General features: G+C 35.9%; 9 protein-coding genes, 1 non-coding gene and 3 pseudogenes across 13 annotated transcripts; 7 read left to right on the top strand and 6 right to left on the bottom strand.

The window, feature by feature from the left end:
• The first annotated feature begins 12441 nt into the window (after positions 1-12441).
• LOC110710318 lies at positions 12442-14993 on the top strand. Of its 2 annotated transcripts, XM_021888602.1 has the most exons (5): positions 12442-12746; positions 12866-12989; positions 13197-13865; positions 13994-14487; positions 14584-14993. In XM_021888602.1, the coding sequence occupies exons 1-5, from the start codon at positions 12448-12450 to the stop codon at positions 14837-14839; spliced, it is 1842 nt and encodes a 613-aa protein (XP_021744294.1). In that variant the 5' UTR covers positions 12442-12447; the 3' UTR covers positions 14840-14993. The 2 variants fall into 2 exon arrangements, with proteins under 2 accessions (XP_021744294.1, XP_021744292.1); XM_021888600.1 differs by having other exon boundaries at positions 12866-13865.
• On the top strand, positions 14915-16360 carry LOC110710228. Its single transcript, XM_021888499.1, has 5 exons — positions 14915-14920; positions 14993-15115; positions 15209-15346; positions 15435-15638; positions 15753-16360. The coding sequence occupies exons 1-5, from the start codon at positions 14915-14917 to the stop codon at positions 15939-15941; spliced, it is 660 nt and encodes a 219-aa protein (XP_021744191.1). The 3' UTR covers positions 15942-16360.
• A 283-nt stretch (positions 16361-16643) lies between these two features.
• LOC110710395 lies at positions 16644-17837 on the bottom strand. The gene is made up of 2 exons (XM_021888689.1): positions 17331-17837; positions 16644-17239 (listed from the first exon to the last, which is right to left on the bottom strand). Exons 1-2 carry the CDS (start codon positions 17775-17777, stop codon positions 17222-17224), a joined length of 465 nt encoding a protein of 154 aa, XP_021744381.1. The 5' UTR covers positions 17778-17837; the 3' UTR covers positions 16644-17221.
• Positions 17821-19640, bottom strand: LOC110710227 (protein FAR1-RELATED SEQUENCE 5-like). The gene is made up of 2 exons (XM_021888498.1): positions 17887-19640; positions 17821-17836 (listed from the first exon to the last, which is right to left on the bottom strand). Exons 1-2 carry the CDS (start codon positions 19638-19640, stop codon positions 17821-17823), a joined length of 1770 nt encoding a protein of 589 aa, XP_021744190.1.
• A 1046-nt stretch (positions 19641-20686) lies between these two features.
• On the top strand, positions 20687-23067 carry LOC110710344 (histidine kinase 3-like). 3 transcript variants are annotated; one of them, XM_021888630.1, is made up of 3 exons: positions 20687-20865; positions 21514-21977; positions 22702-23067. In XM_021888630.1, the coding sequence occupies exons 2-3, from the start codon at positions 21588-21590 to the stop codon at positions 22945-22947; spliced, it is 636 nt and encodes a 211-aa protein (XP_021744322.1). In that variant the 5' UTR covers positions 20687-20865; positions 21514-21587; the 3' UTR covers positions 22948-23067. The 3 variants fall into 3 exon arrangements, 2 of the variants coding, with proteins under 2 accessions (XP_021744322.1, XP_021744320.1); XR_002509151.1 differs by lacking the exon at positions 21514-21977; XM_021888628.1 differs by having other exon boundaries at positions 20687-21977.
• Positions 23068-52761: 29694 nt separating this feature from the next.
• LOC110710225 lies at positions 52762-53403 on the bottom strand. Its single transcript, XM_021888497.1, has one exon. The coding sequence runs from the start codon at positions 53401-53403 to the stop codon at positions 52762-52764; it is 642 nt and encodes a 213-aa protein (XP_021744189.1).
• Positions 53404-56397: 2994 nt separating this feature from the next.
• On the top strand, positions 56398-63652 carry LOC110710464 (GTP-binding protein ERG-like). The gene is made up of 8 exons (XM_021888769.1): positions 56398-57409; positions 58014-58103; positions 60052-60197; positions 61078-61236; positions 61327-61393; positions 61897-62004; positions 62179-62318; positions 63319-63652. Exons 1-8 carry the CDS (start codon positions 56873-56875, stop codon positions 63401-63403), a joined length of 1332 nt encoding a protein of 443 aa, XP_021744461.1. The 5' UTR covers positions 56398-56872; the 3' UTR covers positions 63404-63652.
• A 213-nt stretch (positions 63653-63865) lies between these two features.
• Positions 63866-66788, bottom strand: LOC110710465 (annotated as a pseudogene).
• Positions 66789-68405: 1617 nt separating this feature from the next.
• Positions 68406-74086, bottom strand: LOC110710404 (annotated as a pseudogene).
• A 1258-nt stretch (positions 74087-75344) lies between these two features.
• Positions 75345-77626, top strand: LOC110710268 (annotated as a pseudogene).
• A 330-nt stretch (positions 77627-77956) lies between these two features.
• TRNAR-ACG lies at positions 77957-78029 on the top strand. Its single transcript has one exon. It is a non-coding gene; the product is annotated as a tRNA-Arg (tRNA).
• Positions 78030-78708: 679 nt separating this feature from the next.
• LOC110710370 lies at positions 78709-85553 on the bottom strand. The gene is made up of 3 exons (XM_021888659.1): positions 85189-85553; positions 80482-81037; positions 78709-79253 (listed from the first exon to the last, which is right to left on the bottom strand). The coding sequence occupies exons 2-3, from the start codon at positions 80957-80959 to the stop codon at positions 78910-78912; spliced, it is 822 nt and encodes a 273-aa protein (XP_021744351.1). The 5' UTR covers positions 80960-81037; positions 85189-85553; the 3' UTR covers positions 78709-78909.
• Positions 85554-113861: 28308 nt separating this feature from the next.
• Positions 113862-118691, top strand: LOC110710198 (gamma-glutamylcyclotransferase 2-1-like). The gene is made up of 9 exons (XM_021888469.1): positions 113862-114121; positions 116111-116229; positions 116313-116393; positions 116678-116733; positions 116844-116900; positions 116986-117026; positions 117134-117205; positions 117348-117427; positions 118238-118691. The coding sequence occupies exons 2-9, from the start codon at positions 116121-116123 to the stop codon at positions 118411-118413; spliced, it is 672 nt and encodes a 223-aa protein (XP_021744161.1). The 5' UTR covers positions 113862-114121; positions 116111-116120; the 3' UTR covers positions 118414-118691.
• The last annotated feature ends 12303 nt before the right edge of the window (positions 118692-130994 follow it).

The raw sequence follows: 130994 nt of genomic DNA, 5'->3' as shown, positions 1-130994 counted from the left end.
AATTTAGCAACGGAAAAAAAAATCCGTCTTTAAATTTAACAACGGAAAAATTATTTTGTGTCTATATGTAGATGCTATTCGGTTCGACCTCACTCGGGTTAACCCGAATCGGCTTTGCATGTAAGACTCCTTAAATCCCTAATCTCAAGAATCGCAATAGGTAGGAGTCGAATCCGTGACCTCATAGTCACATTGTGAAACTCTTACCAGCTATAGCAAATATTATTTGTTTACTTCTATGCACATAATTGATAATAAGTGAAAGAAAAATTAGAAACGGAATTTAAAATCCGTCTCTATTTTAGAGACGGAATTTAAAATCCGTCTCTAGTTTAGAGACGGATTTTAGTTTACATAATTCGTCGCTAAAGTAATATTTTACATAATTCGTTTTGAAAATAATTTAGAGACGGAATTAAAAATCCGCGCTCATATCAGCAACGGAAAAATAAAATCCGTCTCTTATTTAGCAACGGAAAAAAAAATCCGTCTCTAATTTAGCAACGGAAAAAAAAAATCCGTCTCTAAATTTAGCAACGGAAAAAAATCCGTTTCTAATTTTGCAACGGAAAAAAATCCGTTTCTAATTTAGAAACGAATTTACAATTCCGTTTCCAATTTAGAGACGGATTTTTTAATTCCGTCTCTAATTTAGAAATGGATTTTTTAATTCCGTTTCTAAATTAATTTAGAGACGGATTTTTTAATTCCGTCTCTAATTTAGAAACGGATTGAATTCCGTCGCTAGAATTCCGTTTCTATATAGACATTTTTTTGTAGTGTTTCCTTATGTTGAACTCTCAACCATTAAACTATTTTCTTTGCAGGGTGTTGACACATCAATTTATGAAGCATTCCCCAAGAGTGTGTTGCCAGCACCTGTACATGAACTGCAAGGCCAATGGTTTTAGTAATTCAGCCTTTCATAAGCTTTTCTGGATAGCAGCTGATGCATACAATGAGTATGTATTCAGTAAAGCAATGCAAAAGATTCAAGAGTACAATCCTAAGGCTGTTGAATACTTAGAGAGCTGCATTGAGATCTGGTCAAGACATAAGTTTGATCCTGCACTCTGTTTTGACCATAACACAACAAATTTTGCGGAGTCTTTCAACTCATGCACCAAGCCCTTCAGAGATCTACCTGTTGTGAAAATACTTGAAGGTATTCACTTCCACTCAATAACAACTTGCATTAAGACAAGTCCCCTGTTTCTTGTTTTCATAATGTCTTTGCATACTGTTTTGAAGCTATAAGGCAATGGGCATGAAGAGGATTGGCTCAAGGTTTGACAAAGCTGCAAGCATGGGGGATATGGAGCTGACTGAATATGCAGCCAAGATTCTGCAAACAAGATCAGATGAGTCCAGGTTGTGCTATGCAACCCCCTGTGGTGGTGATGAGTTTGAGGTGAGAGACCAACTTGTGCATTTTCCCATCAAGTTGAACACTGGCAGTTGTGGTTGTGGGAAGTGGCAACATTCAGGACTCCCATGCAAACATGCACTAAGGGTGATTTACATCAGAGGCTGCAACCTACAGACTTTGTAGCCCCTTGTTTCAAAGGGAAGGCATACAAGCTCACTTATGCAGAGCATATGCACCCAATGCCTGACCTATCTCAATGGCCATCACTGAACCTGCCTAACATACTACCACCATTGGTGAAAAGAGCTGTAGGGCGACCAAAAAAGCAAAGGAGAAGAGGGCCAAATGAAGCAAGGAAAGGGAAGAGGCATTCAACAGTTAAGTGCAGCTTATGCAAAGAGTTGGGGCACAACATGCTAACTTGTGCATCAAGGAAAAAAAGCGCTGTAACTAAAGCAAGCACATCAACCACCTCCTCTCAACCCAAGAAGAAAATAAACAGAGCAGCATGAATGCACAACCACTCATGTTTTTAATGCACAGCCAGTTTATTCATGTCATTTTTGAACATTAACAGTTTAGTGTGTGCTGTGTTGTCTAGATTCTTTTGACATAGCCTTGTAATTTAAACAGGAAGCAATCTTTTGGGAACATGATTTGAACAACAAACAATATTTTGGGCACATGATTTAATTTCCCTCTTTATTAAATTTCATTGCAATTACAATAGTTCACTTCATCATTACAATCACCACTATTACACACATCAGTACCCCTAATTTAATACTACAATCGAGCACTTTTTGCTGTTGCTTGATTTTCTTCTTCAACTGTTTCAATTCTTCATGCAAATTGCTTTGTCCTGAGCCATCCCTTGCATAACAGCTTCCCCTGACTTCCCCTACTCTGACCTTCTTCATGCATCTGAACCTTGCACCATTTGAAGCTATCACATGAATCACACTTATAATACAACCTTTGTGGATTAGATGTTGACTCCGAGCTTCTAATTGCATATTTCCTACCACAATTGCAAAATTTATTTGGAATCTTGACATATGCATACTCATGTTTTGAGGAGGATGTGTTTGATATGAAGCTCATGATTATGCAAAAAAGATCTGCTATGTGTGTTTTAGTGCACTATTTATATAGCAAATTGGGTGCGATGACTACATTTGCCCAAAAAAAATTCAAAAAAGGTCACACAAACTAGCCGTTACACTGAGTATGTTTACAGGTATTTTGTGTAAATATTTACAAAAGTAATTGCATTTGGTGAAATATATAAACTCCTTAATGGCATTTCATGAAATAAGATTTTCAGTAACGGCCAACTAACGTCCAGACCTCATTAATGGCACGGGGTGTCAATGTGCTATTTGTCAATGGCATTTGGTGAATTTTGAAAACCTTCATGGCATTTGGTGAATTTTGAAATTGCTCAGTGGCATTTCATAAAATAATCGTAATTTCTAAACAACTAAGAATAATATTCAAAGTCAATTAAAAGTTTATAAGCACTGTTATGTAACTTATGGGGCTCCCAAAGTACTGTATTTCTCCCTAACTAATTAATTAGAACTATATGATCATTTCTAACACACACTAAAATTTCCAGATGGTAAAAATTAGCTAAATATCTAATACAATAATAATACAATTCTCATAGTCGCATGATACTATGTTCTTCCTAACAATACAATGCTCATAGTCGCATGATACAAAACAGAGCAATTTTCAACTTCAAGATCTAAACACAAAAATAACATTTACAAGATCTACAACACCGTCATCATCATTTCAAGTGCAAAAGAGCAAGCAAAATATAAAAACACAAACATATTCTTCACACAACATACTACTTCAAAAATGGCAAATTACTCATTTCTTCACCAAATCAAACAAAATTGGTATCAAAACGCTCACAAACATAAATACATCAATATACAGATAAAGTAAAATAAAATAAAATAAAGCAAGAAATTTCAACAAGAATTGAGTAAATTTGAAAATCCCCAATTTGGGTTTTGAAGCTTTCACCCACAAAAACCAAGCCATTTCAAGCAAATTTAAGCATAATTTCATGAAATTCTTACATGGTTGTGGAGTATAATAAAAAATTTGAAGCAAGGTAGAAGATTTATGTGAATTTAAGCAAAATATTTGAGAGAAAATGAGTAAAAACATGAAACAAATTGGAAAAATTCACGGGAATAATCCCACCTTTAGGTCATTCGTTTTTAATAATCCCACCTTTCATTTATTTTTTAATAATCCGACCTTTACCCCCCATTCTTTTTTATTGGTCCCGAGTGACCAGTAACCGGTTGAAGAGGTAATTTTTTTTTTAAGTTTATTTTACACGTGTCACAATTTGATTTGTCAAAAATAAAAAAAAATAATAAAAAAAAGAAGTAAAATCAAATAAAAAAACCACCACCACCATTTCAGCCACCACCATCCCCACACACCACCCAAACTCAAACCCCGGAACCACCACCCCATCCAGCCTTGAAACCACCGCCACTAAGAAACCACCGCACCGACTAAGAAACCACCACCCCAGCCAGCGCAACCCCAAAACCCCTTCGAAAAATCACAACCCAGCAAACCAACCCCTTCGAAAAATCGCAACCCAGGCCACCAAACCAACCCCTTCGAAAAATTGCAACCTACTAAACCAACCCCTTCGAAAAATCGCAACCCACCAAACCGACTAGGAAACGGCGTGAATCGAGATCGGGGGAGGACGGAGCGGTCGGAATGGGGGATAGGGAAGGCCGACGCAGCTGGAAAAGGGATGGGGGACGAGGAAGGGGATGGGATCGGGATGGGAAAGTGGTTTACGAGGGGAGGGGGCTGGGATCGGTACGGGAAATGGGTTTTCAGGGGAGGGATCGATTGCGACGCCGGCGTCGGAGCTGTCGTAGGGGGCTGGGTGGTCGGAGTTGTGGGGTTGGGGATTGGGCTCAGGGGAATTTTTTTTTTTTTATGAAACAAGTGTTTTCTTAATTAATTAAGTATAATTTTTTAATTTTTTTATATATTTTAGGCCAATTAGATTGTGACACGTGTCATGTAACTTGCTATAGCAAGTCAAATGACCGGTTGGGACCAATAAAAAATAATGGGGGCTAAAGGTCGGATTATTAAAAAATAACTCAAAGATGGGATTATTAAAAACGAATGGCCCAAAGGTGGGATTATTCCCATGAATTTTTCCAAACAAATTTGCTAAACTACTTTTAGCTTGATGTATTTGCGAGTTGTTGAAGTTATAAATTTGTGACCGTCCAAAAATAATTATTTAATTTTGCAAAAATTTATTAAGCATGGAAAAATTTGCCAATTGCAGTCATTTAAAGGTTGTATTTTGTAAATTACAACCATTTAAAAAAATTGCAAATTGCAGCCCAATAGTACTAATAAATTGTAAATTGCAACCCAATTCAATTTTTTCATCGATTTGCGTGCCGAAATATATTCCGTTAAGGTTTTAGGAGTCATTTTAGTCCTTAAGGATCCAAATTTAGCTCGGGATTGACAAAAATCTAAAATAAATGCCTCATTTTGCATGTAAAAAATATATCGATTTTTGTGCAACTATTTTTTTGTCGTGAAAACGAGGCCCTTACGTTAATTTTTTGTCAATTCCGAGCCCAATTCGGACCCTTAAGTGCTAAAATGGCCCCTAAAACCTTAACGGAATATTTTTCGGCACGCAAATCAATAAAAAAAATTGAATTTGGTTGCAATTACAATTTATTAGTAGTTTTGGGCTGCAATTTAATTTGCAATTTTTTTTTTTTTAATGGGTGCACTTTGCAAAAGAAAAACTTTAATGACTACAATTGGCAAATTTTCTTTGAGCATATTAAAAGACATAGTACCTGAACCATAACCGGTTCTCAATTTCAAAGACCTGCTCAATAGGTTTCAGTTCCGATTCATATTTGCAACAGGTTACAATTCCAAGAATTTCAAGGTACCCTATTATGCTCACCCCTAGTTGTTGTAAGGTTACACAGTGAAAGTAAGTAGTCTAGATATTTTTTTTGTTAATCTATTAATTATTCTACATGTTGTGATTTCTTTGTTGAGTATCATGCTTAGGGTCGTTTAATTATTATTATCATGTTAGGCGTTATATTAATCTTGTTAGTATCATACTTTTGATTTTATTAATAATTGTTAATATCGTTAATATCATTTTTAGGATGATTTCATTTCTTGGCTTAGCTATGTTGATTCCAATGTTTTATGTGAATTTGTTTATTGTTTTAAATACCAATTGAATGTTAATTAAGACATGTAATTGCAAATCATGACTAATAAGATAATTTGGACGATCAATTAACATAATCTAGTTTGGAGTAAATGAATCTTTGTTTATATGTTTTTTTGAATTGCAATTAGTACATGTTGCAATAAGAATCAAGGCCAATTAGGACGAAATTGTCTTCTTGATGCAATTTCATACCATCATCCCCGACTCCTCTTTTGTATTTCGTGACAACATAGATCAGAGTTAACAATCTAATGGATTGTGAATGGGGTGTAACATTCATGGATTAAATAATGTTGCCTTCGGTATTATCCCTTTTGTGGTTGTCTTTAATGATATATGAACTATTTACAAGTTCCGTAGAAGATATGTTGACAATTCCCTAATTTATCCCTTGTCCCTATAATTTATTAGTCAAATTCACCACTTTATTTGTCAAACATATCCACATACGTTAAGATATGTTGATCTCTATAACATCTATAAACACATACTCGTGTCCAACATAGATCCTGAGTTCAAGTAAGTCCCCTATATTTAACTTCAACTTTGAATGTCATATATATATAATAAAAAGAATAAGCAGAATTGTATCTGCTTGCTTTTATGGTTTCATTGCCCACTATGAGTGCAAGGTCATACATGTCACTTGTACATATATATATCCACAGTAAGTATATACGATTATTTTGTTAAAATTTATGAACCTTGCTAAATCTAAACATCGTTACATAGAAAATGAACAGATAAATATAATCAAGCAATTGTACAATACAGAACAGAAGATGTGTCCTGTGGCCCCTGCATGTCTTTTAATTCCTTTTGTAATTCAAAAATTAGATTCTTTCCACTTGGTAAAATGTAGAATTATACAGTAATACATGTAATCAAGTAGATTCTATATTGTCTTAAAAATTTTATAATCTCAGTACTGTCAAAACGGTTTGACATTTGGTTTCGGTTTGGTTTGAAATCGGTTCGGTTTGAAATCGGGTCGGTTTGAAATCGGTTCAAGTGTCTTACGGGTCGATTTCAGTTCGATTTGAATAATTATCGATTCGATTCGGTTTCGGTTTATTCTTGAGCGGTTTAAATTCGGTTCGGATTGTAAACGGTCTGGGTAGTAAACGGTTTGGTGCAGACGGACCGGTTCAATCGGTTTCGGGTTAGAAACGGTTCGGTTCTTTTTTGGTTCAGTTTTATTTTAATTCGGTTTATAACTGATTCGGTTCGTTAACGGGTTCGATTCTTCTACGATTTAACATTATTCGGATCGGTTTTATTTCAGATTTACTAAATTACGGTTCGGGTCTGTTTTTGATTTCAAAAATTGGTTTTTTATCGAGTCGTTTGGATTCGGGCAATTAAACGGTTTTGGTTTGAAATTTGATAGTAGTTTATAACTTTTTGCTGGTTAACAAGTTTTATATCAAGCCGAGACTTCATCACTTCATATTTAGGCATCATATTATATACAAATTCTCATTAATTTTATAAATACATATCATGTTATGTTTCAAGTTTAGCCATACTGATCTTATTAGTTTATTACGAAGTTGATTATAAGAGTTTAGTGCATTAATGTATTGTTGATTTACTATCAGATTATTATCTGCTTCTTATTTGATCATTTAATTAATAGTGTCATAATCATGATTTGATGAGTTGTTGTGACATCGAAATTTGCAATTTGGTATTCGATACTTAATTAGTCAACAAGACTTATAATTATGACTAGTTTATCATTATATATTTGCATAAACTTATATATGAAAATATTACAAAGTAGTTTGATTTGTATAATGAAAGAAAACATTAATGATTAAGAAGGTAATATTGATTTTTTTCAATCGATTATACATACACATAACATCTAACCATCTCATATTCACATAGTTAAATATTTATTAGTATAAAGTTATGCATTAGTAACATTATTTTGACTGGATCAATAATTTGAGTTGTAATCTTAAGATTAGCTAAATATCATTGTTCGTGTAGTTCAAAGTATAAGAGAGGGATGTCTCTCCAAAAACGGCCCGCTTTTGTGATCAGGTAATACAACTTCAGAGAAAGTTGCATTTCCAAAGGTCACAAATCTCCATATAATTACATAAAAAAAAAGTGTACCAAAAAAAATTATAATTACATATAAAAAAAGTTGGGGAAAATAATTAATAAACATGTGTGCATTTTAATTATGTTTCAAGAAAAAAAAAAACACATGTATGCATAATTAGATTTCATATAAGATACCTTTTAACTTGGTTTTAATCTTTTCTTTATAGTAAGCAGATTGTAAACGGTTCGATTTATAAGCGATTCGGTTCATAAACGGTTCGGTTTATATGCGGTTCGGTTTATAATCAGTTCGGTTTATAAACGGTTCGGTGCAAACGGGTTGCAGTTTGTTAACGGTTCGGTGTAAACGGTTTTTATGCCAGTTTAAATGGTTTCGGGTTATAAATGGTTCAATTCATTTTCGGTTCGGTTTTCTTTCAGTTAGGTTTAGATTTGGTTCGATTCTTAAACGGTTTAACGTTCTGAATCGGTTCGGTTTCGGGTTTACTAAAATGCGGTTCAGGTCGGTTTTCGGTTTTAAAAAATCGGTATTTAATCGGTTCGGTTCTCATTTGGATCGGTTGGATTCGGGCAGTTAAACGGTTTCGGTTTGAAATTTGACAGTTGTAATCTCAGTAAATCAAATTCAAAGAATGAAAGCAATATGAAGATGTAAACTTTATTATGCAAAGTAACTTACAGGACCTTCACCATAAGGTCCAATAATAGGCACCCAAAGAGCTATAAGAGCATTAAATATTTCAAGCGTATGCACTTCATATAAATCGATGTCAATCGAAACACAATGCTTCCCCATGTCAATAATAACAATGTTATAGAAATTTCAAAAGAACGCGAGCAACAACATTTAAATCTCAGTTTATACCAGAAAAAAAATCTCACACAAAAGTTCCCCTATTCTACAAGCCACTTCATTGGAATTTAAGTCCCCCGGCCCTGTCCCAACTTTTATATACCATATGAATGCCACTGACTTTTATAGAGTACTCCCTCCATCTCTTTTCCATGGTAACATTTTGACTTTCTAGGTCAATGTTTATTAACTTTGACTGTAAATGTATAGTATTATAAAGATCAAAACCCTAGCATGTGAGATGTTGTATTTGTCTTAAAAAGAATTTTTAAATAAACAATTTTTTAGAATTTTTACTCAATTTATATTGAATATATACATGGTCAAAGATGTGCATAAGAGCCTTGTAGGTCAACGTTACCATAGAAAAGAGACGGAGGGAGTATCATATAATTTTTACAGGTAACCAATATATTGGCTTGAACCTATACAAATGAATGACACTCATATATTAAAAAAACAAGGTGGGAGCGCAAGGAATTCGATACTTAATTGTGCTCTAAAGACACATAAACCCCTTTCAAAACGATATTCATGAAGTTCATGGTGCTGGCACCATGACATGGAAACACCTTTATAAGAATCATGTCCAGGCAGTGTTGTTGTCACCGCATAAGGGAAGCAGACACTATCCCTGATATTTCTTCTTCGATCTACTTGACAAGTGATATAAAATGTTTCTGAACTAGAATGTCTAAAAACAGTGTGAAAAAAGCTAGTGTCAAGAAACAACATGAACCTAAATGCAAAACAATCACAAGTACGTTGGAAAAAGAAGCTGGAATCTGAGACAGATCCAAAGGAAACTAAGTCTGAAAAACTTAGTATCATCCAATTTGGACTGATCTATCTGAAGACCCATTGCTTAATAGCATTTGGAAGCAAATAACACAAGGTCATAAATTTTACTCCTCTCAGTTAGCAATGAGCATGCCTAACAAAGCTGGTTCAGATATGGTAGTCTCAAAAGATTGCAAGCATCAAAGGGAAAAAAAAAAAAAAGGCTTAAGCTTACAGATACATATATGTAATAGTCAGCATAACAAAGCAGTTTACCTCCATGGACATCCTTGTCGGAGGAGTATTTTGCCCTCAGGTGACTAGCAAAATCACCTTCATACTGGCCATACTTTGAGATTTCATCAGCAGTGAAGCACCTGTCAATTGTCCCAGACATTAGACTCGCGTTAAGCAATGCCAAGAGCCTAGATTATGCATTCCAGATACATAATAATAGTATGACATAGAGGTAGCTTTACATGACAGCTTAAGCAATCAGTGTACTCCTTCATCTACTAGACTCGATAAAATTGAGATGACAGATCAATCTGTAGATATGCATTTCTTGATGGCATTTCAGGCATTCACCTCTATTTACTCATTAGGGTTCCTTAGGAAAGGTTTTGGGAAATCCTCCTCACTAATATCCCTTCATATTTATGTTCTCTTCACCTTAAAACAAAATTATTTAGTACTCCATTTGCTTTAATGCTTTGTAATAATCGCAAGATATTCCTTTTACGCTTTTACATATATATATACATATATACATACATACATATATACATATATATATATATATACATATATATATATATATATATATATATATAGAGTGTGGATCACGTGAAAACAAGATTAAAACTGAAAACTGAAAACATGCAATCTCTACCGTAGATTATGATCTATTACTCACCCCTCATCTAACGGTTCAGATTTTTCCCCCAAATTAAAGCAAAATGATAGCAATTTCTCTCTCCTCCTTCATTTGCACGTAACTTTTTCCTCCTCTATTTTCTCTCTCCTACTTTCTCTCTGCTACTTTCTATCTCCTACTTTCCCAATTCTTCTACCAATTTCATGCTACTAATTCAAATCTAGCTTCAATTACTTTGATTTTCAGCAATTTCTTAGCTCTACAACCTATTATCAAGTAAGTTATTTGTGTTAATTTCGTTATTTTGCTTGATTTTCATGCTACGAAATTCTGCTTTTGTTGTTGTTCTTCATCTTCTTAGTAACACGATTTTTGTTGAGCATAATTTTGTTTTTGTTGATTTCGAGTTTAGCTGATTTTTGTGGATTTTGATTTCGAATTAATGCCTGTTAGGAATGCGAATAGCTAAAATGCGAATTGTGTGTGTGTGTTTGTGTTTGGAGTAGTTAATTCGAATTTTGAGTAATTTGAAGTGTTTTTAGTGGATTTGTGAGTGAATTCGGGAGAGTTTGGAGTAGTTAATTCGAATTTTGAGTAATTTGAAGTGTTTTTAGTGGATTTGTGAGTGAATTCGGGAGAGTTTGGAGTAGTTAATTCGAATTTTGAGTAATTTGAAATGTTTTTAGTGGATTTGTGAGTGAATTAGTGAGAGTTTGGAGTAGTTAATTCGAATTTTGAGTAATTTGAAGTGTTTTTAGTGGATTTGTGAGTGAATTAGTGAGAGTTTGGAGACATAAATTAGCTACACTGGTTCCTGCTTCCACTTGGTGTCCAACTCGATTTGTATTTTCCCGTGTTCCGTTTGGTGTAGGCAACAGGAATGGTCATCAATCTCTTGCTAATGATGATCTGGAATTGAGACCTGACCAACATGGTGACATGTTTGGAGATGGACTAACTGCCTTGGTTGCATTGGTGTTCCTTGATGCTGTTGTGTTTCTCTCTTACAACCTGTCTTTTCTTATTTGTGATTTGAAGTGGTTTCAGCTGCATCAAATGTCATTAGGTTCCTACATGAATTATTTGCCTTTTGCACTTAGATAAATTTTCTGGTGTTTGTGATATTGATGCAAAGACTCTTTCCACATCAACCGTAGAAAGAAAGAAAGAAAGAAAGAACATAAAGTATGAAGAATGCTTCCTGGTTTAAGATACTGACTTTGATTCTATATGTCCGATTTTTGGTGTTGAGCAGACTGCTTAAGCGACTAACCCAGGAGCTACAGACATCTGGGGTGGATTTGTGATAGATTGCTTCTGATCATGCTAAATCGACATCTACATGACTTTCTTGACTGTTGAAAAGTGTACTTCTAGTCTGACATATGTGCATGGTTAATTTGACTCTGTACTGGATTTTGCTTCAAAATTTCTGAATTAGGCCTGTTTTGAACTTGAATCAAGGTAGCCAGAATTCGAGGATTTGGATACCTTAGTTTGATCTGATTTTCACTGCCCTGACCTGACCTGAATTGATTTTTTTATTCGTAAACAAATTGGTTGTCAAAAGACATAAATATGAATATGACCTGAACTTGTTCTAAACCAAACCAAAATAAACTGAATCTTTTTGGAGGGGTGTTGGACTATGTTATTTTTGAAGTTTTGTTTTAAAAAAAGGTCACTATGCCATAAAAAGAGGCAACTACTTTGGTTTCTTTTGTTTATCTTTTCGTATGTCTTGTTACAGGGTGCAACAAGGATTTTCATTCGATTTGGATTAGATTTTATTCCTATGGTGAGAACTAGAGGTGGTGCTACTTTTAAAAAAAGGAGAGGCCTTCGTAGCTCAACAGGAGGAGTTAAATTGAAAGATACAGGAGGTATGATGAATGTTTGATTTTTGGATTATTAACCTTAATATACTAGTTGCTCTATTATGATAGTCTCCTAATACTATAGAATGTAGGTCCCTATATTAATATAAAAGTTACTATATTATTAGTTCCCTATGTAACTGAAAAAGGTCACTATATCAATGACAATGATTATTATTTTTAAGTTATTAGTTTGCTATATTATAATTGTTTGCTAGATGAAAATGAAGATAATTGTATATATAACTATATGCTTGCGTGTTTTTAGCATGTATCAATCTCGATCATGAAGATGAAGAGCATATTGATGGTGGAAACAAAATGATCGATGATGATACTAACAGAGATAAAGATGCTTGTATTGAAAAAGGATTGAAAAAGAAAGCTATCACTAAGAAAAAGAAACCTTCTAACATTGAGAATGCTATACCTTTGTCAACTGTGATGGAAGGAAAGAAGGGGAATGAGTCTTCTTCTTCACATGCTATTGTTTTGCCAGCTAAGAAGAGAAAGCTGGATGAAAATGAAGGTCTTAAAGTGAAGAAAGTGAAGGCAAATAAGGATAAGAACATTGTGATTCATAGGCAAGAATCTGCAATCATAGATAGTGATGTACATATGTAAGTGAATATTTGTTTCTTTTTTTTGAAGTTTTGTTTAAAAAAAAAGGTCACTATGCTATAAAAAGAGGCTACTATTTTGGTTTCTTTTGTTTATCTTTTCGTATGTCTTGTTACAGGGTGCAACGAGGATTTAAAACACGTTGCAGGCCATTTCATTTAGTAGAGATGATTAAAACTTTTTCAGATGATCAAATCAAGGCTGTTAAAGAAATTGGCTTTGGAGGTTTGTTATCTTTGAAGGTGAAACGAACTGCAACTGATATGCTATCATGGTTGGTAGATTGTTTTGATCATGGTAGCTGCATGTTTACTATTGATGGTAAAAAAGATTTTGTTGTGACTGAATTTGATGTGTATGATGTTTTTTGCCTTCCTTGCAAAACATCTAAGAAAGTTGAAGAAATTTCTCGTTGTGCTAATGTCATCAACCCTGATTATGATTTAAAGGTTAAATGGAGGTCTCATTTTGGTCTTATGGGTGAGAATGATCAGATTCCTTTGGGTTTTTTGGAATCTAAGATCCCTTTACTAGTAGATGGCGGGGAAGAATTCAGACAGCTTTTTATCATGCATGCTTTTTCAAGTTTTTTAGCACCTACGTCCAACAGAACTGTGGATTTGAGAATTGTAAAATGTTTGGTTGATGTTAATCAGATAAGAATTTATAATTGGTCAAAATATGTCTTAGATAGACTTTGTGAAGCCGTGAAGAGCTACAAAGAAGGAAATATAGAATGGTTTTGTGGTTGTGTTTTGATGTTAGAGATTATCTATTTTCATCGATTGAGGTTTAGGAATGTTGTGTTAAATTCTACAATACCTTTAATTCAACATTGGACTGATGTGGATATAAGAGATAGAATTAGAAATGAAAAGTTGTCCAAGGGTTTTGGGTGTGGAATTCTTGAGTTTGATACATATCCAGTGAGTGAGAAGTTGCAATTTGAGGATGGACAAGTTGTTTGTAATCAATTCAAGGAAGCTCCTGTGAATCAAACTTCTGGAAAAGAATCTGTTGTTTATGAAGGTGTCCGTAGCAATGTTAAGGGTGTTATTCAGTTTGAGCTACCTGCCAGTTCAATGTCTAATGAGGAAATCCGTTCAATTGCTATTGATGTAAGTATTTTACCCTTTAATTCTGTCTGTCTGTTTGGTTTTTTCTTTTTTTTTTTTTTTTTTTTTTTTTTTTTTTTTTTGTCACAAATTATTTTATTAAATCTAAGTGCTACATTTTTTTTTCACAGGAAGTTTATGAGAAGTTTTTGCTCATGAAAAGAGATTTAGAAGTGGTATCTAACTTCTACATGAATGAGTTGAAAGTGTTATTTCAGACTCGTAAATCTAATGATGCTTCAACTTCGACACCTCCAATGTCCCAAACTGATTTATTCTTTATGAATCCTCGTGTTCATGAAATTGTTGATGAGATTGTGTCTCTTGTAAATTGGGTAAGCAAAGTGCCTAATGGTTTGGATGATGATGATATTGATGATAATGGTGCACCTGCAAAAGAGATTAATGTTGTAGTTGGTGAGGTTCCAAGGATAGGTTTTGAGCATGTTTTGAGTAATGGAAAATCTAAATGCTCCCTTGCTATGGATGTTAGTCTCTTTGGTGATAAAGTTACATATGTAACTGAATATATGAAGTCAAGTAATAAGGATATGAAGGTTTTGGATGCAGTTGTCCAGGAACTTGTTGACTACTGCATTAGTGATTATCATGGTTTCGATCTCAAGTAAGTCATGTCATTGTTCTTTTTGTTATTTATTTTCAAATTTTAATAATAAGTGACTATGTTAATATACATGTGTCTTTTTATTTCCTTGTACAGTGAGGTGTTGGTATCTTTTGGCAAACCATTTGAGATTACAAGGAATGAATTCCTTTCATTAGGTGCACCGGCTATTGCTATATCTTCTGTTATTATTGATTGTTGGGCTATGTTGCTTAATGAAAACCAGAAGAGTAGTGCACATGGACCTCAAAAACTATATTTTGGTGTTTCTCAAAGTGTAAGTATCTTTCGGCTATTTAGTTACTACATCATTATAATGGTAGTTGTTCATTATAAAAAATTCATAAATTAATTTCACTATGTATTGAAAACAGTCACTATGATTCATAAATTAATTTCACTATGCAATGAAAACAGTCACTATGTAATGCAAGTAATTACATTTAAGAAAAATAACTCTACCTTCTAATTTTTTTAATATTTATTAATGTTTGTTCTTTTTTAGGCTTTTTTACTGGAAGTTGCAAACACAGATATTAACACACAAGACATTGACAAGCTATTTGACATTTGGTCAAGATGGTTGTTCATTCCTTGCAATGATTTTGATATTGCAAATGTTGAGTTGGTAATACATTGCAAATGTTGACAATCATTTTTCAACTAAGTACTTTTATATTAAGTTTTTCAAGCTTAATAGTTGTTTATTTATTTATTGCAGATATTTGTTCTTATACTCTTGAATGAGCACTTTTTCCTAATTGTTGTGAATTTGAAGGAAGAAAAGCTTCAGTTCATTGATAATATGAGTTATGATACAAAGTACATGAGTGAGGTTGAGAAGTTCTCTGATGTTCTGGTAAAAATATGATATTTTGGATTTTATTTGTATTTTTCTAGTTAGGATATGCTTCATGGAACCTAAAGTATTAATTTATTTTGCCTAGAGTGATATGCTGAGTACTTTTCTTGATCAACGCCTTCCTCAAAGTAATGACTCAGTGAAGAACATGATTGAGTATACTTTGGAGTCACCTTCTGTAAATTGGAAGTCTGGAAAACAGAAGAATAATGATAGTGGCATTTATACTATGGTCAGCATGCTTTACTTTGATGGAGCTGATGTGTTCGACTGCGATGTTTTGAAAACGGTTATCTCGTCTCATTTTTTTTATTTGGCTTTCAATTTTTATTATATTAACTATTTCCTCCATGGAATTTAACTAGCTTTTTTATTCTAATTTTTGCTTAAATTAATATATTAGGTTTCAACTAGACGGACATTGAGAGCTCAGATTGCTGCTACTCTGGTATTATCTGATATGAACATTGTCAGAGATGAAGTTCTTGAAAAGCTATCTGAATTCAGATTAATAAGGAGTCAAGTTGCAAAAGATGTTTTTGATGGGATTAAGAAGAAAACAAAGCAAGGTAAAAAGGAAAAGAAAGTATAGGCAGACTAACGAATATGTGGATGAAGTTTTTTGCTCGGAAGTATTTGTATTTTGCACAGAAGTAGGAAATCTAATGTAATGATGTAGTTTGCATCAACAAATGGATAATCTAACAAAATTGTATAAGTATTAATATAGAACAATATGATATGATTCCAGTTCATACAAAGCTTTTGAATTGGTGGTATTGGTAGTTCTTTTGATATGTAATCTTTAATTGACATTCAAGAAGTTTAGTGAAATATATATTAGTTATAAATTTGGCGCCTATGTTATAAAAAAATGGTACCTATGTTATTTAAAAAGGTTTCTATATGATAAGGTCACTATGTATTTAAAAAGGTATCTATGTTATTTAAAAGGTTTCTATATTATAAGGTCACTATGTATTTAAAATGTTATTAGTTCAATGTGTTATATATAATTAAGTTATAATGCAAAATTATCACCATATTCATTATTCTATTTTGTATACATATGTGACAAGTTTTCAAAGGACCTATGATAAATATGTACCTAAAAATGTCTAACTTTTTTTTAACTCTTAAAAAAGAAAAAAAAAATTTGAAAAAGGATATTATATTACTTTTTATAGTCATTATGTAAGTAAAATGGCATTATATGAGGTAAAAATTTCCAATTACTATGCGATGCAAAAGGATCACTATGAGATGCAAGAGCGTTACTATGTGATGAAAAAGATTTCTATAATAATCTGTCTCTATTTAAATAAAAGGTCACTATGTAAGGTAAAAGTGTCGTATTTATATTAATCTATTCTTAAGCTATTCATTTAGTATATCAATTAAAAGAACGAGCCCCTCCTTCCCTAACTTTGTATTGGCTTAATCGATGTGGATTAGAAGAATTGTTAAAATGTGAGTATTTTTTATACGGTTGTTATATCATAATAAAGGTCATTATATCACTAAAAAGGTTATCACGAAATAAGGTGTCAATACGATGAAAAAAAGTCACTATGACGTTAAAAACACATACTATAATATAAATTGAAGTTATCATATGCCAATATGTCACTACATCAAAATAACAATATAAAGGTCAATAAAAAGTTTAACAATAAAAGGTCACCCTATCAATAAAATTTTAACAATAAAAGGTCCCTGTTTAATATATGTGAAACAATAACAATCACTATATCAATAAAAAGGGCACTATAGCACTATGTTCTTTCTTTCCTCTCATCTCCTCTATTTCAGCACTAGGCTGTCAGTAGCCGATGTTGCTTCTTGTAAATATGAAGTGGTTTTGCAGCCTTTCTACTCTTCTTTGAAATCCTGAAATCATGTACACGAACATATATAAAGTGAAAATCTAGTGGGAAGTAAACATAGTACAAAATTTATTTATTTTTTTCTACAAAAATACCTCATTCAAGTTGGATTTTTTTTGCGGACAATTCCGACTATCATGGTTTGTTCTCTGACCACAAGTTCTACAAAGTCTATCTTTCCTTTGGCTTTCCTCAATAGCTATCTCTTTGTCAGATTTTTTCCTTTTCCCACTACCACTACCTTTGTTGGAAGACTTGTTTGGAGGAAGAATATCAACAACTATGTCATTAGATCCAACAAATAATTCAATGTGTTTATTTTTTGCCTCACGTTTATCAACTGGACTTATAGAATCCAAGTCTTTCATCTCATTTTCAAAAGATATTAACTTAGACAACAATGACTCTAGGCATTCAACTTTCTCCTCACAAAGACTTACACATGAAAAAAACCTGCACCATAAATCACCAACTAGCTTTTGCTTCTTATCCTTCTCTGCCCCATCAAGCAAGTTGTTTAAGCCAAAAATTGGTTTCTTCATAGCTTCTTTAGTCCAACGATGTAAAACATATTGCCTTGGAATCTCAAATAAGAACTTTCCTTTCATGACAAAGAGAATATGACGACACAATATTCCAACAGATTCAAACATTTTACAAGAGCATGAAGCATCATTAGAACACAAAACATATGTGACATGATAGCTTTTTTTCCTTGTGTTGTCAACAATTCTATATTGCTCAATCCCTTCTTCTTCTTTGATGGTAACATTACTTATACCACAATTGTACAAAGCATGCTTGAATTCCTTTTGGAATATGTAAAATACATTATGAGTGTAAGCAAATGCAGCATGCTTTTCCAAGTACAGGGGGGTGACAAGTTGGGGATGTGTAGTTTTTGAAGTAGCATTCAACTTGTCTTGTGTGTGCCTTTGAGCATCGATTGCAGATTCATAGCGAAACCACAACTCAACCAATAACAAATGCTGATTGGTGAAATTAGTGAAAAAGCTATTTTCACTCTCTGATCTTTGAGTTGACCTTAAAATCCCACCCATAAAAAGGTCACGAAAGTAGGAAGGAATCCACATATTCCTTATATTATACATATTTTTGAACCAATCTTCATTCACTAAATCAAATTCAGACATCACAGACTGCCAACCAATTTCAAATTCTTCTGGTTCAAGGTCTCTATTCCACACAACAGAGTTTAGTTTATGAAGAAAATCAGTTTCTAAGCATAATTTGGGCCCTACCTTTTGTGGCACTTTTTTCATAATGTGCCACATACAAAACCTATGTTTTGCCTTATCAAGAACTTTTTCAATTGCCACTTTCATCGCAGGGTCTTGATCTGTCATGATACAGGTAGGCTGACAGTTATTCATTGCCTTTAAGAAAGTTTCAAATAACCATTCAAAGGATTCAATATCCTCCTTTGCAAGTAAGCCTATCCCAAAAGTCACACACTTACCATGGTGATCAACACCCGTAAATGGGGCAAAAACCATAGAGTATTTGTTGGTGTCAAATGTTGTATCAAATGTAATCATATCACAGAACAACGAATAATTTTTTCTACTAATTGCATCTGCCCAAAATACTCTTGTCAAGCGTTGATGTTCATCCATACAATGCTCAAAGAAAAAGGCACCTTCACAGTTTTCAGCTTTTTCTTTCAAATTGTTTATAAACATCGAAGCATCTTTCTCTTGTATGTAAGCTTTCAAGTCTCGATTAAAGTTCTTGAAATCATTCAATGTTGCACCTATATTATCATAGCTACCAAGATGTTCTTTCATCAACTTATAAGACTTGTTTGGACCAATGTTCAATCTAGAGTTGTCAAAATTGAATTTTTTCTGGCCAAGTTTAAGGTTTCCAACATTTGCCAAAAAATTCATTGTGTTGGGAGAAGCAAGATTGTGGCTATGAGATTCATGAAAGACATAAACCATCCATTTTCCATCTGAACGTTCTCTAAACCCAATCATTGCATTACATCCAACACGATTTATGGTTCTTTTTCTAGCTTTAGGATTTTTATCTTTGTTAGAAACTTTTGCTTTAGTTTCACCATCCTTCGTAAACCCTTGTTTATTACAATGTAAATATTTCAAGTAGACTTTATCACTATCTTTAATTCTCTTTTCAGTACCTAGTCTTACCACAAACCCACCAAATCTAGCATATTGCTTATAAAAATCAACACCTTTAAGTAAGGAATCAAAAAGCATACCAAGTGTAGGCTTTAGTTCAGGGGGACAACACGGTATAAACTCTTTTGTTCCTCTGGGAGTGTAACACACACTTGGGCCCTTTAGTGACGGTAAGTTTTCAGCAACATTGGTAGTTGTAGATGTATTTGAGCAACTACCTTCTTCTGACTCCTCTTGCATTGTCTGCATATAATATCAAATATATGGTTTAAAATGGGTACTATAATAAAATAATCCATTCCATGGTGCAACTAACTGGACACCAACAAAAACAGTCTAAAATATATGGTTATGGTATCATAAAAAAGAGTTACTATATGGTATTAAGCAAGGTGTTAGTCATTTAAGCAAATACACAAACACCTTATGTGCAACAATTTCTCCTAATATCATATATCCAGGAAAAAAAAACTTTAATATAAAAAAAATATATATATATTGCAAATATTTATACAAAAACGAAAAAAGAGCATATTGTTGATGAGGATTGAAACTACAAGTTGATGAGATTGAAACTAAAAAACAGAGCACTATTATAAAAACAGTCTACAATAATCACATACAAGGAAATAACCTACCATGCGCAATCAAATAGAAATTCAAGAAATTCAGCTTATATACAAGGAAATAATCACAGTTATATCGGTATTGTAAGCCGCAATCAACTAGAAATTCAGCTAAAAACAGAAATTAAAGAATGAAGAACACTTACTAAGATTATTGAGGAAGCCCCAAATTATTGAAGAATCACGAGCCCTCAATTTTGGGAGTAAATAATCAAAGTCGCCCTAAAATTTGACGAATTGAGGAATTGACGATTTGATAATGAGATGAAAAGAGGATTTGCTGAGATTTGCTGAGATTTTGCGTTTTTCAGCAAAATTAACAGAGGATTTGCTGAGATTTGCTAAGATTTTGTGTACCTTGTATTTCAACCGTTAGATTATATCATTAATAATCAATGGCTGAGATTTGCTGTTTTTAGTTTTCACCATAAGCCCTGTTTTTAGCGGAACCCTCCCGTATATATATATATATATATATATATATATATATATATATATATATATATATATATATATATATATATATATATATATAAGGTCAGGATCCGGTGAGAACCACCCTTTATGTGAGAATCTTCATCTATGTGAGAACTAATACCAGTCATTAGATTATATGAAATTCAACGGCCGAGATTAAAATACAAATCTGCCTAACAAAACCACTGCACGCTTAACTGTTTCAAAACTTTCTCATTTATTCTCTCTGCACAACGAAGCTCCATAATTATCAACGACGACTGATTAATCAATTTGAAGGCTTGATAATTTTGATTTCATCATCTTCTTCACGAGTACGAATAACTTCGATTAAAGAATTTGAAGGCTCGATAATTATCAAGGTTTGTTCAACTTTTTAATTTCAATTTTACTGCTCTGAAAATTTCGAATTGCATCAATTATTATGGTTTAATCAATTATTGAAAATTTTTGAGTCTCATGAATACAACAAAAAACTTGATAGTGATTCTAATGATCTCAGATTAAACTTATCATCAAAAATTAAGAAAATAATATTCGATTTTTAGTAATTGAGAATTTTCGATTATTCAGATAATTTTCGATTCTATTGCATTGAATTACATGTTATTTCTGAAATTCTGTTTGTTTGGTAAAGGAAATTTGGAATCTTATGTTTCTAGGATTCCTTATTTTTAATTTTTCTTTTGGGTTTAAATTTGATGAAGGATAAGTTAGCATCTTCTTGTATTTTCTGCTATTTTACAGGTTATTTCTGTAAAAAAAAAAAAAAAAAAAAAAAAAAAGAAAAAAGGGTGGCTAGCTTAAATTTCTTCCTTCTTCTACCCTTTGTTTTTATTTTTTTTCATTTTATTCTTTTCCCTCTTTTTCTGAGCATTTATTCTCTTCAAATTTTGAATAGTATTAATTTAATCATCCTTCTCCCTCCTACTTTGGGAGTTGAGATTGCTAGTAGTTTACTAGATAGTGGATGAGTGTGTTACATGTTCTTGGTTTTGGGTTAAAAGTAGGACATGTACTCTTACTGCTATGTTGTCGGCTTATCTCTGTGATCCCCATGAATTAGCTGATTAATGGTGGTGTAATGGACGGCAAGCCTAGTTTGCTTGGCAGCAGCGGCAGTGGTGGTGGCGATGGTAAAGTGGTGGGTGATTGGTGGCCGAAAATCGCGTCGAATAGCCATATGATCCACCATTACTATTACCACTACATAGGGTCAATGAAGTTGAGGAAATCATGGTGGAAGAAGCTTTTGGTTGCTTGGGTTGTATTTTGGATCATATTTTGTTTTGAGGTGTTTTGGTTATTGAGTTCATACGCTGTTGAAAAAAGGAAAGAAAGCCTTACTAGTATGTGTGATGAAAGGGCTAGGATGTTGCAAGATCAATTTAATATTAGTATGAATCATATTCAAGCTATGTCCATATTAATTTCCACTTTTCATCATGGCAAGTATCCATCTGCTATTAATCAGGTATAAATCTATTTGAATTCTATTTTTTTTAGCTAATATTTTATGATTTTGTAGCTTCATTTATGTATCTAATTAGTTTTCTTCATGAATAATTATGTTAAGAGTAGGAAATTAGGAATTATGGGTGTATTTATCATGTATGTGGGCAAAATATTGAGAACTTTTGCAGTGTATTATGATAACTGAAAATGATATTTTGCTAATGGGGTTGAGATGTAAATTTTACTCCTGAAATTTGTACTTCTGTTGTCAGCACTCAGCAGAGCTAATGTCCTGTGGATATTGTGTCTTATTTGTTGAATTTTATCTAAAACTGCTAGTATTAGGTCATTACAGAGTAGATACTATTTTAGGTGAACTTAGAAGGAAAAACTTTTTTATTATTAGGTAACCTGGATGAACACATAGAATGAGTACAAATTCTTCATATTGATTCATTACCGAATAGCTTGAAGTTAATCGATTTTTTAGTATATGATGCTAAAAATTAAAGTATTTCTGCGATTGGGATAATATATGCCTAAAGAGTTTGGTATTGTGCTTGTAAAGTGGCTCACACTGCCTTAGAGCTATTTTTCTGTATTAGTTTGGATATGGTCTTTGTTTTGTCAGATTAAGTCTGATAGTATGCTACTTATACCAAAAAAAGGTTTGATAATATGCTCTTATGGTTTCATTGCTAGTATTAGACGATTAGTAGCTAACTAAGGGGAACATTGGACAGAGAACTTTTGCAAGATACACCGAAAGAATTGCTTTCGAACGGCCTTTAACAAGTGGGGTGGCATATGCTGTGAAAGTGCTCCATTCAAAAAGAGAACAATTTGAGAAGCAGCATAATTGGACTATTAAGAGGATGGATACTGTTAAACAAGAACCTGTTCATAAGGAGGTTTTGCATGCCTGCAGTGTGGTTTCAAGATGTTCACCGGGGCTGCTGCACAGAAGCTTTTCAGAAATGTTCGATTAAAAAGGTAATTATACGCTTTTTACTTGTGTTTGGATATAGCAACTTAATTAGAATGTATTCATTGTATTGCAGTGACAGTTGAAGTTTATATGCAATATGATTTATTAATGATTTAAAACATATGATAAACCTATTAGCTTAAATGGTAGACCACTATGCAAATGCATAGGGGATATACGTTCAATTCCTACATAGGTTATCTCTATAAACAAAATTAATTAAAAAAAAAAAATCAAATTCATACTAAATTATATGAGCAAAAAAATGGTTAGAAATGATTTATAACTATATAAACTTTGTTACAATTAAACTCTCATACAAACTTGTGTCTCCACGTTACATAAATGAACCTACGTGGGATTCGAACCCACATCTTTTGTGCATTTGCACAATGCTCCACCCTTGAGCTAGTATGCTAACGTATTTAAAACATTCAAACACACTCACAAATGAGCATTAATTTGACAAAATAAGCAAGAATCATTTGTTCATTTGACAAATGAGCAAAAAATAATTGCTCATTTTGATAAATTATTTGCTCATTTTTGACAAATTAATAAAGAATAAATCAGCAAATGAGCAAACATTTCTTTAATTATTCATTAAATCAGCAAGCATTTCTTTGCTCATTTGTAAAATGAGCAACCATTAGTTAGCTCATTTGTCAAATAAGCAAATAATTAGTTACTCATTTGTAAAATAAGCAAACATTTCTTTGATCATTTGGAAAATGAGCAATCGATTTTTTGCTCATTTAGAAAATGAGCAAATAGTTAGTTGCTAATTTAACAAATGAGCAAAAACTTAGTTGCTTATTTGTCAAATGAGCAAATGATTAGTTGCTCATTTGTCAAATGAGCAAACATTTCTGTAATCATTCACTAAATCAACAAGCATTTCTTTGCTCATTTGTGAAATGAGCAACCATTAGTTTGCTCGTTTGTCAAATAAGCAAATAATTAGTTACTCATTTGTAAAATAAGAAAACATTTCTTTGATCATTTGGGAAATGAGCAATCAATTTTTTACTCATTTAGCAAATGAGAAAATAGTTAGTTGCTCATTTGTCAAATGAGAAAATAATTAAGTGCTCATTTCTCAAATGAGCAAATACTTAGTTGCTAATTTAACAAATGAGCAAAAACTTAGTTGCTCATTTGTCAAATGAGCAAACATTTCTTTAATCATTCATTAAATCAATAAGTATTTCTTTGCTCATTTGTGAAATGAGCAATCAATTATTTTCAAATCCCATATCAATTATTTTCTTTACGTACTCAAATTATAACTGCCAGAAAAATTGATAAACTATCTTGCAATTAAACAAAATCCCAGATCTTAATTGTTTTCAAATAACAAAAGAATTCAACTACTCTCAACAACCCCCAATTTGAACTATATACAAACTTCAGAAGTTCAGATCATCTACACAGCAAGCTTAAGCAACAAAATTATAGCCTTAATCAATTTCTTACAATTATACTCAGATTTAGAGCTCTGAAATATTCACATTCAGATCCAACACCAGAAAACAAAAACACAAAAAACAAAAATGAAAGAAAACTGAAAAAAAAATTCAGTGAGGTATTTCGTCGAATACCTTGTAAGCGGTCACAATTCTCAGCTTCTTTGCGTACAACATCAAGAACATAATCAATCAATTGCCACCGTAGGAGACCCACCCGAAATTTTGAAAACCTCTTCACCTCGTTCTTCCGACCAGTATCCACTGCCCACCACGGCACCACCCTCCTCCAAACCCATACATAATCCCACCCACAAAGACCCACGTCCAGCCAACCACAACTAGTTTTAGCTTCAAGTTCAGTAGATTCGGCTTTAGAGACTGAAATCTCCATTGGAGAGCTCATTTTCTTCAAATTGGGGATTCTGCAACGAGTTGATTTAGATTGATGAACACGACAAAATCGAATTCTTCGTGATGATGCAGAGTATAGAAGAGAGAAAAATGAGTGGAATCGCATGAAAAAGGATGAACATTTGATTGGAAATTGATGATTCTCCCGTTATAATTGATATTTAATTGTGGTCGTTGGATGTAATTGATCCAACGGTTATAATGAGTCCTCACATATAATATGGTTCTCACATAAGGGATTTGGTCTCATATGATCTCATTTATATATATATGACATCCAAACAATTATAGTTATTCGGAAACTGAATACTTTTTATGATGACTTACAAAAATGTACCAAACTGAATAGATGTTTTGTTACAGGGTAGTTTAAGTGTTTTGTAATTTTTTAATCGAATAGATCTTTTTAGTAATTTAGTTATTTTAAAAAAAAAATTTAGTTGATTTTTTTTTATAATTTGAACCTTTAATCATTTGCAACCTCTAAATGGCCTTTTTTTACAAAAAGATAAATAAATTAAAATGTGAAGCATTACCTTAAATCGCAAAATTATAAAAGCATATCATTTGTGGATGAAAAAAATATATTCATTAACATAAAATCTCAAACTACGGGATTCCAAAAACAAAAAATATGGATCTACCCACTAGGCTATTGCACCACTCATGCACCCACAATTAAAGGAAAAAAGATATACAATAATATCTCATTACAAAAATCTCAATCAATACAATTGTATTTAGTAGCTTAAGATTTTGTCTTCCATTGCAACTACGTCAGCTTCAAAATTTGGATAGTCTTTTCCACTGTATTTACCAAAAAAAAAAAAAAAAAAAAAAAAAAAAAAAAAAAAAAAAAAAAACTGAGTATGCATGGTATTGATTTGTAAAGCTACCATAGTTAAAAAAAAATGTATTTTGTATTTTACATTTTCAATCTTAACGTCTGAACATATTTGAAGTCGATGGTTGAAATGGCATCGATTGACCTTGCATCTACACAAAGATCAATAAAAAAATTTAAAAAAAAAATAATAATAATGATAATAATAAATATAGTTGTGCAAAATTCCATTATACAGCTATATACTTACTGTCGTTGCCGGTGTCGTGACATGGTATAGGGGATTATAATATACATTTGGAAACATCTCATATGGTTTATTATACTGCTTTACAAAAAAAAAACAAAAAAAAAAAAAAAAAGTCATCAAAATATAAAAATTATACGACAGGTTGAAGAATAAATCATGTTATGTAAAAAAAATAAAAAATATAATGTTCGATAAATTTACATATCGGGGGATATATTTGAAATCCATGAGGAATATCGGAAGCATTTGTGGATTGCTTTGCTCTTTTTAATGGACGATCATGGTCATTAGCGTAACCTTTACGCTTTGTTGGCCCTCTCCCCTTTCCTCTTTTATCTATTGGGTCAGTCACGGGATCCATATCGTTGTTGGTGTGAACAACTTCAAGATCTTGGCCTTGAGTTACAACAACACGCTTAGGGATTCGTCTACCATATACTTTGTCAATATTGGTCAAACATTGAGACATGAGTCCATGCTCATCCTCCATGATGGATTGTGATTTCACACTTAATTCGAAAAGAGAGCTCAATACCTCATCATAAAACTTGTCATTCATCATTGCCAATGTTGAAAAGAGGTTCAAATGTATTATGCAATTTCTCATACCTCTTCATCTCCTCCGGTTATTTCTTGAGTAAAGAATTAATAAGGAATTGGGATCTGAAGATGCTCTCTAGGCAAGTCCTTTCTCCATCGATCCAAAATATACTGTTCGGGTACATAATCACATTCCTCTTCATGTAAAACACGCAATGAGTGGCTACACATGATCCCTTTACATTCAAAATTCTTGCAGTCACATTGTACTTCTAGGGTTCCTTTATCTATACTTACTTGAAAACTAGTGTGTTATGTTAGGCCATACCACATTCTCCTTACTATGACATAATATACACATTGTTTTTCATCATCATAAATTTTTGTAACATTGTTTTAAGTCATGTCTTTCACATGTTGAAATTCAAAAAAAAATTTGGAGGTAACTTTTGAAACACATGGTCGGTTGCACAATGTAATGGTGAATCATTCAAATCAAAAGTCTCCTTAATTATCCTCTTCTTTTACTCTTTTAGCTAGTGCAAAACCAAATTGCTCCACAAATTGCTTAAGAGTAGTGTTGATATTGAGAAATCCTTTGAAAAAGAAGTTCATACCTTTGCTCCTTTGAGTGCTAGACATGCTGGCCCAAAATGTAGCTTTAAAGTATATAAGCACCCATCGATGTCTAACATTATGCATGTCCCCACACCAATTATACTTCTCAAGCTTAAAGATTTTGATCCAATCTTGCCACGCTTCTTCAAACTCTACAATAGTAAGTGAATCATGAGGAGCATTCTTTAATCCATTACGAACGTCATCCCATTTCAAATGCTTATTGAGATGTTTATTTGCATTCCTTACAATATGCCATAAGCACCATCTATGTCGAGCATTTGGAAATACCTGAGCCACCGCATTACCTATAAATTAACTATTCATATAAATTTAGTGAAAATGTCAAAGTAAAATTTAAAAAAAGAAAATTGTAATGAGAGATGTGAATTATAATGGCATAAATATTGGAAAAAAATAAAAATAAAAAAAGTCACTTAACTCATTCTAAAATTCTATATGTCGTTTTTGTATGATATGTATTCCACAAAGTTACTTTTTTTTTTTTTACTCATTACTAGACCAACTTCCATCCAATCCAAGCCTTATTATCCAAAACTCATTACAAATCCAACATACATGCCAACACAGCTTGATTTGCACGATTTATAGCTCAAGAATAACACAATATAACCCAGATTGCATTTTTTTTTTTTTTTTTTTGAGGGAACAAAGATTGCATATTAAATTTAGCATGTATAACGTATTATGATTGATATTACATTCTAAACTTTATTTCAAAAAAAATTATATAATACCAGTAATGATATCTTAACCAAACAAAAAAAAAAATACTAGTATTATTAACTAACCATTCCAAAAAAAAATATAAAAATGAAAGAGTAAAAGAAACACTAACCATTGGCTTGACATTGATCAGTTATGATACACTTCAGAGCCTTGCCGGATATGTATGTTAACCATGCATTAAATAATTATACAAAGTTATCAGTTGCTTCTCCAGATAACAAGGCATAACCAAGAAGGATAGATTGACCATGATTATTGACTCCAATGAACGGAGCAAATGGCATTTTATATCTATTTGAGACATATGTCGTATCAACTGAGATGACATCCCCAAAATCTTTGCATGCTGCTCTACTATCTGCCCAAAACACATTCTTTAGTGAACCACTCTCATCAGTGTCATACATGTAAAAGAAATTTGAATTTCTTGATATCATTTCGGAGAAATGCCTCCTCATCGCAGCAAAGTCACCATGTTGTAAACTTAGTCTTCTAGTCTTGCTTATCAAATTACGACAATCCCTCTCATCAAAAGGAACATTATTATGGCTTCCATACTTTTTTTTTTTTTTTTTTTTTTTTTTTGTTTGACAAGAGCAAAAGAACAAACAAAAACTAAATACTATAGCAGATTAGAACAATTTATCCGGCAAAACCTAGCAATATCATCAGCCTGTTGTACCTGGTCTCTCTGGACCTTTAAAATCGTGCATCTTTGAAACGTAGCCCCCACTCCCCTGATTTCCTTTAGCAACCAAGCAATCGAAATGTCCTTGCTCGGGTGCACCTGTAAATTGTTCAAAAGGCCAGCCGAGTCAGTTAAGAGAAGGATTCCTATTCTCCCTTTCGCTCTAGCCCACTTCATTGCTTCAAGGCAAGCCCAGGCCTCACATTGAATAACTGACACAGCTGCCCCATGTTTACCCCCTTTGTCGAGAGCAAACCCATGATGATTAGGCTTAACTGCCCACCCTATCCCTGATCTTGTTGTCTTCCTATCCCATGAGCCATCTGCTTCCACCATGAAGTCATCAAAACCTTTGTCTTCCTTTCCCAGTTGCACACAATTAAAGCCCGGGGGAAGAGTTGGGTCATTTTTCCCACTTAAATCCCCCACATTTGTTAGTCTTGTTTGATGTTTAAAAGTCTCATGGTCTTCCATAGCTCGTTGAATAGCTTCATTCACTAGGCTTATAGTCCCCTTAGTATTATTGAAGCATCTAGCATTTCTAGTCTTCCATAAACCCCACATAGTTGCCACGAACAAAGCACAGCGGGTGCTATTCTTACCATCCTCGCTATTAAACAGCAGGATAAAGTGCTGGACCCAACTTTTCAAAGAGTTGAACCCAGGAGAATCAGGGCAAATAGTTAGGGAGCTACTTTCCCAAACTTCTTTTGCCAGAATACAGAACCTGAAGATGTGTTGGCTATCTTCTAAGTTTACCTCACAATGATCACAGATTTCATCTACTCTTATTCCCCTTTTAGCCAGATTAACCTTGACTGCAATACCGTCATGAAAGAGCTTCCAGAGGAAAACCTTCCATTTAGGCTGGATGACCAGCCTCCAAATCATCTTTACAAATTCTTGATCCCTTGTTGCAAAATTTGATCTCTCTAAACCCCCATCCTTTGATAAGTAGTAGTATCCAGTTTTGACGGTGTACCTGCCCGATGGGTGATATTTCCAATAAATAAAATCGTCCTCCTCAGTTGACTGTGGTAGTTCCATTGACAGAATCGATTTTGCACTATCCCAGTCGAAACATTCCCTTACCATTCCAGCATTCCAAGCTTTATCCTCCCTGTTAATAAAATCCTTCACTTTCCAGTTAGCCGCGGCTCCCAGAGTTTGACCTGATTTAACAGTTGGAATGGAACCATTCACCTAAGGCATACTGATGGCCTTTATATTATTCACATTTCCCACTTTCCAGGCAAATCCATTCTTAAAAGATTGGGATGCCTGTCGCAGGCTTGACCTTCCCATAGAGGGGTTCCCTTTTCCCAAATTCAGCCTATTAATACAACATATGCCACACGGTTGGAAACCCTTATGAACTCTTGAAACTAAAAGTTGAGGATTGAGATGCATCCTTGTTGCTTGTTTGAAGAGGAGTGCATCATTGAGGTTTGAGCAACCTCGAATTCCCAGACCACCCATGCTCTTAGGAAGTTGAGTTATACCTCTACTTACCCAATGTAACCCTTTTCCCCCTTTACTTGCCCACCAAAAACGGGTAATCAGGGCATCAATCTTGTTCGCAATGCTTTGAGGGAGTTTAAGACATTTCATGACATGAGCAGACATACTTACCAGCACTGTGTTGATAAGGACTAGCTTTGAGAAAGTCTTAGAGAGACCCATGACATAATTCTTTCCGTAACCTTATCCACTAAGAAGTTAAAATACCTGCTCTTCTTCCCCTGAATGTCAATCGGAGCTCCCAGATGAGTTCCCATGTTGTTGGTTTCCGGCATTGCTAGAACCTGTTTTACTATCAACTTCCTATCCCTATCAACATCCGGAGAAAACTTAATAACAGACTTTTGGAGATTCAGCTGCTGCCCCGAGGCATTACCAAACCTATGCAGAATATCTAAGATACACTGACAAGAGTCCTTATTTGCCTTGAAGAAGAGCATAGCATCATCTGCGAAGAACAGATGAGAAATCGATGGTGACCTCCTAGAAACCCTCAGTCCTTGAAATTGTTTGATGTCCTCTGCCAAGATTAACATTTTGGACAGGATGTCCATACAGATGATAAATAGATAGGGGGAAAGAGGATCCCCCTGTCTCAGACCGCACCTAGGGGCGAAATGATCAGATGCTTTCCTATTTAAAAATGCTTTGAAACTAACCGTCGAAATGCATTGCGAGACCATCCTTATCCAGTGATCGGAGAACCCTTGAGCTTTTAAGACCTTCAGAAGAAAGAGCCAATCTACCCTATCGTATGCCTTGGACATGTCAATTCTGACTGTTGTAAAGTTAGATCCCTTCCTTGAGTTTATAAGGTGCATCAGTTCATGGCTCAGGAGAATGTTGTCCTCCATATACCTTCCAGGGATGAAAGCGTGTTGGTTTTCTGTAATGAGATTTGGAAGGACTGTCTTTAGTCTGTTCACCAAGCATTTTGAGATGCATTTGTACACCGTGTTGCACAGGCTGATAGGTCTGAAGTGGCTAGCCAGTTCCGGCACCTTCACCTTCGGTATCAACACTAGCAGGGATTGATTCCATTCCTTAAGCATATTTCCCGTCCTTAGGAATTGTCTGACACTCTCAATTACCAAACTCCCTACCTTGTCCCAATATGTCTTGAAAAACTCACCTGTAAACCCATCCGGCCCTGGAGACTTAGACCCGTGCATATTGAACATAGCTTTTTTGATTTCTTCCTTCAAAAATTCCCTATCCAGCCAAGACCTATTTTCATTCGAAAGTTTGGGAATATCCAGTTGCCTGAGTAAAAGATCTATATCTTCCCCATGGCTCTCCGGTAAGACCGGGTTGTAGATCTCCTTAATTGAAGTTAAGATTACCTCTTCGACCCCTTGTTGCCCCTCCACCCACGAACCATCCCCATTCCTTAAAGTTAAAATTTCCTTTTGTAACTGCCTTTGTTTCACTTTCCTGTACATTGTAGTCGTAGGGCAGTCCCCATACCTAATCCACTTTGCCTTCATCCGTTGATTCCAATAGCTGAACTCCAGCTGGCTATTAGGAATGAGACTTTTTATGCGTAGGATATACCCTTCCCCTTCCTGAATTGTACTGATATCCATTCCCGAACTCCGCAGGTCCTTAGACAACTTTCTCCAATTGATCCCCCAAACCTTCTTATTTTCCAAACACCAGGATTGAAGTTTGGTTCTAACCCTCTCAAGCTTCCTTGACAGTTGGAACATGTAAGACCCCATTACCTCCTCATTCCATGTATTTCCCACTATCTCGTTGACTTCCTGGAAGCCAAAACACCAATTTTCGATCTGATAGGGCCTATTGGAAGTCGAGGACCTAGTTTTATCCGTATAACAGATAGCTGCGTGGTCAGAGCACACTATTGGTTCATGTGTGATCCGCCCGTCCGGAGAGTGATCGAACCATTCCTCTGTAATATAGGCCCGATCGAGCCTTTCTAGTATCAGATCTTCCCCCTCTCTTTTATTGCTCCAAGTAAACCTGGGGCCCGAGAAAGGAACTTCTGACACATTGCTACCAAATCTCCAATCAAGAAAAGCCTCAATTCCTCTTATTCGACTTGAACCCCCTAGCTTATCACTCCCACTCTCCACTTGATTAAAATCTCCAATTACAAGTACATTCTTAAATTCGTCTAAAAACCATTGCAATTGCTCCCATACTATTCTTCTATTTTCAACTTGAGGGTCACCGTAAAAAAACAAAATATACTTCAAACTACCATTAGATTCATTTATCTTACAAAGGATAAAGTTTTTAGAAGAAAACAGACAATCAACTACAACATTTGACCAACCTAAGACTAAAAGACCACCTCTACTACCATCCGAACCCCATCCAAAAGTGGTAGTAGGACCTAGAACATTTAACCGAGCAGCTGCTGAAACAAAATCCATTTTAGTTTCTGAAACAAATAAAAACGTAGGTAACTTAGTACGATAGAGCCACACTAGATATGGAACTGCAAGGGTGTGTGGATCATTTAAGCCCCTGCAATTCCAGGCCACAATATTCATAATCCCGTCGGGGGCTGAATAAGAGTAGCCACCTCACCCTCCGAAGCAAGTCTGATCGAGTCAAAGATAGACAACTGTAGATCAATGTCCATGTCATCCGTCGCCTCCCTGAAAACCGAAGTCACTTCTTCACTTTTCTGTCTTTTTGGCGAACCGGAAGAAGAAGATTGAATGTCTTGGGTCTCTTGTTCCTACCCCTCATACGAAGATCACCATCTATATCCACCCCAAATTCTTTTGCCATATCAGGATCAGAGATGGCCTTTGAAGCGAACCTACGTCCTCCATTTTCATCTTTCAACCAAATTGTAAAACCCCCTTTTTCGGACCACCTATGCAGCCTTTTGAGCCTCTTCCTTTCAACCCACTCATGATTAGTTTCACTAAATCGAACCGAATCTCCCTCACAAGAAAGTGGATGGTGCCCCACTGCCTCCCTGATTCTTTTCTTTGTATTAGCACTGTCATCATAGTTAAACAATTCCGTGAAATTAAAAGAACTTAAATGCGTTACCGCGGTATTAGGAGGGTCAAATTCTGTTAATGGCAGATTCGGCAGCCCCGCTAAGTCCATTGATGATAGCCGTAGAAAGGGTGAAGAAGAGCCCCTTATAGTTCGGTGCATCGCCTGTATCTCCGACCTCCTAGCATTCCATACTTGACTACAAATGAATTATAATTCTTTGCAATGGGAACACCAGCCGTGTCATTTTCCAAGATTGTTCTCTTTTTTGTTCACTAATGAATTTATAGTTTTGCATGAATTTGGAATTTTCAGATCACGAGAGTGGTTATGCTCTAATTGAACTTTATTAAGCTTCCATAAACCATCGGAACTAAGTGATGCATTTATTTTGAATTGACATCCCGTGACAGTTGATTTAGTTGCTCGTTGAGGATTATTTGATTTCGATTTAAATTTACCCTCTTTTGAACAAACTGGCCTTAATCTCTTATAATCATTATAATCTTCTATATGTCGATTTCGTTCAATGCCTACATCCGTTGTCATAGTTCTTGGTTTTTCTATTCTTTCAGAGCTTCTAATTCTGATTTGAAACCCAACATGACGCCCATATTCATGACAATGGTTAATCACTTCTTCGGCCGATCCAAAAACCATCCCAACATATGGAGTTATGACATTTTGTACACCATCATCACACAAACCTTCATTCTCCACATTGTCCACATCATTACAATTTGACCACCTTCACCATCTTCAAAATCAGAATTTGCACCATCTCCATCGACAAAATTGTCTAAGTTTAGATCAAACTCGTCAATAGATTCATCACATGCAATCTTCTCCCACATCAACCACAACCTCATTCTTATCTTGTAGAATAGAGTATTCAATATTTAAATCAATGCCTTGTGGAGGGTCCATCTACATTATATACAATCATATATATTAGTTTTATTTAGTAAATAGGAAAATTTAACAAGAATAATCCAACCTTTACCTCATTCTCCCAAAATAATCCAACATTTTGATTAACCCTGAATAATCCTAATTTCTACTTATTTTCTTATACCAAGCCTATTTGACCGGTAACCTGAACTTCAGGTAACTTTTATATTTTTATTTTTTATTATTTTCCTTAATTTTCCCCTCCTTCTTCCTTCCTCCCCTCTTCAAGCTTCCTGCCATTAATAATGGCTCCTTCACCTCTCAACCTTGCCGCCACCGTGCACCACCTCACCTCACCATCAGCCTAACTCATTTTCTTATCAACCAGCCCGCCCCACTACCCCCTCCTCTCCCTGTCAACCAGCCCGCAACTTAGCCACCCTCTCGCAATTAGCCCACAACTCCGCCACCACTTACCCCACCCAAACCCAAACCCATACTCGAAACCCTTCTCCTACTCCTACCCGGACTCTAAACCACCAATCCCACCTAGCCAAAACCACCATACCCCGAAACCACCAACCCACTTCCACCCATACCCGAATCCCAACCCACCTACCCAGAACCCGAAACCCCAACCTTTTCCATTTTCCTTTTCTTCTCTATCTCAATTGAATTTGGGGCTGAATTGGGGTTGGCCGTACGTCGTTGATGTTGTGGGTGTTGTTTTCGGTTGTGTTGTGGGTGGTTGTTTGCGATTATGTTGTGGGTTGGTCGTGGATGTGATGTTAACTGTTGAGGTGGCTATAGGTGGTGGTGTTTGTGGTGTGGATGGTGTGTTGAGTGGTGTTGGTGGGTGATAATGGAGGAAGGGAGAGGAGAGAAAAACCAATGGGAAGGGGAAAGGGACGGGAAAGAAGATAGAAGTTTTTTTTTTTTTTTCATTTTCAGAATTAATTTTTTTTTTAAATCAAAAATAAAAATTTTGGCCAATAAGGAAGTGCCACGTGGAATGGATGGTAACCGGTAGTAAAGGGTTAGGTGACCTGCTAGGGTTGCTTGGAGAAAATCTAATATATTATTATATAAATAAAGTAGACATTTTTGGAGGGCATTCGGAGCGCCACGTAAGAATTATACTTATTTCGACCAATAAGAATAAGAATTTGTATTTAATTTTTGAATTAAAAAATTATGTCGCCACCTAAATAAAAGTAACGAATTAGATTTGATATACGGAAAAGATAAATTTATTAATTCAATACTACGTGTAACACCCCCAAATCTCCCTCTACGTAGATCGTAGAAAAATACGTATAAATACCGTAGAGATAGACTTGGACGTATTACCGCCGCGTATAACGCAAGGCTTAAACAAAATACTTTTGCAGCGGAAAACTTTATTTTTTATTAAATAACCATAGTAAAAATTCGTTCATAATTCGTGACACAAAAATGACTCAAGCTTTTCCTAGCTAGGTGAAATTCCCGTGGACTCCCGTAAGCATCAATCAATTTCCACCTGAAATATTCACCTGTTTACCATAAATGATTAACAGGGCAAAGCCAAAACAAAAGCACGTATTAGCAAAATATGCTAAGTAAGTCATGTGTAAGATAAGTAAAACGTAATTTAAATCATTTTCGTTTAATTAATAAAAGAAATACCAATGTCGTATTCAAATAGAACTTTTCCAATCCAATTCTTTTAATACAAATTAAAACTCAATCGATTCATTCCAAACCAATTCCTCACTAAGTGTGCACACCCCCCAAGTGGTTTACTTTATAATCAAAGGCCAAACTTGAGGAAAGACTAGGTCATGCAAAGTCCATAGTCTTCTCTAATCCATTCCCTAAGTGGGATTCAACATATCGATTGATTTATTTAAAAACTCTTCTTTAAAAATCCACAAAAAACTTGCAAATCATTTCCAATAGTTTCCAATCACAATTTAAGGCCCTTTTTAATTTAAATCCAAATTATTTAATTCAATCCAAAATAATTTCATAATTTAATACGGAACATAATATCATAAATTCATACGGAACATAAAACATGATTTCATACGGAATGTAATAAAATATGATTTGATACGGAACATAATAATTTATAGTTTCATAATAAATCATAGTTTCATACGGAACATAAATTATACGGAATGTACACAAATATAATTTCATACGGAATAAATTATAATTTCATACGATCATAAAATGTAGTTTCATAATCAACTTTCGAATGTATCAAACCACATAACGTACCTTGATCAACCTTGAGCGATTCACAACTACTTCTCTAAATCACGAACACCCTACACATAATTATAACCTTAATTAATATAAGGCTATCAAATAAACACAACAACTTAATTAAACGACCCTATATGTGCATGAATTAATTATCATTATATAAAATAATTTTCTGTTTATAATTTAAAGAATTTTTCTGTTTTTATAAAATTAATTTGTGTAAGAAATAATATTTAGGAAAATGATTAGTAATATAAATAAGATTAAGAGAAAGGAGGGATTGAAGGATGGTGGAGGAACCAATGCAAGGGAGGAGCAAGAGTGGCTGTGGCCGGCTGGAGTGGCGGCTGCTGGTGGTTGCCGGCAGCAGGTGGTCGCCGGAGGTTTTTGAGGGGGAGGAGAGGAGAAAACCGTGAGAACAAGGGGAAAGAAGAAGAGAATTCTTGAGGTTTTTGGTGTGATTTTTGGGGTGTATGAAAGGGGTATTTATAGGTGTTTAGGGGATGGGTTTATGGCATTTTAGGGTTTATAAATTATGGAAGTTTTTGAGAAATAGAAATTAAGGTTTTTAAATATATGGAAGGCTATAATATTTATTTGATCATGAAATTCTATTTGGTAGGTTTTAAGCTTGGAGTGCAAGTATGACATAGAATCAAATAATTTTAGGTTTAAGAATAGAATTAAAGGAATTTAAAGGATTTTATTTTTAATAAAATAATTTAAAAATCTTTGTAGAAAAACCATGAATGGCCGAAAATATTGAGCAAAATATTACTCAATATTTTCGGACCTATTATGTTTAGGGATTTTATAAAATAATTTATTTGTCAAAAATTAAAGATTTAATAAGTTTATAGGTATTTGGAAGAATAAAATCAATTTTTCTTGCTACATCAGGGTGGCCGAAATTTGGACTATACTAAGGTATAAAAATCAGATTTTTATTATATAAAATTTAAAATATTATTTGATAAATTTTGGAAACCATTTTATTTTATAAAAATAATTAATTTAGCAAATAATTAATAAAAATCAGATTTTTAATGTATAAAATCCGAAAATATGTTTCATTAGTTTAGGAATTGATTTTATTTTATGAAAATACTTTTACTTAGAGTAAAATCAGATTTTTAATTCAAAAATGATATTTATTTAGTTTTAGGAAATTAATTTCATTTCATGAAAATAATTAGTTTAGCAAGATATTAAGTAAAATTGGGTTTTATTGGAAAAAATCCGAAAATATATTTACAAAAATCAGATTTTTAAATTCGAAAATGCCTCTAATTTTATTAATTAATATAGTTTTGTTTTATTATTTATTTAATCAAAATACTATTTATAAAATTTTTAGTTTATCCATTTAATTAAAATAAATGGTTTAGGCGCCAAAATTCAAATATCATTTTGGCTCCAAAACTGAGATACTCTTAAGTTAGAAAATACGTCGAAAATACGAGACTAAATACTCTTTAATTTAGAAAATACCTTTCAAAAATATGGGGTATTACAGTCTACCCCCCTTAAAAGAAGTTTCGACCCGAAACTATGCGGAGTGATGAGGAAAGTAAAAAGAATTTCTTCTTTGAAAATAGTTTTTAGTTAATTAATTTCATGCACATGCTAAACATTCTAACTAGACACAACCTATTGCTAACTTAGAGGGTTGGGAATAGGTGCGCGCGAAACTCTATCGCATTCTACCCCCCTTAAAAGAGTTACGCCCCCGTAACTCGACTACTAACCTCCAGAAACAGATCTGGGTAGCGTTTTCGCATCTCGGCTTCGGCTTCCCATGTTGCTTCCTCAACCTTGTGATTGGTCCATAACACTTTCACAATTCTCACATCTTTGTTTCTTGTGCTCCTGACTTTAGTATCCAAGATTTTGACAGGTCTTTCTTCATAAGTCAGATTTTCGTCCATTACTATGTTCTCGGGTTGCAATACGTGAGTCGCATCAGGTATATACTTTTGGAGTTGGCTCACATGAAATACGTTATGGACCTTTTCTAGCTCACTGGGTAAGTTCAACCTGTATTCCACCTTCCCGATCCGTTGGGTAATTTCGTATGGTCCGATGTACTTTGGACTCAATTTTCCTCTTTTCCCAAATCTCATAACCCCTTTCATAGGTGACACTTTCAACAACACTTTCTCTCCTACTTGATATTCTTCTTCTCTTCTCTTTGAATCAGCATAGCTTCTTTGCCTATCTTGGGCTGCTTTCATCTTTTCTTGTATCAATTTGACTTGTTTAACCATGTCTTCAATCATATCTGGTCCAAGTACCATCGTTTCACTGATATCACTCCAATAGACTGGGCTTCTACATTTCCTCCCGTATAGGGCTTCGAATGGTGCCATCCCAATACTTGCATGGTAACTATTGTTGTAGGAGAACTCAATCAAATCCAGGTGGTCTTCCCACGACCCTTGATATTCCATTACACATGCCCTCAACATATCTTCCAATGTTTGGATGGTCCTCTCGGTCTGTCCGTCAGTGGCAGGGTGGAACGCCGTGCTCATTAGTAGTTTCGTCCCCATTGCTTTTTGCACACTTTGCCAAAAGTTGGATAGGAATCTCGAATCCCTGTCTGACACAATGTCACTTGAAACCCCATGGTACTTGACTACATACTTAACATAGGCTTTTCCCAATTGCTCCATGGACCAAGTATTTTTCATGGGTATAAAGACCGCTGTTTTCGTCAATCGATCCACAATTACCCAAATGGTGTCATTTCCTGCCCGAGTTTTGGGTAATGCCCCAACATAATCCATAGAGATGGAATCCCACTTCCAACTAGGCACTTCTAATGATTGGACCTTCCCTTGTGGTCTGCGATGTTCAATCTTTACTTTCTGACATGTCAGACATTTAGCCACAAATTCTGCAACCTCTCTTTTCATATTGGGCCACCAAAACATTTTCTTCATGTCCTTATACAACTTGTCCCCTCCGGGATGCATTGAATAAGGAGAACTATGAGCTTCTTCCATCAACCTTTGTTTGATGTCTCCACGGTGCTGTGGGACGCACCATCTTCCCTTAAAGAGAAGTCCACCATCTTCATCAATGGTGAAATCCGATACCTGCCCTTCACTCATTTTCTCCTTTATATTTTTCAACTTTTCGTCCTCCGACTGACTGTTCTTAATTTCCTCGAAAATCGACGGTCGAATTATCAAAGCGTTCAACATCCGACTGACTTCTCCTTGCTCTACCACCTCCAAACTCATCTTTTGGAACTCGATACACAGTTGGTCCGGCAATATCATCGCATATATCGAGTGTCTTGACTTCCTACTTAAGGCGTCGGCCACTACATTAGCCTTACCCTCATGGTACTGGATTAGCAGCTCATAATCCTTGATGAATTCTAACCACCTTCTCTGTCTATTGTTCAATTCCTTTAGGGTGAAGATATATTTTAGGCTCTTGTGATCAGTGAAAATTTTACAAGTCACTCCATACAAGTAATGTCTCCAAATCTTCAAAGCAAACACTATGGCAGCAAGTTCCAAGTCATGCGTTGGGTAATTCTGCTCATACGTCTTCAGCTGTCTTGAGGCATAAGAAATAACTCTTCTAACTTGCATCAAAACACATCCTAACCCAAACTTTGACGCATCGTTGTACACTTCATACTCCTTGCTTTCATCAGGTAATGCTAACACAGGGGCTGTTGTCAATTTTTCTTTTAGGGTTTGAAATGCTTCTTCACACTCAGGAGACCAAATGAACTTACATTCCTTTTTCATCAAGTTGGTCATCGGTCTTGCTATTTTCGAAAAGTCCTTTATAAACCTCCGATATTACCCGGCCAATCCCAGAAAACTCCTCACCTCTGACACATTCTTTGGGGTTGGCCACTCCTGAACGGCTTGAACCTTAGCCGGGTCAACCGAGACTCCTTCCTTAGAGATTACATGCCCCAAAAAGGCGACTTCCTCTAACCAGAACTCACACTTAGAGAGTTTGGCATATAACTGGTGCTCCCTCAGTAACTGTAATACTTTCCTCAAATGGTCTTCATGGTCCTCCTTACTACTCGAGTAAACCAGAATGTCATCAATAAATACCACTACAAAGTTGTCCAAATAGGGTCGGAAGATTCGATGCATCAGATCCATGAACACTGCCGGCGCATTTGTCAACCCAAACGGCATTACCGTGAACTCATAATGGCCATAACAGGTCCTGAAAGCAGTCTTAGGAATATCTTGCTCTGCAATCCTTAACTGGTGGTAACCCGACCTCAAATCTATTTTCGATAATGTTCTTGCTCCCTTTAATTGGTCAAACAAATCATCGATCTGGGGTAATGGGTATTTGTTCTTCACGGTGACATTATTCAACTCACGGTAATCAATACATAACCGTAAACTCCCGTCTTTTTTCTTCACAAACAATACTGGAGCTCCCCAGGGTGAGGAACTGGTTTAATGTATCCCTTTTCAAGCAAATCTTCCAATTGGGCCTTTAGCTCTTTCATTTCAGCTGGGGCCATTCTGTATGGAGCCTTGGAAATAGGTCCAGTTCCAGGAACCAGGTCAATCGTGAATTCCACATCTCTTTCTGGTGGCATGCCTGGTATTTCATCCGGAAATACATCGGGAAATTCTTCCACGACAGGTAATTTTGTATCGCTTTTCCCTTCTTCACCCCTTATCTCTTGGAGGCTACACATGAATAACGGATACCCTTTCTTGAGGCACTTCTGAAGTTGTAATGCCAAAATAATCCTTATTCCTTGACTTTTTCCCTCCTTCCTATAAGTCACTCTGGTCTTTGCTGGGCCATAGAGCGTGACTTTTTGTGCTGAACAATCTATCTGAGCTTTGTACTTTTCCAACCAGTCCATTCCCACAATCACATCGAGGTCTTTGAGATCGAACTCAATTAGGTCCGATGGAAACTCTACTTCAGAAATAGTTAGGGGTATACTCCTAAAAAGTCTAGAACACTCCCTAACTTCCCCCGTTGGAATAGCTATATCCAAGGAGATTGACTCTGGACTTTCTAACTGGAGACTTTCTATTACTGTCTTAGAAATAAAAGAGTGCGATGCACCCGAATCAAATAAAACTTTCACAGATAAAGAACGTATAAGAAAAGTGCCAATTACCACATTATTGGAAGTCTTAGCTTCACGGCTATTCATTACGAAAATCCGTCCCTTAGAAGTGTTTCCACCATTGCTGATTCCAGTGTTCAGGGCAGGTCCGCTAGTTTGTGGGGGTTTTGGGAGATTCCGTCCATCCTGAACCTTTCCATTCTTCAAATCTGCTTCCTTCTTGAAACACTCGTACTCTCGGTGTCCCAATTTTTGGCAGTATCGGCATGTCACTTTATTGCTTTCACAGTCCTTCCCCGGGTGATCCTTCTCACATCTCTTACAGAAGTAACTTCTCTTATTTCTCTCCTTGTTCTCTCTATTCTCACCACCATGGTTTGAATTTCTCCGAAAATTCCCCTTAAAGTCCCTCTTATCTCCATGGTTCCCATTCCCAAAACTCACATGGTTCTTGGGCCTCTTATCGCTCCCTTGGGGTTGATCATTGGACTTTCTTTTCTCCCCTGACATGCTCCCTAGCTCTCTTCCCTTGATTCCATACAAATGGGCGGCTCGGCCATACACCTCATCTAGACTCTCAAAGGTTGCCCCACCCAGTTTTCCTTGCAGATTCCAAGTTAACCCCTGCTCGAACCTTTGAGCTTTGATAGCCTCTGTTGGTACTACTTCCGGTGCAAACCTCATCAACTCTATGAACTTAGAATAGTACTCACTCACAGTCATAGTTCCCATCCTTAAGTTAGTGAACTCCAAACATTTCTGTTTCCTCAAATGGTCAGGATAGAACTTTTTCCTCAAAGCTACCTTGAAATCCTCCCAGCCAAAATTAGGGTCTACCATCAATTCTTCTTTCTTTTGGGTCCACCATAAGTCAGCTTCTTCTTTTAAGTAGTATACAACATTATTAACCTTCATATTGTCTGGACAGTTGATTGCATCAAACAACTTATCAAATTCTCGGATCCAGTTTTCAAGGCTAGCTGGGTCCTCTTTTCCTAAGAAAAAGGGTGGTTTGGCTGCAGCTACTCCCTTGAATACTTCACCAAAAGTATCCCCCTTTCCTGAACCCTTCCCTTGGTTTGCTACTTAGGTAATGTTTTCAGCAAGATCGGTTAGTTTCTTAAGGACCTTGCCCATATTGGAACCAGCTTTCTTATTCTTTAACTTTAAAGACATATTTTCCTGATGTTCACATTTGAGAGAAAGAAGAAAGAAAAAATTAAAATTTATTCATATACATAAACATAGAAGAAATCAAGAAAATACTTTATTATTATTAATTAATATTCGAGTACACTTTATTATGCATATAATTTATTGCAACAATCATAACATAAATCATTTATTTGATCCCTCCTCTTCTACTGGATCAAACTCTTGATCTTCATTGTTAGCCTTCTTGTTACCATTGGGCTCCTTCAAGTAGGTTGGTACATAGTCACTGTAGTTTGGGGTTTGGCCTGACTTTGGATTTGGGTTTCCTCGAGGGTTTGGGTTGTTGGGTTGTGGAGGAGGTGAAGAGTTGGAGCTAGAAGATGATGAGAAGTCATGAACTCTAGGCCTTTTTAGAATTCGGGCTTTTGTTTGAGGTTTTGGATGTTCACGTGGTATGGGTACATTGTACTGGGAAAAGTGGGAAGGATGAGGGTAGTTCTTACGCCGTCCAAGTGGTGGAATGGATTCATCATCAGAAGAGTCAAAGTCTCCCTTTTGGGTAAGAGAAAGGAAGTTGAGCATTTAGATAGCGGAGTTGGTCAACCTCTCTTAATGTGTGGTGAGGGGTAAGTTTAGGTGGCTTGACGGACTTCCTCTTAGGTTCATAGTTACGCTCCAAATAATATAGGTCATTCTTAAAATGTGTCAAGGTGGCTAGCCATTTCCCTTCATGGTGATGTCTCTCATTCCAAAGCCCATCCTCCTTAATCACATCCCCATACTTCTCAAATAGAGGGTAGTACTTCTTAAGCTTGGGTAAGTGGGCTAATGCCAAAAGAACTAGCCAAGGGGGTTGGGTGAAGACTTCAAGTTATACTTCTCATAGTAGTGTAGAGCTAAAACTGTTATTCCAGTCACAAAGTCGCTAACACTGATTGCATCAGTTTTCAAGTAGTGAATGTTAAAGTACTTCTTCCTAATATCATCCAACATCTGTTTAGAAAACAATAATTCAATAAGTATTCATATAAACATACCAATGTTCACAAACATATAAGTTTAACATATATGGGCCACATATATATCCAAAGATCATGTCCATGGACTTCTTCAAAAATTCATATTACACTTAACTTACATGCACACTTAGTCTTTGAAACTTAAAAAAAATTTCAATTCATTTTCTTTTGAAATTAATAATGTACTTGACTCATGATATAGGATGGTCGAGCCCGCGTCTCCCAGGTAAGTTACCCACAGCGTCGGGGAGAGCCTTGCCTAGACAGAGAGGCGTACCCATTATAGGCCTCGTTATGAGAACCCGAGCATCCTTTTCTCAATCATCTTTCCAAAGAAGAAAATAGGGTTTTTCTTTTTTTTTTTTTTTTTTTTTTTTTTTTGAAAAAAAGTGCGAAACTCTATCCTATGTTCCCAACTTAAGTCTACCCATCCAATTTATTTATTTCAACTTATAATCTTGTTTTAAGACCCGACAAACTGACACCACTTTGTAACACCCCCAAATCTCCCTCTACGTAGATCGTAGAAAAATACGTATAAATACCGTAGAGATAGACTTGGGCGTATTATCGCCGCGTATAACGCAAGGCTTAAACAAAATACTTTTGCAGCGGAAAACTTTATTCTTTATTAAATAACCATAGTAAAAATTCGTTCATAATTCGTGACACAAAAATGACTCAAGCTTTTCCTAGCTAGGTGAAATTCCCGTGGACTCCCGTAAGCATCAATCAATTTCCACCTGAAATATTCACCTGTTTACCATAAATGATAAACAGGGCAAAGCCAAAACAAAAGCACGTATTAGCAAAATATGCTAAGTAAGTCATGTGTAAGATAAGTAAAACGTAATTTAAATCATTTTCGTTTAATTAATAAAAGAAATACCAATGCCGTATTCAAATAGAACTTTTCTAATCCAATTCTTTTAATACAAATTAAAACTCAATCGATTCATTCCAAACCAATTCCTCACTAAGTGTGCACACCCCCCAAGTGGTTTACTTTATAATCAATGGCCAAACTTGAGGAAAGACTAGGTCATGCAAAGTCCATAGTCTTCTCTAATCCATTCCCTAAGTGGGATTCAACATATCGATTGATTTATTTAAAAACTCTTCTTTAAAAATCCACAACAAACTTGCAAATCATTTCCAATAATTTCCAATCACAATTTAAGGCCCTTTTTAATTTAAATCCAAATTATTTAATTCAATCCGACATAATTTCATAATTTAATACGGAACATAATATCATAAATTCATACGGAACATAAAACATGATTTCATACGGAATGTAATAAAATATGATTTGATACGGAACATAATAATTTATAGTTTCATAATAAATCATAGTTTCATACGGAACATAAATTATACGGAATGTACACAAATATAATTTCATACGGAATAAATTATAATTTCATACGATCATAAAATGTAGTTTCATAATCAACTTTCGAAGGTATCAAACCACATAACGTACCTTGATCAACCTTGAGCGATTCACAACTACTTCTCTAAATCACGAACACCCTACACATAATTATAACCTTAATTAATATAAGGCTATCAAATAAACACAACAACTTAATTAAACGACCCTATATGTGCATGAATTAATTATCATTATATAAAATAATTTTTTGTTTATAATTTAAAGAATTTTTCTATTTTTATAAAATTAATTTGTGTAAGAAATAATATTTAGGAAAATGATTAGTAATATAAATAAGATTAAGAGAAAGGAGGGATTGAAGGATGGTGGAGGAACCAATGCAAGGGAGGAGCAAGAGTGGCTGTGGCCGGCTGGAGTGGCGGCTGCTGGTGGTTGCCGGCAGCAGGTGGTCGCCGGAGGTTTTTGAGGGGGAGGAGAGGAGAAAACCGTGAGAACAAGGGGAAAGAAGAAGAGAATTCTTGAGGTTTTTGGTGTGATTTTTGGGGTGTATGAAAGGGGTATTTATAGGTGTTTAGGGGATGGGTTTATGGCATTTTAGGGTTTATAAATTATGGAAGTTTTTGAGAAATAGAAATTAAGGTTTTTAAATATATGGAAGGCTATAATATTTATTTGATCATGAAATTCTATTTGGTAGGTTTTAAGCTTGGAGTGCAAGTATGACATAGAATCAAATAATTTTAGGTTTAAGAATAGAATTAAAGGAATTTAAAGGATTTTATTTTTAATAAAATAATTTAAAAATCTTTGTAGAAAAACCATGAATGGCCGAAAATATTGAGCAAAATATTACTCAATATTTTCGGACCTATTATGTTAGTTTAGGGATTTTATAAAATAATTTATTTGTCAAAAATTAAAGATTTAATAAGTTTATAGGTATTTGGAAGAATAAAATCAATTTTTCTTGCTAGATTATTAGGGTGGCCGAAATTTGGACTATACTAAGGTATAAAAATCAGATTTTTATTATATAAAATTTAAAATATTATTTGATAAATTTTGGAAACCATTTTATTTCATAAAAATAATTAATTTAGCATAATTAATAAAAATCAGATTTTTAATGTATAAAATCCGAAAATATGTTTCATTAGTTTAGGAATTGATTTTATTTTATGAAAATACTTTTACTTAGAGTAAAATCAGATTTTTAATTCGAAAATGATATTTATTTAGTTTTAGGAAATTAATTTCATTTCATGAAAATAATTAGTTTAGCAAGATATTAAGTAAAATTGGGTTTTATTGGAAAAAATCCGAAAATATATTTACAAAAATCAGATTTTTAAATTCGAAAATGCCTCTAATTTTATAAATTAATATAGTTTTGTTTTATTATTTATTTAATCAAAATACTATTTATAAAATTTTTAGTTTATCCATTTAATTAAAATAAATGGTTTAGGCGCCAAAATTCAAATATCATTTTGGCTCCAAAACTGAGATACTCTTAAGTTAGAAAATACGTCGAAAATACGAGACTAAATACTCTTTAATTTAGAAAATACCTTTCAAAAATACGGGGTATTACACTACGAGTATAAGAAATCCAAAAAAAATATACTAAAAAATATTTAAATGATAAACGCCTATAATAAAGTTTGATACCTATCATTATAAGATAAATTTTGGTAGTATTTATGATAAGAAATACAAATTGTTCGTTAATTATAATTAAATTAAAATTTGTGATACTTACCATTATAAATTGACACAACATACGACACAAACAAAATTTTGTATCAATAAAAAACCCCATCAAGCGAATTTTGGGTTAATTTTTGGTCATCAATGGCCGAGTAATTTTTAGCTTAATTTTTAAAATCCTATGGTTAAATTAGTATTTCTAATTATTATTTACATTGTATTAATTTGGGATACTCAACGATTATATGTTTATGTTTTATTTACTAAATGTTTTTTTACATGCAGATCTAACACATCATACGACACAAATAAAATTTCATATTAATACAAAACCCCATCAAGCGAATTTTGTGTTAGTAATTTTGTGTTAGTTTTAGGTCATCAATGTCCGGGTAATTTTTAAAATCTTATGTTTAAATTTATATTTGTAATTATTAGTTACATTGTATTTATTTAGGATACTTAACGATTATTTGTTTATGTAATGGCATACGATTAGATGTTGTATTCTTAATATATGGATGGCTTTGGTTATTTTTGGAGATGGTGAAAAAATTCCAATGCATAGATTTGATTTTATATGGCAACAATTTTTCATTTATTGGTAATATATTGATTTATTTTATATAAATGTAAAGATTTAATTGATATCAATTTTAGTTTGGCTAACATTTCACGGTTCAATTTATCCGTTGATGTAGTAGGTTGGTTGTGGACGAGGTTGGTGATTCTATCGAAATAAAAGATATGGTAAAACAATGAATAATGATTTAGGATTTAAAATATCAAAAATTTATCATTTCACATTAAAGATTTTATGTAACGGAACAAATATCATATTTACAATTTATTTATATTTAATAAATTCATTATAAATTATAGTAAAAAAATAAATAAATATTAAACTTTTGTAATTTTGTCTGAAACTATTAAATACAACAAATCAAATAATTAAAAATCTTAGATGAAAAAACCGTGCATCGCATGGGCTTCCATCTAGTAAATAGTAAACTTAGAATTATTCAGGGTTAACTGAAAGGTTGAATTATTTTGGGAGAACGGGGCAAAGGTTAGATTATTCTTATTATATTTTCCTAGTAAATATTAGTTTTAATAAATCATGTCCTATACAATAAATAAAAAAGAAAAAAAAAAAGGCCCATATAACTGTTTACCAGAACTCATTAAGCAAGGTAAGATACTTTTAATTTATTTATTAGTGAATATTAGTTATAAAAAAAAATATATACTGCCAAATCTTCCAGCTAATATTCCTAAACAAACGCCTAACTAATGATTATGTGCATACTAAAATAAATCAAAATAATATCATACAAATTATATATTCTAAATACATAATATTTTTGTTATTATCTTAAAATAACTTAAAATATCCTAAATATTTTGACATAACCAATGTCATACTCTACGAATGGTACTCCTAAATCAACAATAACAAAATTATATATATAACGGTATTTATGCTTTCAAAAAAAAAAAATATTAATAATAATAATAATAATAATAAGTGCATATAAGATAGAAACATCATCCAAGGGGTTTAGAGGAGGAATACTGTTAAATACAATTATAATAAAAAGATACCCATATATATATAAACTGATGCGTTGTCTATATAAAATAATAAAATCTTGATGCATTGACATGTATATAGTACATACCTGTGATAATCACCGGTTCATCCACATTAATCTCAAACAATAGCGATTGACAATTTAAAAGTAAGATACGATGGTATAATTTTTTTTTTCTTCTTTTGATTGATGCAAATATACAAATTATGAGAATAGAATAATGTTTTTTTTTTTTTAGATATGTAACGTAAACAGAATTTGAATCAGTTTAGTGTTTTAGATAAACTAGGAATCAGTTCTTTTTTACATTAATCTAGTAAGATAATTAATTACCCTAGGAATCAGTTCTTTTTTAAATTAGCAAAACTCCAACAGGTTCTCCACCTAAGCTTCCACCTTGGTCCAACTCAGACTCCATGTCATTGCACTAGTAGAAGGGCCAACACTACTCCCAGGTTGCAAGTTAGGGGACTTAAAGGCTTGCAGCACTTCACCGTCAACCAGATCTACTGGGCCACAGTCCCTAGTTTCAGATCCTGCATCAGCCACCCCTCCAACACCTTCAACAACCACAACAATAGAAGAACTCTCCCCCAAGCCAGGTTTTTGAACCAGATCAAAGGCAGGAGTTGGGTGAACAACTTCCTTAGGTCTAGAAACCACCTCCAATGGCTTCTCTTCCTCATCGCTAGAGATATACTCCACTAGTTTGACCCCTCGAATCCTCTTCCTAGCAATCAACGAAGCGCGACGAATTGGTTTCATAATGCCGGATCCTCGCCGAGGTTTGTACTTTTGGGGAGAAGAACGAGCCTTGGAATTTTTCCTACCAGATCCAAGGGACTCATAGCAAAAAAGGTCTGGGCTCTCATCATTTGGAGCACTCATGCTGAAGAACAAGGTAAATCGAGCAAAGAAAATAAAGAGAGAGAATGGAGAAAACCCAGAAAACGAAGAGAGAGAGATAGATCGCCGTAGGAGAGAGAGAAAGTTGGGAAAATGAAGAACTAGGGTTGGGGGGTTTTCTGGAGAGTTCTCTAGAATTCAAAGAGCTCAACCATCTTCATCAGATGAATTAAATGCAGATGCATTCAATGAAGGTGGTTGGGGAATTGGTGAATTTAAAAGGTTGGAATTAAATTTAGTGGGAAGGGTTAATTTAATTAATCTTGTGTCAAGGATAATGAAATCGGATTTGTAGTGTAAATAAGGTGTTTTTTTTAAAAAAAAATAAAAATAAAAATTTAAGGATATAATGTTCATTTTGCACCCAAAAACTTACTTAAAAAGGAAAGAAAAAATTTCTGTTGCGAGTAATGTGAAGCAGCCATTTTTAACAAATGTTGCGAGTTATGCGAAGCGGAGGTAGTATTAGTTTTGTAGTATTAGTTTTGAGTGAAGCTGAGTGAGAAGAGGAGAGAAAAGAGAAAAGAAGAGTTGCAAGATGAAGGACTTGCTACTCGAAACTATGGAGAAAGAGTCTTTAGCTAGTAATAGGTTGTTGTTGTATTGTAGTAAAGAGTCTTTGTCTAAAATCTCTTGGGGTCGAGATTTTTCCTCTTGTATAGGGCCAAGAAGTTTTCCATACAAAAATTTCTCTTCACATTTTGAGTTCTTTAAGCTTTCGTTTTTAAATTTCGCAAAAAAATAGCTAAATAGTCAAACTACAATTCACCCTCCCTCTTGTAGTATTCATAGGGGTACACCGTACATCACGGGGCACCTCCCGGCACAAAACTAATGGTCTTTAAATTCTTTTCGCTTTTTAACTAAAACAATACATACTCTTTTCTACAAATATTGCAACAAGGATGAAATTACGCATCCTAAAGCACATTTTATATGTTAAATATCTATAATTATATAAGAGTAAAAATTATAAAAAGTTGATACTGTGAAAGTATTTTATGAGACAAATCTAACAAGACCCTACATGACTATATTTTACTTTACGTATAAATTAAATATGTAGTCAAACAAGCGTGATGAATAGTGCAAAAGTCCAGTTGTTGCAATATTACTAGAACGGAGGAAGTATTAAAATTGAAAACAATCTTTTTTTTTTTAAATGGTTTTTTTTTTTAATTTTTTTTATCACAATATTTATTTCTTTCACATTACTTACTTAAAAAATCTAAACAGTCAAATTGTTGCACTTTCAAAAACAAAATTGTATAGATCCGTTGTATAAAGTGTATCAGTAGCCATTAATAAAATGCTCCCCTTTACTCTTTGATCTAAAAAAAGTGTAATAATTTGACTAATATACAGGTTTGTTTTTTAAGTTGCAACAAAAGAAAATTTTTAAATCTCACAAATAATACTCTTTGTTGTAATAAAAAAAAAAAAAAAAAAAAGAAAAGAAAAAAAAGAGGTAATAGAGTTTTTACTTTTGTAAACAAGTGGATTAAATAGAGTAAAATATTGTTAGGAATCTATGTTACTACTTTAAGAAAACCCCAAAAAAAAAACTAGGTTGGATAAAAAACTTAGCTCTGATACCATGTTAGATAATCTCAAACTCCTTGAATTGGAATGTTTACCATTGATTCATATATATAGTGTTACAACAATGAGACCTAATCACGTTAGGAATATTCTATTTACAAAATCACAAAATTATGTCCTTCTCTACAAAATAATATCTACTCCCTTCGTTTCTTATTTCTTGCAACATTTGCCATTTATGGTTACTTCACATTTCTTGCAACAAGGTTTTTTTTTCCTTTTATAGTAAGTTTTTTAAGTGTAATTTACCATATTTACCTTATTATACTCTGATTAATGGGTGGATTTATACTAACCTAAAAAGTAATTACTCTCCTAATATCTTATCATCTTTTAATCCTTCCCACCAAAATTCATCAAACCCTAACTCATCCATATTAATTCATTCATCAGATTAAAGAACAAAACTTGTTCATCTTCCCAACTGCTGCATTCATTGCCATCTCTCCACCAACCTGCATTAACTCCATGGCCACTCTTCTCTCTCAATTGCATATAAATTTGCTTCATCCTCTTTCTGGTTCCTTCGGAACCCTAAGTCTGCTTCACTGCTCTCCTTCTCCGCAACCTCACCTCTTTCAGCATTACGCCTTTCTTAGTCCCAGATCTGTTGTACAATCTTCACCAAAATGAGTTCCACTAACCTTAAAGACGCTTCCCTTTTTTGCTTTGAGAATCTCCCACTAGAAGAACTGAAAGACAATCTACCTCCTAGAGCCACAAGGTACATCTGTAAATGGGAAACTGCAAAATGAAACCTGTTCGTCGCGCTAGGACAAGGCCTCTCCGTCACAGGCACATTCGCGGTGCGAAGCTTACTAAGTATATTTCATCATATGATGAAAGTGTGGCGAAGTCAGATCTTGTAGACAAGAACCTAAAAAGGGCGTTGATGTGATAGATCTGGAAGGTGAGGCTGCCGGGGAGGCATCTGGGACGGTTGTTCAGGCTGGGTCTAAAGTTGATGGCCCAGCTGAGTTCCCTGCAACTGTTGAGGCATCTGCTTCTGCCTCAAAGGCGATGCTTGAGGAAGCCAAGTCCCTGAATTCCAAGCAGCAGAATAAGGGCTCCCTTTCGAGGATGAAAAGGGTAAGATCCAGCTTCCCTGTTGATCTGGAGAATTTTGACGAAGGCTATCAGCATTTATGAGGGAATGTCATCCCGAATGGTTTGCTGACAAGTGACCCTACAGCGTATAACTCTTCTTACCCTAATTTTATTCTAGTCTATTTAATTATTGTTAATTTTTTGCATTTGAACTGTGGTTTGAGTCCTTGATTCTCTGCTGGTTAGTCTTTACTTGATCGTGTTAGTCAGTATGCAATTATGATGAAAATGAGTCATTTCCAAATGAAAATACATGTTGTCATGTGTGATTTGTTGGATAATTATGTGGAATATGAGTCCTTTTGTCTGAGTAATGAGGTGAAATACCTAGAACTAAGTACTGGTTGTTATATGATGCATTGATATGGTTAAGAATTGGCCAGGGGAATGTGATATTGATGAATGATGATCAATTTTTTTTTTTTTGATGTTGTTATGGATTGAATGTTTCACCTTAAGGATGAATTGAGTCCCTACAATGTTCTCAATGATATGCTGATTGAGTGAACAACCATGCTGGAAGGTGGAAAGGGCATTTATTTGGTTGGTGTCTGAGTCCCCCTATTTCATGCCCCTTGTTTCTGTTTTTTTACCAAATGATGAAGGGATTCATTTGAATTGGAATTGCTTATGGTTGATTTGCCCCATCTTAGTTCATTTAAACTTGGTGTAGAGGTAACATCATAATGCAATGGTTTTGATATAAGCATACCCTTCCTGATAGTATTCTGAACTTGGTCTTACTACCATAACTTGCTAGAGTTTCCAAAAGCTTTACTACATAAAGTTAGCAACATTGTTTTCAAAAGCATGACCCCCTTCCCCTTTTACATGACTGCTTTATAAATATCTACTATGCATGATCAAAGTACACATAACCAAAGCATTAAAAACATAACAACTTCAAAAATAACTAGTGACTAATGAGCATAATTTGGTGTTACCATGGTCTTCAAAATAATTCTGAGGTTATGTGTGGCAGTCACTGTGTTCACTTGTTTGTCCCCTTCACCCTCTGTTCAATTAGCATCCACTTCCATGTATGCATCTTCCCCTGTAGCATCTGTTGTTGGAATAAACATAGTGTCCAGATAAGTAACAACTTGGTGTACAAGTTCTCTGGAAACATGTATATGCTTTGGTAGAATACCTAATCTGTCCAGCTTTTTCTTCTTCATATGTGGAGGTTGGAAGTTATTTCCCCCTTGCTTTGTGAGGATTTGAATCATAATTAACTGAAGTGTAAGCCATATGTACTTGTTCACCTTTGTCTCAAAAGCATTGTACGCATTAGTGACTTCCTTGTTTAAGTCATCCAAGTTGTTAGAAAAGGATTGGTATTGGAGTGATTGGATGACTTCAAATAACCCTAGGTTTAACACATTTAAGTCAGGTGACTGTGCTGGCTGGTACACCATTTCAATGTTGAAACCATTTGCATGACATGCATCAATGAATTCCTGACCTTTAGGAATCTGATGAGGCCTTGCATTATCCCATTGTATTTTGATGTTCTTTGGTAAACTGGCTGGCCATTGTTCCTGTATTGCTGGAATGATGTGTTCCATCAACATGTTTTTGACTGCATCTTTGTTCACATTCTGCACAGCCTTTGTTTCCCATGTACCAGCATCTCTGTTCTTGGTTTTCTTCTTTGCCATTTGTTTTGTGACAAATGGAAATATTCCATACTTCCCATCATGCAATAGAGTCTCATTCCTTGCTGTTAGTTGAGACGAACCCTACAAGAGGGGGATGAATTGTATGTGAGTTCCTATTGACTACTTTTGCGGAATTAAAACAGAATATAAAGGAACTTTGCAAAGCACACAAGATTTTATGAGGAAATCTTCCAGGGCCCAACTAGAAGTAAAACCTCGACCCTCCAAGGGATTTCAAACACCAAAACACTTCACTATAATAGGGCAAACTCTTCTAGTTATAACCTATTATAATCAGACCTTTCTCACAAATTCCTGACTGAACTTGCTACACGATAGGACCTTATCCTACCCAATCTAAATCCCAGACTTAGATTCTAATTGACACTCCCTGAATGTCTACTCACTCAGCTTCAATCTAGAAGCTTACAGTCTATATGCAATAAGCTAAACACACACCCAAACCAAAACAATACAAACTATTGACTCTAATATGTGATAGGAAAGCTACACATGGAATTCGAAACTAATATGACAAAGTTTAGACTTGGCGAACTTACATTTAAACGCTCTCTTCAGATTCTTCACGCATAAACTCACAAGTTGTGTAAATTATGAATTCTACTTTATATACAAGAAGTACTCGTATGTAAAGTAGGATTTTCAAAAAGACAAATTATAATACTATCAATTTCATAAAACACATTTTGTAAAAATCTTTTGTAAAGAAAATCTTTTTAGAAAACTTATCAAAGATATAATTTACGAAAAGAATAATATCATGTAAAACCAGATTCTATAAAATCTTTTTAGGAAATTGAAAACTTATCTTTTATAAACTTTCCATTTTTAAGCTTGTCAAGCTTTGTCACGCCTCTAATAAATTCCATGCATAAACTAACCTAACATATTTACAATAATCCTTAGATAAATAAACTTAACAAAAAGACTTATATTCTCTAGTTAGATTATCTCATTAATCGTTGTACGTTTACTTGGGCTTCACGCAGACCAAGATTGAGTTCCTACTGTCCTTCACTCTCCAGCTCCTTGCTGGAACTTTGCAGGCCAAGTTCTTATGGAACTTGCTATCTTCAACGCAGACCAAGTCAATCTTCTCAACTTGCTGTCAAGCTCTTGTTAGAAAACTTCTCTTCATGTTCCTATTGGGGAACTCAGTTAGTTCCACTGAGGAACTCTTCTTCTACTTTCTTTAACTTTTCTTGGATTCTCCTTGTGTCTTTATAGACAGATTACTCTTCCACTTCCCAAGTCAACTTCACCTGTTCTAGTTACAACACTTAGAAAAATCACATTAGTTGAAGTTTGCTTTTATTCATCATCATCAAAACTTTTAAGCTTCAACATACAAGGGTTTCCCAATCTTACCCATAAACATTACCTTTACTTTGTATCTCTTTGATTGTTGGCACCTGTATGGATCTTCTTCTTTGGGTAGGAGGTATAATTTCTTGTTTTTGGGTTCAAGTAGAACCATTTTTCATCAATATGTATGGTTTGTTGCATATCTGCAAATTTTGGGTCCCCATGAGCTGGAACTGGATTGATGTGACTTAATACCCACTTCAATTTGGCAATTTTGTGGATGGATGTCAAAGCTGGATGGTTTGAATTTGTGTGAGTCCTCAATCTGCCCTTCTTCCTTAATCTGTGAATTGTTGAATGTGATACATTCAGTGCTCCAGTGTAGCTTCTCTCTGTTGTCCTCTTGTATAAAGGGACAGATTGTAACCACTCATCAGAATATTCTTTGGGGTTTGGCCCTGTTCTGCAAAGTTTTTATTGACCTGACATTAATGACATTCCCCTGGGCTAGTTGTTTCTTAATCTCTGCATGTAATCTGGACATTGTACTTCTGTGAATGTTGAATTTCCTTGCTTGTTTGGATAAAAAAAACCCCTTAGAATTTCACCCCTTGCATCTGTAACAGAATAGCATCAACAATTTCTCTTTTCTGTAGCATGGCAAGGTCTCTCATTTTTCTCTCCTTGACTGCTACCTTGCTGGTTATTTACAGTTTGTGAGTATGCCCATTCTGCATCATATTGCTCATTTGAATCAGTGCTTGTATCTGTAGAATCAGTCCATCCCCCTTCTGCATCTTCCCTAGTAATTGTTCAATCCCAAAAAATTCTTCTTCAACATCAATATCCATTGACAGATGATAACTTGTTTGCCTAGGTCTGAAGATGGTGATGAAGTGGAGGATGCAATTTTTTGGACAACTCGAACTGAACCATCCTTTTGTATGTGTGAAGATGATGATGCTGCCCCTAATTTAGCACTAATTATAAGTAGGAAGTTAGTTTGTAGGTATTGAAGGTAGTTTTAGAAATTAACTAGTGCTAAATTTTGATGTTGAAAATGATATGCATGTTTTGGGGTTTTTTGATGTGTCCTGCGGGAGAGTTACAACACCGAGACTGACCTCCAACTATCTGTACCTGCAAAACAACGGAGATTCCCAAGGGTGGGAGTTCCGCCTCCGACGATCAAGTTAGAACGTGTTTGAGGAGTATAGTGCGGAAAGTAATAACCCCTCCTGAGTCAGGAGGGTTCTGCAATGAGGATTGCTTAGTTAATAACCCCTCCTAGGTCAGGAGGGTTTGGCAATGAAGATTGCTTGGTTTTTTAGAGTATTGAATGTGTATTCAATGTATGTTCTCTATATTGTGTATTGTGTTTTTTATATCTTGTCTTCTTATAAATGAGGATGACTCCTCTATTTATAGAGAAGATGATCAATCCCTTTCTAGGGTTTGGTGACACGTGTCAGCAAGCTAGCGGGACACATGTCGCGTTGACAGTGGTCCGCTTGTTAGGGGTATTTTACCCCCAAACATTATTAAAGGTAGAGAAAGTTGTGTAAAAACTTGGTAAATAATTGTTGTCTTTTGAATTTTTTATACTCTCCTTTAGAAGGGAATGTTAAAAGGGGAAAAAAAATGAAGGGAAGTTGATTTTCAAATTTTGGTGAAAATTTGGAAGGAAAATGTCCACCCTCTCAAAATCAGATTTGTTGAAAAAATTTAAAATATAGGTAGACCCAACAAAATTCCCTCCTTTTTAGTACTTAATCACATGCACTTAAAAGGTGCTTTAACCCCCCTTAAAAGTTTTGACTTGGGAAATGTGCAACCCTCTATTACAAGAAATAAGAAACGGAGGGAGTAGGATATTTATCATATATTCTAAAAAAAATAAATAAATAAATAAATGACGTCGTTTGTAGGCGAATCAATCCCCTTAAAGGCTAAAACCCTACAGAAACCCCAAAACACTAGACTCCATTCTTCAATTTCTCAGATTGCCATAATTTTTCTCCATTATATTTCTGTAACACCCATTTGAAGCTTCATCAATATTCTTAATCAATTGAAATAACCAGTCTTTCTGCCAAACCCATTTATGCAGGTTGTTTAATTCTGCTTTTCAATCAAACCCCAGATGAAATCTTTGAGAGTTTTAAGAAATTTGTCATCTTTATCTTCCAAACCCCCCAACAAAACCCAGTTCAATCCCTCATTTTTGTGCCAATTTTTCTCTGCTCAATCCCAATTAGATCAACCAACAACCTCTGAAAATGAAACTGACAATGAAGCTTCAACTTTTGACAGTTCCCACTTCACTCTGCCATCAGAAAACACCCAAAAGTTGAACCCCATAAAGGTGGAACCCACTTGGGATGAGAGCTTTAGGGCCAGGGTCAAGAGTAAGGTGTTTGGGGAAGAAGAACCCACAAAGGGGAAATTGAAGATTAAGAAGAAGAAGGAGAAGGTGGGGAAAGGCGAGGAGGTGGTGGAGGAGGAGGAGGAGAGGAAGCGGGTGCTAGCTCGAGCGCTACTCGAGGCGGCACTTGATGTGCCCGATGAGGATGATGAGGAGGAAGAGGGCTTGGAGGTGAAGGTGGAGGATCAGAAGTCCTTGTCAGTTGGAATTATTGGGGCTCCTAATGCTGGTAAATCAGCACTGACTAATTACATGGTTAGTCTTTTTCTAATTATGTTTGTTATTGAGGTTTTTTAAAGTTGATTTTATTGCTATGATAGTGTGATTTCTGTAAATGTATCAATTATTATGCTAAGATATCAAGATTTTACATAGCAATGAGGTTTTTGGTGCTTTGAATGTCTTTCTAGATTGTAACTAGGGTGCCTCTAATATATAGAATTGCATTGTTGAGTCATTGTTTACTATTGTTATTAGGTGCTCAATGCAATGGGATGATGGAGTTTAAGAAAAAATGTTAATGTCTTAATGTGTCAATATAGTTGCATTAATTGTAAATGGTCCGTGCTTTTCAGTTTGAAAACCTTAGAGAACGGATGGTATTGACTGTATGAGAGCTCAAGAAGGTAAAGGTTTAAGAATATTATAGATAAGAGAGAATGGAAGCAACTTTCTGTCTGTGGTAGTTGTTCATGAAACAATAATTCTATTCAAATGTTGGGATGTAAATGTATTCTTATGAAAGGAAGGTCTGAATGTCATTGGAGTTACATATGATTTTTTGTTAAAAATGTGTTTATCCTGGCTTAATTCTCTGTTGGTTTTAATGCAAATGGCTGTTGCTTTACATGTATTGCAGGTTGGGACTCAAGTTGCTGCTGTTTCACGTAAGACAAATACAACTACCCATGAAGTTTTAGGGGTGATGACCAAAGGAGATACCCAGATTGTATGTTTTGTTCTCTAATTGTTCAAATATGTATAATTGTTGATGTTGCTTTGCCCTATCTCTATAAGATCTAATAACCTCACATAATTGTAATTCTAGATTATCTTTGAGAACGAGATTCATGTAAACTCACAGTATGAGCACAGTAGTGCACACGTATGATGTGCTAGTTAACTTGCCAATGAACCTTACGCATGTCATTATGCCAGACTCATACCTTGCCTAGTAAAGAAGGTGGCTCAGGCACAGGGCCACACAGCCCTCCGCTCACCAGGAGGAGCTCATACCATACTGTGCTTTAATATTGTGGACTTGTAGCCCTTTTAAAAGAGAATCGACCTTTTAATTTTTTGTTGGTTACTGATTGCAAAACATGTTGCATTAAGCAATATAGGTGGAATCAATTATGGTGAAAAAAATGGATGATTGAAGGGAAATTCTACATGGTGGCCTTCTAGATTGAAAATTCTATTTAGTGGCCTTCTAGATTGAAAAATTCCATTTGGTGGAAACTTTTGTTGGCCATAGTTTTTAGTTACCCCCTAATATGGTATAATTTAGTGTCCTAAAGTCATTAAATAGCTAACCCTTTCTGATTTTGGGCTTATCTTTAACCCTAATCCCCTAAATTACTAACCTACCCCCAAATAAATGACTAACCCACACCACTACCGTCCACCCACACCCAAAACTAGCCCCTCCCCCCTCCATTATTCCCTGCGAGCCCGCCCCGCACCCAGCCAACCATCCCCCTTCCTCCCTCTATCGTAGAAGCTCCAACATCCCCCTTCATTCGCTGCTTCGCCTTCCTTCATTCACGCACACCAGCAAAGCACGACTGTCACAAGTCGTTGCCCACCAAAGCCAAGCCAACACCAACACATGGCAAACAACCCCTGCCCTCAAATTGTAACCCTCCACTTTCCTCCCTCAATCGCTGCTAAAGAAAGCATCAATGGAGGGGAAAAAAGCTCATAGTACGGTTCAATGGAGGGGAGAAATGGTGTGGGTTGTAATGGGGGAAGGGGGTGGGATGATTTAGGTGGTTGGGGTGGGTTTTTGGGTGGTGGGCTTGGTATCTGGTGAAGTGGTGGATTCAAGTGGTGGAGGTGGCCGGGTTTTCGAGGTGGTGGGGGTTTGTTTCGGGTGAAATGGGTGAATTTGGGTGGTGGGGTTGGTTTCGTGGCAGGGCGGGTGGGTTTTGGGTGGTGGGGTTGGTTTCGGGTGAAGGGGTTGATTCGAGTTGTGGAGCTAGCCGAGTTTTCTAGGTGATGGTTGCTTAGTGGCTGGACGGTTGTGGGGTCAATGCTGGTGGTGGCTTAGTGGCTGGACGGTTATGGGGTCAACGGTTGTGGTGGCTAGGTGGTGGTGTGGTGTTGGCGAAGGGGTAAATTAGTAATGTAATTCATTTAGGTTAAGAAATTAACCATAAACCAAAGGGTTAACCAATTTAATGAGAATTTGCCCACTACCTAGAGTTGATCAAATGTAGAGGGTCACTAGAAACTATAGCCAAAAAAACTTTCCACCAAATAGAATTTCCTAATCTTAAAGACCTCCATGTAGAATTTCCCATGATTAAAATAAGGAGGTGGCTTATTCCCTTTCATAAATTTAGCTTATCTTGCTTAATAGAATAAAGGGGAAGCTTTGTAACTTCCTTGTGCGTCAATTGAAATTAGTATTTGTGAAAATGATTTTGTATCTTGAGCATGCAGTTCTTGCTCTTTTATGAAGAGGGGACTAGGGATTGTCTTTAATGGAATTTTCTTTAACTCTTATGATTGAGGGCTCTATTGATTACTCTTTCCTGTCTCTTAAGATCTTGGTTTTATTGTATCTATACATATAATGTTGCATTGTTATTTCTTCTAATATATTTTTGAAGGGGCATCAAGCCAGATTTTTATAGGCATGTGTCAGTATTATATGCTAATTTCCTGTACAGTGTTTCTTTGATACCCCAGGACTGATGCTTAAAAAGAGTGGATATCCAGCTAGGGATATTAAAGCTCGTATTGAATCTGCCTGGAATTCAGTTAATCTATATGATGTGCTCATAATCATCTTTGATGTTCATAGACATCTCACCAGGTTAGTTTTTTATTATAGTTTATAGAGAATTTTCCCATTCTACTGACTGCCATCTAAATTTTTTTGTTATGATATGCATGTTGCTCTCTGCCAATTTTGCTGAGCTACTCCAAGTTGGATTAATCGTAATGTTTAATTTCTGAACTTTCATTGAGTTTGGGCATAGGGTTTTAGCAATTGATACACTGATTTAGTCTATGCATATGCAACTTCTGTGACTAGTTATGGGTTTTTTCTCACTTGTTTTTGAAATAAATCTTGAACTGAGAAAGTAAATCACCAGGGAATAATTCTATTTCAGGATTGGATTCTGCAAAAATCTTTTAGCTTTACTTGTATATTGCTTCCTTTGCTCTTGGGAATATGTAAATCTCAATAATATCTTATGTGCCTAAATGTCAGTCCTTAATGATCTTAGTCTTGCTAGAATGTTCAAAGTAAATTATATTCTATCAGTAAGGTTTTCCGAACCTACTGAGATGGTGGATTCCAGTAGCTCTTTTCTTGCATATGTTTGCTTTTGGTAATAATCCGAGTATGATAAATATGGTGCAGTAAACTCATAAAACTTTATACTTCATATAATATTGCTTCTGAGGTAGAGATTTGTTGAGGTTTTTCTGGTATCTAATGTTTTGCAGCTTATATTTGTCTCTTGATATTTGATCACAGCTGCAAATTTTAATCGATTAAACTTGTCCAATATGTGTCATTTATTGCAATGATGTGTGATGATAACTATATTTGTGTTCTTCATGGTGTTCCATATGTATGATTCTTCATGCATGCCTGTTCATAATTCCATTTGTATTATCTGAGCTCACAAAGTAAGTCATAACTTATCCTTAATTGAACCTTCAAATCTGTCCTTGATTCTCAGGCCTGATTCAAGGGTCATAAGACTAATAGAGCGCATGGGGTCTGAACCTAATTTAAAACAGAAGCGTATTCTCTGTATGAATAAAGTTGATTTGATTGAAAAGAAGAAGGATTTGCTGAAGGTCTCTGAACAATTTAAGGATTTGCAAGGATATGAAAGGTAGATTACCTTTTTAATTGCTTTGCATATATATTGGGTTTTAGCTCTGCAGCAGAAAAGCTGGTTTTCTGATTTGCTATGTTCTACTAGGGTTTTCATGATATCTGGGCTGAAGGGTTCTGGCGTAAAAGATCTTTCTGCATATCTGATGGAGCAGGTACCTCTTGTACTTCCCATAATAAAATTTGTGTTAATGCTACACTTTCATACTTGGTTACAACGAAACTTGAATAGGAATTTTCTTGCACACATCCCTGTTACCTTTTCATTTCTAAGAACTTATATATCAAATCTTAGGGGGTTTAGTGACATAAGTTCTGGTTAGTTGAATGCTTGGGTCAATATGGGTACACTAGTACTAGTTTCATTCTTGAAGTTCCTTGAACTAGGCTCTTTGTTGCCTAAGCATTAAAGATTTTTTCCCCTGATTCTGGTTGATTCTATTTTGGCATGCATCGTATCTACATCTCATGACTGTGACTTTGTCTTTTTCTTTTGATGCTTGTACTGCTTAGTATTCTTTATTTTGACATTTAGTTGTCTTTTGAGTAGGTTTCCCTACCTTCCAACAGTATTCTAGATGGATATATCTACAATTTGGAGTGGCAGTGTCTTATTTGCAAAATAAAAATGCCTTATTGTTGTTTTTTGACAATGTAGGCAACTGAAAGACCTTGGGATGAAGATCCATTCACAATGAGTGAAGAAGTTATGAAAAACATATCCCTGGAAGTAGTCCGTGAGAGGTTGTTAGATCATGTGCATCAGGTAGTGCATTTTACTTCCTCTACATCTTTTATCGGATTCTCCCTTGCATTATTTTTCTTGTGTTGCATTTTTGAGTTGGAAATTTGGCATTGCTAAGCACATTTGACCAGTGCTGTATATCAGAGATTTTTAGAACTTATCAACTAATTTTTATTTATTTATATTTTTTGGCAGGAAATCCCGTATGAAATAGATCACCGATTGGTAGATTGGAAGGATTTGAGAGATGGATCGTTAAGGATTGAGCAACATTTTTTAACTCAAAAAGAAAGTCAACGCAAGATACTTGTGGGGAAAAATGGCTCAAAGATTGGGTATGTCCTCTAAATTTAGTTTCTGTTTCCTATGTTACTTTGATCCAAAGACAAGGGTATATCAATTTTTTTGATACGGGAATAGGGGACTTAGTTAACCTAAGTGAAAGACTGGAAGTAGTAATCAGCATAGGTAATTGGGTATGCCCCATGCTTGTCAAGTTGATTGAATGGAGCTGACCGCAGCCTTTGTTGCCATTCTTTCTTTTGACATTCTTTTGTCTCTCTTTCTCTCTCTCTCTTTTCAATTACTTCTTTTTCATTTGCATGTAACTGAGTATTCAAAATAAGTATTACTTTCCTGAAAGTCACCCAATATCCTGATAAGTGAAAATTACCTGCCGTAACAGTTTCTATTTTGATATATTTTGGCAAATTCCTGTATGATAAATTGATAGTGGGAGAGTTGTTCCTCCATGGGGTTGGTTGAATGTTATTTTCCAAAGAGGTATTCTTGTGCGGGTTGACAAAATTATTATCTGTTTGAAATAGTTGTCTGCAAAGAAGTAATTTTGTAGTTGCCACAGAGTTCAGTCCTCATTAATGATTTTGAGGATAAGTTGATGTAAAACCTTAGTGATGAACTTCTGCTAATTTAAAGCCCTGAAAATAATATATCCCCTCTTATTGATTCTTTCCCTAATCAAAATATTTCGGCCTTTTGAACCTTGTTTACTGTAGGATTGTTGGTTTGTATCATGACTCACTTTTGTATTTTGGAATTTTATTTTTGTTAACTTCTACTGAATCACTACTCCCAGTGGCTTCAGATCAGGTTTCAGTTTTAGGAACTGTTTGTACCCAGTTCTGATTTCAGTTTCAAAGTTTTGACCTGATAGTGTTTCGTCCTAGCTAGTTTTTAAACAATTGCTTTGTATGCAAGTCAAATTTACTCTACTAAGCAAATTAGCTTGGGCTGCTTGACCTAAGTTATTTTTCCTGTGATCATCCATGTGTATGCACTGAATACATGTGTATTGTTCATGTGATTTGTCATTAGGAGGATTGGTATGGAAGCAAATGAGCAGCTAAGGTCGATTTTTAAGAGAAATGTCCATCTCATCCTGCAGGTTAGATTAAAATAGCATGGATTCTGGAAGCTCTTATACTTTTTGTTGTATATATATCAAGCATTCCCGAATTGTTATGTATTCCATTTTTTCAAGTCAATACATCAGTTATAGGTTTATATTTTCTTTATTGTTTGACTTGGAAACAACTAGGAGATAAATGTATCTCAGAACTACAGCTTGGAATACCCTTGTTCATTTTCTACAACTTTTTATACACAAAGTTTTGATGAATTTCTATATATCGGTTTGTATTTGAACAAATGTGATTTTGAGTGATTTATGTAGCAAGTCTTCACAAACTTAAACTTCCCATAGCTTCAAATCTCAGAGATATCCTATCAAAATCATAGTAGAGTAGGTATTAAGTTTTTTTAAGCTGAAAATGGCATCCTGTTAGTCGTTAATGAGAATGCTCTTATAATAGTTGCCATCCCATGCTCTTTCAGTTACTCGAATTTTTGTACTGCAAGGACATTAGGAAGATTATCTTGCTATATAGTTCTATAATGTCAATACAAATTCTTTCGTCAATATGTTAATTACAAAAGTTTTGCCATAAAGAATAGTATAGTGGTTCATGCACAGAGAATCTCTGTGTATATGATCGTGACAATTATAAACAAATAGTCTAATGTTGTATCTTTGCTATAGAGGCTATCTTTTATTCATCCTAAAATGTTTATTCCACACACCTTGGATGAAGGTCATAGTCACACACTTCACAGGAGAAAGACCAAAACCTTCCTTGCTTTTTGCAAGCATCACAAACATAAGCCTTTGCCATGTCTAATTTAAGCTCATGTACGTGCTTCGGGTCTTGAACTTTATGGGGCAATTTATCTCCTTCTTTCCTTAAAGAGGCCTCGATTCCTGCAATTCGTGGTTCTGTGAATGGGAATGCCATGGCTCCATACATGGAGATCATAGCCCTACCATTGGAGCTGATGGTTTTTCCATCTGGTCCAATTAGTATAAGGGTCGGTATACCTTTTATGTCAAAAATCCTTTTAAGGTCTTGCCGGGTTTTATCCTCGTACGGAATAGCTGGCCATGGCATGGTAGATAAGCTGCAGTTGAATTCATTGTGATCCCTATCAGTTGATATGAAGATTACTTCGAATGGTTGGTTTAGGATAGTTACAAGCTCCTTGTAAGACTGAATAAGTTGTGAGGTGAAATTTCGAGCAGGAGGGCACCAATGAGCTCCAAAATACAAGCCTATTGTCTTACCAACCAGCTCTGACACCAATATCTGCATAATCATTTAAACATGTCCTTATTAGACGAGGAAGAAATGTATGTGTAAACGATGAGGTTAGGGGACGAGAAATGACTTGAGCTCTTATCAATTAGGAGTTAGGTGTCTGATACTCTGATTTCTCCACCATTTTCCTTTAGACAATGTCCAAACAGGTAGAAGGCTATAGTACTTTCTATGCTACTTGTACTCTTCATTTAAATCCGAGTACTGTTGTTGTCATTTGAACTTTAAAACGTCAGGGAAAAAAAAGATTAATGCTCAAGAAGACTTGCCACATTTATACCTTTCTTCCATTTCTGGAAATGATATAGTCCCTTCCAGCATGTGCCAAAAGCTCTTCAATTCTACCACCTCGACGCTTTCTCTCATCCATTGCTCTTAATTCATCTTTTCTTTCTCTTGTAAATGGAAAGGCATCAGCACCGTAATCTTCAACCAAACTAACAACATTATCTTCAACAATATTTCCATTGACACTAAGTGGAATCAGTGCTGGGATATGATTAATGTTGAATAGACAAGTTAGTCGTGTACAGAGGTTTAAATCGAATGGAACAGCAAGCCAGGGCATTGTTTCAAGATGCTTTTTGTATGCTTCTTCATCTCGGTCAGAGGATACAAATATTATCTCTAGATTTTCTCCAGTCTTCTTCAGAGAGTTGTACATTTGTATCAGACTGGGGGTAAAGGCTTTGCAAGGCCTGCACCAGTTGGCTGAGAAGAATAGACAGGCTGTTTTTTCCGTCTATAGCGCTCCAAGGTACCTAACCAGCAAGTTATACTCTTTAGCAACTTACAAAATCTTGCCTTAGCTAACCTTTTGAGGGAAAATTGATGAGAAACATCTCTCTAAGCTTTAGAAATCATGTTATGAAGTTAGCTAACCTTTTGAGGGAAAATTGATGAGAAACATCTCTCTAAGCTTTAGAAATCATGTTACGAAGACATACCAAGAACAAAATAACAAAGAATCTAGCAAATAGTAACTAGTCTACAGAAGTAATACCTTTCCACTAGCAGATGTGAGAAACTCAATACCTTCAGAAGCTAATATCTTGTTGAACCCATTTTGGCCAACAGGCACGGCATGATGATCAGGTCCAGCCATGGTGATAGGAACTAAATATGTTCTTGATTCTGTTCTCTCGTCTTTTAGGCACTTAATCATCAACAGAAAGAAGCAAAAAATTTGCAGAAATCATTAACCTCATAAGGATTTTATAAACTTCAACTGTAATTATTCAAAAGATATGTTGATTCTAAATATGTAAAGTAGTCAAAATGTGGTAAAAAAATTGTTTGAAAAAGTCTACTAGGACATTCAAATTTGATTTAATGGTCTGTTGTTGTACTCAGGTTATTTTGGTTGAGAGAAAACCTCAAATTTAGTTGGTTAAAAGTCAAAGTACAATTTTTCTTTTTTTTTTTTTTTTTTGGTTGAAACAAGCACGAGAAGTTTAGCACATTTGGGGCTTACAGTTGGTATATATTTTCCTAACATCAATATCAAAGTTTTATGAGGCACAAGCTGTCAGATAGATAGGATAATTCAGAATTAGATACCCTACCAGAGTATAGTTTTATTTCTTTGTTTTATACGCAGTACTGTGCATTATTCCCTTCGTCTCAAAATAAAATTTTCACATTTTTTTTACTACGGAGTACGGTAAGGTTGAATTCTGATTTCTGACCATCAAGATTATTTGAAGTTTGAATGTATTAATAATCAAAATTATTGAACAAGAACTTTCTCTAGAGATTAAGGGAGTACTGTCTTCTAAATCCTCTGAAAACTTTGTCAGCAAATTGAAACCATTCCAGCTTATCTGTTAATCTGTTTCACAATTATTCATTATTCTTTTTGGAGTTCAAATAGAAATACAGCTTATCTGAAACTAAACCCATTTCACAAGTACTGATTACCTTTTTTAGAACCAAATATCAAATTTTCCTGCCTTTTCTTCTTACTCAGAGACAAAGACGAAGAAAAAAGGAGAAAAAAAAAACATATATATTACAGAATATAATAATTTAACTCCTCAATAAACAGAAAAATTAGACAAAATGATAGAAAAGATTAGAATTTTATGCAAAATGAATCAATATTTACTATAAAAAGAAATTAAAGATTGAAGGGTATACCTCAAATTAAAGTTTTGGGGTGGTGAAGAATAACTCCTTTGATGAATATCAGCAAAGAAAAGCTTGGTCCCGGAAATAGAGAAGATAATGGATATTATTTATTTTGTGACAAAGTGACCAAAGTAAGCAAGGCAAGTTAAAGCTTGAGCTTTATTTATTTATGTGATAAACTGACTTGGGAAGTTGGTATTGCTTGGAATATCCGAATTTATGGCTTTGTTTCAATCCTATTACGCGTCTTTATCGCTCTTTTCCAATTTAGAGTGTGTTTTTTTAGTGAGAGAATTGAGCATGAAAAGGACGGAGAAGATCATGGCAAGGGCAATCGGGATTCGTTTTGGATCATATTCGAGTGATAAGTAATATTGGTGATATTTGAGTTTGTTTATGTTTAGCTCTTTTTCCTTTTTGTTAAAAGGGTAAATTACGGGGGAGGGTCTTCCACCCTATCACAGGAATGGAGATTATGAGGAGTCGAACCCCCATCACATGGGTGGGGGTGGGGGGGGGGGGGATAGGGAGAGATGAAGGGACTAACCATCTTCTCGCCCCTCTTTTTCCAATTATCTTATCAGTATAGAGTATAGAATAGCAAACATTTTTTTTGGGTGTATGGGGTTCACCAATGAGAATATCATCGATTTTTTGTATTTAGAAAAAGGTAATAAAATAATATTGTCGTAGTTCTTTTGTCAAATGGTATGTCCCAATGTTTTTAGTAAAGTGAGTTAAATTTTATCTTTATTCCTTGACTTTTGGGGTTTTTTTATTATTATTTTTTAATCATAAACTATTTACCTTCTAATAAATTATCGTTGTTTTTTTTTCCTTATATTTAATCTTCTTAAACAAATTATTTATGGTCTTACAATCATTTTCCTTCATAATTGGTGCCAAAAAAAAAAAAAAAAGGAAATAACACATAGGAGAGGAAAAATTGATTCTTATAATCCCACCTTTGGCCGGTTCGCTGTTAATAATCCCACCTTTAGATTATTATTTAATAATCCCACCTTTATAGGGGATCTTCTTCCATTGATCCCTTACAACCGGTAACCTGAACATTGGGTAAACTTTGTTTTTTTTTAATATGAGTGACACATGTCATTAAATAATTGGTACAAAAAAAAAACTAAACTTTTTTGTTAAGAAAATGTTATTGGTCAATTTCACTAATGGTCATATTCTGGGTGTATGGGGTTCACCAATGAGAATATCATTGATTTTTTGTATTTAGAAAAAGGTGATAAAATAATATTGTCGTAGTTCCTTTGTCAAATGGTATGACCCAATGTTTTTAGTAAAGTGAGTTTAATTTTATCTTTATTCCTTGACTTTTGGGTTTTTTTTATTATAATTTTTTAATCATAAACTATTTAACTTCTAATAAATTATCGTTGTTTTTTTTTTTCCCTTATATTTAATCTTCTTAAACAAATTATTTATGATCTTACAATCATTTTCCTTCAGAATTGGTGCAAAAAAAAAAAAAAAAATAAAAAAATAAAAAAATAGGGAAATAACACATAGGAGAGGAAAAATTGATTCTAATAATCCTACCTTTGGCCGGTTCACTATTAATAATCCCACCTTTAGATTATTATTATTTAATAATCCCACCTTTATAGGAGATCTTCTTCCATTGGTCCTTTACAACCGGTAACCTGAACATTGGGTAAACTTTATTTTTTTAATATGAGTGACACGTGTCATTAAATAATTGGTACAAAAAAAAAATAAACTTTTTTGTTAAAAAAAAAACCCAGCCAGCACCAACAACCACCCTAACCCCAACCTCCGGGCAGCCCCTCCTCCGCCGCCGAACCCCCATCCCCACCGCCGGAACCCCCATTCCTACCCCTACCCAGCAAAATCCGGCCTGATTCCAACCCCTACACCCACAAAAACCATTCGAAGCCCTTAATTTCAATGAATAAAAAAAATAATAAAATAAAAATCAATGAATTAATTCCAAGGGATGGCTTGAGGTTGAATTTGGTGGTTTTCGGCGGTTAAAGGGGTTTTCGGCAGCTTGGTGGGGTTTTAAGGATGGTGGTTGTGGTGGTTATGGTGGTTTCGGGGGTGGGATTTGGGTCAGGGGTGATTTCAGGGGTTGCTTTTGGTCGTCGAGATGGTTTTCGGTAATGGGGGGATTACGACCGGCTGTTTTCAGGGTTGGCGGCTGGCCAGTTTTTGGTGGGGCTAGGTTAAGGGTTATGGTTTTCACGGTGGATGGGGGTGGTTGGTGGTTTTTTTTTTTTTCTTTTCAGTTTTTTTTTTTTGAAGTTTTTTTTCAACCAATTACAAAACGACACGTGGCATCTTAACCTATCATAACCGGTTACCAATAGGTTATGGACCAATAGAAGAAGATCCCCTATAAAGATGGGATTATTAAATAATAATCTAAAGGTAGGATTATTAATAGCGAACCAGCCAAAAGTGGGATTATTATAATCAATTTTTCCCATAGGAGATGGTTTTAATCTTAATAAAAATACACTGCTTTATGTAAATATAAACTCATAAAATAGCCATAATGATTTACAGAAGTATCATATAAAAATTCCCTACAGTATATATATATTTTTAATAACACTAGCTGTATGTATCATGTTCTATTACAAATACTCTGTAATTGATACCTCTATTTCACACCCTCAGCCTAATTGGAAGAAAGGAAATTAAAGTTTTAAAAGTAAAATTAACAATTAATTGGATAATTAGAAACAGCAAAAATAAAAAATAAGGTACAATAAATTTCTCACCTTTTGTTTTACATCCAACTATTCAAGTACGCTGCAAAACTAACATGAATTTTTGAATAAAACTGCTACCTCAAATTTCAAGCCACGATCCCTTTGTCTGGATTCAGTTGTCACGTGACTGTTAAACCCAAACTACGGGAGTACTATACGTACGTATTTATATTCCATGATTATTAGTCCCTAAATCAAACAACTTCTTCAGTTGTTATTGAAGCTATTCTTGAATATGAACTCTCAGAAGAGTAAGATCTTCCAGAATATGATCTTCCACTAGGAAAATCAGCTAAATCATCATTATCCATCTCTTTTAATTCCTCGATTTTTTCGACTGCATCTCTTAAACTCCATCTTTTCTCTTCATTCCATTCACAACACCACATTCCAATCTTCAACAACTTCAACATTTCACCCTTACAACTTCTTGATGCTCTCATTTCCATGTCGAACATTTCACTGGACCATTCTTCCTTGATAACGGAATCAACCCAAGTGGCTAACTCGTCGTTCCCACCCTTCCCATGTTTAAGGTAGTTAGCTGGGAACTTCCCTGTTAAGATTTCTAGTATAAGTATTCCAAGACACCACACGTCGGTTTTTTTTGGTTATGGTGTTGTTTTGGGTGAACTCTGGAGACTTGTACGCGGCCATGACTTGTTCACCGTGTTCTTTGTTGATCAATGGTGTAAAGGCATAGTCCGATAACAAGGGTTCAAATTTGTCATCAAGAAGTACATTGGACGATTTAAGGTGCCCGTGTGGTAAGGAGAGTTCGGGGAGCTCCCTATAGAGGTATGCTAAGCCTCTTGCTACTCCCTTGATTATCTTCAACCTTGTAGACCACCTTAGTCCTGGCTGATCCGGAGTTCGCTTTCCTACATATTAGATGATAATATATGAATACATGTTACTTAATGTACATTGTAAAATATGAGTAACAATTTAAGAACCTTTCTTAGGCATTCCAATCTATAAAACATGCACTAGATATGCTCATGGCTAACTATATGTAGAATCTTAAATCGGTAAGTCTAGTATAAGATTTGTGCATGGTAGACCAAGTGTAACATTTTATGAAATTTGGGATGGTGACTTGATCGAGTTGTGACATTATTGAGACAGAGTCACCAAGGGTGCTATGGCAAGGGTTGTCTTATATGTACAAATTAATGAATTGGTCTTTAAATGCAATAATGCAATTAGGGCCCATTATATATGCACGTCACAATTCACAAGTAAGCTATACTTACAGGTCATGACACACAAATATGTCGTTTTAAGCTAAACACAATTATATAACCAAAAAGATTCAACTAGGATGTGTAAAAAGAACTAGAAAGAAATTAAAGCAACATTAATTAGGAGAACTTACCATGAAGATGACTAGCCAAGCTACCATTCTCAACAAAATCAGAAATAATAAGCTTCTCATCCCTTTTATGAAAGAAAGCAACTAAAGGAAGCAAATTAGGGTGTCTTAATCTTCCAAGCTTCTTAATCAACTCTTGAAACTCTTCTTTTCCAACATTATTCATTTGCCTAAACCTCTTAACCACAAAAGTAGGTCCACCTATAATTGCTGCCTTATAAGATGATCCAAAACTTCCACTTCCTAAAACTTCAGCTGAGGCCTTAAGTAAGTCTTGCATCTCAAACTTTTGCCTATCATTTCTTAAGAAACAAAGTTTTCCATTGTCACTTTTCTTGTAACTTGTTGGCCTTTCTAGAGCCCTTGCTTGGTTGTTCGGGTACAAATCGTTCCCACCTTGCTTTAGCTTGGCTTTCTCATGTGGTAGCATCTCTACGTCCCTTGCGGTGATTTGCTTGCCAGTGTTTGTACCCCGGTACTTGGTTAGTACTATGAATACTCCGGTCATGAATAACAATAGTGCGATGGTTATCACAATGATTAATACCATGGATAGAGAGTTCTTGTGTATTGAAGGTTTACATGCTGGTAATGGACTCCCACACAAGCCTGGATTTCCTGTTTGTCATATCAAATACAAGGAAATTAGATACAAAATTCTCCCGCAATTTGTTCAGGATTAGTTGTCAATTGTCACGTCGTCTCAATCCTTCATAATAATCAATTGAAACATAGGTATAAAAGACATTTTGTAATAGGTGCATGCAATTAAATTAGTAACATGTTAGAAATCTACTCACGTAAACCAATACTGTAGAATATAAATTGAATTTACTGATTTTCTATTATATTTTTTTTACAGTTACTACTTTTTACTGAATTAAACTTATTTTTATTGTACTAAACATACTAAACAGAAGTGAAATTATTTTTACTAAATATTATTTGTTTAAGGTGAAAAGAACAGGGTCTTATAAGAGTTAAAAGATTTCCTATTCTTTTCCTTAAAAAAAAAAAAAAAAAAAAAAAAAAAAAAAAAAAAAAAAAAAAAACTATTCTCATTCATTTAGACAAAGTCAAAAACTTGATGGAGTGCATGTAATTGGCAGCCTTTCTAATTATTGACCATATAGCTTAGATTCCTAGAATATATCTTAGCCAAGATCTTTCAATTATTGAAAGCAAAATAGTTAAATGAAACTATTATACTTGTATAAAAAAAATATACTTAAATGAAAGAATGATTTTGCATTAATAAGGATAATTATGCAAGACGGCCTACGTGAAATGAAAATGAAACAATTTGAAAGCAACATAATTAAATCAAATTAATTTTTGGTACGTGTCCCTTAATTTGTTGTCATAAGCATATGAACGTTGAGGTGCGCAAATAAGTTGGTCAAGTGTTTGATTATTTGATGTCTAAACGTGCCCACAACTAATTTTATTTTGCATCATATAGCATTAGTGATATCTATCATAATCTGTTGTTTAAGATGATTAATAGATACCTATAAAATTGACATTCAATTCCATCTAAATCAATTACGTCGTGTTACTATTCGAACAATATTTTATATAATGATATTTTTTTTATTAGTAAAAATACGTAGTATATGTGAATAGTGTAAGAAATAAAATTGTTGCTAAGAACATAGGGCAGTAAATAAATAAGAATAATAGAATTTATATATATATATATATATATATATATATATATATATATATATATATATATATATATATATATATATATATATATATATATATATATATATATATATATATATTATCATGTCTTAATTTAAAAGGTTGCTTGTTAAAAACACTACCTATGGACTACGGAGTCTAGATGGCACACGACCTTAGAAATGTTTTAATTTTTTTTTGGCAAAAACATTAGAACTTCAGGATTTTATTTACTCTCACCACTAAATATGGAAGTATGGAACATATTGAGAGACTTAATTAAGAGTTCAACATTAATATTTCCTAGCTAGATCGCTAACTTGCCATTGCTAAATGATCATAATGACAATAAACTTGTGTAAAAAAGTCATGTATCATCTTTTTTAATTTGGAAAAAAGAATCGGTTCCAAAAAAAAAGGAAAAAATAATAACTTAATCCCCAATTATTTCCAAAAATACATGTTTTTGCTATGTAATTCAATTGCCACTCATTATTCTTGCTTAACGCAGAAAAGTTTTACCATGGACGTTATCATAAATCTTTCTCCACAATTGCACATAAAAATTATTATTATTCACTATTATGCTAAACAAGTCGTCAAAGTTAAAGCGCATCATGAACCTATAAACAAGTCGTTAAAGTAAGTTAAAGAGCACCCTGAACCCTTACAGGACGTCATTTATTAGCTTTAAAATATTGGAAGAACTAAAAAATAACCCAAAGTAAAAAAGAGAAGATTACTCACCCAAATATGTAGAAGTATTCATGTGAGCCAAGAAAGGAGGAACTTGACCATCAAAATAGTTGTTTGATATATTAAACACCTTCAATTCAGAGGACTTAAAATTTGGAACATGCCCATAAAATTGATTATTCTCTAAAGTCACCTCTAATAACATAGGCAAACTAGCCAAAGACTTAGGCACATTTCCTGTAAACGAGTTATTAGCCAAATGCACCTTCTTCAACACGGCCATATGTTCAAATGCATCATCATGGATTTCGCCGGAGAAGTTGTTGTAGGAGAAAAACACCGATCTAAGCCTTCCTAGCTTGTTAATCGCGGGCAATGGACCTTCCAAACTATTATTCATAAAACTAATAGTCCTTAAAGTTGACAATTGAGCTAGTGTGTCGATATCAATAGTCCCCTTTAAGTTCATATTCTCAAGTTGTAAACCAAATAACGAACCTCTATTACATATAACGCCTACCCAATTCCTTGTGTTGTTTGTACAAGGTTGGACAGACGACGTCTCCCAATTGCTTAGGGCATCGGTATTCATGAGGGATTGCTTGAACTTGAGTAGGATTTCAGCATCATTAGCCGCGCAAACAATCTCAACTTGTAAGATTATTACAACCCAAAGAAGAAAAACAACATTGTTTAGCCAAATGGTCTTATGGTAGGCTAACATTATTGTTTTTCGAGCTTGTTAAAACTATGTAGTATAATTTTGTGAAATTTTGAACATTTGGATGAAGAAGAGAAAAAGAAACTAGAAATGGGTTTAAAGGTATAGATGAAATAGTGCTAAGAATTGGTCATTGAATTTGGATATGTTGTTCGTTGTATGTTGTTACTTCTCTTTAGCATATTATTAGCTGTTTAGGCCGGCTTTATAATTAATAGTTTAGATTATATGATAGTTGTTGCTGTTATGATCTTGTTGGTTGGTAAGTTTTTCATCTTAGTCTTGATTAATTAGCATTGATCATTTTTAATAATGATGTATTATATATAGAAGATTATAGTGAGGTAATCATTTATAGTCTTTCTCCACGAACACTTAAAGATGTACTATGTGTTTTCCATATTTTTCAGATTTCTTTTTCTTTTTTAAAAGCTCCCTTGTGTGAAACATACATACTCATATAAGTTTTATATTTATTCATTTTTCTTAATTATATTCTCCAAATGAGCATGTAAAATAAAATTATTTTTAGGTGCACCTACTCTAAGGTGCATGTAAATCTCTACTTTGAGACTGCAGATCCCTTAACCCCCCTTCCCCAATTCCCAAAGGATTTAGCCTGCTAATTTAGTCATGTCAACTCATGCGAGATTCCAGCCCGGTATATCTTTTTAATTAGAAGTGTCTAAAAATTATTCATTCGAAATGCAATCCGACAAAAATCAAAGTGACCCTGAAAAATAGTTTTATACATTTGAGTTGTATGCAAACCATTATCAGATATGACCTTAATCGATTATACCGGATTTCACAACTCTAATCTTATCTATTTTTTTTTTTTTAAAAAAAAAAAAAAAAAAAAAAAAAAAGAAGCCACATTTGATATCCTAGCCCAATTTTTTAACATTGGCCTAGTCTATATTTGGGCCAATGTTTAATTTAATTAGTTTGATGTAGCCCTTGCCCTTAACTACCCTCCACTTTCTCTCAACTAGGCCCGATGTAGTGACCACAAGTCACATGAATTGAAATCCATATTTTATGGTAGGAAAATTAACAAATAAAATAAAAAATTCACATGTGAACCCTTTTTTAATTTTCTCGTGTAGATAATTAATTTTAAAAACTTCTTTTTTATAATAGTCTTGCTGCTTTCATTTTCCTGTCGATCCATTGGGTCAACTGACTCAACTTTCATCTGATTCCCATAATTATTGTCACATTTAAGTTCATCTTTAATGTGTAAAAATTATAAAGGCATCCCTACTATCCTAGTACAATTGAAAGTTGTTTACAAATCACAATTATTATATGAAACTGAATTAGGCTATGTTCTTTTTGACTTATAGAAGATCGTGTTATATGTAGTCGTAAGAAATTCAGATTCTTATACAAACTAAAAGTTTCAAATCCTCAAAACTCGCAAACTTATGATAAATCCAATGATGAATATCTTCTATGAGCAAGTATCGAACACTTTTAATAGTGTCGTTGTTTCCCTCCAAAACCACCAATCAAATGATCAATCTTTGAACAATGAATTTGAAGGAGTAACCATTGAAGAGCAACCTCATATCCCCTTACTTTTGCAAAAGTCTAATGAAAGGTCCGATTCATCTATGCACGATGAGCTTCGCCACTTTCGAAGATGCTTGAAATGGTGTGCACTTGATCTCTCTTCCTCCTTAGGCAAAAACATATCATACCTCACCTTTGTTATCCTCGCGATGGTCATTCCAATCCTAACCACTATATCCGTTAAAATCCCGTCTTCTTCCTCTTCTGATAAGCCTCTTTCATTCAACAAACTAGTACAACTCCCTGAATCCGGCCTAGCCTTTATCGGGTTCTTAACATATATCGATTTTTCAAGGAATATGGCCTTAAGCAACTCTTATTTCTTGATGGTCTAAATGATGATTCTTTAGATGTTCAACTTGGTTACAAGTTTCAAGTAGATAAAGCCTTCAAAAGCCTTGCTTACATCCTACTCCCTTCTTTTATCGTCGAATTTGTGCATAAAATTCTCTTCTTCTCTACTGTTGTTGTTTCATTTCCTGTTATTGGTGTTTTACCAATCAACACAATCATGTTTATATCAAGTTTCATGTCATGGGTGTATAGAACTGGTGTTTTCTTGCTTGTATGTGTCCTGTTTAGGCTAACCTGTGAGCTCCAAATACTTAGGCTCGAAGGCCTAAGACATATGTTCGAGGGTTCAGGGTCCGAGCCTTGTGCTATATTCTTAGAGCATCGTAGAATTAGAGATCAATTCTATGTTACTAGCCACAGATTTTGGTTCTTCATTGTTGGGTGCATGGTTACCATCACAGTTAGTCAATTGGGTGCACTTTTGCTGGTTTTAGCCTCCAAGTCCGACAAGAATTTCTTGAATTCGGGTGATCTTGTGGTAAGTACTCGTAGTCCGTACATCAATCTCTACAATGAACACACTAATTCGTTATTAAAACTTTAAAACTCGTGTATGTAATCGTGCTTCATAATCGATTTAGCCACTTAAATGCCTAAGGAAAATGTAGGTAAAAACAGAACATGACTAAAATTAATGTAACATACTCATATGGTAGTTGGTACATACACAGATAATTAGTGTGTGATATTTGATTTTGTCGACACATTCGGGACCAAAACATCGAAATATAAGTAGAAATCTAAGCCAAGGATTATATTCTTTTTTTTTTTTTTTTTTTTTTTTTTTTTTACTACAAATGTACAAATGGATTAATTGTCTAATTCTTGTGTATAAAAATTTTGTGCTTAAAATTGTAGGTATGTTCAGCAAAGCAATTAAGTGGATTCTTCTTATGTTTGATGGGAGCAGCAAGAATAACACATAGAGCTCAAGGCATTGTTTCGGTCGCTACAAGATGGCACATGCTTATGACTAGTTGCTTTGATAGTTCAAATCATAGCAAAGGTAAGAACTCCTGGAGTCGAAGCTCAGATGATTTCGATCAGTCCTCGTTAGACGAAGCTGTTGTCAAAGACTCAAATGATCAACATTCCTTTCAAACTAGACAAGCTTTAGGTAATTAAATGAGGCTATCTTAATATTTTGCACGAAGAACCACTATTGGCGTTAGTAGTTTACATATAGAGCCGCTAATGCCATTAGCATTTAGCAGTTTCACTATGGGTTTAAAAAATAAACGTGTTCCGTTATTTTAATCTTATGTGACTTGTAGGATTTTTTTTTTGGTCTAATTTGGGTTAATGTTGATTTTCTTTTGTGTAGTGACATACTTGCAGCATAACAATGGTGGGATTACGTTATTCGGATTCGCGCTTGATCGTGGAATGCTTCACACTTTATTTGCATTTGAAATGTCACTAGTTCTCTGGATATTAAGCAAAGCAATTGTACTATCTTGAATGATAATCTCCTGAGTGTCACAGCAAATTCATGTTTCACCCTATTTTGCAACATTTTTTGTGTGGATATACATACCAAATGAGTTCTTGTTTTTGTGAAATGTAATTTTGTTAAAGCAACAAAAAAAAATTACTGTATGTAATTTTTCAACAATCATCCTAGTCATGTAAATTCTATCCTCGGCAATTTTATTTGATAATAATTGCACATGGTTTGGTTCATTCAATCAATTACGGCTTCCAAATAGGTTTTAACTAAAGACTCTATCTATCACGTCTTATTTTCGTCGAAATTAACTTTAATTCATCTAAAATGTATTTATCAATAAACTCATTCTTTATTTTTTTTCAATTACGATCAATTAGGTGGAGGCTTATTGAGAGTTAATCATCTTACAATTCTCATCCTACCTTTTTTAGGCAATAAAAATTTCCATAAGAGGAAGAAAGACTAAATCACAAATTTGGTTCAGTAAAGCCACAAAATTTACGTTTAAATTACCTAAGATGAATATATACACAACAACATGACTCTGTGGCCCAATGGATAAGGCGCTGGTCTACGAAACCAGAGATTCTGGGTTCGGTCCCCAGCAGAGTCGATTTTTTAAAAATATTTTTGCTTAATTTCTTTTCTGTATTTTTAATTTCCTATCATTCCTTGATTGATTTGGCAGATTACTAATCAAATCATATTGTATTTATTTATCCCTTTTATTTTAAATATATCAGGTATTGAATATCATTCTCAAAACTTTAAACCAATTCAATTAAAATAGTTGACATTGTTCGTTTATATACCATCTTAATTAGTATATATTGTTCGTTTGTACAAGGTACATAAATCTTTTAGATTGCCCTTTCTAATGACCTGCAAGTGCCAAGGCACCAAAAAGGCTCTCTATTACCATGCCAAGGGTAGAAATTGTGAGGTGTTACCATCAAATAGCTTACAAAACATTGGTAAAATCATCATCGACACACATTATTATTACTTCTATGTTGTTATCTAAGTTTGATGATAGTTGAAATCTATCAGCTATCAGCTATCAGCCATCAGCCATTTCCATGTTGTGGATGGCTGATGAATTTCCAAAGCCAAAATATATATGCCGTTCATTGTATAAGAAATTCCATGGGTTGACAAAAACCCTAATCTAAGATATTCTTCCTCGAAATACCCCTTTCCTTCCCAAACTTCCCAAAACACCTCATGCTTTTAAACTTTTCGTCCTCAATGTGTACCCTATATAGTCTATACATGTACAAATATATCGATCATCTCCGAGATGAATATGGCAGCCCTGCATTTCCATAAATAGACAAAAATCCATACAGCATTGAATACTAAAAATAGTAACTCTCATCAACAAAATTGATTTACCATTATCAACAATAAAATTGACATGGTCACTAAAGTCTATACCTGTAAAATTAGTCAGTTAGCGCTAAACTGCTATTATAGAGGTCAGAGGTACCTTGTTAACCTTTCTCCACTGCACCACAAAGGTGTTCCAGATTTTTGGCAAGATCTCCAAGGCACGCAACAAGCTTGTCAGCTTTACGTATCACATTTTCAGTCTTCAGGGACTCCTCATTTCTTACACTGGTCAAGTCCTCATCAACATTTTCAGTAACATTTCCTGCAAGTATGGCATGGATCAGCTCTGTGTTCTCCATGAGTTTTGCAGCCAGGATTTGCTCCATGTCTTCAGCAACAGGAGGCTCTGGAATCACATGCTCTACCTCTGTTGCAGGCTGTTTCCTCCCTTCAGATAACCGTTTTTTAGGGATTGACCGGCGCCTTCGCTTTTTGGGTTTTGGACCTAAAGCAAACAATAGTAAACGGAGAAAGCTCAATTTGAATCAAGATATAAGAGAGCATGATAGTTGAGAGGCCTAACAGGTGACATAACTCTTACATAGAGATGAATGGCAGTTATCTGGAAAGGACATACTCTTCTAAGGTTTTCATGGAAAACTAATGGAAGAGTTTCAAACAATATGACTCTTTTGGATCTGGTCAAATACTTAATCAAGGGCTGGAGAGATAACCAATAGTACCCCTTTGGGTGAGCATAAACCTTAACTGCTTAAAATCCCCTCATAAGTCAAAAGTCTAGGTAAACTACAACAAAATGCAACACAAATGTCCCACTCACAATTGGGTATGTATACTATGCAAGGTGCAATACACAAGGAGCCAGTAAGGCGAGAAGTATAGTCAGCTGTATACTCCTCAGAGTGTTTAGAATTCAGTCCACTCTCACCCATTCTTCTCATCAAAAGCAACGACTACTTTACCATGGTTGTACCAAAATAACCCTTCCCTTCTCCAAAGCTATTTAAATTGCCCCTGAGTGGTTGAACAGAGATGTGGATCACTCCTCAGTAGGGGAGTGGAAGCAGAACACTAATTCAATCAAGCAGCTTTTCTATTACTAAATTTAGTCCAAATAATAAGTAGTACTCATGTTCAAGACCACTATTTTGGGGTATTTACAGGTGGCTAACAGCCTTTCTTCACAAAATTTAGCTGGTTTTAGATTGTTTTACTCAGATAAGGTCAAATTCAATTTCTAATCATATAATAGTTCAAATCTCAATAGATAGGGACCATAGGGTTGGTTCAGGACCTTAATTAGCCAGCTGCTAGGGGAAAGTAGGTGGACAGAATTGCTATTTCCTTATCTAAAAAAGGCACCCCCTCTGTCCCATATTGCTTGCAACACTGATTGATATGCTTAAATTTGCACAACTTCACCCATCAATGTCTTTAATTATCTATTAGTAAAAATCATAAAAAGTTAGAATATAAATTAAGATAAAAACAATATCATACTATAATTTGTTTTTAGATATCAGGGGAAATTTTGGTCAAAATAGGTTATAGTCAAACTAAAGCAAGTATTGGGACGAAGGGAGTACTACTAAACAAATTAAAATCAAAAAGGGAAATCGACTTAGAGAAAAATGGCAGAAGCATCACATGTCAAAAGTATTTTCACCATGCAAAGGAACTACATTCATGATTTGTGAAGAAAAACATATTACCGGATTCCTCAGCATCAAGAACATCAACCTCTCCAGCATCCGGATCACATTCTGGGTCTGTATCTGCCCTATCTGATGCCTTCATGAAATCCTCCATAGCTTTATACAGGTCTTTGTCAAATTCCAAAGGAAGGCCAGCTTCTTTTCTCCTATCACATCCAAGAGACCAGTAAGAATCACTCCCAGAGTTCAATTTCCATTCCTTGACAAGATTGTAATCAGCAAGCAAGGACTGCCACTTTCTGCGGCACTGGTTTGCAGTCTTTCCTACTCCCAGTGCAGTACAAGTTTCTGATATAATGGTCCATTTTTGATGAGTTGACAGAGAATTTTTCCAGTCCCCTTCAACAGCAGCAATTTCATTCACAAGAATAAGCATATCTTGTGCAGTCCACACCGCTGCTGCTTGTAAATGTGATCTGGTGCATCGAGAACCAGAAATTGATTCTGCAAGTTGACCCACATCTGCTTCCCTCATTGTGTCCACTATCTGTTTCAGGAAGCTCAAGCAGCTCCTTCTCGTTCTTTATTAAGTTAATTAAAGCACATGACACAGCTACAAGTCAAAAAAGAGAAGATTAGTTGGTTAGCTACATTAGCATGCATAATTTACAAGATGATATTTTCAATTTAGATATCATATGTTACATGTCACTCATGAAACCCATGGTTGCTCTGACGAGAAGTCAATCTTCAATGGTTAGGATAGTAAGAAGATGAGCTAACAGCCCGACACTAATGCTACCATTTTGAGAATTGCCTCTCCTGGCTTTAAGATATATACAATATACCACCTACACACATTTGGTAGCCGTGCAATAATAGGAATGAATATAAAGTGTAATAGTATGGAAAACAACCTACTATCTCCATGCACAGTCTCATCCCCCAAGCTTGTGTTTTCTTCATGCTTTTCCATTACCATCCATTACAACTTGGGAGGTGGTATTAGGAAAATATAAACAATTTGGGGGTCATCTTGAGTGATCATGCGAATGAACATTGATTTTCTTTTCATATTTATACACACATTCATTCTCATTACTGTAGTTTATAACTGATTACCACATAGGCCGCAATATATTACGTAAAACGACTTAAAGTATAAGAATTAGTTAGCAATGTAGCTTTACAACCCCCCCCCCCCCCCCCCACCCCCTGCTCATCTTTACTTCTAATTGCAACATACCCTTCCAGCTGGACTTACTCACTATAAACCTGCAAAGCTACCAATAGCTACCATCTTTCAGTCCTCATCCTTCCTCACTCATCCCTCTTCAACCCCTAGCATTGCCAACCAGGATTCTTTCAGCCAACAAACAAAGCAAAGAGATACCTAATGCATATTCTGAAGTTATATTACTAGTTCTCATATATTTCATGCTTGCTTAGATGCTTACTTCATACCCAGCCCAAAAAGACTAAAGACAAGCCTAACTAAAGCCATCTACCACAAAAGTAAGCTATCCACTTCATGCACTACCTTGTGCTCCACAAAAAACTAAAGGTCTTATTTAAGAAATACAACCTATGGACACTTAAAGTTCCTATATTTAGTCCACAATGAAGAATCAAGTGTCCATACCCAATCAACCATCAGAATATTTACTATTTAGGATCCAATATGTATTATTATTTGCAGCATTTAGTACTCTCTCCATCCCATAATAGTTCGAACACTTATCTTAGCACATAAATTTAGGGGATAAGTTGTTGAGTTGTTATCAATTACTTCCGCCGTATCAAATTAGTTGACATGTTTCTTTTATCACGTTTGTCAATGCATAAATTAATCAAAAATATATTTAATTATACTATTGAAAAAAAAAATACTAGAAATTGAATTTTTATTAAGTACACATTAAAATGGATCTAACAATATCCAACATGACTATATGTAGTCATATCTTTGGTAAAAAAAAAATGTATTCATATCTATAATTCACACATGTTATTCAAAGTGAAGATTATGAATAGTGTTAAAAGTCAAAATGTGACAATTAATTTGGAACGGAGGTAGTAATATCTAATAAAAAAGTGTTTGTGATTGGAGATAGTGGGTATTACTTTTGTAGAAGTAGATGCGATAGAAAATACTGAGGTTGATTATTGAATGTGAAAGTGGGGGAGAGATCTATCAAAATAATAATGGGGTCTTTCTCGGCAGGTAAAAGAGAGTATTCAAACTATTATGGGATTGGAAGGAATAATACAATTAAACATGATAAACACCAATTGTATCGATTACTAATCTGAATTGGTATAGCACCCTGACAAGTGACAACTAGGGCAATTTCTCCTGTAATATAAATGTAAAAACCCTTGTAATGACCATTGAATTGGACATGTAAATCAAACTTTTAGTGAATCTAATCAAATTATAATGTCACATTCTACGCCACAACTCAGGCCATTATGATCTCGAGTCGAACCAAGTCCAACTCAATATCACTAGTCAGGGTTTGATCTAACCTGGCTCATGTAACTTGTGAGCAAGCTCATATTTTTATAACCTCTACTCACATGCAACATGTCCAATCAAACTGACTGACAAATAAAAGTTCCAAATCTCTGGTAAGAAAATAACAGATAACAACATAAGGACCAGCATGTAGCAAAAGGCACTAATTGCAGACCACACTCTACAGCTAATCAAATACAGAGCAATACATGCCACTATTGCAAATCTGGAATTTATTCCATATTTGCTTTACTTCAATTATGATCCTTGATTCAAATTCCAATACTATACAATAAGCCTTCCAACAGTGAAATCACTATTTAATTCTCCACTCAGATAAGTTTAAATGAAATCTATAATAAGAACATGAAATGAAGCTCCTCAAGGCTAACCCCCTTCCCAAAAGGCCTCCTGCGCCTATATAATAATTGTCTGAAATAAATCGATGCTCCGTCCTCAAGTGAGAACAAGTTGCTACAATAGACTATTCACACTCTAGTAGGATTTCAACATATATACTACTGAGCTATTAAACAATATCCAGGGAATGGAAATAATTGCTTCTACGGAATTTTCCTTGGAGAGAGGGGAGAGAAGGTCCAATTGTAAACATCTCTAGGTGCCATGTCAGCTCCAACAATCTGATAAGAAAGATTAGTATATTGATTGAAGAGTCCAAAGAAAGTAGCCATAAGATCACCATTACTGTGAGACAATGAATTGCCCTTGCTTTCTAATTTGGATGCAGGTTACTTAGCTAAACCCACATGCAATCCTTCCTAGCCTTATAATCCTTACCAATAGGTATAAAGTCCACTCTTACCTTATCCGAAGAATGTCAAAAAAAAGGTGGACTACTGGACTAGTATTGGAACAGACAGTGACTGCATGAATACCTCCAGATAGATGCAAAACTCCAATTCTCTGCCAAGTGCCAACACACTAAACACTAATACCACATGCCATTTCATCCATAATCTCCTCATACATCATATAAGGCCTCAATAAGTACATAATAAAGGATTGTAGAGACAATGGAACTTAAGTTCCCTCATAGGTAAAAAAAAAAAACTCCAAACTTTCTATCCCAATTAATTTCACTGACAAAATTCTACAGCAAAACTCATTTCAAGATCATCACAACAAACAAATTATAGAGAGAGAGAGGGAAAAAAAAAAAACAGTAATAATTGAGTTCTACTCTTCACAACGGAGATAGAGTACCCAAAGTAGTTTACACTAGTACTCAAACTCTTAAAGTATCAGCTGATACTAATAAGAGTTACAAACTCCATATATGAGCAGGATTACAAATGTCAACGCATGTATGTCTTACAACATATAGCCAATTTGTTTTTTTTTTTTCAAAGAATGTAATACCTAAAATATGGTTTTGTGATCTACCATTCTTTAATCCTTAACTTTCCTACTAGATTAGTCAACTTTTAGTTAAATCTCCCCATAACAGTATAGCACCACAAACTTTCCTAGCTTAACTTTGCCTTCTCAAAAGCTTCATCCAAGCATTACCCATTTTGTGCATCCACTAGGGTCTCCATTTCTTATATCATTATTCATTGAAAGAATTATACTCCGAGAATATTAACATTGCTTTGCTAGCAATATATACAGTGTACAAAGATTAGGCTAAGCCCCTAATTTAGCTATAAACAAGGTAACTAAATAATCTTAAGGCTAAACATAAGGAAACGTAAATATCCACAATAATATTTACACATATCTTAACATTCATCACCCTTAACCTCTTTCTCTCAATGATATCTTACTCCTCGGACGATGATAGTGACTGCAGGTTCCGCTCAAGCGCATCAGTTATTTTATTTCTACTTCTAACCACTCCCTCTTTTCAAACTAATAGTCACATCGAAAGTATTATTGTAATTTGAACTAGTAACGCAACAACTAAATCCGCACCAAAGTAAGCAACCACTAAAAATTGAAGACAACAAAACAAAATTGAAAAGTAATTAAGAATTTAAGACTCCCCCATAATTCAAAAGAGTTTATCCACAAAAAAATAAAAAAATAATTTGCATAAAATATCAGCAAATAAAATTACAAACCCGCAACAAACAAGTAGAACAATCAAATTTTGGCACAACATAGATTATATAATTCACAATTAATAGAATAAAAATTGAAAAAGAAGAACAATAAAGCTGAAAAAAACGAGGAATTTGAGAAGAAATTAAAGAGGAGAATAGAAATTACGATTCGCTTTTTACCTGGAATTGAAGTTGAATTACATGAATACAGACGAATTTGGAGTTATAAATTAGGGTTGATGTTGCCGCCGATTACCGGAGAATGGAGTAGGTTGGTCGGAATCCATGAAAATTAATTGTAAGAAATAAGGAATGGCAAACCCTGACCCGACACGAAAACCCGAACCGAACCCGACCCGAAGTTACTGAGAGAGACCCGAACCCGACCTGAACCGAACCCAAACAATTCGAATTCGACCCGATTTGACCCAAATTTCATCTTTCGTAATAATATTAAGTTTTACACTATTTTTAATAGTTTCTAAGCATAACCCGAAATCGACCCGAAATCTGATCCGAACCCGACCTGCTGACCCGAATTGCCACCCCTAGAATTTATATTTGAAATAGTGTAAGAAAAAGGTAGAAAAGGGCAGCTTAGATCGCGGGAATCGTAGATCACTTGTTTTCTTTGATTTTGGAAGTGAGATACCAAATACAGAGTACTCCGTATGTAAATAAATACGGAGTTACGGAGTACTCTATATGTAAATCCAAAGTGTATTACTCCCTTCGTTTTTAAATAAGAAAGTAATAAAATATAGAGGTAGTGGGGTAATTGGGAGAATAAAAAATTACAAAAAGCAAAAGTAATTGAAATAGTTGGAGGAGAGAGAATATGAAATTAATAAAATATGATTTATGTTGGGTCGACTATGTGAGAGAAATGAATTAAATAGTAAAATGTTTCCAAATAGAAAAGTGGAGCAAGTATTTAAAAACGGTCAGAAATTAAAAGTGGAGCAAGTATTTATAAATAGAGGGGGTACTATGTTAGGCACAACATTAAAATTAAGTTTAGCGGGAAATATTATACCTTTCAATTTGAAACTATGTGTGACCTGGGCACATTTCCTGTACGTACTCCGTAGTATGTTACTCCGTAGTATGTTACTATGTTAGGCACTAGTACATTCAAATTAAAATCGGATAAGTTGATGGACGATGGTACCAACTCTATTAGAAAGATGGAACATTTCAACGTTGAGGTGTGGTATCCCTTAGAGCATCAACAATGATGTAAAGATAAGTCTTTACATGCAATTTTTAAATAATTGGAGCTAATAGTTTATATTCCTCCTTTGTTATATATTGTGAATGCTCATAGCCCTTAAATATTTCCAATTGGGGGCATTTTGTGCTTGCTATGATTAAATCCCTAGACCTAATAAGGGGTCTTCATAATTCTAATTAAAACCGAAATCCAATTCAATTCAAGCCAAATTATTAATTCGGATCGGATCGGATTGAGATTTTTTTGAAAATTCGGATTTTCGGATTGGATCAGTTTGACCCTAATTGGATCCAATCCAATCCGAAAACCAAATTGTAAAATTAAGCTTGTATAAATATGGGTTTCTTTGTTTTTTGAAGTTTAGCTCAAATACTTACTACTACATAAAATAAATTAGGGAGACTTTGTACTAATTAATTAATGCCTTGATGTTGAACTATTTATTTTAATCATGATTTTGAAGACTTGTATTTATATTAAAGCTTTATTTTTATAATTGTATTAGGCGCTAAAAAATAATGTATTATAATTTGGATGTTCGGATCGGATCCAAATAATGTATTACATTGAATTGAATTGGGAGAGAAATTCGGATCGGATCGGATTGAAAAATTGAAAACCGAATTATATTTCGGATTGGATCGGATTTGGACTAAATCCAAACCAAAAATCGAACGGACACCCCTAGACCTAATGAGCTGCATAAAGTTTTAAGCATGAATTGAAATGTCATTGCCACAGTGCTTCGACGGTGATACATTTGTAGTATTAACAACATATAACTGTAATTTGAAAACAACTTGATATTGTCCAACTACTATATTGTTGGTATATATCAAATATATTAATTATTTTTACCACCACCATCCCCACTCCTACCACACAACCACCTCTCCTCCCCCCCACCCCCTGATTACTGGCCCCTCCCCTTCCCACCGGCGACCCCAACCCCTCCTTCCTCAGTTGGCACGACTTTGCAGTCCCTTCACAAACCCTAACCCCACCGCTTTCCCCTTTGTAATCAATCGCCGGAAAGTTTGGTTATGCGCACTCCCACAAGTCCACAACTAGTATAGCAAAAAGTTATGGACGTACAACGGATAGAGGTACTGTATATAGCAAAAGTAATGGACGTACAAGGAATAAAGATAGATGTAAGTACAATTATATTAACAAAGATAAAAGCTAAATTCAGGCTTAGGACGAGAAATTAGCCAATACAGTATTGTAAACTTGCATTCTTGCAAAAGCAAATTACAAGCATTCATAAAACAAGTGTTACGGAAATAACATTTACTTTTATTATCTACTCGTATATAATCATCAAGTTCCATCAAAAATAAAAATATAATCATCAAGTTTCTTGGTTGTTGGAGACTGAATGTACGTACTTGTATGATAAAACATGTAATGGACACTTTAGTTTCATTTTATTTTTGTGGGTCATTTATTCACCATACAAACAGGAGTCAACATTTCTGAATTTGAAGGCATCGACTTCAACATTTTCAATACCAAAAATCGATCCCACATATAGGCATTGCAGATTTGCAAGATTCATGATCAAATTCCTTTTTTTTTTGTTAAAAGAGGGCACGAAATCAAATTAAACTAAAGCAAAGTGCATGCATACAAAGGGTACGATTACGTTACAACACTAGAGCTTTGTTGTAAGTCCTGACTCTTAAAATCATTCGCTGCTCAAAAGACTAAGACACTAAGTCATGCAAATAAAGAGGATTACAGCTTATTACAGGTCTATCAAACCAGACTACACAAACATTAATAGTGAACTTGTCCCGTGCCTCCTTTGCCAAAGCATCTGCCACCATGTCGGTATATCGCCCCTCATACTGAATTCGAAATCCACTGTCCTGAGCCAGCAACACCCTACAATCAGAGATGAGATTGTATGACACATGAGTAGTAATGTAATTGTCTAGGATAGCAGTGAAAATCCTCTGACAATCAGAAGCAAAGGTAACATTATCCCATCCCCTAATCTGAGCCTGAAGCATGGCATAGCTCGAATGGAGCCATAATTTATTTATGTATAGTGATTAAAACAATAAAATGGCATCATACCTGCAAGTGAATAATAGAACATTAATACCTCACCAAGATACGATTAACTAAAAGAAATCTAACATATTCTTAGTCAAATTCCTTTATCTATTTATTGACAAGTACAGAGTTAAAAAAAAGACCTTAATCAACAGCTTTTGTCCTTTTGTCCTCGGCGAACAACCATACCACCCCCCTGGCGAAGTAAAAATTTCCATTTTATATTTTCTTGTTGTCCAACCGTTGGCAAGAAGTTGTCGATCAAGCAGAAGACATTGACATTTTGAAGTTGATACATCACAGGTACATATCGAAAGTTAACCACCAGAAGGACAAGCCATATGCCACTTTCCAGGGCCAAAGCAGGGATATATCCACTACTTGCATCTCTTCTCTTCGGAACTTCCTTAATCTGAGGAGAACACTCTTTTTGTTAGAAGAGCCCATGGAAAGATTAAAAGGGGAATGAAGGGACAGAATTGCAACTAGTATTAGTGGGAGTGCATATAGGCGCATAGGGCCCATGTATTTTGCATGTATATAGGAGGGCAATCGGGGATTCGGTGGTACATCTTCTCTCTTTTAATGGTACAGTGGTATATTTTATGTATTATTATGCATGTATAATGTATCATTAAAATATAATTTGTCTGAATAGTACTTTTTATGTACTGTTATACATTTAGGGGTACTTTTTGTTATCATATTTTCTGCCACCGATTTTTCTCAAATTTCCATTTACAAAAATGTCATTATATTTGCAAGTGAAATATATAGGACCTATGCGCCAATACTTATTCTACTAGTGGATTAATAGGCCCAAAGATGACCCCATCAAGTGCAACTTTAGAGGCAACAAATTAAATCGTAGAGAATTTTGTTGCATTCCCGAGGCAACAAACCGTAGAGAATTTGGTTGCCTTACCATTTCCATTTCAGATAAAGATCTAGTCCTTTATACCTACAAGACATAAAGGGAGACCAACAAACTCAGAACTTGCTTAGTTAAGCGAATAATAAACAAGATTTCCTCCAACAACGGATAGTAATGTCCATGCAAATTGGCATGGAACAAGAGCTAGAAGTGCCAAAAATGAGTGGACACATAAATTCCCCACATCGACAAACGGTGATTTATTCTGAAATGGTTTTTGGAATGATAGAGAGTGAAAGATTAAATGGGAAAGTATTAATAAATCTAAACATGGGAAGATTTATTGCGGCACATTCTACAAGAGCCCTCATTTCATTATCTCTCTTCTTTTCATTTCACAATATTTATGGATTTATCACAAGTCGATAATTAGTGTGTTAAGTATTCCTGTCTTTGCCCTGACCGTCTGCATGTATTTGATCATAGTCGGATGTGTGGCCTCATAGTCACCGTGGTATTGGCTAACGACCAACTATGAATCAGAGCAGGCGTCAATTTTCTTTGCTCCTACCGCCTTACACATGTGTATACCGGCTAGCAGGGCTTCATACTCAGCTTCATTGTTTGAAGTTTGAACCGTAGTGCATATTCATACTTGTCCCCTTCAGGAGACTGACAGATAATCCCTGCACCACAGCCGTTCATAGTAGAGCTCCCATCTACATACACTTTCCATACCTAATTAAGATTTTCCGGTTCAACCGGCCGTGATTTCAAGACTTTGCATTTCAATAGCCCATTTGAGCATTCTCCCGGATGACTCTAAGGTTGTCATTGGCCGCTTGAAGGGTTGGTCTGTGTAGACTACCATCGGATGTGCCAAGAAGTATGGCTTCAACTTTTTGACTGCCATGAAAAGAGCAAGACTAAATTTCTCAACCATTGAGTACCGAAGTTCAGCATTTTGAAGCATATGGCTAATGAAATAGACCACGAGTTGATTGTCATCTCTCTTAGCAACGAGAACAGCACAGCATGATCTGAGACGGCTAGGTACACGTCAAGCGTCTCCTTGGGCAGAGGGCTAACAAGCCTTGGCAAGGAGTGCAGATGTTCTTTCAGTTTTTGGAAGGCCGCCTCAGCATCATTTCCCCATTCAAACATGGTCTTCTTTCTGATTACTTAGAAACAATAGAGGCACTTGTCCCCTGACCGGCAGAGGTCCCCAATGCAGCCAGACAACCGGTGAATTTTTGAATTTCCTTAACAATGCGGGGTGACTTCATGTCAATGACCGCCTGAATCTTCTCCGAATTTGCCTCTATCTCTCTATGATCAATCAAAAATTCAAGAAACTTCCCAGACTCAACACCAAAGACACACTTCTTGGGATTGAGCATGACCTTGTGCCGCCTGAGTGTGGTGAAGATTTCTCGAAGGTCAGCAAGATCATCCGTTTGTAGCTTGGATTTGACTATCATATCATCAATGTACGCCTTTACGTTTCTTTCAATTTGATTAATAAAGATCGTATTAATCATTCGTTGAAAAGTAGCAGGAGCATTTTTCAAGCCAAACGGCATCACAGTATAACAGAATAACCCCTGATCAGTGACCAATGTCGTCTTCTCTTGATCTTTCTTCCACAGGGGTATCTAATGAAAGCCTGAATAGGCATCCATAAAACTCATCAAAGCATGTCCGGCTGTAGAGTCGGCCAGACTGTTGATCTTTGGAAGCGGATAAATGTCCTTTGGACATGCCTTGTTCAAATCAGTGTAATCGACACACATGCGCCAGGTCCCATTCGGCTTCTTCATAAGAACAACATTCGCAACTCAATCTAGGAAGTGACATTGCCGAATGAACCCAGCGTCTAACAACTTCTTGACCTCGGCAGTTGACGCGTGAGATCTTTCCTCGCCGTGATTTCTTTTCTTTTGCCTAACAGGCTTCTTCTTTGGATCAACGGCGAGATTGTGGACAGCAAGATCCGGGCTGATGCCTGCTGGCATCACTTCCACTTCAAAGGCAAAAATTTCCTTGAATTCCTTCAGTAGGTTGTGCAAGTCTTCCCCCAACTTCGCAAAAGCAACCGTCCCAACCTTTACAGTTCGCTCCGAACGTGTGTCATCTAGAGAGATGTCAATGTGTTCACCAACCGGCTGGGGACAGAGGTCATCTTACCGTTCCCCGGTCAGTGATTGATATTGCTTATCTTTCTTGACAGTCACCAATTGGTTAGCCTTTCTTTTCTTGCTGCCTGCTGGTGGGGCAGATGATTTGGAATCCTTGACATCGTCAAGGTCTATTGGCTCCGCGTCCCGACCAACTGTCGTGGGCTTGACGTTTGAGAGATAGCACTCTCGAGCCGTCTTCTAATCCCCATTCAAGGAGCCAACAGAACCATCACCTTTCTCGAATTTTAGCAACATGAGGGATGGGATAATGACGGCCTTCAATTGGTTTAGATTCGGACAACCTATTATGAGGTTGTAGGCGGTTAGCTTTTTTACGACCCAGAACCGGAGGACCATATTGCGCCCTTGCCCCCTCTCCCCCAGCCGAATGGGTAGATCATTCTGGCCGAGTGGGTGCACAACTCCACCCCAAAACCAACCAAGGGGTGAGAGACCTGGTCCATGCTGCCTAGCTTGTACTTCAGCTTGGACAGACAATGCCAATTGATAATGTCAAACGAATTGCCTATATCAATAAGGACCCGACCAACCTTTTGGTTGGCCACCTTACATTCAATGACAATGGAGTCGTCATGCAGCCGGCGGATTTCGCCCTGGTCCTTTTCAGAGATAACGACCTCAGGAAAGGTATCGGCAGACGTCTGGCCTTCATCGACCGAGCTGACAACCATCTGTCTGACATGGTCCTTGGTGCCTCAGATAATTGGGCCCCACAGGCAAAGCCGCCTGCAATGGTGCAGATCATGTCCGGATTAGTGTCTGAACCACTATCAGCCTTTACTGACTTTTTTTATGGTTGCTTGGGGTCCGTCTTCAAGGTCACCTTGGACTTGAGGATGTAAGAATTCAGCACACCCTTATCAGCTAATCTATCCAGCAACCGCTTGAGGCTATAGCAGTCGTTGGTATCATGCCCAATGTCCTCATAAAAGTGACAATACTTGTTTTTGTTTCGATTTTTTGGCCGGACCTTTCATCGTCGCGGGCTTCTCAAGCACCACCCGGTCTTTGATTTCCATGAGGATGGTGCAGCAGTCTTTGTTAAACTCGTACTTGGGGACGTGCATTTTAAATTCTTTCTTCTTCTTTTTGGACGGCTGATCAGGGTCCTCAACTGCCTTAACTTCTTTTCTCTTCTTTCTCTCTTCAGCTTTTTGAGCCGGCTGATCTTGCCGACTCTCTTTTTGTTTGTCAGACTTCTTTGAGTCCGACTGCGTGCTGGAGGAGCATAGCTCAGTCGCCTGTACATAGGCTTCTGCCTCCCTGATTATCTTCCAGACGAGGTCAAACTTAAAAGTCGACCCATCGTTTAGACCCTTAAAAAAGTCTGTGAAAGCAACTTTTTCAGACAGTCCCTGGATCTGGGTTCTTACTAGATTGAACCGCTTGACATAAGAACGGAGCCCCTCCCTACCTCCCTGAACAATCATGCCCAAGTCGATGCTTTTCTTCTTGGCAGGTATGTTCATGGAAAAGTTTGAGGTGAAGAGGAAGGCAAGCGTCCTGAAATTGTTTATGCACCCTGGCGGCAGGTTGCCGAACCACTAGTGGGCAATGCCCTTCAGTGTAGCTGGGAAGCATTTACACCATGCGGCATCATCCAACCCCTGTAGATACATGAGGTTGGTGTAGGCCATCAGGTGGTCTTCAGGGTTGGAGGTGCCGTATAGGTTCCAACCAAGACATTCTTAACCTTGGTCGGTTGTGCCGCCTCGGTTATTTCCTTGGAGAACGCAGAGGTTTGTTCTCCAAGTCTTAGTAGACGTAGATGCCAGTCCAAGGGCTGGACTTGATATGCCGCCTGACCTCTAAAAAGGGCAGGTTGCTAATAAGGTTGGGCAAACAGCCCGTATGTTTGTTGAGGCACATACGGCACCGATCCTATCATTTGAGGACCTGTGTGGACGGACGGGCTGCCTGACAGATGCTCCTGTACAGATGGAGAATACCTCATCAAGGTATTCCTGAAACTGTGTGGCATTGTAGGCGTTGAAGCCATGTTAGACAGTTGGTTATTCCGCTTTTGCTCAATGAAATGTCGAGCATCAGCTTAAGTCTTCTTGCTGCCATCCGGCTGTACATGCTGGATGGGCTTTCTCTGGTTTTCCCTTGGAGACGAATATTCGTTCAGTCAATTAAGGGTTGGTCTCCCTCCTTCTATTTTGGATGCGGAGTGGGTTACCTGTCCTTGACCGGCTTTGTCTTTCCAGAGAGAGAAGGTTTCTGGGACGACTGTCCTATACTTGGACCAGCCGTCTGGGTCTTGATGAGATCTCTCATCGCACCTTTAAAACTCATCATGAATTTGACAAATTCCTCACGGGTGATGTGAGCAGTCTGTCTTGTAATCTGAGTCTAGCCGACTGTCTTGCTCAGACCTGCCTGGTTATCGCCCCGTTCCCTGTTATCCTTGGAACGGAAGCGTCTGGTGATGAGGGATCCATCTTCGGTCGTAAATACTTCGACCTATGGATTCGACTCATTATCATGGTCAGAATGGACCTTAGCTGACGGATGCTTTTCCTTAGGAGGCGGTATAGTCTCTTGAGAAACCATCTTAGAGGTACTCTCCCCACGTACGACGCCAAATGTTTCAGGATTTTTTGCGATATGTCCAATGGGAGAGTTACATCACCAAGACTGGCTGCTCTTCGATTGTCCTGCAAACTAGGGCTGAGCAAAACTATCTGAAAATCCGAAAATCCGATGACCCGATCTGCATCTGATCCGAAAATTATGGATATTCGATCCGAAAAAATCGGATATCGGATGTCCAAATTTTGGATTTCGGATATCGGATATCCGATCCGATATCCGAAGAAATTACTCATTAATAATACCAAACCCTAAAGTTTGAGACCCCCAATACAACACCCCCCCCCAACCCGCCTCTCTTTCTCTCTCCTCTTCTCTATCATCAACCTTAGATCTCCCTGCCTCCCTCCTTATCTGATTCTCTATCTTCTCTCTCCACTCTTTCCTCTTAGATCTCCCTTTGTCCCTCAGTGCTGCATTTTGTAGAGGTGGATTTTGTGGTAATGGAATTTCTTGGGGGTGGTGGTCTGGGTTTCGTGGAGGGTGGTGGATTTTTGTAGATGTGAGTTTTCGTGGGGGTGGTGGCCTGGGTTCCATGGGCTTGGTTTTTGTGGCGGTGATGGCCTGGATTTCGCAGGGGTGGTGGATTTTGTGAGGGTGTGGGTGGTGGTGTTAAAGGCGAGGTAGTGGATTTCGTAAGGGTGTGGGTTTTGTGGTGATAGAATTTCTTGGGGGTGGTGGTCTGGGTTTCGTGGAGGGTGGTGTATTTTTGTAGATGTGAGTTTTCGTGGGGGTGGTGGCCTGGGTTCCATGGGCTTTGTTTTTGTGGCGGTGATGGCCTGGATTTCGCAAGGGTAGTGGATTTTGTGAGGGTGTGGGTGGTGGTGTTAAAGGCGGTGCCGCGGTGTAGGTGGTGTTGGCTGATCTTGGTGGTGACGGTGGGTGGTTTAATTAAAAATTTCTGGTTTATCTGATCCTCATTTTAGCTCAATTTAAATATACAAGTACTCTATTTATCAATTTTCCTTAACAAAAAGTTGATTTGGCCATTAAATGAATTTTTAAACAATAATTTGAAAAAGTCAGATATTTGATATCCGAGCTATCCGATCCAAAATTTTCGGATATCCGAAGCTTTCGGATCGGATATCAGATATCAGGTTTCCTAATTTTCGGATACGGATATCCGTTCCGAAAGTGGATTTCGAATCAGATATCCGATCTGTGCTCACCCCTACTGCAAACAAACGGAAGCTCCGGGGGTTCGGAGTTCCCCCTCCGACGATTAAGTTAGAAACGGTCGAAGTGAAGTAAATGTGCGGTAAGTAAAAGTATCTTCTTAGATCCCGAGATTTGGTGTATTCTCTGATGTGAGAGAATTGATTGTGATGTAATAAATGAACGTGCCCCCGAATCGAGGTAAAATCTCCCTATTTATAGGGTCATAGGAATCAGTGTCCCCTTCCCTAGGTCATTAACCTAGGTAAATGGGTTGCGCCGTTTTTACGGCGTTCTCATGATTTGGGCCTTTGAAAGCCGCCTTTTTTCTAATGATTGGGAGTGCCACATGTCAACTGGTGATTAGTCCTTTTTGGGCCTCTCCTGGGGTGACACATGTCCCCTTCTGATTGGGCCACATGGCATGGGTATTTTTACCCAAATCACTACCACTAGTGAGCAAGAATTGACTAAACATGCAGAATAGAAAAGCTCTCCTTCTATATATATGAAAAGAATTAGACTTAGGTCTATTAAAGAAAAAAGATGCAAATTTTTTTAGATCTACTTCTTTTCCATTAACTGCAGATTTTAAATCGGTTTTCGTAAGATTATAAAGCGCTCAAAATCCTTATAGTAATATTCAAATAATGTGAGGATTACGACAAGATGCAAAGGGGGAAAGCCAAAAATATCACCAAATTCTTCCGGCAGGGGGCTAATTTCATCGTTTCTTAGACTAAAACAGTGAGTGTTGGGGTACCAATATTCAATCGCAGTATGAATAAAATCACTATCGAAATATACATCCTTAATACCCAATAGACCATTCATGTTGAGGTATTCAAGCTCTTTTTTCTCACTAGTGGTCAAAGACCGACACCACTCTTAGGTGATTTCACAGAAATTCTTAGACATGATTGCTGGATTATGAAAGTTAGAAGAATATAGAAGCTAACGACTCAAATTATGCAGATTATGACGAATTTGGGGCTTTTTATAAACAAAATTGAAGCAGAAATTGAGTTTTATTCAGAGCCGGATTTCCCAGAACCATCGTGCCACGATGAAACTCGACGTTTGCGATACAAAGCGCGTCTTGTCGATTCTTTGATTTGACTTTGATTCGAATTCGTACTTTGATTATCCAGATTTTTATCCAACTTATTTTTACTTTTCCTACCTTATTCAAATATTGTCCACCTTTTCCCATGATGTTTCAACCTTTTGATTTAGTCCTTATTGATTTGGAATTTCTTTCTTAGGACTTTCAAAATTAATCATTTTCAAAAACTTATTTATTCCTCATTTTCTTTTTTCATGTTTTCTTTTTTGGGGGAGAAAGTCAGATACCCTCCAATGATAATAAAATGACGGAATTTTTTCGCAAAATTTGTCACAAAATCACACTCATGCGCACATACAAATAGTGTAAAAATGAATAGAGTCTAAATAGAAAGTACATAACACATGAGTTTGAATAATCTACATAAATGTCGTAAAAGTCGATAAAATGAATAATACATAAGCAAAGTCTGAAGTCCAGTAAAGTAAAGAAATAATGCAGGAAAAGCTAGGGTGTTGAAGGACGAGGCTCCCGGGAAATGCCCATCATATCATTGAACTATGCAGACCGAGGAGTCACCACCTGAGTGGAATGAGCACCGCCCGTCATGGGGATCCTGAGCGTGGGACCAGTCCACTAAGTGAACTGTGGACCTCCCTGAGGGCCATACTTCTAAAAGCTCCCACCAGCAAATGGAGTAGGCGCAGGCTTCTACGACGACGAGCCAACCTCGTACGTCCCACCACCAAACTAAGACGATGGACCGGCCTCAAACGCGTCCGGAACCACGTGAGGTCAAACCACTGGGTTACCAAAGCCAGGTGGGAACATCTTTGTTGACGAGGACCCGTGACTCGGGCTGTCACCATCATTGCCCTCCGCCTGGCCAGGCGCCTCCTGCCTGGGATCTCCAACGAGGTGCGTCGACGCCTCGCTCCTACCTCTCTCGAGCCCTCTGGCCTCGAACGAGTGCCGCCCGAGGACCAGGCTGAAACAAATACAAAGAAATATGAGTTAGTCATCAAAAGCAAATAAATAAGACAAAAGAGGAATACATAAATGCATAAACACGTACCGGCTCAACACCGCCCGGACGACGACAAGACATCCGGTGGCTCCACCTCGCCAGCTGGTACCGACAGGCGTCAAGTACAGCTGTCATCCACACCATGCTCTCTCGAGAGAACTATAACGACCAAATAGGGTCAAAAAAATAATTGATATGTGCAAGAAATTAAAGAAAAGATGAACACTCACCCATCTCGTCGGTCGAGGGATGGATCGCTCCACCAACTGCCACTCCGCGGAGCTGGAGGGTCATATCCTCGATAAGACCATGAAACCACTGATAACGAATGGACATGCGTGGGGGTCAAATACCTCAGGCTCCCTCTGCTCCTGTAAGATGATCCAATAATTAATACCGCTGGGGGCTACGAAAAAGGTGAAATGAATGATAATGATCTATAAACCTCCTCGCAGAAAGGCGAACGAGCTAGTCGAGGGAGCAACTCCTCCCCATAAGAGTGGTCGAGGTAGATGCGTCTCCAAAAGTCCTCACCTATGGCACAATCCATAGCATGCAACCGGAGTCTCCTTGACTCATCATCAAAGCGGAGGATCCTCAAGAACCAGAGGAACGACCGAGGAGTGTTGAATAGCCACTCTCTCCCCCAGGTACTACACTACCTGGTAAGTACCCCAGAAGAAACGCCTTTCAGCCCTGTACTGGGAAGCCAGCCGAAAATCGCCTAAATTAGTCCATGGACGAAATCGAACATCAGGGCGCTGAAACAAAAGATATATGTCAAGAACTCGTGAAAAAAACCTAGAGAACTGATAAATAAGAAATATCCTTACATCAAGGATAGCAACCTTGACAGCAGCTGCAAAAGATAGACCAGCAAGGCGGTCTTGCCAGCTAGCAGCCACCGGGAGCCTTCTGGCCCTAGGCCTCATCGAAGCCAGCGAAGGAATGTACTCGTAGAGCCAGACCTGCGAAAAAACCAAAAAGTCTATGAACTGATGAACATCGAGATTTAAGTTGAAATCACGAGATTAGAGGAAAATATACCTCTACAACCTTCCAAAGGCCAGAAACAGAGATTTCTACTGCGCAATGCTGCTGGCAGCATCCCAGCCACAACTTAGATTAAGGTCAGCATAGCCAAAGCTGGCCTAGTCAAGTATGCTGACCCGTAGGAGATTGCGCAGGGCGGGCATATAGCGTAGTAGAGCACGACTCCCCCTGTCAGGAGAGATGGTCCTCGGCAGGAGAATAAGAACAAAGATGCAGACCCACTGCTACGGTGTAGTTGCATCGTCACCAAAAGCCTGAACCAGCAGCCGAGTACCAACTGATCACATACTTGAGACCTTCTCCCTAGCGTCAGCGGCAGCCCTATGAACAATAGGACCCAGAAGAGCTAGAGTCTCTGGAGAGGTCAGTGACAACAGCTTGTTCATAGGAACCCGAGTCGGGCAGAACTCGAGCCACTAATGATAGAAAAGTCGAATGGGGTGATAGTTATCTCACCCCAACAGAAAATGGAAGGTGTTCGTGGTATCCCAGAAGAACTTCAGGACACCGCGAACAATTAGACGGTTCTCTTGAAAAGTCTGGAAGGCCTCAACAACTCGCAGTAGGAGAGTCAACCCACATGAATCCCAAAGAACTTTTACCACCTCGAACCTAGCGATGTGGTGGTGGTACAGAGACGAGATGGTGTCATTGCCCGAACCATGGCAACATACGTGGTCCTCAGTCAAACCCAGCAGAACCCGCTGGGAGATGTGATGAACAGGCTAAAAAGCCAGGGTGTGCTCATCCCAATCAGGGAGAGACCACGTCCGGCTAGTAGAGGCGCGTCCCTTGTCGCCTTCTCTTCTCGAACAGGCTCGTCCTCTCGGTGAGAAGAGCGGGAACGTAAGCCAGAGCCTCGATGTCGAAACATGCTATTTGTTGTTGGCATAAAAACAGTAAATTAAATATTCTATAGTACTAAGTTCGCCTAGCCGCATGATATTATGTTCGTCAAAAACAGAGTACAAAAATGCAAAAACAAAGCATGATTTTGATTTGCACAACAACAAAGATTTTGAGTATCAAAACAATTTCTTGCAAGTCTATGACAATTATTGTAACAAATTAAACACAAAGAGCAAGAAAAATCATGTAGGACAAGCTACATTGAACTCACGAACCTAGGAAGTTCAACAATGGAAAAATGCTCATTTCTTCACCAAATCAAGTAATTTTAGTCTCAAATTGCTCACAAACCAACATACAAACATATAACAGCAAATTCATGGCAAGAATTTCAATGAAAATGGAGCAAACAAAGGAAACCCATTTCGGATTTTCCGAAAATTCGCGAAGAACATGCTCGAAATTCACCCCAAAACAAAAAGATTGAGGAAAACTTACATAGATCTGTGTAGGTGAGTGAAAATGCAACAATTTTAAACAAATTTGAGTTGATTTGGTTGAGAAATGACCAAGAATAAGCAATATGAAATTTCGCGAGCTAGTGAGCAAAAAACGAGCAACCGGAAAAATGAGGAAGAAGAAGAGTTTAAATCCAGAAAATCGCAAATTCGTCGCGGCGCGATAGACCTGTCGCCGCGCGATGGGTCTTATTCCGCCTGCGTCAGCATTTTGAGGGTCCCGCAAGACGTCTTGTTGGTCCATAATTATTTACTCGAGCCTTGTGATGAGCAATCGATTCGTTCCAAAGCAGATGATTCTTCTTTAGAGCTCGTGATGAGCAGTTGATTTTTTCCTGAAGCCTCGTGATGAGAGAATTATGCTTCCTAAAGCCTCGTGATGAGCGATTATCGAGAAAATGATTGGTAATCAGCTATATTACAATTTGATTGATGATCGGCCTAGTGATGATCACATTATTGATTGATTAAGTACATTTGAGTATTGATTGAGGATATTTATTGGAGAAGTGATTGATTATAGTCATGAAAATTCTCTTCGACAATGCTTCCTGAGAATGCGGAGGTTGTCCCCCCCCCAAGATTTGAAGACGGCTCAAGATGTAGCGGTCTTCGACAACGCTCCCTGAGAATGTGGAGGTTGTCACCTGATTTTTTAAGACGGCTCGAGATGTAGCGGTCTTCGACAGCGCTCCCTGATAATATGGAGGTTGTCAACTGATTTAAGAAGACGGCACGAGATATAATGGTCTTCGACGGCGCTTCTTGAGAATGTGGAGGTTGTCACCTGATTTGAGAAGATGGCATGAGATGTAGCGATCTTCAGCAGCGCTCCCTAAGAGTGTGGAGGTTGTCACCTGATTTGAGAAGATGGCACGAGATGTAGCGGTCTTCGACACCGCTCCTTGAGAATTTGAGAATATGGCACGAGATATAGCGGTCTTCGATGGCGCTTCCTGAGAATGTGGAGGTTGTTAAACAAAACAACTTTTGATCCGACGAGATGTCACCTTGAGGCGTGTACCCGACGGTGCATGATACGCGTTTCTTTCCCTTAACTTCTTTATTTGTAGAACTGACGCTTTCTGCAGGTATCGGCGTTAAAAATAATGATTTAGGATCACATAATGTTCTGAATCATTCTCCGTCCCTATCAATCTACTTTGACTAGCGTTTTCGAAACTTACGTTTCTCCAAACTCGGTCAAAGTGGGGGCTTCTGTAGACACCTTATTGTGTCTCCCCAAAAACCAAATCCAGTGATGAGTACCTTTCACGTCTTTGATTCACGAGTTCAGTAAAGAGTTGAAGAGTCTCGTGAAGTTCCTCTAAGCCTTAACCATTTAAACCCAAAATCATTCATTTCGTGACTCTCAAAATCATTCATTTCATGTCCAATCCATAAAAACGTCTCAACCAGTTTATTTTGGTCCATATTCCTGGTCCAATTATTGGTTAGTTTGATGGGGCTTGAAAAGAGATTTTCGACGATATATTATAAGCCCAAATCCTACTTATAACGAAGAAGTTATGGCCAAAATACTAAAACGAGCCCGAACCAAGTCTTACCTACGGCCTAATGATCATGTGGAAGGTCCAATTACCTTAATCACATTCCTAAGCCAATTAGGATTTATTATGAGCTTCTAGAATCCTTTAAAAGGTTCTAATTTATCCTATTTTTGAAAGATAAAGATTTAAGAATTTGATATTGAATAAAACATCTCTTTTTTTATGATCCTAATCCCTGTCAAAATAGAATACATACGGATATTTGGTTAACCCAATTCGATTGGGAATTAAAATCCGTACGGAATCTTATCCTTCCAAAACCATCGTTGAACGACAAAACCATCGCGTCGTGATAGTCCCATCGCACCGTGATGAGACTTGTTTTAGTCTGATTTGAATTCTAACTCTTTTCAGATCCTTTGACCCTCTTTTTTCCTTATAAATAGAGGTTGTATCACCCCATTTTCAATCACCAACAATCATCTTCAATACCCATTCTAATATTCTCTCTCTCTCTCTCTTGATTCTTCATATTCTTAGCCTAGCCTAAACACATTCTTGATATTCTCCCCAATCAGCCACGATACTTCCTTTGCGAGATTCATTACTCCTTTCCTTTCTCGACGTTGACTTCGACTTCGACGTGAAAGGTTGATAGTTTTGAGGGTTTGGTCCCATACTATATTTCAATTATTATTTGATTTATTTACTTTGTTGATTTAATATTTCTTGAAGTTACTAACGTGTATTGTTTTAATAGCAAGAAGGGAGGAACATCAACGTAAGTAATTCAGTCACTTAATCTTTGATTTTGGAAGTAGAAATCATGTTTAGAATGTTATTTTAATTCCTAGCATCATGTTTAGGATGTTGATTTTGATTGATAGTATCATGTTTAGGATAATGCTTTGATTATGATTTTTATTATATTAGTGACATGCTAGGATTTGTTATTAAACCGTTTAGTATCATGCCTAGGATCTTACTAATGATGTTTTGATGATTTTGGTTATAATGATGATTGTTGTGTCAATTAATCATATGTTGCTTGATTGTTCATGGTTTATTGTTATTGCTTGATCACACCCCTTCTTGCAGGTTTAAAGGAAATTTGTACTTGAAACCACGCCTAATAAGATAATTACTAATTTAATTTAGGCTTAATATGATTTTAATCCAAGTGATCACCAATAATAGATTTGATTGTGCATTAATAATCAACCAACGTAGATTAAACAGGTTTAGGATTAACTTGATGTATGTATGTTGATCGGAAAGAATACATGAATATCATAAGAATTAAGTAAAGGCCGATTTAGGGCAGGTTTAATTTCTTTTAGGTTGGATACGTACCAACATCCCCGAACATCCAGTCATGGTTCCGGACTACTATGGAGTTAGTGATCTCCGTGATCGTGAATGGGGTGTAACCTTCGCACCTGTGAACGGTTTACAAGTTCCAAAAACTTGTTGGCGACTCTTCTATCTCTAGCTTCCTTCCCTTGGAGCACCGCCATACCTAACTCAATAGGGCTTGAAAGGTTGAGTTTGAAAAATTTCCTATAGTATAGGTACGAATACTTTTCTAATCATATATTTTTTAAATCAAAAAATCAAAACTGAAAATTGAAAATGATACCAAATACTCCCTCCGTCCCTTATTTACATGCCTACTTCCCATTTACACGGGAATTAAGGAACTTAAAAGTCATGATTATGAAGTACAAATATGCATGTGGGGTTAGAGAAAGATAGAGAGAATGAAAAGATAGTTGGTATTATTGAAGAGATGGAGAGAGAAAGTGCTGGAAAATGATGTCAAAAGTACAAAAAAAAAAAAACAAAAATTAATGACAACTCATCAAAAAGAGGGAATATTGTCAAAAGTATATTCTAAAAATAGAAATAGACATGTAATTTTGAAACCCCCAAAAAGGAAAATAGACATGCAAATAAGGGACCAAGGGAGTACTTCTTTTGTTCATTTTTACTTGACTTGTTTTTTTTACAAGAAAATTGTCTTATCGTAGCGATTATTTCGTAGCGATTGTACATTTACTACAATATGCACACATGTTTTTGAAATAGAGGAAACCGTATTATTTTACAATCGACATACTAAACCCATATGAAATCGATACGAAAACATAATAATATTTATTCACCTTTTTTCTGCACATTTACAAAATTAAGGAAAAACGTATCGTTTACAATCGCCACTAAAACCCAAAAGTCGATACAAAAAGTCTTTTTTTTACACTAGATTTAAAAAAAAAAAATTGACAAAGAGAACATAAAATATGTCATAACTTATTGGAAAACACATTTAATATATATTAGAGTTTGAGGTTACATGTTCGAATTTTGTATAGATCATATGTAGGTTTTTTTTTTTTTTTTTTTACAGAAAATGAGCTCAATAATCACCATGATTGAATGTAGTTTTTCGTATCGATTAATGAGGACAACCCCAGCAAAAACGAAAAACACTATTAAAGGCTATGGTAACGGCAGATATTGTATCGCATAAGCATTCGTTGGGATTTGTTTTTGTAGCAATTACAATCGATACAAAATGTTAAAATAATCGCTACTAAAAGGTATTTTTCTTGTAATGGCACACTTGTCAATGCAGAACTTTAACGATCAATAACTTTAGGGGCCGTTTGGTTGGGGTTAATAATCAAAGGGAATGGGAATGAACTGATATCATTCCCTTTGTTGTTATTTGTTTATCACTTTTTTCATTCCCTTTACCCATTTTTATTTTTGAGTTTACCCAAATTTAGTCTACTTCGATTCCCCACCCCCCTAGACTTTTCCATTCCCTTTCTTTAGCCACCATACCCACCACCATCCTACTCGCCGGAACTTTCCCAACCACCTCACCAGACTCGCCGCACCTCCCCAACTTCTCGTCGGAACCGTCGCACCTCCCCCACCTCTTGCCGGAACCCGTCGCACCTCCCCACCTCTCCCCTCGAAAATATCTCCTCTCCCTAGAAAACCTTCAACCACTCACGCAAAACCCTAGAAACCACTCTCCCTCCACTTAAAATCGTCGGCCGACCAACCTACCACCCTCGAAACCCTAGCGTTTCTAGGGTTTTGCGTGGGTGGTGGAAGGTTTTCTAGGGAGGGGAAGGGCGGCAAGGGGTGGGGGAGGTGCACCGAGGGCCGACGAGTTCCGTCGAGGTGGTGGCTGGGTGGTGGGGTGGCTGAAAAAGTGGAATTGTGAAGAAAGAGGGGGTTGTGTGGTGGTGGTGGTGGTGATTCCCTTTATTTTTTGAAAACAAACAACATACTACATGTAAAGGGTTTCATTCCATTCTCTTACATTTCCTTCATTCATTCCACTCCGATTCCCCTACGTGAACCAAACGACCCCTTATTTCTTCCTAAGTAGAAATTATAAAAGTTATATATTATGATAATACTTATTGACAAGAACTAAAAAAATCACGCGTAAATATCTTTTTGCTTACATATTATTCACTAAAGACGGTCAAAGAAGGAGTGATAAATAGTGTAAAAGTCAAAATAGATCAAGTAAAAAAGAACGAAAAACATAAAATTAAGGGTTGACTTTAAAAATATTATTGGCACAATTGGCTTCTTTTAGGGTCGCGCACTCTTTGTCCTCTTGTTCATTCTTATGATTTTATTGCCGATTTGCTGCATTTTGGTGGGTTTGATTGTTTACATTTGATTGAGTTGATTTGACTGCAATCCTATTGTTAATGCTTTATTAAAGTATTCCGTACTTCGTATATGCAATTTTGCAGTGGTAAAGCTTCAAGACGTTGCTTAGGTTCTTGATTTATGGAGTAATTTTCATCATAACAAGAATAGATAAGTTTTCAAGTTGTCTAAGCAAATTAGAGGTTAACCATTACCCGAAAGTAGTATTACAAACAATTCGGTATATGAACATAAGGTTTTATTAAGGTCGAAAAAAGCATTGCTTGAATTTGACAGTTAGTTGAAATTAGTTATTCTCCAAATTTGCGGAAACCCCTCCTTCCTGCCAAATACCCCATACTAGTTACCTTTTTTATAAGGGTAATAAAACACGAAGGAGTAATATTCAATACAAATAATTTAAGTTTAGTAGAAATAAGTTTGGTTCAATAAAATTAATTTCAGCTCAGTTAATAATTTCATTTCAGTAAAAATCAATAACTCTAAAAGAAAAATATAAAAGGGAACTAATAAAAATAATTTTAGTTCAGTAAAATAAGGTGAAGTGAACCGAACCTTAGTACTCCGTACTTCATATTATATTTTTTTGGTGAATTACTTCATATTGTATTATCTCACAATTTGAACAAAAATGTAAATAAATCAACAACTTTTTTTTTTATTAAATATGGACAAAATTGTTGAATTGTTTACATCTTTACAACTTAATTATAAATAAAATGATAATTTGGGACTTCATTCGCAATTTGACGATGTAAGTTAAGATACTTTTTCCACAAATCCATTCAAAAAACCAATTGCTACTAGCTTGACTTATTAGGAAGCCCTCCTCATCACGAGGGGTATTCCTAATGTATCATTTAATAGAATAGAAAACAAACTAGAATTATTAATATCCATACTATTCGAAAGTAAATGACCTACAATAACAATTTAATCCACTATGTGATTGGCCTCTCGATAGATATGTTGGATATTCCAACTTTGAAACCGATTGAGAAGAGAATGAGTGTCTTTGATAACATGCTCGATCTGCCAAGGGATTCTCCAAATGCCTTATACATCGTTGATGACTAGCAAATTATCACCTTTAATTTGAATGTTCTAAATGCCACATTGAAGTGCTAATTGTACTTATTTATGAAGAGATATAGCTTCAGCTATGAAAGCTTTGGTGTTGTCGAGGTTGAAGGTAGATGCCTTGATGAATGTTCCATAACTATTTCTGATGATGATTTCTATTGTTGAATTGTTGCGAATTGACCCGTCGAAGTTGAGTTTGAAGAAGTTGATGGGAGGAGTCTTCCGTAATACAAGGATGGAAGATGAGGAGAATGAATGAGAAGAATAGATGTGGCCATGTGGGTTCTCGGAATGGGAGATCCCTAGAGGAAAAGGTATCTAAGAGGCATCTTTGGTGCTACTCATTGAACACAAATTGCGCTCTAAAAATGTCAAAGGTCTCATTGCGGCTGCGTTTTTTTTGAAGATATAAAGACTTTTTTGCTTAAATATCACTTCAAAATAAACATAAAAATATAGAAATTTAAATTAATCGTCCAGATTCAATGAACCTGAGATAGATACGGTAGTTGACCCAGTAGTCTCATGCAAGAGTTGCAACAGGTAAATATTTCAAATATATAGTGGTACAAAAGCGATTAATTATGCAGATAACGATAGATGCTCCATGTTACCCGAGCTAATATAGACACAAGCCATGTCTTGGTTCATTGGTTCACTAATTATGTACTTTTTTTTTTCTTTTTTTTTTTTTGAGGGGCACTAATTATGTACTTTTCTAATGATAATGAACAAGTCAAGGAAGTAATACTCCGTACATCTGCTCCTCCACTTTTTTCGTCTCTTTTTTTTATTGTGTACCTAGTAACAGTGTAACACACTAACACCGAGACAGTAAATACTGACATACTACTCCGTATATGTATAGTTATTTAATTAGTTTGTTTGTTTATATAATCTACTGAGGGCCAAATGGCCATTATAGCCATATTGGTATAAAAATTAGCACCCTTGCGACATATTGGTATAAAAATTAGTAAAATGTGACAAATTGGTATAAAAGTTCCATAAGGTAACAAATTGGTATAAAAGTTAGTAGACAATGACAATTAGCCATTTTTTCATCATGTCGAAGTAAGTGTGTATCATATTATTTTTATATTCATTACTTTTTAAATTTTTTCTTAGTGTTAGATATTGTTTCATATTTTTGAAACTCTAAAAAAAGCAAAGAAAAGCCAAAGAATTTTTTTTTAAGAAAAAGGAAAAAATGAAATAAAATATTATAGAGAAAAATTCAAGACTGTGCAAAAGAGTTATTAAGAAACTTGTAAGATCGAGAATTAATTACACATTTTTGGATTTACATTGAGTTTTCAATTTTTGCAATATAAAAAAGTATACAAATAATATGTTCCTAATTTCTAAATTTTATAACCTTTGAGTTAATTTTAACTAGTTTTAAGGAACGTTTTTACAACGGTTATTTAAAATATGACTACCATATTATTTTAATGATAAACAATATGATCGGTTCATTTTTTCACATTATAATATGGACACAGTTAGCCTTTTAATATCTACCATGCAAATATAATTTTTGAAAATTTTAATCTAATGTAAAATAAATATTTTTCGAGAAACTATAAAATAAGAATAAAAATTACATATATGAAATTAAAATTTTGATAAATAAAAAAATGTTGATATACTATTTTATACCAAAAATAAAGTAATATAATTTATTATTTGCTAACTTTAATGTGTATTAACAATAAAAGATAAGAAAATACTTTAGATGTTTTTTTTTTTTTAAAGCAATTATATGATACGTGTTTCCTCTGGCAACAAAAAGGGTCAAATGTCGTCATTTGCTAACTTTTATACCAATATGTCACAAGGGTGCAAACTTTTATACCAATTTGTCACATGTGTTAACTTTTATTCCAATGTGTTAGAAGGATGTTAATTTTTATACCAATTTGGTCAATTAGCCATCTATGGAGTAATATCTTATTCATTGTGTGTGTCATGATAATGTGTTGCAAATTGCTAGTAAAAAATAACAAAAATTTTAATTAGATTTCTTACAATTGGTGAAAAAATAAAATTCTCCCTACTTTTAATCATTTGTCAAAAAAAAAAAAAAAAAAAAAGTTTTTACATTTGTGAACTAGATCGAGTGCTCTGTGGATTGTATATTTACATTCCCAATTTCATTTGGGGTTGTTTAATAAACTCACACTATCACAATACTATTTTGCAATTATTGGCTCATTTTTATCAAAATTAATCACAAGTATCCATTAACATTACATTATTTGTTTTTTTGGTATTTGGTGGGAAGAATTCTATGGAATCGATTACATTGATATACATGAAATGATACGCCGAACACCATAATAATTTTAGTGCATAAACTACAAAAATGATCTTGGCGTGATATTCAAAAACAAAAATTAACAAGTTGTTTGATTTTCAAGATGAAGTGAGGCCAATTTAACGAGCTTATGATATATGGCTCAAAAAGCCATGCTCTTTTTAATATTTGTTTGGTTTTTCCCTTGTCGTGACACACCTTTTATCTACACCCGGCCACCTGGGTGCATATATAGATAATTGTACCTATAGGTGTTTTTTTCTCATTTTTTTTTCTTTTTTCTGCTATTAAAATAAGAAGAAAAAAAAAATTATCGAGGGACACACCTTGTACACTTGTATATATATAAATTTTTTATGTTACCTATTGCCATCAGTAACCTATCGATGTATCTTGTATTCATGTGTCTTTGAGTTCCTCATTCGTTGGATTCTAGGCTATATTCATGTGCCTGAGTTCCTCTTTGGTTGGATTATTGTCTTGGAGTATTTCACGTGCACAAGCTGCCTAAGAGAAGGTTAGCTTCAAAGACATTGATCCATCTTGGCACTATTTGAAGATCCTCCTTTATCAAAAAATAAAATATAAAAAATAAATTTTTGTCAATGAAGATAGGATTAAGCCATTCATTTTTTTTTATTTTTTTTTTTTTTTATTTTTTTTTTTTTGTGAGAGGGAAGCCATTCAATATATTTTAATCCACGTAGTGTTTTTTGTTTCATAAAATAAAAATATTAATATAATTTGTATTTGGATTAACGATGTACTTATTGTTTTATATATATATATATATATATATATATATATATATATATATATATATATATATATACTTCATAGTTCATACAAGTATATTGTAAGAATTGAATAAAAAAGAATGCAAGGACTTTATGTTACTTTCAAGAAATAATTACTTTTAGACGTTTTATTTAATAATTTGGCCATTTCATTAAAATGTAAGTTAAGATTTGTTTTTTCCTAAAAAAATCAAAGTTAAGGTTTTATTTGAATTGTTAAATGCTTATTAGACCTCGTTCACTTCACCTTTCTTTTGTTGAACTGAAATTATTTTTGGTGAACTGAAATTATTTTTATTAATTCTCGATTGTATTACTTTTTTACAGTTATTAATTTTTACTGAACTGAAATTATTTTTACTGAAGTGAAGGCTTTTGTCTACCTTCTAGGTTGGTGTTTAATGCTCCGTATATATTTAATTTCATATGAAAATCAAATTTTTGATATAAAAAAGTATTAAAAGTGTTAATATTTAGGAAAAATTCATGGGAATAATCTCACCTTTGGGCCGTTCGTTTTTAATAATCTCACCTTTGGGATATTCTTAAATAATCCCACCTTTACCCCCCGATCTTTTTTAATGGTCCCAATCGGTCAAGTAACCTGTTATAACAAGTTACCTGACACGTGGCGACCTGTGATTGATAAAAAAAAACAAAAAACAAATTAAAAAAATACAGAAAAAAAAAACAAAAAATAAAAAAAAAATAAAATTATTTCCTCTTTCCTCTTTCCTTTTCCCCTGCGCTTACCCTCTTTCTCACCTCCATGAATTCCGACATACTCCCAGCCACCCCAGCCACCTTCACTGCCCTTCCCCAACCACCCTGTTGCCCCTCCCAACTTCCCTAGCCACCCCAACCACGACCACCCACCCTCATTCTTCACCTCCACCCGAAACCCAATCACCCCTCTACTCGACCCCAACCACCGCTGCTTTACCACCTTTCTACCCCACTCGAAACACCCGAAAACCACCTCTAATCGTAAACCATAAATAACCAAAACCCACCCACCTAAAACATACCACCCACCACATACACGCTTACTCCCACACCCACACCCACTCAACTCGAAAACATGCGAAACCCAACCAAGAACAACCCACCCACGCCCCGAAACGGAGAAGTCATCCCATCTAGCTTGAAACTCACTAGATCTGAACAATCACTTTTTTTTGAAAAAAAAAGAAAGAGATGAAGAAAGAGGAACATGAAACCGGTGGTAGATTGAATGAGCTAGATTTGGGGATTTTAAACTCGATATCATCTGAGCTTTTTTCCTTCATCTCTTTGCTAAGTGTTTCGGGTTTCTAGGGTTTCGATGTGGGTGGATTAATTGTTGTTGCTGGCTAATGGCGAGGTGGAGAGAGAGAGAGAGCAGCAGCAGGGGTTTGGAAGTGGCGGTAGTGGGGCTAGTGCTGTCTTGAGGTTGTGCGTGAGAAGGTGTGGCTGATTGGTGGTTGTTTGTTGCAGGTTGGTGGCTAATTGGTTGCACAGGGTGGAGGTGCATGGGCTGAGAGAGGAGGTGCGGTGTTTTGTGTGGTGGCTGCATTGGTTGGAGTTGCGAGGATTTTCGAGTGTTGGCCGGAAAGAGAGGGAAGGGGGACTAGTTGGCTGGAAATGGGGAATTGAGGCTGCCAGAAAATCCATGGGGAACTTGGTTGTGGCTTAGGGGAAGGTGGGTCATGGGTGGTTAGGTTGCTGGTTTTTTTTTTTAATTTTTTTTTTTACCAATTAAGAAACGACACGTGTAAATTAAACTTTTAAAAAAAAAAATTTACCTACTCACCGGTTTCAGGTAAAATGGGACCATTAAAAAAGATCGGGGCCAAAGGTGGGATTATTTAAAAATATCCCAAAGGTGGGATTATTAAAAACGAACGGCCCAAAGGTGGGATTATTCCCATGAATTTTTCCTAGTATTTATGATAAAAAAAGGTTGCCAACATTTTGATGATACATTAATGAACATGTAATGTAACTATGTAATAAACGATAATGTTAGAACATCTATCTATCTATACCTAGTATTTAAAAACACAAACCATCATGCATTCATTGTCATGTGTCACCTTTTATTTTGGTTGAATAATGCCACATGTCACCTTATTTAACCTATCCTTTTAATCCTCTTTCTAACATATAATAAAAAATCTATACCTAATATTTAAAAACACAAACCATCATGCATTCATTGCCATGCGTCACCTTTTTTTTTGGTTGAATAATGCCACATGTCATCTTATTTAACCCATCCTTTTAATCCCCTTTCTAACATACAATAAAAAAAAAAAAAAAAAAAAAATAGCCATAATTCAATACATATTAATGTTGTTTAGTTCATTCTCCTCCAACTTAATATGTCTTAAAAGTTTATTTAATTTCCACCCCTTCTTCTTCTACCAATAAATAAAAAACATATTTAAAAAAATACATTATATACCAATGAATAAGCCGTGCATTATAAGGGCCAGAAGACTAGTTTGTGTTTAATAATTATAACCACATTATGTAGCAAACACACTATTTTACGTTTTTATAATTGTACCCCTTACTCGATCTTTGATCATGGCAAAATGAATTGTCGTTTTGTAGATAGTTTAAGATGGTTTATTCTTTATTAGACATTTTTTTTTTCACAACATCAATCATCTATATAAATGTTCAATATTATTTCCATGCTTTAATTATTATTGCATACTCGCTCAACATTAATTAAAATGTAATTTGGTAGTATGATAACTGATATTTTTATTTTTATTTTTTTATTTTTATTTTTTTTGTTTTTATCAATTTGATTTGGAATGATTTTTTTTTGGGTACATAAACTTTTGTTGATTGATTCACACAATCATAACAGGCATGACCAATTGAAGAAATTTAAAGATAATCGCTTGCCTTCTCATTAATAACAATCGAAATATATAATAGTTACATTCTTCCCAACCTAAAATCAAAAGATATCCTATAATATTTGGAAGTTAACTAAAATACTCCCTCCGAATTTTTTTTTATTTGCATCACTTAGGAATGCACAAAATTTTAGGAGAGTAATATAATATCGTGAGTGGGTGAAAGAGAAAGTATGTGAGATAATATATATATTTTTATTATTTAAGTGGGGACCATGGAAGAGATAGAAATGATAAAATAATTTGAGTGGAGTTTAAAGTAAGAGAGAGAAATGATAAAATATAGTATAAAGTTATCAAATATAGAAGTGATGCATTTAAAAAAAAAACGTCCATAAAAAGAAAGTGATATAAATAAAAAAAAAAAAAAAAGGAGGGAGTACATAAGATAACATTGGCTAATATTCTATCATATCAAAATAATATACGATAATATCTCATTACCAATAAATTCTTTACATGAATAGGTGTTCGATATATATTTACGCATCAAATACACGGATGATTTACAAAAGTATGGTTACTTTAAAACTTATTTACACTTTTGCATCGGGATGAAACTTAATTAAGGAACTACTGTCCACGGAACTACTCCCTCCGGATTTTTTTTTTTTTCAAAAGGTAGCGGTTTTGAAAAATAAATAAAACAAAAATAACTTATCCGAGCTTACTCCGTATCTCTACTTGGAGTACTAAAGACAAACCGCTACCTTAAGTAGCAGTTTTAGACTATAACCGCTGTGGTTTGTCTCTAAAGAAAAAATTACCCCAAATGTATTACCGAGCCTACGTGGATTGTATTTTCGTAAATAAGTTTCATTCCAACGTAAAACCGTAAATAAGTTTTTTAAAAGCTATATTTTTGTAAATCATCCCAAATACACATCAAACAGGACTAACAAAAACAATAATTAACATTGCATCAATATGTTTTTTGAAAAATTTTTCAATCCACACATTTGTACTATGTAATACAAGCTAATTACAATGCAGTTGAATAAATTAAATTTGACATGTAGAGAATTTCGGTTCATATAAACGCTCAATTATATATACTTTCTCCGTTCTTTTTTTATCGCATCACTTACTACTTTAGGAAGTTTACTTATTATTGCATCATTTCCTTTTTAGGATAAAAAATATTTATGTTCACACTGTAAATACCCAACATACCCTTACTTTTTCACACTTACTTTTTATTTTATCTTACATTACCTGGACAATTTTGTATTTTTACGTTTCTCTCTCTTACTTTTTTCCACTACCAAATTTTACCTCCAAAACCCTATGATGCAATAAAAAAAAACGGAGGAAGTATATTTTTTCATTCAACTTTTTTTTTTTGAATGGTATTTTTTCATTCAACTAATTAAAGAAAAACTACTTTATTTTACAATTTTTCCTCCAAATATTTAACAATACGCACATAACAATGTATCTAGATCGATTTAACACCTAAGTACATCATAATTTACACCTATTAACCCTAGATCAACCAAGATTTTTTTTTCCTATTGTATCATAACAACCCAAGACTCAATGCAAGAACAACATTAAGAAAATACAAAGAAAATGAACCTAGACGTTACAATAAAAAAATCTCTTCAAAATCAAAATCGATATTTTCCCAATTACCCATAACTACACCAATGCCATAACTATTTCTTTATTCCTATACACAAACTACATTAAAATAAGATAAATAAATACTCGTATATTCGATTTGATTCAATATTAATATCAATTAACTAATTAAGTAACGTAATTTGACATATTAGACCTACCTTACCAAATACTTGTGCACGTGGCACTAACAATAAAAACTTTTTTTATTTTTTTATTTTTTTGTTGTTGGAGTTTTATAGTAATATAAATACTTCATCACCCCTACAATATCTCCTCCCTCACAAAAAAAAAAAAAAAAAAACACCATTGCAGCGTAGAGAGAGAAAGAGGGTGCAAATCACCATTTTTAGAGAGAGAAACTTCTAGGGAAACCCATTTATTCGCTGAAATACGAACTAAAGGGTTTTCCGTTTCTCTCACTCCAAAATTCACTCTCTCTCTTTTTCTTAATCTGTTGCCCTAATTTACCGCTGATCAGACTTCGAATTTGATCGCATTGTGTTTCTCTGCTCATTTTCAGGTAATTTTTTGAATTAATTTGAAATTTTGATCCTTTTGTTTATGATTTATAATCTTATTTGCCTTTTTGATTGTTTTGATTTAGCTAGGTTTCTTCAGAAATTGGTTTTGTTAGTGTGATTTTTGAATGAATCTTTGTATAAGTTTTTGATTGCACCGACTATTGTTTAGTGTTATGACTATCATCGTCTTTGATAGATACAAAATCATGCGTCGATCAGTGTTATTAATGTTTTCGCTATTAGCCACGAATCTCACAAAAAACAACCGTTATGATACTGATGATTTGGTGTTTGCAAGGTATTGTATTGTGGGCTTGAAGTCCTGAACCCTAAATTTCATGGGTCTGTTACTAGTTTGGATTCTCTGGAATTTTCCCCCTTTCTTTGTACTATTATCTTATTATTAATGTTATAATCTAATGCTAAACAAACAGTGTTGGGACTTGGGAGGTGAAAATTGTAATTAGGTAAATTGTTTTTCTATATGGAGTCACGTGACAAGCTGTTGCTAAATTTATTTTTACATTAATGAATTTTGCGTGGATATGCTAGTTGCAATTCTTGCAAAACAAAATTTATGTGAGTTGTTGTGGGGTTGATAGTTTTAGGGATAAGATTGCTTAGGTTATGTTTGACTCAGATGTATTCCTTTTTTTATGTGAAGGTCATGTGTACCAACTTAATAATTAAACGTTTCTATAAAAAATTATAAAAATTTCACATTTTGGTTTGGTGAAATTGACGAGTGTAAACATTAATGGGTTCAAATGTAACGAATGTGATAGTAAAGTGGTGGACTATTACTTTATAACTAAGCGTTTCTATCTAAATTTATAAAATTTTCACTCTTTGGTTTGGTGAAATTGACAGAGTGTAAACGTTTGTGGGTTCAAATGTAGTGAATGTGATTTTAAAGTGTGGACTATTGTGAAGTTGTGATCGATTATTGTATGAGACAAATTCATATGGTCTACTCAAATAGTATCCTAGGGCCGACTGATAGGATATGTGTAGAGATTTGTTCCAATATATAATGACTGAATATGGTCTTAAAAGTATTTATTCATGGCTATTTTTAAGTGCTAGATATTTGTTTAGATAGTGTAATTAGATTGTTGTAAGGTAATATGATGACATTCTACGTATTGAGTTAAAGGGTTTACAATCTTTGGATAAGATATAGATTGTTTTGTTTCAATGAATAGATTAGAGTTGTAGTCATTGTAAAACTTTGTGGTACTGAAAAGTCTACTTGTATTCCCAAATTAGGAGGCAAATTTTGTACAACTCTAATTGTGAACAATCAATTAAATGCGTGTGTTTGCACCTGTTGTAAAATTATTAAGATGTTGAAAGGATAGAGTAAAAATTCTTTTGAGTATAAGAAAAATATGGGGATTGTATTTTTGTTTTGAGCATATTCTATTATTTTGAGGATGATACATGGAAAGATTCCTCTCTTTTAGTCCTTATTAAGGACTGCTATAAATCATAAATGGGGTAACCACTCTTTAGTCTTAAATGTAGAAATTTTCATTTGAGTGTATTACAGAATTATAGACATAAGGAATGTATCAAGTTAACAACTTAACAAGCCATAGAATTTGACATGTTATAGAATATTGTTACAATTCTTGCAAATACTATAAAAAATGGTCACCAAGCATGTGCAAAATGAGATGTCCAATGGGCCACATTAGTGTTCCACTTGACTCTTGAAAACTGTGTTGGTCATATTTGAACTATTCTTGTTGACACGCAAGGCCGGCCATTTTGACACCTTTATACAACTGTTTGCTTATAAAATGTTTTCAATTTTTTTTTTTTTTTAAAGTTGGATCATAAATTGTTTGCAATTCCTCTGTCCTTCATTGCACCTTCTCTTTGCCACCCTTCCCTGTTAACCTCAAAAGGAATAGGAATTCAATATCCCACAATCATTTTGATTGACTACTTTTTGTTATTAAGTTACATTTACCTTTTGTCAGACTATCAGCCATGGTGTTCTGGATTTTTGGCTATGGTTCATTGGTGTGGAACCCAGGTTTTCAATACGATGAGAAAGTGATTGGTTATGTTAAGGACTACAAGCGAGTATTCGATCTTGGTAAGTTATCTGTTACACTCTAGTATTTTTGAGGTATAGACTATGATTTTGATTTTGCTTACATGGTTGCTAATATCCTGCAGCATGCATTGATCACCGGGGTACACCTGAACACCCAGCCAGAACTTGTACATTGGAATACAGTGAAGGAACTTTATGTGTAAGTGAAAGCCGAAATTATCATCTTAATCAATTTTTAATGTTTCTATATTCTTTAGGGCGCTATCATTATGTATCTAGGACATTGTCTAAAATTCTGCTGCCCGTCTCAACTGCTGTACTGTGTCAGAATACTTGCTTTCGTCTGAATCATTGAACCACTAAATTCCTTTTGATGTAGTCAAGTTTTGGGTTCATAGTTGTAGTAAACTGTGGTGTGAAATGTAGTACTATTTTATTTGTATTTTGATGTGCAGCATAATTGGTTTTAAATTTTTCTGTCTTCCAGTGGGGGCTGCTTATTGTGTAAGAGGTGGTCCTGAAATAGAAGCTGCTGCAATGCAGGTACTGTTTCCTCCTTATGGCTACAATATCTCTGTAGCTTAATGATTTCTTTTATCAATTTTGATTATGATATGTTTTTGTCCTGACCAATGTGCTGTTGCTATATGCAGTATTTGGAGCGTAGGGAGTGTGAATATGATCACAAGATAACTGTGGATTTTTACAAGGTAAGAGAATGTTTTGGTGGATTGCTTCTATAATCTACATACGTTTGTGGATTTATTCTGATGTGGAATTTTTTCATGAGTTCAGGAAGGGGAGGATCTCGAGCCTCTAGTAACTGGAGTGATTGTGTAAGTTGCTTTTTTATTCAAGTGAATCGAGCATGGCTTCTTGAATCCATACTGCAGAGTAATAATTTTGTGTTTTTGAATCCTCATTCTTTTCTTATGTAATGCAGCTTCATGTCCACTCCTGATCCAATATCTAATAAATACTATCTGGGGCCAGCTCCACTGGATAAGATGGCCTGGTAAGGAACCTTTACTTTTTCTTTATTCCCCATTTACAATACAATATCTATTTTTGGGTACTTTGAACTTGGAACTATGATGAAGAGGTTAATGTGGTTTACCAATTTAGCGTATGCTGATCAGTTTGTTTTTATAATGTAGGCAAATTGCAACTGCTATTGGGCCATGTGGTAACAACAGAGAGTATCTTTTCTTGCTTGAAAAGGCCATGCGTGAGATTGGTAAGCTCCTTGAGTCTTTTTTGTCTAACTGCTATTACAATAGGATACTGATTATTTTAGTTGTTTTGGATGTTTTTTCATTTTTATTGAATAACTGATGTCTATAAAAGAAAGGGATGACCGGATGAACTTTGGATTGATTTATGTCAGCCAACATTCGTAAAGGCAAAATAATGGATCGGAGTAATATCTTGTCCAAGGAAAATGGTTTTTTTTTGCAAGTAATGCAGCTTCTCCTAGAGTGAATTTTTGCTGCAATGGAATTGCCTTTTAGGAGATTTTGGTTCATTCCACACTTTGGTGATAGATGAGTACTTGTATGAAATACCAACCCTAATCCTAGAAGAATTTGACTACCAATACAATACCCTTAGTAAAGTCTACTTAAGTCATCTGGGAAAACAGTATTAATATCTTGCATTTGGAGTGATAATGTGCATATATTACTTTTCCGTCTTAATATATGTGCGATTTTATAGTGGACACATGTTTGGTTGTCAAAATGCATATAGCATACTCCGGACTCCCTCCCCAACATCTGCTTTATAAGTTTACAGACAGATGGGCGAGTGAAATAACACGTGTGACTAAACATACTTTCGTTCTCTTAGTATTGTTTGTTTTTGAAAGAGTTGGACACCAATTTATTCCTTCCTCACATGCAATTCTTTTTCATTTTGTCTTGTGATGTTCTGTCCATTTTGTATGTTTGGATGTTGCCAATTGTTTTGTCATGCACCGTAGCTTTCTTATCCATGTAATATACTCTTTTACACCAAGGTCTAATATGAACTTTTGATTTTTGGACAGATCATGAGGATGACTACGTAATTGAGCTAGCCAACGAGGTGAGGAAGGTACTCGACATTGTAAAAGGAGCAACCAAAGATACAAAACTCATTGCAGCACCACACGTCACTATCAAGGATCATATACCATCCCTTCAACTTCTTCCACGCCAAGAAGCTGTAGCAATGGACTCATAATAACAAGACCCACAGGAAATAAATTGATTGTAGGAACTAAAAGGTGCTCTTAGTCTCCTCTTACTGTAGGCAAAAAATTACTTGAAATCAAACCCTAACATGGAAGAGAGATATATTAGCGGCTCTGTTGCCAGTCTGTTAGAATTGTTAGTCTTTTGCTTTGACCAGAACGAGGCGATTATGTACTACTGTTAGACAATTGACATGGAAGTAATGTTTACCCAGAATTTGGGCTTATGAATTTTACATGAGTTTATTACATCATTAGTTCAGTAACATTTGCTAAAATTCTTTCATCTTCAGAGAAAATTGTGCTAACTTCCAAGTGATTAAATTTCTCTCTTAAAATTTCAAGGAGCATCTTGAATTCTTGATTGCCTTTGAAGCCAACTTGTTGAGGGATATAAATATTTTAATATAATTTTTTATTTTTATTTATTTATTTATTTGTTGACAGTGAGAACAGAGAAAGAAATAAAACAAACAACTTAAAAAAGACCAAAAAAGAAATTCCCGAACACGAGCTTTCCTAGCTAACCAGTGCGCCGGTGAAACCCACCGCCTAGGAACCTTCTGAATCTTGCTGGCCTCAACAGTGGCCACAAGAGCCCAAATATCCCAAAGTAACCAGCAAAGAGAAATGTCATCTCGCTGACTCCGAGCCAACATCAAACAAAGAGGTTCACAATCTGAAAAAATAAGGATTCTACGAAAACCCCTTGAGAGGACATGTCGCAACCCCCAGTAGCAAGCTTGTAACTCAGAATAGAGAGCAGAGGAGGAGAAAGAAGCACGGGCACCTCCCCCGCCCCCGAACTACAGGCGAATCACAATCTTTAAAAATCCAGCCCACACCACCCGAATTATCCAAAGCCGACCAGACCCCATCCCAGACTAAACATATTTCAAAGACTCCATCAATTTCCCCACAAAGAGTGGCCTCAACACTCGAACTAGGAAACCTAGGTCGAATATCCTCCAAAAAGGACTGCTGCGGAAAGCCTGATGTTGACCTCACAAAACCCATTGAGAAGCAAGAAGCAGAACGTCATTCGGGAAGACTACTTGATGCCGAAACCTGACATTATTACGGGAAAGCCAAATAGCCCATAAAAGAGCAAACAACCGGATCAAATTTTCCCAGTCCTTAGCCACCCTAAACAATGAAATCATCGAAGAAAACCATTGAGGAAAAGGCAGGTGAAGAAGACCCTGACGAGTAAACTGAAAAGTACTACGGACCCATAATGAGGCGACAAGGTCGTAATCCCGAAATAAATGGTCCACCGTCTCCAGTTCCTTGTGACAAAAACAGTAAACATGATCGACAGACAAGCCACGAACAACCAGCACAGCCGCCACAAGAAGACCAGATTGAAGAAGCTTCCAACTAAAGATCTTCCACTTAGGAAGGATAAGAAGCCCCCAGTATTCCCCCTACCAAGAAGAAAAGGGAAGATACCCCCCTAAAGAACGGCTGGAAGTCTATAAGAGCAAGAGTGTATAAGCAGACTTTGTCGAAAATGAACCGTCCTTAGTAAATTTCCAATACACAAAATCATCCATGAGCTTCATCGGACAATCCAGACTTAAAATCCGAACAGCTGTCGGGTTGTCGAAAAACCTATGGACCTTCGAAGGGTCTCACGCATTAAAACACGAATCAATGATATCGGACACATGAGTTGGGAAATCCGACTGGGATAAACCAGGCTTAAACGAAACCAGACCACTAGGGGCCCAATCATCAATTGTAATGCGAACCCTCCTAGCACCACCGACTTTCCACCTAACACCAGGAGCAACCGTTGACACAGTGCCACCTGTAAACCCCGACACCCCCAAGAGGGCCGAGAAACCCGAGCGCCCGAAGCAGTAGCAAGAGAGGGATACTTAGAAAACATGAGGCGAGAAACCAACAATTGAGGATCATGCATCAGCCGCCAACCAGTTCCAGCAAGGAGGGCGGAGTTAAAACAGGCAACATTTCGTAAACCCAGGCCGCCCAAGCCTTTTGGCAAATGCAGGAGAGAGGCAGAGCACAAGGCCAAGCCCTTGGTACAGCCAGAAGATCTCCACCAGAAACTAGCCAACATATTGTCAATCTGGGAAGCAATAGAAGACAGAATCTTGAAGATCGACATAATGTGATTAAAGGAAGCCACCAACACTAAATTGATAATAACCAATTTTGCAGCAGCTGTCAATCGCAGAGAAGCAAAGGCAGACAATCAGTTAGCAAGCTTATCAATCAAGAACTTGAACTCCAAAACCTTACTGCGTCCCATATCAACAGGCAAACCAAGATAAGTCCCAAGAGACTCCTTCGATTGAAGTCGAAGACTACGAGACAGAAAATCCTGATAATCAGGGGGAGTATTCGGGCTAAACTTGGCAAAGGATTTCTGAAGATTAATCATCTGGCCTAAAGTGGAACAGAAATCAGATAGGATAGCCAGTATATTATCACAAGCCTGCGACGAAACCTGAAAAAAGAACAACGAGTCATCTGCAAAAAAGAGGTGGGATACCGAAGGTCCACCTCTAGAAATACGGATACCAGAAAACAACTGTTGCTCTGCCCGACGAAGCGAGGACGACAACACTTCCATACAGAGAACAAACATATACGACGACAGTGGATCCCCCTGCCGAAGACCACACCGCGGACGAAAGGAAGACGTGAAACTCCCATTCACTAGAACCTGATAAGAAACAGTCGTAACATATTGTTCAATAATATGAACCCAATATGGGGGGAAACCAAAGGCCCGTAAGACCTGACTTAAAAAGTCCCGGCGCACTCTGTCATACACCTTATTCATGTCTAACTTCAAAGCTGCATAAAAACGTTTTCGAGCCTCAGAAGTATTCATAAAGGTAAGCAGTTCATAAGCTATTAGTGCGTTATCAAAGATCAGGCGACCAGGCACAAAAGCATTCTGAAAGCCGAAAACAAGAGAAGGAAGGACCTTTCGCAACCGCCTGTAATACATTTGGCAATGCATTTATACAAAACATTGCATAACCCAATCGGTCGGAACTGAGACACAACCTCCGGTTGAGAAATTTTAGGGAGTGGGACCAAAAAAGTTATGTTCCAATCCTTTAAGATATAACCATGGGAAAAAAGTATTGTACTGCCGAGACCACAAAATCCCCCCTATGAGTCTTGAAAAAAGCCGATGTAAAACCATCAGGTCCAGGAGATTTATCATTCGCGATATGAAACATTGCTGATTTAATTTCAGAAGCCGAGAAAGGAGCCATCAACATATCTTTTTGAGACAAAGATAATGTCAGAAGGTCCATATTCTCCCACGATAGAGAAAGACCGTTCCTAGAAAGAGACCCAAGGTTGTACAAATCTGCATAAAATGCTTGAATAAGAGTACGAAGACTACCAGAGTCAGACACCCAATGTCCAGCATCATCCTTCAAGCTGACAATCATATTTTAGCAATGTCTAGCCTGGACTACCGAGAACAATAGCCGGGAATGAGATTTCCCCACCGCATTCCATTTAATCTTAGCACGTTGTTTCAAGTATAGAAAAGCAGTTGTGGCTTTTGCAACCCGGTCTTCTCTTGTATTAAGAGAAAGGACACGCGCCATAGGGGATTGCAACTGAGCAGAATGAGATGATAAATCAGAACTCAAGACTTTCCAGTTGATGCCCCAAGATTTCCTGAGTTCAAGGCACCAGTCTTTAAGCCGTCCGCGAATAACATGAAGCCTACGGGACAAGGCAAACAATTACGAGCTCGCAAATTGCAGAAGACAACCTTCCTTAACAATCCCTAAAACATCCCAAGCAGATAAACACCAATTCTCGATCCGATAAGGTCGCCGAATTGCATCTCGACCCACTGAGTCCGAAAAAATGATAGCAGCATGGTCCAAGAATAAAATGGGCTGATGATGCACTCGTGAATCCGGACTGTCAACAAACCAATCATGAGATGCATATGCCCTATCTAAGCGTTTGAAAGTCGGGTCCACCTCTATCCAATTATTAGTCCAGTATAAGTTGGACCAGAAAAAGGAACATCCACTAAACCCAAACCCAAACGCCACTGAATAAAATCCAGTCTACCCAGTATAAACGTAAACCCTCTTAGTTTGTCAGAGAAATACACAACTTGATTAAAATCACCTATCAACAAGATATTTGGAAAGGATTGGACAAATGTGGTTATAGACGCATCTGATCTATCAACTACATGGGGCGCACCATACACAAAGATCACATATTTTATTGCATCACCGACTGATATCTTACATACTGCAAATTTTGGGGATATGAACAACGAAACTACACAAAAAGGAGCTATCCAAAAGATAAACAAACCACCACTTAAGCCCATAGCATCCACACCACAACAACCCAAAAAAGGAATTGATGCTAAATTATGTACGACATTATCTACATAAACCATCGTTTCCATAAAAAACACTACATCCAAGTTTTGAGAGCGGACCAAGGAGCTGAGATATAGAACTTTAGGGGAGTCCGCTTGTCCAAGACCTCTACAGTTCCAAGCTGTTATCCTCATTTCACCCTTGGTGGCTCAGAGGAGGGAGCTGTCGAAACCGCATCAGAAGTAGTCGAAGTAGAAACCAAACCATCATGACGTTTCCTCTTCTTGAAAGGTAAAAGGTACTGCAAAAAACCAGACAAACCAAAACCAGAAGCATCGAAAATCGGTAAGGGCGGAGCCGAAGGAGCTACTGCATATGCACTTCGCTTGGCTGGACACAAACCCCTAACCCTCTGCATCAGAGCCATTACCTTCCCCTTACCTCGTTCAAAAGGCGAATGACTGAATCCTTGAGGTTCGACATGCTTAACCTGAGAATCATCTCCATTATCAAGCCGAATCCCTAAATTTTTGCTGTCATCTTGCTGAACTATAAATTTAGCACCTTGAACTGGCTGAGCATCTGGTGGCGACTCCATCACCCCTGTGCTGACCGTCGACGGAGAAAGCCGAATCCCAGAGTTGTCACTATTATCTTGCGGAACCACAAATGTATCACCGTGAATTGGCTGAACGTCTGGTGGAAACTCTAACTCCCCTACATTGACCTTCGACGGAGAAACCAAGGAGTCAGAAGCAACTTCAGACCTGCAAAGAGACCAGTCCATTGGGGTCGCCTCATCAGAAGCAGGCGAGTCAGAAAATTCCCCTGGCTCTTGAGGAATGTCCGATGCCGAAAAAGAAAAGCTTCCCGACAAATCATCAGCCTCATACCCTGAATTTTCAAAAGAAGACGCCGAAAAAGACTGCAAAAGGGTTGGAGATAAAGAAGGCTGAAATCCCGACCCACCTTCCCAATTACTGGGCCCAGACCTAAAGGGATCAGTAAACATAGGCCCATTTGGCCCCATCAAAGGAGGAGAGAAGCCTGGAATAAGAGCAGACCCGTGAGGAACCTCTTGATCTAAAGAGAAAGAAGAACGCATATGTCTGGGTAAACCATAAGAAGCCTCTTGCAAAATATTGGGCTGGCCCAATCCATTTCCTAAAGATGTTCCATACTCGTTTAATTGAGGAAAGGCAGGATAATTAATTTCAGTCGAAACAATACTAGAGTCCAAAACCCACGTTGCATTGTCAAGGCCCACCTCAGATTGACCCACGGTACTTCGATCCAGCTGTTGAAAAACTCGATAAGGATCACCGTCATGCAAGGCAGTACGAGCCAAATACGACCGCCAACCTGAACTTGGATAGGCACGTGGGCCATTATCATTAAGTGACATACCATTATTCCATCCTCCCATAAAGTGCCAGGGAGAGAAATTATCAGTTGCATGAGTGACACAGGGCTGCCTCCTAGCCTCTTTAGAAGAAATTTCTAATTGCTCCTTAATTGCTTGATTAATCCCTAAATCACGTCGTAAAACCTCATTAGCTGCAATTCTATGCTGATGGCGATGGAGGAGAAACAACCCGGGAATGGTGGAAGAAGGAGCAGGACCATCAAAATCCGACGAACCCAAACGAACATCAAAAAGAGCACGAGGAACGCCCATCCCGTCACTATCATAATCCGGTGGGTGGGAATCATCAGAGTACTCAGAAGGGTCATCCTCGTCATGATAACCAAACCATAATTCCGTATTCCAAATCCTAGGAATAGGACGAATGCCACGAATATCATTCGAATATAAATTGGTATCGTAGGACCAAACAACAGAGTAAGCCATGGTCGTGAAGTCTTCGAAAGCGAGTTTCAAGATGATAATTAATAATCTTTTGAGAAGTATTGCACATTTTGCGGCCATGTCCGACAAAACCACACTTTTTACAGAATCTAAAAATACCCTTGTATTTAAAACGTACCCACGTGACTCTATTTTCCCTCGTAGGGAAATAACAACCAGGAATTAAAGGTAACGACAAATCAACTAAGATTTTAACACGAGGGTAAGGAACAGGAAACTGACCATTAGAATCATCTTCCATGATTATTTCACCAACATGAGAAAGAACACCAGCCGCCACTCGAGGAGTAGAGAACCGAATTGACAAAGCCTCAACCTTCACCCATAACTCTGCTAGGTGCAAATTCATGTTGAGGGAAATCGAGTGATCGCAAAGTCGTTGTAACATCAACTTTGAGCCCCACTGTGATCATGCATTTAAGCATGGTGGCGTCCAAATGGAAAGAAGCTAGAGATAAAAGAGTCGCCAACAAGTTTTAGGAACTTGTAAACCGTTCACGGGCGTGAAGGTTACACCCCATTCACGGTCATAGAGATCGCTAACTCCATAGTGGTCTGGAACCATGACTGGATATTCGGGGATGGTGGTACAAATCCAACCTAAAAGATATTAAATCAGCCTTAAATAAGCTTCTACTTAATTCTTATGATATTCATGTGTGCTTTCCGATCAACATACATACAACAAGTTAATCCTAAACCTGTTAAATCTATGTTGGTTGATATTAATGCACAAATAAATATACTATTGGCGATCACTTGAATTAAAATCATATAAAGCCTAAATCAAATTATTAATTATCTTATTAGGCGCGATTTCAAGTACAAATTCCCTTTATACCTGTAAGAAAGAGTAAAATCAAGCAATAACAATAAATAACATAATGAAACAATGTAATCAACCAATATATGATTAATTGACACAACAAATCATAATCATAATCAAAATATCCTCAAAGCATAACTAGCAAGATCCTAAGCATGATACTAAACGTATTAATAACAAACCCTAGCATGTCACTAAATAATAAAGATCAAAGCTTTAGCCTAAACATGATACTAGAAAGCAACATGATATTAGGAATATTAATTAACACCCTAAACATGATACTAGGAATCAAAATCAACATCCTAACATGATGCTAGGAATTAAAATAATATTCTATAAATGATTTCTATATCAAAAGCAAGGAATGAAGATAGTAAATCTATTCACTTTGATGTCTCGTATTTCTTTTTATCAAAACAATACACATGTTAGTAACTTCAAGAAAGAAAGAAAGAAAGAAAGAAATCAAATAAGAATAATTGAAATATAGATTAGGGACCAAACCCTCAGAATTATTAACCTTTCACGTCGAGGTCGAAGGCAACTACAAGAAGGGCTTGGAGTATTCAAATCTCGTGAATATAGAATCGTGACTAATCAAGAAGATGTGTGTGATATGTTTAGGCTAAGCTTAGAAATTCAAAAGAGAGAGAAAGAAAGAATAAGCTTTAGCTTAAAGAGGGATTAAGATTATGATTGTTGGTGAATGAAAACGAAGGAAATCGTCCCCTATTTATAGAGAAAAACAACCGAAAAGATCAGAAAACGAGTCAGAATCCGACTCGGAGTAAAACGCTTTTCATCGCGTGGCGATGGATTCATCGCGTCGCGATGCCTATATCGCTCCGCGATATTTTCATTGCTGTGCTATGCTTTTCAGAAGATCAGATTAGTACGGAATCCGACTTCCAATCAAATTGGGTTAGTCGAATATTCGTACTTATCCTTATTTTATCAGAATTAAATCTATTAAAAAACACATGTTTTATTCGAAATAAAATTCTTAATCATTATCTTTTCAAAACAGGATAATTAGAATCTAAAACAACCTTCTAGAAGATTAAGATAAATCCTAATGGTTTTAGAAATACAGTTAAGATAAATGGACCCTCTACTTGATCATTGGGTCCGCATATAAAGGTCGGTTTGGGCCCAGTTTAGCATTTTGGCCATAACTTCCTCGTTATAACTCGAATTTGGGCTTATAATATATCGTTGGAAAGATCTTTTCAAACCCCATCCAAATATACATTATTGGACCCAAATTATGGACCAAAACATATTGGTTTAGACGGTTTTATAAAAAGACACGAAAAGAATGATCTTCAAAGACATGAAATGAATTATTTTGAGTTTAAAACTTTTAAATAAAGGTTAGAAATGGTCAATACTAAGGGGCCGTTTGGTCCGCGCAGAGGAATCGGAATGGATGAACAAAGGGAATGTAAGAGAATGGAATGAAACCCTTTACATGTAGTATGTTGTTTGTTTTCAAAAAACAAAGGGAATCACCACCACCACTACACAACCCTCTCTTTCTTCACAATTCCACGTTTTCAGGCGCCACACCACCCAGCCACCACCTCGACGGAATTCGTCGACCCTCGGCGCACCTCCCCCAGCCCTTGCCGCCCCTCCCCTCCCTAGAATACCTTCCACTACCCACGCAAAACCCTAGAAACCACTCTCCCTCCACTTAAAATCGTCGGCTGACCATCCTACCACCCTCGAAACCCTAGCGGCTAGGGTTTCGAGGGTGGTAGGATGGTTGGCCGACGATTTTAAGTGGAGGGAGAGTGGTTTCTAGGGTTTTGCGTGGGTGGTAGAAGGTTTTTGGGGAGAGGAGATATTTTCGAGGGGAGAGGTGGGGGAGGTGCGACGGGTTCCGGCAAGAGGTGGGGGAGGTGCGACGGTTCTGGCGAGAAGTTGGGGAGGTACGACGAGTCCGGTGAGGTGGTTGGGCGAGTTCCGGTGAGTAGGATGGTGGTGGGAATGGTGGCTAAAGAAAGGGAATGGAAAAGTCGGGGGGGGGGGGGTGGGGAATCAAAGTAGACTAATTTTGGGTAAACTCAAAGATAAAAATGGGTAAAGGGAATGAAAAAAGTGACAAACAAATAACAACAAAGGGATTGATATCAGTTCATTCCCATTCCCTTTGATTATTTACCCTAACCAAACGGCCACTAAAGGGAACTTCACGAGACTCTTCAACTCTTCGCCTAACTCGATAATCAAAGACGTGAAAGGTACTCATCACTGGGTTTTGTTTTTGGGGAGACACAATCAGGTGTCTACAGAAAGGCTGCCTTATTTTTGCTTTGCTTGCAGTGTTATAGGGCACACTGAGAAAGGTTGCACAACGGTGTCGGAGGAGGAGAGGACTAGAAAATTAGGGTGGGGCTTATTTCTGCGGGAATCCCCTAGAAAGGGTGTTCAAAAGCACATTGATGAGCTCACTGAAATTGTAAGTAGTAGGAGGCAACTCTTTGTAACTAAAGAGAACAATCCCATGGCTGCGCACCAACCTCACTCTAAGCTGACTGAGAAAGGGTGTGGGGCAGAGAAAGGGCAGGAAGTTTTGGGGGTGTGTAAGGAGGCTGGAGAAGGTGATGTTGCTTTAAACACTGAAGATAATCCCCTGGCCATGACAACTGTAGTGAATTTGTCGAATAATAGCAGCATGGTGCCTAAGGAGAAGAGTGTAGTGAGAATTGAAGAGGAAGTGGTGGGAATCTCAACCCCTTCTCTTTTATTTTTGGGGCAGCAGAGCAGCAGACTAAAGGCAAGGGATGGAGAAGGTTTTATAGGGAGTTGGATGAAGGTGCTATGGAGGTCGATGATGGGAGTAGTATAGAGAAAGTAGAGTTGCATAAAAGAGGAGTTGGAGAGGCTTTTAAAGAAGTTTCGGTGGGCAGTGAAGGAGTGAGGAAACGAACTAAGAGTAGTTCCCTTGCAACGGTGTCTTCCAATTCATTGACGGAGGTTGGTGAAACCCAACCTCTGTCGATCGCCATGAGTATCCTAAGCTGGAACTGTTGGGGTTTGGGCAACCCTTGGACAGTTCGAAGACTCCGAAGATGGAGTATTGTTGTTAGCCTAGACTTAGTCTTTGTTTCGGAGACTAAGATTAGTATGGAAGCCATGGAAGGGCTTAAAGGTAGATTGGGTTTTAGGAATGCGTTTAGGGTAGCTAGTACGGGTAAAGTAGAAGGTTTGTGTGTGTTTTGGAATGAGGAGGACTTTGAATTCAACTTGATTTCCTTTTCCCAAAATCACATTTGCGGTGATGTTTCAAAAAGTGGGGTAGTATGGAGGCTTGTAGGGATTTGCGATTGGCCGGATACGGGAAGTAAGCACCGAAAGTGGAGATTAATTCAACATTTATGTGAGGAGTGTGACATTCCCATAGTGTTTGGAGGAGATTTCAATGAAATTTTGTCTTATGACAAAAAAAAAGGGGGGTGGATCGGGAAAGAGGAGAGATTAAGAGCTTTAGGAAGGTGCTAGATTTATGTGAGTTGCGGGATTTAGGTTTCAAAGGGCAGTGGTGGACTTAGGAGAGAGGGAGAACGGTGCAAACTCGGGTTCGGGGGAGGTTGGATCGATATATAGCTACCGCTTCTTGTCTTCAGTTTTTTCCTCAAGCTTCGGTAAAGCACCTTCTTCAATATCGCTCTAACCATGTGTAACACCCTACAAATTCCTTTCTTTTAGAATGTTTGTTTTGCTATTTTTAAAATACGAATTAGGAAATTTTAAGACATTACCGCCACCGTGAAAACGGCTAGGGAAATTATCAAAGACACAGAGCGGAAGACTCTCTTTAAAAAAAAACCATTCAAAACAAGTCAACTTAAAAAGTCAAACCAAACGATAGTAAAGTCAAACCAAAGTCAAACAAAGTCAACCTACAACTTGGAACCATTGTAGGCCCTTATTATCAACCCAAAACGAACTTTAAAAAGCTTTGTGTCAGTCTCACAAGCAAAATATATGATAATCAAAACAATAAACCACATCATATTCTTATAGAAACTAAGCATGATTCGCTCTTCACTCATTCCCATCCCACTACTCGCTATTAGAGATGGGTCGTCGTAGGGCCAAGATAAAGACAAGGTCAAACAAACATACAAACACACAATCAACAATGCTGAGTACATAAGCGTAAACAGTACACACTAACATGCTTTTCATCCTATAAACACACAACTTACCGTGTTGCACCTGTTTACAAGCATACAACACAACTAATCAATAAATAGCTAAATAAATTGCTTATTTAATTTGAATACGCATCGAACGGGTTTCCCACCAAATCCCTGACTCAAATAAATTGAGGTAAACTACACCGGGAGCTAACCAAATAGGCAAATGCCATATGAAAGTGACTAGACGTCCTGCGCATAAATAAATAAAGGAAAATACAGCGTCCTGTAATCCCAGTAGAAGTTATGGTCAAATATAAAGTTGCATAACTCTCCTTATATGTTCAGACTCGAGGTATATACGTTCCAACAGTTTTGGTGCGTAATCTCTTTCACTTTACGTGATTTACATTTTTTTTAGACTTAGTGATGTCTCTCAAACCATAATACAATTAATCATAATAAATCATTCAAGCAATCAAACACACCAATTTAATTCTTGAATAATTAGTGACCACATAAATTTAATGTTGAACCTTTTTTAAACTACCTCGCCATTAAATAACACCCTAAACGCATAAAGCACCGCAAATCCTATCCCTCGGTGTTTAGAACACCTTAAGTGCACCTAGGCACCGCAATACCTTTTTTTCCTGTGTAGTAAGACACTTAATATAGCTCAATTCCCATGCTTAAAGCATCAATAAAAATTATATGAATCATAATAAAATTTCCTTTTTATATCCTAACCAAATTAAACATTTAGTTTAATTAAACATGCTCTCAATCATGCCAATAATAAAAATGTGGTTCATATTCGACATGCCAACATAATTAATGCCAATCATCAATTCACCACAAATAATTCATACTTCACAAATCAATCACCAACATCAATTCAATCAACAATTCCAATAAATACCTATCATGATACTACCTCAGAATTAATTAAATAAAGCCTATCATGTTTTTATGCACTTAAATAATTACCAAGTACGCGAACATACCTCGAATACAATCTCAAAATCGCCACGACTACACGAAATCACTCACTTGGAAATCTCCTAAAACCCAAAATTACAAAGGGACATTAATACTTATTCAATATAAATTTCCAACAATATATACCCTTTTAAATCACTTATAAACCTTCTAAAACAAGCTGAAAATTATTTTAAAACCCCTACTTTTATTCCCAATAAATGAGTAATTAAAAATCCTTTCATGAAACATAATTCTAACCTTTATATAAAAATTTCAGATTTATAAAAACATGTAAAATTGCTGTAATTATGTTTAAAAACACCTATTTCAATTCAATAATTCCAACCAACTACAATCAATTTCCATCAATATACATTAATTTAGAAAC

This window comes from Chenopodium quinoa, unplaced genomic scaffold, assembly GCF_001683475.1.
Source record: "Chenopodium quinoa cultivar QQ74 unplaced genomic scaffold, ASM168347v1, whole genome shotgun sequence".
Classification (NCBI taxonomy): domain Eukaryota; kingdom Viridiplantae; phylum Streptophyta; class Magnoliopsida; order Caryophyllales; family Amaranthaceae; genus Chenopodium; species Chenopodium quinoa.
This window is presented reverse-complemented; position numbering and strand designations above follow the sequence as displayed.

What these genes read in the sequence shown, in the direction of transcription:
- LOC110710318 (XM_021888600.1), top strand. Translation starts at nt 12,448, where the DNA reads ATGATCGATGATGATACTAACAGAGATAAAGATGCTTGTATTGAAAAA. An exon ending in ATAGATAGTGATGTACATAT is followed by an intron (nt 12,747 to 12,865) that starts GTAAGTGAATAT and finishes GTCTTGTTACAG; the next exon opens with GGTGCAACGAGGATTTAAAA. An exon ending in TCCGTTCAATTGCTATTGAT is followed by an intron (nt 13,866 to 13,993) that starts GTAAGTATTTTA and finishes TTTTTTTCACAG; the next exon opens with GAAGTTTATGAGAAGTTTTT.
- LOC110710228 (XM_021888499.1), top strand. An exon ending in ATATTGCAAATGTTGAGTTG is followed by an intron (nt 15,116 to 15,208) that starts GTAATACATTGC and finishes TATTTATTGCAG; the next exon opens with ATATTTGTTCTTATACTCTT. An exon ending in ACTGCGATGTTTTGAAAACG is followed by an intron (nt 15,639 to 15,752) that starts GTTATCTCGTCT and finishes TTAATATATTAG; the next exon opens with GTTTCAACTAGACGGACATT.
- LOC110710395 (XM_021888689.1), bottom strand. Translation starts at nt 17,777, where the DNA reads ATGAAGAAACCAATTTTTGGCTTAAACAACTTGCTTGATGGGGCAGAG.
- LOC110710227 (XM_021888498.1), bottom strand. Translation starts at nt 19,640, where the DNA reads ATGCAAGAGGAGTCAGAAGAAGGTAGTTGCTCAAATACATCTACAACT.
- LOC110710344 (XM_021888630.1), top strand. Translation starts at nt 21,588, where the DNA reads ATGGACGGCAAGCCTAGTTTGCTTGGCAGCAGCGGCAGTGGTGGTGGC. An exon ending in ATCCATCTGCTATTAATCAG is followed by an intron (nt 21,978 to 22,701) that starts GTATAAATCTAT and finishes AACATTGGACAG; the next exon opens with AGAACTTTTGCAAGATACAC.
- LOC110710225 (XM_021888497.1), bottom strand. Translation starts at nt 53,403, where the DNA reads ATGGCAAAGAAGAAAACCAAGAACAGAGATGCTGGTACATGGGAAACA.
- LOC110710464 (XM_021888769.1), top strand. Translation starts at nt 56,873, where the DNA reads ATGAAATCTTTGAGAGTTTTAAGAAATTTGTCATCTTTATCTTCCAAA. An exon ending in GTTCATAGACATCTCACCAG is followed by an intron (nt 60,198 to 61,077) that starts GTTAGTTTTTTA and finishes CTTGATTCTCAG; the next exon opens with GCCTGATTCAAGGGTCATAA. An exon ending in GATTTGCAAGGATATGAAAG is followed by an intron (nt 61,237 to 61,326) that starts GTAGATTACCTT and finishes ATGTTCTACTAG; the next exon opens with GGTTTTCATGATATCTGGGC.
- LOC110710370 (XM_021888659.1), bottom strand. Translation starts at nt 80,959, where the DNA reads ATGAGGGAAGCAGATGTGGGTCAACTTGCAGAATCAATTTCTGGTTCT. An exon ending in TCTTGATGCTGAGGAATCCG is followed by an intron (nt 79,254 to 80,481) that starts GTAATATGTTTT and finishes TGTTTGCTTTAG; the next exon opens with GTCCAAAACCCAAAAAGCGA.
- LOC110710198 (XM_021888469.1), top strand. Translation starts at nt 116,121, where the DNA reads ATGGTGTTCTGGATTTTTGGCTATGGTTCATTGGTGTGGAACCCAGGT. An exon ending in TAACTGTGGATTTTTACAAG is followed by an intron (nt 116,901 to 116,985) that starts GTAAGAGAATGT and finishes TCATGAGTTCAG; the next exon opens with GAAGGGGAGGATCTCGAGCC. An exon ending in CTAGTAACTGGAGTGATTGT is followed by an intron (nt 117,027 to 117,133) that starts GTAAGTTGCTTT and finishes TATGTAATGCAG; the next exon opens with CTTCATGTCCACTCCTGATC.